General features: G+C 40.3%; 1 protein-coding gene across 8 annotated transcripts; it reads left to right on the forward strand.

Annotated features, from left to right (window-relative positions):
* Positions 1-21071: 21071 nt before the first annotated feature.
* ZNF462 (zinc finger protein 462) lies at positions 21072-110662 on the forward strand. Of its 8 annotated transcripts, XM_090132602.1 has the most exons (15): positions 21072-21949; positions 43689-43894; positions 60303-60554; positions 61133-66615; positions 67557-67721; positions 69249-69520; positions 73002-73120; positions 76877-77068; positions 86077-86157; positions 93608-93869; positions 95945-96081; positions 101609-101832; positions 104249-104381; positions 109149-109263; positions 110414-110662. In XM_090132602.1, the coding sequence occupies exons 3-15, from the start codon at positions 60335-60337 to the stop codon at positions 110613-110615; spliced, it is 7605 nt and encodes a 2534-aa protein (XP_089988728.1). In that variant the 5' UTR covers positions 21072-21949; positions 43689-43894; positions 60303-60334; the 3' UTR covers positions 110616-110662. The 8 variants fall into 8 exon arrangements, with proteins under 8 accessions (XP_089988728.1, XP_089988726.1, XP_089988731.1 ...); XM_090132600.1 differs by lacking the exon at positions 43689-43894; XM_090132604.1 differs by lacking the exon at positions 43689-43894 and having other exon boundaries at positions 21073-21949; positions 69417-69520.
* Positions 110663-144179: the final 33517 nt, after the last annotated feature.

The raw sequence follows: 144179 nt of genomic DNA on the forward strand, positions 1-144179 counted from the left end.
TGTTTAACAGGTGTGCTAGGAGCCTGGCACAGAGACTTGGGCTGGGGCCAGTACCACTGAATGTCTGCTGTGTTGATTCACTGGCTGGCAAGAGTTACCACAGGATGCAGGGAACTAATGCAAATGTCTCTTCATCTACAGAAGCTTGCTAGAATATTCCCTCAGTGTTCCTGAGTCATCTACTGTCCAGGAGCTGTGACACTTTTTCTCTTGGTTTTCTTTTTCCTCCAAGGACTCATGCAGTGTTCTTTGCCAGGGGTTGTTTGTCTGCAGACCCAGTTTAAAAGCAGAAAACAGAGCAGCAGGAAGCAACCGCTGGGAGGACTGACTAGTTCAGTGGAGACATCGAAATCTTTTAGACGTGTCCATGACTAGTAACAACAGGCAGAGTGATGTCTGTTTGTTGCTGAGTTAACTAATGCTGCAAACCTGACTCTGCTCTGCAGTTACCCTCAAAATTGCCAGAACTACCTCAGTCCTAGCGAGGAAATTACTCCAATTTTTAGATTGTCATTTCAAGCTGCCAAGTCAACCTTCTCACCACGCTATTAAGACATAATGATTGGATGAGATCTGAACATGTTGGACTTGATGGATTGGGACAGTTTTAGATAGTAAGCTGAGTAAGAGCTTTCTGAGCCAAAACAGAATCCTCTGCATCCTTGTGACTTCAGCCTCATGTCAGCCAGTCCTAATGTTTGAATGTCCGACCGCAAGCCAGAAGGCTTCCTGGTGACTTCACTGGGGGCTCTGAGTGCATGGGACCAGGTGAAAATGCTTCATTTGGTTTGTTGCTTTCAAATATTCCATTATAAAAGCTTGACTTTGTATGCCTGAAATCAAGAGGATATTGATTAGTGCTTTTTTTTTGTTCTGATATAACATTTAACATTCTGTGCTCCATCCATCAATTATAACCACAGAAGAAACATTTTACTGAGTGCTAATGCTACATAGGACAAATAAAGAGAGAAGATACAGAACAGCAAGTACCCCAGTCTGGATGAATGTACTTGAATGTGATTCCTACAGAATGAAAGACTCCATCCACTGAAAATCTCTACAGGACCAGAGCCATGGTCTATCTGTTCAACACTAAGTGCTCTTACTCTCATTATTATTATCCTACCAGTGACTGATTGGTCATTAAGAGTACCAGAATATGTCCAAGAGTTGTTCAAATTGAATATAAATTTTCAGCACCTGAAAACAAGAACAAACTGAACTAGTAACATAGGTTATACAGGTAAATGGTCCTAAATGAGCTTCACTCCTTAATTCTTTGAAACAGCAAGCATACAATCAGGTCAGGGAGAATTGCTAACCTGAAACAATAATTATGATTTGCCTTTTGTGATTTAGCAATTAATTAGCATATGACTAGTGAACATTAGGTTTATATAAAATTGCAAATCTGTAGTCCCAACCCCAGCTGGAGGCTCTGTTAGACTACACTACTGACATAAGTCTTAATAAATGGATTGGTAATCTCTGTTATGGGCTTCTCTCCTGTTCAGAGGGTAAGAAACATCCCATTTCTCTAGGTCTGAAGCAGGATTAATTGATTGGTCTCATATGAACCTGAAAGCCATTAAGAGCACGAAGGATGAAAAGCAACTCAAACTGCTTTATTACCATTTTCTAGTAAAGTACCAGTTTAGACTCTGGACCTACTGTGAAGCAGCAGGTTTCCAGATATTGACTGTGCTGGCATGTGCTTCTGGAAAAGAGGAAACAACTGATTCCTAAAAGCAGAAACATCTGCTCAAGTCATGAACACGCTTTCTGGCTGAGGCCAGACAGTGGGATTGCTAAAGAAGTCCATGTGCTGCCAGCTGCACTGGCTGGAATCACAGCTAAATGGGTGGTGAACAATAAACCACACTGACTCCTCCACTCTCAACCCACCATGAGATAAAAAATGGTGCTACAGAGCTGTCATAGTCCTTTCCATGATGGCTTTTGCAAGGAAGGCAAACAGGATCATGTTGTCCCCCTGGTATGGATGAATTTCAGAGAGGGAAAATTGACCTCGTGGATGCCAGACTAGGTGCTGCACTAAAGGAGTCTGCATCTTTGCTTAAGTGTTCTCCTCCTACATATTGCATTTTCATCTTCTTGGCTGTTTGATCCCATTGACCAGTGTCAGTAAACTCTAATGAAGTTTTATTGGTGGGGGGCAGTATTACAAATAGAAGGGAATCAGGCCCAATGAATAGAATTTTGATACCATGACTCCATTAAAAATACTTTATTTTTCTTTCCATAGTAAACTTTAGTTGTCAGAATGATGAAAATAAATAGAGGGAAATGACAAGTCCTATTCTAGAATATAGCTTTGCTTGAAGCTGCATAGCTGCAAACATATCCTGATATAATATTCTATATACTTTTAATGGTTTACACTGCCAACAAGAAAATACAATTGAGAAATCTAAATAAAACTGAGGTGTCAGTCAGTAGGTCTTAGCAAGAAAACTCTCCTTAAATTAGGAGGGCAGATTTGTATCGGAAGGAAAACTTGAGTAAAATCAAAAGAATGAGAAAAAATTCTTAAGGAAAGAAAGCAGATGGTGAAATTCAAACCTGTATCAGTGTGTGTAGATTTATATTCTGCAAAAGCCGAATACGGGTTGAACTTTGACCTGTGGTCATCTTTCCAAGACCTTAGTTACCAACTGTAAGCATTTGCTGAAGTCTTTGCAGGATGAGGAACACAGGGTTGAATACAGCTCACACTGAAGAAAGGTGCATTGTCAATCTGTGGGACATATTTTGTAGTTCCTAGTGTACCTTTCCTTACAAATTACTTTTTCTTGTTCTCTCCTTCACAGCATTATGTGGACATTTCCTGCTTCAGAACTAATACAGCCTTTGATCTTGCAGTGAGTCCTGAAAGTGAGACCTACAGTCAGGGCTCCTTCTTCTTCCTGCTTCCAGCACTCATGAAACCATTTCTCCATCCACACTTCAGCAGTGCACTCAAGCATGTGCTTAACATTAAGGTCATTCTGGACTTATGTATGTGATTAAAATTAAGCGTGCATTTAAATGCTTTGTGGAAGTGGGACCTCAGTGAGGATGGCTGTTGGATCAACCTGCTATGACCTCTGCTGAGCTGATTATAACTCAGCCTTTGGAGCACTCTATTTTTCCCCAAAAGTCACAGTTTATTCAATATGTCTTTTAACAGAAATTGAAATGGTCCTTTTTCCCTTTTTTTTTCCTACAATGCTATTGCAAATTAATATTGATTTTTCTAGCTCTGTAAGCATTTGCCATCATCTCATGATGGCAAATATTTCCTGCACTGCCCCACCACCAAACAAATTCTGTAGCACCTTTTGTACATTAAGAAAGCATGTGAAGTATGAAAATACTTCAAATATTTCTAATGTTTGCATAAAAGCAACAACAACAACAACAAAATCAATTTCTGTACGAATGTCAAGATTGCACAAATCAAGTTTAAGAGAAAAAAGAGGGAAGCTGGATTTGTGTCTGGACCAGAACGAAGAAGAATGGCTAATGAGAGACACCATACAGATTCTTGCACTGTCCAATTTTTGGCCACTGAAACATTCAGAGACAGATTTGTTTTACTCTCTCTTCAGAAAGAACATTCCTTCCTTACTAAAAGCTCAGAGAGAACTCTGAATAAGCCTGTGGGATTGAGAAGCAGAAGGAGATTTTTAATTTTTGTTCTGCAGATTCAGATCTATGGATTATGCTTGTCTATTACCCTAAAGAAAAACAAAACTAAACAAAACAAAAAACAAAACGAATGAGATGATCTGCATCACTGCAGTAAACAGATTAGCCCCATGTCATGTGAAAACTCCTTACCACACAGCTGAGATTTAACATATGAGGACTCACCCTTTACCACGTAGCCCTGCCTGTCCATTCATTTTCATGTTCCAACTGCAAAATATTTTTAATAGTCCTTCTCCAGTTTACCTATCATCCATATTATGAACAGAGACAGTTGATCTTCCTTCTGATTTTTAATCCTTCCCCTTTCTGTCCAGAAGGACTGCTTAACCTAAAACCTTAATCCTTAAGCTTGAAAAGTCTGTAGTCACTTGCCTTCATAACCATGTTAGCTTTATCACTGCATCATCAGAAGTACTATTTTTTTAGCAGAAAAGTCGATGCGCTAAGCCTCTCCTGCAGCACTGAAGCCTTCTGATATTTCAGCCTGAGATAATGCCAGAGTCTTCGACCAGATTCATAGCTGGGACCCTTTTAATTTTAGATTATCTTAATTCATTCTCAGATAGCTGGAAATCTTGGCTAATCGAGAGCCAAAAGACTACTAAACATTTCATGTCCTACCCTTTTGGAAAAGAAGTCCAGAGCTGCTTTCCTTAAAAAGACAGTTAAAAATTGGGATGAAAGTCCAACACTGTAAAGTCAATGAAATCAGTGTACCATAATCTTGCTTGGGATGTTTTATTTACTTCTAAGGTGTTCCTAGTTTTGGTTATACAATTATTCCATGAGCTTTACTGTAATTTCAACCTCTTTTTCTAAGAAGAAGCCATTCAGAGTCAAGTGTGTGTATGATGTTTTCCTTCTCTATCCATAAGAGATGGGAAAAACATGTGAAAGAGATGCTGAAAACCGAAATTCATTATTTCTGCCACTCATAGAGAACCTTTTTCTTCTCTAAGGCAAGTATGTTGAAGGCATAAGAGATCTTGAAAGTCATTTTCCTTCTGGTTCAGACTTCTGCTCTTATATGCTTTTACTATTCCATCCAACTATTTATCTACCTACAGCACTTACAATTCATTTCTTGATCTTTCCATTCTACATCTCACCAACTCAAATCTATTCAGCAATGATTCTTTTCAAGATATGCAGAACTTTTATACAATACATGACATGTCTCTATTTATAGATGATACGCAAATATAAACCTCACATTTTTTCCACTTTACTATAAAATTAGGTGATAGGAGATTAAATCAAATGGGGAGCACAGGGGTATTCATATTTAGCTCTCTGGTACTCATGCTAAAGAAAAGCTGAAATCTCTTCTTATCTTGAATGTTTACATTCCAAAACTTAAACACGTTCATAGTGCAGCACTTCAAAATTTCATTTTTTTCACTCAGGAAAAATGCAATTACAGACAATATATTCTGCCTGTTTTGTAAAATGCTAACTTTTCATTTTAAAAAAGAGAGCTCATAAAAGCTAACAAGTTTAAATTTCAGTGGTTACTTCATGTGAAGAACTTCATTCTGAAAAATTTCACCCTGTACAATTTCTTTTTTTTTTTTTTTTTTTTTTTTTAGTTAAAAATTTACAAGGGAAAACGATAATGCAGTAAATTAATTCCTGATTAAAAAAATATCAAAAATTGAGGAAGGTCCTAATGGAGAAGAAAAACAGTTAAACTCTCAGTTTATAATTTCATGCCTAACCATTAGGGAAGGCATGCAAACATAGCATTCATTACACAGAAATGTGTAGAATTACAAATTATCATATATGTTGACATAAATGTCTGAATTCCAGCAGTGGACCAGGCACTCCATTACTGACTGCATTTAACTCAGTTCTTCTGTAGCCACTGTCACCAGACTGATACCTGCTGGTAGCCAAGGATGTGGGAATATGTACTCCACACAGCACTGCCAGTATGCCCACAACAAATCTAAGTGGCTTGTAGTTCCATCACAAGAATTCCTCAAATTCCTCCTCTGAAAGATCCCTGCTTTGTTAGCTGCCTGGTAAAATAAAAGCATGAGTCTCCTTCTGATAACCAGTATCTAAGCCTTGCTCAAAGGAACAAAACGACAATTTACTCAATTTTAAGAATTTATGGAAGAGTAATTTCATCCAAAACATGATATGACTTTGATTTAAAAAAATAACAACATCAAAAAACTTGTAAGGTTTGTTAATTTATAGAATCATAGAATCATTGAATATTCTAAGTTGGAAGGGTCCCATAAAGATCGTGAAGTCCAACTCCTGGCTCCACACAGAACCACTCAAAATCCAAACCCTGTGTCTGAGAGCACTGTCCAAACACTCCTTGAACTCCAGCACTGGGGCCGTGCCCCCCGCCCTGTGCATCCCATTCCATGCCCACCGCCCTGTGGCGCAGACCCTTCCCCTGACCCCCAGCTGCCCTCCCCTGACGCAGCTCCATGCCGTTCCCTCGGGCCCTGTGGCTGTCACACAGAGCAGAGCTCGGCGCTGCCCTCCGCTCCCCCTTGAATTAAATTGTGTAGTTATGTCCATATGCACAACGTCATACATGATGGGTTAGAAGGGGCTTCCAGACAGTTTATTCCAGCCTTGTACTTTGAACAACCGCTGGCTTATAGAATCATAATTCCAACAAATTGTATCTGATCTGCTGTACTGCAGAACAGAGTTTTCAAACTGAAGTCTTTGAATATGGTAACAGAGAATCATGACTTCTCAAGTCATTCACTTCTATTTAAACACAGCTCAAATTTGCAACTTTGCCCAGGCTCGTTGTATTGGTCTCTGGAAGACTGAAGAACACTCCACCTCTTCACCCTCCCAAACAGACTTAATTGGAAAAGAGATAAAAAATACATATAAGCAGCAGAAGCAAAAAAAACATGGGATCAGACTGGCCAATGTGAAGGGGGAGATCTAAATGCAGAGGAATCTGAGGGCATCTGCGGGAATTAACACTATGAGGATAACAGTTACTCTTAAACTGAAGTGTCACTAATACCCAACCCTGCAAACTATTTGGCCAAAATAGAACAGGCAATCCCTTCATTTCTGTAGAACAATCCACACTATATTGAGCTTGGATCAAGGAGCCTAAGGCTTGCCAAAACTTTGACTTTATCAAATGTTCTTTAGTAGCCCAGCCAAAATCAACTTACTTTAACTGGTTGAAGAGCTTTCTGTTCTTTTCTGCTTGGGGTTCGTATAGCAGGCTCATCACTTGGGCCTCTGCATATTTCCAGTAGGCATTAAGCAAGCCAGCTGAGATCTGTTGCACATCCGTTCTCTTACCCAATTACAGTGGGTCATCTGGGAAATTAGGTATACTGCTTACACAGTTGCACGTTTGCATGCACATCGCCATTGCATGCACATGCTTGTGGCTATATATTTGCATGAGACGAGGAAATGTCAAAGAAATACACTTTCCTTTTTAAACAATGCTGAAGTTTGCAAGCATCCTAATAAGACCATTTCTTAGCACTGATGCAAGCCCTGACAAGGTGCTGTGTTCTGTTCAGCATGTGCAGTGGTGCGAGGAGCCACTTTGCAGGAGGAACAAAGGACACTTCTTACTTTGGAAAGCAGCAGATTAGCTCCCCATGGGACAATGTTCCCCCGAAGAACAAAGAGGGAAACCTTCTGAACTGAAGGATTGATGTATTCTTCTACAAATGAGCAAAGTACAAGTATTCCTGGTAGAAAACACAGATGTTTCTCAATTGGTCTGGAAGGATGGCAAAAAGGAACTAATTATTTTGAAGAAAAAAAAAAATGCAAAGAACAACAACAAACAAAACCCCAAACCCACAGCTCCAACAAGTGACTATGACAGGCAGCCCATCAGCTTGGCTTATCCTGCTGCCTTGTGTTCTGAAGTCTTGGGTGGCTTGCCTGACAGAAGAGATGATAAAAAACATCATGGAGGAGGAGAAAGACATCATGCTTCTGCTCTTCTGCTTGTAAAGTTAAGACCAAAGGCAGACATACTGAAAAACAGCAAGAATGCTCTTCCCTCTCCTTCTTCTGAAGCAGACAATGCTTTCAGCCTATGTGGCTGAAAAAGCAAGACAGAGGCTGTGCTGAGGAAGAGATAGCATACAGGGCTAAGATGATGGGACTACGGTCCAAATAAAGCATCTTGCAGTGCGAGAAAAAGGAGATGCATCAGCCCTCAAGTTTTGAGTCAAACCCCATTGAGGTTAATGGAAAGCTTTCCATTCATGTGAGTGGAATAAATGAATGATTCATGACATACATTGTTTAGATGGTGGTGAGTGAGCAGTTCCCCAAGACAAGAATGAATTAGAAAGGTGAAGGCTCATAATGTGCATGAAGTCTTTCTTAGATACTGTTCACACAACAGGAAGCCTTTGATCTTCAAAATAAATATTACCTTACCTTCAACAATGTAGAGTACATGCACAATCCATCGGACATGTACACTGTAAGAGCTAGTCTCTGTTATTATGCTGGTTTCACTTGAGCCACAAAAATGAGACAGACAAAATGGCAGGGTTGAGAAATGCTGGGTGAAAGTAGGACAGAAGCACAGGTCAGGACATTGTTTATGAAACATTGCTCTTTTGGCTTCTGCAATAATCAGATTGGCCTAGCATTCATTTTTTTCACATTTTTTTTCCCCCTACATTGGGCAATTCAGTGCATCCTGTAACCAATCCAACAGATAACCGAAGGACTTCTAGGCATTTGAATGCATGGGATTCATCAGGACTGCTCACATGTCAGAGGTAACGGCAACTACTGACGTCTTGAAATTTTGTGCAGAAAAGAAAGTAACTATTAGCAGCACAAGGATGGTTTGTGGCTCTCATTGCTACACGTAGTAAAAGTAAAGTGCTTACAGCTGCCAGAGGTAGCATAATTAGTGAATATTCCTTTCTTCCTTTGTTGACTAACCCAGCCAAATCCACCAATGCCTCAAATTGGGTACAGACACTGTTTTCCTGATAACTGCATGTTTCCTCGGGCAATGCTGGTATTGAAAGGTTCTGTTTACTTTTTGTGTTGTTGCACTCTTATTATGTCTACTTCATGGTGATCATTCAAACTTTTATTTGTTCACTTCCCTGTTTTACTCCTCTAGCTATTTTGAATATACCAGTTTTCGAAAAGCTTGAGAGACTTTACCTTGAATATTAGTCTTCAGAATCTACTGTGCCTACACACTTTTAAAAGAGCTCATTTTGTTTTTATACTGAAGTTATTTATGTAACTGCAATAGAAATACTTCTATCAAATTTACCACGACCAATGAACTACAAATTCCACTTGAATTATTCTGTAAATCTCAATTACTGTGGTTATAGTTTTCCTAAATCCATATGCTAGTGGATGAATGTTTGATAAACTGAAATGTTAATATCTTTGCAATTTTTATAATGGAAGTGGTGTGAAAATACCCAATCCATCTTATGAAACTCCTTATATTCCCATTTCTGCATTCAAGAACTTATATTTAAAAAATGAAGAAATTTTAGTGCTAGTCTTCTTCTACTTAAACCTCTTAAACCATTTTAAAATAATAAAATAGAACAAAAGGACCTATGTGACTACTGGGAAGTTGTTGGGATTTCATTTACATGTCACTAATTTATTTTTTAAATTGGATCTCCTGGAATTAGTTATCACTTACTGCTAGATACATACAAGATAGATACTGCACAGATGCATACAAGAACTATTCAGATTACTTTTGAGTTGACAGTTTTTGTTGGAAAACACAGTTTTACCAAAATGCCACAATAAGATTTTGGTTATTTTTAGTCAGAAAATGAATCATTAAAAAGAAATCTGTTGAAATATTCATTTAAAAAAAAAAAAAAAAGCCTGTTCTGAATCAGGCAAAAATGATTTCAAAATATCCAAACTCTCATGAAGTTGAAAGTGTGTTTTCCAGACAGCTTTAATTAAAATTTATTAAACATATCCAGTTATGAAATGAAACCTAAAATGAAACCTAAAATAAGAAGTGTCCAGATTCACTGGTGGCCTTCTGTGGTGTGCTTTTTAGGGCCTTTACGACAGGTTTAATTGGGTTTCATTGCATGGCTGAAGTGACCCAATACAGTCATTGTTCTCCGGGAGATCAATTGAAAGCCATTGCATCTTGTTCTTTCCAAGGAAAGGAGAGAGGAGAGGATGATTTATGTTCCCCAGACCACAGAGAAGAGAATCATTCTGCCACTGGCAGAGAAGGGGATTAATTGGACTTCTGGCCTCAGGTGCAGGAGTACTTCTTAATAAACCAAATAAAATAATCAACACTATTCAAGTTTAGAGCTTCTTCTACCTTTCATATATCCTTTTTGAGATAGGAAAATGTTAGATTGACCTCTAGACATATAGTTCCTCATCTTTACAGCATCAGGCCTCAGCTGTTTTTCCAGGTCAATTCTTTGGTTTTCAATGCCATTGCCAGTCCTGACCTCAAGTGTGAATACTCACTGGAGAAAACTGAGATTCCACAGTAGCTGGTAGTACAGAATAAAAGGTGTGATCAGAAGCAGAGAGATACCCCTTCCTGTACTACAAAAGGAGAATAAGCAGAACCCTCTTAAGACATGGTACTATCCAGATCTATGTAAAACTGACCCTTCTGAAGGACAAGTCACTAATTTATGTGATTTCCAAAGGCTGAATGTAAATAGATTAGGAAGACAGAACTGGCAAACTTGAACCAGATGGCAGCCAGTGGTGGATTTTAAGAGACGTTAGATATGCAGTGTAATTCCCTAACAACAGTATAGCTTTGCATCACCTGATAGAAATAAGCCTGAAATTGTAAGAAAACTATCCTGGTCTGTGATTACTTTTTTTTTCTCTTGTGAAGGGTCAAGCTGGCAGGCTATAAAAGCTACCACACATATTACCTGAGAGCATTTGAGCAGTGGGTTCCTTTGCACTGCTGAATTTAACATAACAAGAGAAAGAATAACAGTTATACAATGGAACTCATATGTCTATTGCAGTCTGCTTTCTATAATGCATGACTGCAATGCGAAATTCTCCATTAAGCTTACTGTTGTTGTTCTGTCTGGTACTCTAAGAAAAAAGCAAGCAAATAAAAGAATACAGTGCAAGGCTAATTAAAACTGAGGATTACACTAAGGCAATAAAAATTAAAAATCCACCTACCCTGCGGCATGTACTTGCATTTAGGTGTCTTCATAAGACATATCTGCCTGTATCATTGCAAATCTGTTAGGTATTTTGGTGTTTTCTTCATATAATTTAATAACGTGATGTGGAAAATAACCTAATGCAAAAGTAGTGAGAGGTAGAAAGCCATGTAATAAAAGAAGAAAGAATGGCATCTTCGCCTGCTCTTTTTACAGTGGCAAGTTGATGAAATCAATGTCTAGTGTTCAAACTATGAAAAGGATTGGAAAAGAATGACGGAATTTCTTGATTCCTTCAGGTAACATTTAGAGACACTGGATTGTATTGGAGCTTTTATATCTCAGGAGCAGGGACCTCTACAACTATGTATGTGAAAATTCGCAACAAGGAAAAAGAGTAGAGTTATTCAACTTCAGATGAGCATTCTGGCCTCAAGCTCACCATTACTTGATTTGTTCATGTTTGAATGAGGTTAGATATCCATGGACAGAAGAACAGAGAAAGATTTTAAGCTTGGCAAAAAATAAATAAAGCTGGTGTGTGTGGCTTGGCTGAAGAGTATTGGCTGATTGGCAAAAGATTTGGAATTAGATGGGTTCCAGGGTTGAAATGGCAGGAAGCCTTGAGTGAAATGAAAACGTTTGGCAGTGGAGTCAGAATCAAAGATATGTTCCAAGGTTTCTGCAACTGGATTTTTGCAACTAGGGTCGTGGGTCAGACAAGAAGATTAGCCTAAGATCTTGTCTACATGGGAAATGGACTGGTTGTGCTGAAATTATGATACAACTATAGTTTGGCTGCTCATTTTCCCAATGTAAAGAAATCCTTAGAAAGGCAAAGAAATAATTATGAGAGAGAAAGACAAGTTTGGCTGGGCTTATCAATCAGACTGGACTATGGTTGTCTTGGAGCTAATCTGAAGATGGCTTTCAGTCCTGCTTGTTGGGATAGACCAAGGAAAACAACTTCTGACAGATGGACATGTTAGTGAGGAAATGAGTCCATTTTGGCCTATGAACGCTGAGGCAAAAACTGCACATTTCACAGGAATGGCAGTGGACATCTTCTGTGACTCACACCTCCTCTCCTTGTGTTCTTAAGTACTCATGCCCAGGGGACAAAGAACAAATGAAGAATTTAACTTAAGGAAAGAGGAGGATGTTTGAATAAACCTGTAGAATACTAAAGCATTGTGAATCAATGTTTGGTCGCGGCAATTACATAACTTATGTAAAAAAAACTGCTTAACATCAGCCACATAATCTAAGGAGTGTCAAACCAAGTCTGAGAACGACATTTAGACCTCTACACCTCCTCACCAGAAAGCCACACCTCAGTTGTATGTCAAAGGATTTTTGATACCATGAAATTACATAGAGCCTGATTTTTTCATTGAAGGTACTGAAATTTGTGATGAACAAGCTATGAAGGCAATTAATCATTCAGTACATTAATCTCAGGAACAATTAAGTTGGTAGGCAAACTAATTAATTTATTGGAGTCCCTATGTTTTTTCCAGTATGCCATGAGTTCTTGTGCAGGCAGTTCCCACCTGCAGCTTGGAAGTTGTCAAGAGGGAAAATAGATATCATCACTGCTCTGGACTTTCTCACCTGGAGGGCACAAGAAACACTTTGAAATTAGGGAATAAAAACTTCAGAGTGATCCTGCTGAAATGATCAAAAGAGAAACAGTTCAAAATGTGGGGCAAGCTCTAAAGCTGATGATTAAGTTTGAAGGTGAAGAATGACAATTTTAGAACTTATTGAGATGAATGAGAAGGTACAAACCTCTTGGAGCTGTTACTCTAGTCTCTCTGCAGACACAGAGGAGGCAACATCATCAGCTGCTGTTTGAGTTACATTTATCAGAATTACCTCTCCGAAGACTAGAAACACATTACGCAACATGCAGACTTGGACCTTGGAGTACAACTGGTCATCAGGGAGAAGCTTCCACAGGAGACAGCACCTGCAGCAAAACACCACCAAAGAACAGCACAGACAAGCAGCCACAATAATGATAAGCCAGTCTAGAGTCAGGGAGCAAATTTCAATGCAAATTAGACTGAACTGGATCTAACTGCAGCACAGACCAGATTATGACCCTACATACATAATCCACCAACTTTTCTTTCTAAAGTGCTGCAAACTTCATGCTAACCTCCACTTTTAAATCCAAATATGATTACTAATAATAATATAAATACTACTAATAATTGCAAATATGATAATTTTCCTCAAAGTTATTAATTTCTTTGTGTCTATTTTGCAAACATTTGGCTTGATTACCTTTGCTATGATTGCTGCTTTGCTGTATTTCCTGATATCCACAATTTCTATTTCAACCTTTCTCATATACTCTTGCTAAAAATCAGCCTGCTATTCCAGCTATATCTCAGTGTTTTCCTAAATCTCTTTCTCTGGTTGCCACTTAGGATCACATCAAATTCAAACTTCTATTTTTTTTCTTCTTTCTCTCCCCAGCTCCTCTCTTTTGCCATTCCCTCCTTTCTCCTTCCCTCCTGCCCTCTGCCTCCTTCCCCTTTTCTCTTCCCCGTTCCTCTCTAAACATCACTTTTATTTTCTTTGGCACTTATATTCTTTCTCCCTACCCCTTCTGTATTTGTAAGGACCAGACACTGCTGAACTACTGCTCTTCCTTTCTGCTTGCAGTACATTACCAGGATGACCAGATAAGTGGAACTGGATCCTGTTGAACTAAGCACTATACATCTGTCATAACAACCTCTTGTACTTGCCTATTTAAAAGCATTCTCCCTTCACATATTCTTTTGTTTTCTCTCCCAAAGCTTTCATTATGATACACTTTCCACAAGAAATTTTCTATCTTGTTAAGTATGTTTGTGTACGTGTGTATGTAAAGATTTCAAGACCCAGAGCAAAAATCATGCTAACATAATATAACTAACATATCTGTTACATCTCTGCTCAATCATATCACTTCTCATTACATTCCATGTCAAGTTTTGATGCCTGGCATGTTTTACTATTAAAATAGTAAGTACTAGCTTGATTGCAGTACTATCTTTTGTAAGTCTACACAGAAAAGAGTACCACCCACTTGCAGTTCTCAGATTTTCAGATAAATTAGTTCATTACTGAGGAAATGATGGATTTTTTCCCTACCATCTCCTTTTGAAATAATTCAAATATTAATATATTAATTGGACAGGTGGCATTTACACAGAGACTGATATGTATAAATAATTGTTACCTTTCTGAAGACAGAATGGGTTGCCGAAATGTTTTTGTAATTATAGGTGGGAATTTTTTCCAAGTATATTGGTACTCTTTATGGGTTTCCCTTTGAATTCTTCTTCTTTTTTTTTTTTTTTCTTTTATTTTTTTCTTTTGGTGTGAATGTCTTACTTTCTCTCAGTTAGTGGGATCCACCCAGTCGCCTTGAAGACTAAAACATAGATTGGATTTCCATAAAGGTGCTTGGAAATTCTAATACTGAAATGGAGCTGCCTAAACGGAATCAAAATACACCCAGACATTTCCACAAACAAATGGGCAGACTCGGGACAAATCAGAATGGCTGTAAGTTATGAAATATGTTTTGAACTCTACACAATAGCACATCTTCTTACATATGCGTTTAACTTTCATGATAAAATGACTGCCCACTACTGACTAGATCATTACTTAGCATACAACACTGTAAACATGAATTCACACTACAAATGGAATCTCTTCAATTTGTGAGAACACTACAGCTAGCTGTAAAGATAAAACTGGAAACAATGTCTATTTTGTAAATGAATCATGTTCATATAGATGCGATACTATCGAAGAAGAAAGGCTCCCTGGCAGTATAGAGTATTGAAATAAATGAATGCAGAGAGAAATTCAGTAAAATGCTTAAATTGTAGGAAGTCAAGGTGGGCACTAGGGAACTAGATAGCTCTAGAAAGTTGAAAGGAGTAGAAGAAAATAAATGTGAATATCAAAAATAGATTACCATTTCATGAAACATCAGTGTATCACAGTGAAAGAATAAATGGAGAGAAACACGTAATTTAGATAAATTACACCTAGAGCTAAAGAAGAAGTACCTAAAGTAATTGGTAAAGATTACTGATTAAATTAGTTTCAAGAATGAGCCAGGGAGAGGGTTTGAATTAGCAGTATATTCACTGAAGTCAAAGACGACAACCAAAACTAGTTGAGGATTTGGTTGACCATGTGGAGATGTGGCATGGAAAAAAAAAGTGCCATAAATACAAAGAATTAGAACAAATTCAGTCTTTGAACAGACAGAAATAGAAAGCAGGCGGTTGAAGAAGACCTTCATCTTCTCTAAGCCCCAAACTTAAAATCATGATAAAAGTCTTCAACTGTTTTTATTGAAACGTTTCCAAATTAACAATAGCAATAACAAGCTTTCGAATAGGAAGGGTGTGCCGAACACAAATGCTGTGTTTAGTGGAATAAGATAGAGTGTTGGTATGTACTTCAGCAGTGTTCAATTTTCTGCAGTGTGCATCCCTATGCTCACAGGGAAAATGAATTGCAATTGACCCACACATACAACTGGGACTTCAGCAAAATCTGAGGAAGAAACAACTTCATTAAGAAATAAACTGTAAGCTGGAGTAGTTCAAAAGTAGGAGATAAAATGTATTGTTTCCTTTCTATACCTTCAGAAGCATGCAAGATGGGAAATAATCTATGCCTGAAATGCTTCCATGGGAAATGAAAATACCTACTGGGCTTGCTTCAAAAAATGAAACTTGGGCTAAATTTGTAATGTATCAATAAAAATGTCATCAAACTGCATATCCCAGACAGATTATTCAGCGCTACCAAGCACTTCCCTTCAAAGCAAGAGATGGCCTTGCTCAATTTTATAGTGGGTCTACAAAAATTAGATATCGGAAATACAATCTAGGAAGTGGAACTCTAATCTATTGCAAGCTGTATATTACATGGGTTGAATAGGACATATGGAATAAAAATTATTTGACTGGCACTTGAGAGCTGAAGTTTTAAATACATTGAAGTGTTAGAAAGAGAGATCAAGAGATGCAAGAGGTGTGTTTAGATCTTTATATATATATATATATATATATATATATACATATATAAAGAAGGAAAAAGGAAGATCTGACATTTTTCAAGCATATGCAAGTAGGAATAGCTTTGTACTGAATTGCATACACCTAATAAGACATGTAGGGAGTGCATTGAAAAATGACCAGTAAACATAGCCAGGGACCATTTATACCTGATGGACAAATTCAAAACTACTTCACAAATCTTTCAGTCTCTATCTCTTCTGAAGACAAAAACTGTTTCTTTCCTGAAGTCTTCTCACCAGCAAGTGCAATATAAAGTTGGGATATAATGTAGCTATAGTAATCACTGGGCAGTTGTCATCCAGAAGGTCAAATGTGGTAAAGTGACTGCAGTTTCAATCTCATTGACTCCATATAAAATCATGCAGAAGTTGAATGAAATCCAGCTGTGTCTCTGGAAGGACCAAATTTCATAAAATTTGATCTGCATTTGTAGCAAAGAATATTTTGCTTCTAAAGATTCCAAAAGTGCCAAGTGACATTACTTTACATTCATGCTCATTTTATTATTATTTTTTTATTAAGTAAGAAATAGGTCAGAATACACCTTCAGTTTCTTAGAAAAGTTTTATCACTGTAATTATGTGAAATTTTTTTTACCTCAGATCAGTGTGTTTCCTATTGTCTGGTGGTATCCAGAACATGATTCTGATTGACTGCATTTTATTCTTCTTCTGCTAGATCAAGTTGATCATTTCAAAGAGAATGCACACCACCGAATTACTAAACATCTGGGGTTATTTGTGATTCATGTTTCAGTTGCTTTGGATGTGCTTTGTTTGGTTCCAAGACTTAACACTTTTTTTTTTGCTAACTTCAATGGGAATTTTACTGGGCTCTAAATACAAGGATTTCTGCTGCCCAAACTCTTCAGACATGTTCTGAGGCTGGAGAAGTTATGTTCTGTAGTACTCAACAAATTCACCTGGACGTTTACTGTAGTCATCCAGCACCATATGCCCATTGCTCTTGGCTCATGCCTAAATCAAAAGGTTTTCAAGCAAGAGCGGTTCTCTTTGTAAAGCAACTTATTAGCACTTTGACCTGGTGTAGAATTATTAAAAGAAGCTGACAGTAGACACAAAAAATGTCCATGAATTTACACCTGACAACTGAATATTCTGCCAATTGCAGTCTACACATCTGTTAGATAATAAAGTGACTTCCAAAACCCACTGAAACAAGTTCTCACCAGCACACTTCTCTGAAGTTTCCTGCCAACATAAATGTCTGTCTTTCTACAGGTCTGCAGTGTGCACTGTTTCCTGAGTTGGCCTTGCAGAAAACAAAGTGATCTTATAATGGGCAGCTTGCTCTTGGAGATTCCAGTCTGAAATCTGCCAAAAATAAAATGGTTCACATTTTGTTGGTAGGCTGAAAGTTTTAGGTTTTAATATAAGAATCTTCTGATGGGTTCATGGTAGCTTGGAATTGGATTATTTGGCTGTAAACCCTCTCAAATGCACTGTCCTCTAAAAGACTGCTGGCTGAAAGAAAATTCACTGAGTAGATATCTCTTGTCTTTCATAGATTGGAGTAGGATTTCTCTGCTTCCAACCAAGCTGTTTCTCCTTGAAGTTCTTCACAATAAGGAAACCCTTAGAGGTTAAAGGAGTAAGTGAGTTGCCAAGCTAAAGGTCAGAATGGCACATTTCTAATCTTCTTAGATAGGAGAGTAAAATTCTCTCAATAGCTGCAGAACATAATATTCTAGAGAGTGATATTCAGTTCTCCAGTGAGTTGATACAATGCTCACTTCTTGCATAAGGACTGCCTTGGTCTGATAGGGTAAAATAGCCATGAAGAAGTGAAGAATAAATAGGAAGTTCACTCAAACTAGTTGCAGGAAAAGGAAGAAAATCTTCCAAATCTGGGGAGAAAGAAAACAGCCACTTTCAGTTCTGTGAGAGGACATGAACAACAGTGCCTCACTGTTGATTATGTATAAAGAAGTGTCCTTTCAGAGTCTTATTTTCCACATTGCTTTCCCAATGTCTCCAGCTCACTGAGGCTGTGTTCACTGTCCATGCTAAATGTACCACTTCCCCACCCTGAGGAACTAATTAGAGCCTATGGATAAATGTGCTTTGCAAAAAAAAAAAAAAAAAAAAAAAAAAAAAAAAAAAAGATAAAAAGAAAAAGAAAAAGGAAAGCAGAAAGGCATCATCTAGGGGTCTGCTTGCCACTGTGCCAGCAGCCTTCCTTCTGCAGGGCAGCCCCCATAGGCTTCCATTGCTGTGGAACTGAGATGAGGGTGTCAGCCAACCTGAACCGTTGGAGAGACCTGGCCTGGGGATGAAGCACTTGGACCCAGGTCGGTCAGATTTCCTCGGTAGGCATGTGCAGTCCGAGAGGCTGGAAACCGCTTCCTCCCCTCCTTTCCCTGACCACACGGTGGAACATCATCTACCAACCCCAGGTCGGGGGAGGACAGAGGGACTTCATTGCTTTGTACTACTGTTGTTTCCCAGAACATGTCTTCCTGAGTCCTCAGCCAACACGGCACTGGGACATCAAGGCGGGCAGAGGCCGACATCCTCTCTCGCCCCCCCGCCCCGCCACGAGCTCCGTCCCGGCTTTCCCACCGCCTCCCGCAGCGGGAGCCACCGCCGCCTTTGTCCTCACCCCGATGTCCCCGAGCCCCGCACATCGACACCGGCACAGAGGCGAACCCGTCCGCACGCCCCCGAGCGGGACTTCTGGTTCGCAAAGGCCATCAGGACACCGGGGCGAGCCGGGGGTCTGCCCCGCAGCTCAACCCCCGTCCGGCGAGGGTCCCGCGCCCCCGTGCTTGCCCTCCCCTCCGCTCCAAGACCCGGCGGTCAGTAGCCCGCAAAACCCAAAAGTCCGTGGGCGCGGAGGGCTTTCCCCGCTCTTTCCTTTTTAATTTGGTGAGCTCTCCCAGCCTAAACGTGTCCACCTCGGGCAGCGCTCGGAGAACGGGGAGGGGGGAGGCAGAAAGTCGGCGGGAGGAAGTTATGGACCAGCAGACCCCTGGGGAGGAGCCCCCCGCCCCCTTCTCCCCGCCGCTGCCCTCCGGCGCCGGGGTTCCTCGGGCCGCCGTGGCCTCCTCCCCAGCTCTCTCCCGCGTGGGTGGCCCCGGGTGGGCGCCCCGGCACCCGCGCTGCCCGCCGGGCACGGAGCTCCCCGCGGGACCGGCGCAGCGGGGGACCGGCCGCCGCCAAAGGACGGGGGGAGAGCTCAGGGTATCGTTTCCAAGCTACCTCCGCGAAGATACATTTATTTATTCGTTTATTATTTATTTATCTTATTTTTATGCTTTGTTTCATCTCATTTCATTTTACCCTCTTCTATTTTATATTTCTTTTTTTTTTTTAAATCTTTTTTTTTTTTTTTAAATTTATTTATTTATTTTTCCTCCCAAGGTTTGATACCCACTGTTCCCAAAGAATCCTCATTTTGAAATGAGATTGTTGTTTCCCTGGAGGGTGGCTGGTCAGAAGTCAGGTGTTTTGGGGTTTGTGGTTGTGGGGTTGTTCTATTTCTTTTTTTTCTTTTCTTTCTTTCTTTTTCTTTCTTTTTTTCTTTCTTTTTCTTTTTCTTTCTTTTTTTTTTTTTTAATTTAAAACGTAATGCTGGGAGACAAAGGTAAATTATCTGCCTCGGCGTTGATGGTACGTCAAAGATTGCAAAGCCCAGGCGCTTTCTTCCTGCGAAGACGATGATTTATAGAAAATTGCAGGCAGAACACATGCACATTCTGGCAGCCGTAAAGACAGTCCCTCCCTTTTCCTTAATGTTCTTTTATCAGCTTCTTAGGAGGTGTCCGCTTCATTTGTCTGCATGAAACCAGTAGTCTTACTAGGAATCTCCAGTTCTGATGTTTTTTCCCCTTTTCCTTAAGAAGGATTCTCTAAATCCAACAGTGCTCCTTCTGCCCAGATATTATCCTTCCTCCCATTTCTCACAGCACTTGTTTGGGGCGAGGGGGGAGCGGGGGGAGCAGAAAGAGGAGAGGAGGAGGGAGAAGATCTTTCTCGTGTTTAGTGATTAACTTGCACGGCTCAAAGAAAGAGAAGGTTTAATGGGAGAGATCCTGCTTGTGTGCTTTGTGTTCACGGCAGTCTTGTGGATGGAAAGAACGGAGAGAGCATGAGTTTAATGTTTGACTAGTACCTGGGCGACCGATTTTTGTTATTTTATTTTATTGCTATCGTTAGCTTTTCTGCATTTGGTCTTCAGCTGAGCTGGGAGAGTTCAGACAATGAAGTTCTAACATGCCTGACCTCTCCCAGAGCCAGTAAAATCTGGACTCCTTTAAGAAGATCATCTCGGCTTCACCACTCTCATAAAACTTCCTCGGAGCAGGGGAGGGATCTCCCCCTCCATCTGAACCGGAGCTCTGTGGTTCTAGTCTCTCTTCCACCCATGCAAATTGCAGTGCTTGAGGGCTCGAGAAATCCCAGTGATGTTCCAATACCAGCCATGCCCTTGCGCTCAAATTGATTTTGCCTCACTCCCGTGCATTGATTTTCTGAGTCTGCACATAACTCCTAATCCCCCCACCCCTCCACCCCCCTCCATGCTAGGCATAACCCTAGAAAGAATCTGACCTGGTGTGGTGGAGCTTGGAGGGCTGGGGGGAGGGGGGTCGCGCAAAAGAAGGAGCTAAGCACAATGCTTAATAGAACGAGGCTAAATATAAATGCAGACTACAGCAGCTTTGTCTTTGCTGGTTTGCCTTCATCACCAAGATACCTTCCTTTGTGAGCCTTGATCGTTTCTTTCCTCTGCTTTAAATAATCTGTCACAAAAGAGCAAGCAACTAGGTGTTGGAAGGCACAAAACTTATTTTAAGTGGGATTATTTATTTTATTTTGCACGTCTCACCAATGTAGGAAGTGATTTTGGTGCTCGCTAGTACAAGCTCTCTTTTCTCCTAAATGCTTGTGAGAAATAAAAAACCTGGAGATGACTGTCTTTATTTCCGGGAGTAGACTTCAAAATACGTGCCAGAAATGGACAATTCGAGTCTCCTTTCTCCACATCAAATGCGAGCTGGAAGGGGGATTAAAAACCAACCACGTGGTAGATCTGGTTTTATACTTTGCAACCTCCAGCTCCATTTATGTTCTTTACCCTGCTCAGGGAAGATTAGTCTCTAGATGGATGTGTCTGAGGGATCACCTCAGGGGCAGATCTGCATGCAGAAACCGGTTTTTGCCATGGCTGGAAGAAAGCTATGACCCAGCAGAGCGCTCCATCCCAGCGGCTCCCCCAGCATCGCAGGAGCTGCTGAGCGCTCCTGGGCAGGAAGCTTTGTGAAGGCAACAGCTTGGAAGGGGAAGCTCTTCAGATCTTTCCCCCTCCTTCTCCTCCTCCCTGGCCCGTGAGTGATTCAGTGTCCCAAACCTTAACTTTTTGTTACCACCTTCCTCCTCTTAATCTCCTTCATCTTCAACACCGCCTCCTCTATCACTACCATCTTCTCCTCCATCTGTCTGCCTCCTGGATCTCTCTTGTTTGCTCGCTCTCCCCCCTCCTCTTCCACCTCCCTCCTTCTCTTTCTTCTTGCCTTTTCCTCCTCTCTTTTCTTCTCGTTTCTTTCTCCTTTTCCTCCTCTTCCCCTACACGTTGTTGTTGTTGTTAGAAAGGATTCTTGCACCCCCTGGTGCTCTTGCGTTTTGTGTGGTAGGAGAGGAGATTGTCTTCTTTCTCTCTCTCCCTCTGGTTGCTCATTATTCAGAGAGAGACACAGAGGGTGAGTGAGAGAGAGAGAGAGAGACGGATATCTCAGGTCATCTGCAGCTGCAGCAAACCAGTGAAGGAGAGAGAGAGAGGGAGAGAGAGGGGGGGAAAGCAGGGAAAGATGGCGATCCTCCATTGCTGAGACCTGGCAAGGAGCACATGAGACTCACAAAACAACTTCCACAACAATAACAAGAAGAAGAGCTAGGCAGAGAGGAAGAGGAGAGGAGACAGCAGCAAGAGCAGCAGTGCCGGGACGCTCCTGTAAGTTCTCGCAATTAAAACCCATCTCCGGTTTGGCATTGGAGAGATCATCTCTCATGTGTGTATCTATATACCTCTTTTTGTTTGGTCTTCTCTCTCTTTCTTTCTCTCCACCACCTTCCTCTGAAACCCATTCATTCGGCCAACGGAGGAAGGAGGAGGAAAGAAAGGAAGAAAAAAAAAGAGGAGAGAGAGCGAGAGAGCGGGGTGTTTTGTTTGAGAGAAGTCTCTTGCATGGAGGAGGAGAAGAGGAGGAGGTGCTGGTGGTGGTGGTGGTGGTGGTGGTGGGAGGAGGAGGAAGGCGGTTAATTAATTTTTTGTTGTTGCATTAAAGGGGGGGTATGGGGAGATAAGTGAGATATCAACCGAGCTTTCGGGGCGGGGGGTGCCCGTGTGGATATGTGTGTGTGTGCGAGGTCTGGATGGTGCTGTGCGTGTGGACTTGGATCAGAGACGGGAGAGACACGGAGGAGAGAAAAGCTCCGTGCTGGCACGACCCAGGCAATCGGGTGACCTCTTTCTTCCTTTCTTTCTTTCTCTCCCTCTCTCCCCCTCTCCCTCTCCCCGTCCCCTCGCTGCCCCCGTCTCGCCGCTGGTCCCTCACCGGCGGTGCTGCCCCCGCCGCCGCGCTCTTGGAGTTGGGATGCGGGGGTCCCCGGCGGCGCGGGGCTGGGGGGCTGCTGTGCCCGCAGGAGGCTGCTCGCAGGAGGACAGCGTTCGGCTGGAGAGCAGGAGCCATTACACACGCTTCTGCTCTCCTTTGAGAGAAAGAGAGCGAGAAGGGAAGAAAGGAATGGGAAGGAGCCCACTTCTTCTCACTCACTTCTCCGACGTCCCTACCTTTAAACCAGGCAAGGGAGAAGGAGCTTTCTCCCCTGCCCCTTTCTCCACCACCCGGAGCAGCTTTCTCCCTATCTCTCCCCCTCTTTCCCTTTCTTTATCTCCCTGTCCTCCATTTGCAAGCTGTCTGCTTTGGTTCCAGTCCAGGCTCCACAACACAAAGCTTCTCCTCGCTCTCGCTCACATGCACACACACAGTCCACAGGGCTCTTTATGTCTTCTGGAGTAACCTTCTTCTTCCCCCCCTCCCACCCCCCCCTCCGCCCCGTCCTCCTGGCTTTGTGGTTTCTATTCTCCACACAGGGAGATCTTCCTGGAGCTTCATGTGGTTGTGATCTGATAGGATTCCTCCCCCCCTCACATCCCTCTTTTGGGGGAGAAACGGGAAAAGTTTCATTCGTTTTTCTGGTGTTTGGAAGGAGAAAGACCTTCAAGTTTGAGAGCTTTCTGCAGCTGCTTTTGTGTGTGTGTCTGTGGGGGTCTGTTTGTCTCATGAAGCTGCTTGCATGTCTAAGAGGAAGTGACTAGTTTGGCAGAGAGCTGTGATCTGAGTCAGGTAAGCCATGTCATGTTCTCTAGCTCCACCAGAAAATGGAGGAGAGAGAGAGTAGACAAAGCTGAGATGGGAACTGCTCCTAACATCGTGGATGCCTCTCCATGTTTTGAAGCTTTGCTGGCAGAAGCTGGCTTAATCATGATTTTTTCCCCTAGGGTTTCTTCAGTTTTTTCAATGTACAACATTGTGATGGGTCTTCTCTCTGACTTCATGCTATCAGGAAATGAGGATTGGAGGAAATTGTTCAGATTCTCCTTCACACAGAGAAACACATCCTTAGGCTTTTTTGCTCTTATGCTTTCATGTGGAGGTCACCTTTCTGGACATTTTTCTTTGGTTAAAGACCACAAAATTTAGGAGGTTGATCGGTTGACCAAAGAAATCGTGTATATGTGCATATATTTATAGATTTTTGAAAGCATTTGGAGGTAAGTGCACGCAGCTTGAGGCTGCTCAGGTTCTTCCAGAGAATGTCATGAAATGTCATTTTTTTTTCTAGGTGATGCTGTTGATGCCTGATTTATGGGATTTTTAACTTCTGATTTTCAAGAGAATTCCTTCTTTTGGATGTATTTTAAGTTAAGATGGAATATTTCTCCCCACTCACTAGGTTGCATTAAAATGATATTGGCAAGCTTTTAGTAGGTTCCTCAGAGCATCATAAAATACATAATTTCTCTTGGAAAATATGAAACAGTTTTCACAGCTGTCTTTTTTGGTGTCATAAAATCTATTTTTCTTTTTTTTTCCTCGAAAAGTTATGGCAGCATTTTTGTTACGGTTTTAATGTAATTATGGAAACCTAAGATCTTTAAAGAGAGATAGCAATTGAAAAGGAATTTGTCTGATTTTCTTAAGCCACCTATTTAACTGAAATCATTTTGGGTAGTCTCAGACCAGGCCTTGCTCTCTTCCCACCAGCCTCGATTTGCACAACAGTTGCATAGTAAATGCAGCTGCACATAAAATTCAAACTACAATGCTGAAGTGCATTAGGGGGATACCAGGATGAAGCGTGCTCAGTTTGAAGGCACAGCTCCATAGAAAGGTAACATTCATATATAGATTGTCCTGATGCATTTAAGAAGGAATGCAACATATAGGAGGTACAAGTGACAGAACAGGAAATTGGTGAATCTGAATTAAAACACACCATCAAAATATGGGCACCAAGAACAGAAAGATTTGATAATTGTTATGACTAGAGTTGGAGTTGGGATGCACCTCCCACAAGGTTAAAAGTAATATATATATATATATATATATAATATATATATATTTTCCTGTGGAATAAATGCCTCAGTGCATAATTTAATGCATCTGGAAAGTATACTGCATCATCAGCTGCATGTTGTGTTACTCCTGGCAGCTGATGGGTCACCCAATGTACTGAGACATCTTTCTGAAACGCTTTCAGAAGTGGGCTGTGGAACATATTACTTCAGGTATGCTTCACCTTATACTTCAACAAAGTAAGGAGTTGGGTCAACTATTTTATTTTCTTTTTCTCCTTGAGGTGATGTCCATTCATATATTTTACAGTTTCTGCACAGGTCTAATTCAGCAGCCACCGAAGATAATGAGAAAGTCCTCACTGACCTCTGGTGGTCTGGTCAGATCCTAAGTATCCATCCCCTCTACTAGAGATACAGTCTCCTTATTGTGTTACGTAGTACAAAACGAATTCCCTCTAACTTGAGAGGTCCTCTCATTGTTTGCCTGCAGACACGTTGTTCTCGAATGTGGCAGTACAAGAACAAGTTCGAGTGAGTTAAGTTGGGCATTTTCATGGGAAGGCATTTTGGCTCTCTCCTGCAGAGGCAGGCACCCTACAGGAAGCCAAACGTCACTGCAACAGTTTATGTCGGAGAGTGGCATTACTCCTGCGGGAGCGTTCTTTGTAATGAGTCTGAATTGTTGTTAGAGCATAATATCTTCTTAATGATGGTCCTTGCTGCAGTCTTCCCAGAGTGAAATCCACCTTGCTTTTAGAAGACCAGCTGAGTGACTTCTATTTTTCAAAACCAAATAAATATATAAGTAAGAATTAGCTCTAGAAAAATTATTTTAATTCATGAGTTAGTGATGACTAGCATGTGTCAAGTCATAAGGCACAGATTTTCTTCATTCAGTTGGTGGTGTTCAGTTGCTTTTGATTTATGAGAAACGAGCACCAAGAGCTTGTCTATGGTGCAGGCTCTAACAGAAACTGCATTCTTAGGTTGTTCTTAAGTATGTAGACTTGCTTTTCTTAATTGCTTTTCTTAACCCCATTAGATATAACCTATGGACTACTGCTTTAAAAATATTTAAACAACGAATCAGTTTCTTTTTACATTTTTATTAGGTTGATAATGAACTACATTCAGGAGAAACTTAAAATATCATGTTTCTTTCTTTCTTTTTTTTTCTTTCTTTTTTCTTCTTTTGAAATTTTCATTCCAAAAAGTATTCCAAACATTACTGTGTTAAAACACACTTTTAGTTTACTTCTTGTATATGCTCAGGCAGTGAAGATATGAATACACAGTTGGACCATGAAAATGGAAAGTAGAGCAACTGCAAACACAAGTGGGGAAAAAAAAAGATGGCCAATTTAATCCAGCAAAGTTTATAACCATTTTTGGAGTACTGTGATTGACTTTTATGAAGATGTGAGTAATTGAAAAGATAGTTGATAAGTATTGAAGGAGAGCTATGTTCAACATAGATGTCTGGACATCTGGCAGATGTTACCCTGGGCCCCAAGGAATGGACAAGTTTAATTTTAGTCTTAGAAAGGAAATGGGAAGAACCAAAGTCTTATAATAGTACGAGTTACAGTTTAAGGAAGGTTACTTCAAAAAAAAGCTCAAAGATGCCTCTTGAAATGTGAAGCTCCAGAAACAAATGTGAATGAATTTTTCCTGTGAATTTTCTGATAATTCCAAACAATGTGTGGAGGTACAGTATAAACTGAGATTGCTCCAGTTTGCTGTAACACTTTCTCTGCATGTTGTTGTGGATAATTACTTAAATTGAGCAGAAGAACATTGCTTTGTAGTAGGAAATTGCAGAAAAGGAACTTCTATCCATGAAATTAGTGAAAAGATATGTAGTATTCATTAATTAACATTGCTCTGTTATGAAGCTATCACTAACCAAACATAGTGACAAAAGTCATAGAAGGATAATTATCCAAAAACACCCCCAAACCACCCAGTGAGATACTGAAATGAATGACTGGAAGAAGCATGTTGGTAGAGGAAAGAGATGCTCTTCTGACAGACCAGGAAAGGTGGTAGTCCATAGAGACCCATCTTGACTCTTTTCAGGTATTATACTTCTCTATATTTTGCTGAGTTTTCTGTGCATTGTGCAATATATATGTGTATATATGTGTATATATGTGTGTGTGTATATATATATATATATATATGTTTGTGGATATTTCTCTATTTTGATTTGAAATAATGTTTTTTGTGAACTTGTTTCAGTTGAAAAAGGTCATCTTCTACTATCAGGCTATATGGTATCCTTAAAACTTAAAGGATATGATCAAGCACAAATTTCTAATTGGCAAAATGTCTTAAATTCATCAACACAAATGCTTGCTGTCTTTTCAAACAGTTGTTTCCTTCTAGAGTAGTAACTAATCGAGCAGTCCATCTGAAAAGGTTTATTTAATGGAAATTCTTCAGGTATAGCAGTAAAATATAATATGTACCAATAGGATGTGATCAGCAGTCTCTTCAATAGGAATTGAGTAGGACTGCCACCTTACTCTACAAGGAGTGAGTAAGTAAATTTGAGGGGGGAGAGGAGAACAATAAGAATTAACGTGGCTTAAATATCTGCTAAACTGTGGATACTTAAGTTCCTCAGAGAGAGGAACTCAAAAATTTTTAGTGAAAGAAGTGCTGGAGAAGTTTGTGTTGGTGCAAGTCTTCAGCTGCTGGCAGAGACACAGTTAACATTGTAAACGGTTGAACTTCAGCATGGCACTTCTCCAAATGAGTTGACTGTTGAAAATAAAATGTTCCAGAAGAACTGGGAGAACAGGAAAGAAGTTAAAATAGCATGGCTTGTATGCCAGTGCTGAAAGAAGAAAAGAGGGGAGGAAGGGAGATAGCTCAACTTATGATAATTATCTTGTTGGCTGTAATGAAAAGGCTTTAGCAGAAGATTCCAAATGAGGGGACCAAATTTAATACAATCTTAATCATTGTCCTGAGTTTTGGAAGTATTCTTCTTCTTTCAAATTGTGTTTGGGAAGTTGAAAATACGGGTAAATAAAAAGTCACATGAGATTGTTTTGAGTTCTGTTCCATTTTGGTTGTTTGGTTTTTTTTTTCCACTTTGGGAAAAATACAAAGATGTAAAGTATTGAGTTTCATGAAGCTGTGCTACATATTGCTGTCCAAACACAACTCTGGAGGGATTTGAAAGAGGGGTTTTGAGATGGGGTAAGAGGAATCTTTATTTCTGGTTTGTCTTATAGTTGAAATACGTGGGCTTATGTACAACATCTACTCTTTCTCCCTAGTTCTCTTCTGCTTTTCAACAGTTGCACAGAATTGTACAGTTGCTTTGTTCAGCTTGAGTCAGTCTTTGTTACTGCTCTCTTAAAATATCCTTGCTTAATCACTGCTTGAAGGAGCTTCCCTCCACCACTGGTTATGTTTGCTTTGTAGTATTTTTTGAGACACAATCATTATTAGAACATCTGCCCTAAACTGAACAGTGATGCTGTGCCTTTTATTTCTCCTTCATCTTCACCTCTTTGCTTTTGGCTTAGACTTTTTGATACAGTTATGGACCTCCATAGCTGCTGTCTACAGTGCTTTTTTGGCTGTGGCTTGAAACAGTTTACTGGGTAGAAGATGGCAAAAGTCCCTCAAGAAAAACAATGTTTGTATGGTAATTTAAAGAAGATGGAAACGAGACATCTCAGAATGTGCTGTCATTGTTCTTGAGTGGAGTCAAATACAGTCTCTTTAAGAATACATGTTTAATAATGTCAGCATAGAGCTGTAGGCACAGAGTCAATGTCATGAGTGATTAGGAAGGACTTACTGAGAGCTTATCAGGGCAGCAATCATTGCAAGGCCACTGTGTTGAGGACAAATGATTCTGAGAAAGCCCTGGCTTCACTGGACTACTGTTAGTTTTCAGTGGTTAAATTCAAGAATGTAGTTGAAGTAAGTAGCTCTTTTTTTCATGGTAGAAGGTAAAACAGTCTAATTGAGAATGTGCAGAAAATTGAGGAGTTATTTTACATTTAGCTGCTTCTCTCCCTAAGATGCTTATGTTTTATGCCTATGCTTTGCCTTCTTCCATGCCAAGAAAATGTAATTAACAACTTGCTGTTCAGTTAAATAATGGGCGGTCAGCAGCACTGGACAGTGTATTTGTGGCACTTTTTTTTTACAGGTACAGCCTCTATGCTGACCTGAAGATTAAGAAGTAGGATGTTCAGCACTGGTATTGTCACTACTAAAAAGCTCTGGAAAGGGGCCTGAGAACCCCAGCTGCTGCTGTGGTAGAGGAAGTTAGGCCTTCAAAGGATACAAGGATTAGAGTGTCAGGAAAAGCAAGTGGTAGCATCAGCACAAGTAGAAAATAGGCATAGCTATTCAGCAAACAGAAAAGTAGGCTAAGGCATGCCATAATTATGTGTAGTGGAAACTTGCTGCTAATAGAGCAGTTGCGTGGGGTAGAGAGGCAGGAGAATGATTTTTCAACACAAAACAAAGCAGACATTGCAGAGAATGATATAGGAAGACTGAGGATTCAGTGTGCTCGTGATAATGTGAAAGAGAAGACTTTGTTTTGAAAGATGCTAAAAATGGAATCTTCTGATGTACATGTGGTCACTGTTTCCGTGGCCTTGTAGGACAATAGGGGCTTCTTTGCACTGCCCGAATGAGCAAACTCTTCCTTCTCACTTTCAGCTCTTAAGGTTCAAACAGTGCTGCTTCAGGGTGGTACCGTTAGTTATGGAAAGAAGGCATCACAGGATATTCCTTTTGGGAAGAAGATGGATCATACTGGATTAGTTTGTTGTCATGCAAATATTTCAAAATAAGATAGCTACTTATCACAAGAACCAGGCAAACACATACCTCCCACACATTGTCCCTAGATCTCTCATTGCTGGCAAGGAAGAGAGAATACTGGGTGAATGTGACACTCAGAACCTGTGCTCCAGCAGCCCATATTTGGAGTTTTCTCCCACCTTACAGATAAACAGAGTAGATAAAGACTATATGTACAGGAAAATTAGGGTTCAACATGAGTTTGATATGCAGGGCAGTGCATTTACCTTCTTAACAAACTTGACAGTTGGTTGACTTGCTTCAGTGTCTCTCTGGAAAAGGATAATTACTGAAGTGTTCACTGTAGTCCAAAAGTCAGAATTCAGATATCTTATGATACTAAAAAGTAATTTTTTTCCTCTCTATTTCCCTTTTGTTGATATTAAAGTGACAACTCGGATAAGTCCACAATTCCTAGCTCAGGCTGGGAGCAGGATTGATGGAGGTATCTTGCTTGTATCATTGGTAGTTACCCAACAACTTAATTTTTCCCTCTTTCCTCCCTCTTTCTTCCCCTTCCCCTTCCCATTCCTCCTCTCTTGGACTTAACAAGGATATTTGAAATTAAAACCTTGATAATGGATTCTAATGATATGTTGAAACAAAACCATATGTAGATAAGAAAAGACTCCTTTTGGGAGTGGTTCTGATGTGAGATTGGAGTAGATCTGCAAACACATGGAGAAGGCAACTGGAGATACCTTCCATTTTGCTATTGTGTCACTGCTCTCATTCTGACTGATCATTTTTTCTTAGGTTTGTTGCTGCTTATGGTGAGTATGGAAGAAGGGATTAATTATATATATAATTACATATATAATATATATATTATTATATAGTATCTACTTAGATAAGTTGCTAATGCACTAAAGTCTGAGAAGGAAATGGACATAAGAAGTCATCATGGTTTCTTCTGTGTTGTGTGACAAACAGCATTATCAGAAACATAAATAAATATCAACATGAACAAATTGGAAATGATTTATCTTTTTATTTAATTGGAAGCTCTGATCATATGTTTCAGTTTTTCCCTTTCTTGTATGCATCTGGGTAGCTTTGGCTGCAGGATACAAGACTTTACAGCACTGGTAGGCCCTGCAACTGTGCTTCTATCATGCCCAGCTAAATAACTTGACAAGTGTAAAAATGTTAACAAATGGCTGATGGAAAACTGAGAGCCGCCAGACAGCTCTCAGCCCTGTTAATTAGCTTCCTGACTACTGAATTGTCTCTGCCCTCTCATATGGCCACATCTTATAGCCTTACAAGAAAGGGTTTGGGTTCCTGGCCAGGAGTGCATCCTTAAAGTTGAATTCATGTAACTTGAAGTCAGTCTGGACTGGTTCTTTTTGGTCTAAATGACCTTTTATCTTCAGTGGGGGAGGGCAGTGAGGAGAAAGCATATCAGCTTTCAACTATGTCAGGTCGTATAGAGGTCAAGTTCTCTTGTCTGTGATCGAGCATACGGTGTAAAACTGCCCTGTGCACAAGAGCACCAGGACCTGGGGAGAGGAGGAACTTATTAGGCCTTCTGGAGTAAATACGAGTGAAGGCCACTGTGTGAATCAGCATATATGATGGCTCTCTGCTTTAGGATTGCAGGATTCAGATTTGTAGCTTTGGTGGTGCTGGCCAATGGTGCATTCCCGCTGTTAGGTTGAGGAGAAGTAATTGTTTCTTAAGAGCATGCAGGTTTCTCCTGCCAGGTTATCCATGCCTGTGTAAGACTGCATGAAATCCTTGGCTCCAAGGGCATAACTGCATTACTGGAGCTGCTGAAAAAGTGAGTTAATGTATTTGGGTCTCCCAGCTGTGTGAACAAATGAGTAAACCTGAATTATATTTAAATGATCAGATTACAAAGGTGATAACATACTACAATGAATTTTCCATTTCACATCCACTCCGCAAATACACTGCTCTCTTTCTGTGGTGGAGGAGGACAGAATACAAGAACTTCTGTGTGTTACACTCCTGAAGAGCCACATTAAAAAAATGCTGAAGTCACACTCAGAAAATGTCTTTGAGATCAAAAGCCTTGAGTCAGAAGTTGCTTGGCAGGGTGACAGGCAGGTTGACCAAAGGTTGCATGTGGTGTTCTCTTGCACAACGAGCATGAAATGCTTGTTGCCCTCCATGGTTCTTCAGTGCTTCCACAGGCTCGCCCATGTTACTTCAATGGTACACAGGAATATAATTTGCTTACTGGTGTTATGGTCTTATCTCTGAAGATATTTATTTTAAGAATTTGTGTCTACATAGGTTTGTTAATACTGTACTGTAATATCAGATGGGCTGCTGAGACCTCAAGGGGGTGAGCAATCTATTTTTAGTGTGTTTGAAGGGTAGATGATGTTTCAGGTTGTGGAATGACTTTCTGGGGGGCCTGTTACCATACACTGAAGTTTTGTATGTCATGGCAGTGGAGAGCAGTCATATGATGATGAGGTAGTTAACTTAAATGGGATATTAAAGAAATCCTGTTCTTTGGGAAAATTTTAAAGATAGATGGAGCTAAAATGCTGCATAGTCTTTTCTTATACTTGTTTCCTTGATATACTGAAGACATCTAATCCTCTTTACAGGTGAAATGAGCAGCCTGCTTATGAGCTGAAGGCAGTGCTTGCTGATCTGTTGACATCCAGATTGGAGAGTTATTCATGTCTAAATAAGAATTTCAGTATTGAATGACCAAAATGCAGTTTAGTTGCCCAAGTGGTATGAAAGAAGATGGTTTGTCATCTCCTTCCACATCAGAAGTTAGTGAAATGTAGGAAGTTTGATAGTAATAGTGCTGCCCTATTTAAATGTATTCGAGATCCCAGCCCTACAGAGACTGGAGCTTTGGGTTGAGAAGACTGCCTCTGACAAATGCCTGCTCGCAGCAATCTGAGCAATGACTCCAGCCTCACTTTGGAAGAACTGCACTGTAGTGGTAGCCCTGGAGAACCATTTGTAATGATTTATTACGCTTAGATTTTATGTGAATTGGCTTCCTATTTTCTTTGGAAGACAGTAAAACTGCAGCTTCTACAAGATTCTTCTTACGTTCCTGGAATTTTGTTTTGTGTGCAAGCATGTGCATTTTATTTATTTATTGAATAAAGCCGCACTATCATAATTAGGAATGTTAACAAAAGCTTTATTAATAGGTCAGACTTCATCTACCATTGCATTCTCTTGTTACTGCAGTAAATTTGGCAGATAATAGAAGATGGGGATAGAAGGAAGGGCTAAAGCCCTTTTCCTGTAATAGCCTATTCATTTGAATAGAGCCTGTGATCTGATTTTGAATTTCACTGCAGTTACTCCTATGAATAAACATCTGAAGATTGAATCTTCAGCCACATAGACAAATTCTTTAGGAGTTCTGAGGAAAGCGTTTGGAAATCACATCTTGCACAGAAGATGCCCTCAGCTTTCAACAACTACCACCTACATAGACAAGATGTTCATTTATTGTTGTTTGCGATGGCATGGTTGTAGCTGATTTGCAAGCACTAATGGGAGCTAATTCAGTAGGTAATTATTTAACTTTCATTTATGTGCTTTTCTTTCATTCTCACTTTTTAATATATTGACAAGGGGAGAAAATTTGCCATAAAAACTTAAGTTTGACTTCAGCTAATGCTGGCATGTCCCTGAAGAATGATTACAAATGAAGTTTGGGATGCTTTACTGAGAACAGTTGGGTTGCTGTGCTGCCTCTAGATGATCCTCAGGCATTTTGGATCCTCATCACTAACTCTGGTGTTTTTGGAAGCCATGACTTTTGACATATTTTTGCCATTAAGGGAATTGTTTTAATAAATACTAATACGGTAATTACTTGTTCAAGACAGAGGTGCTTTGGATCAGGGAAAATGTAACCTAGACCCTTTTACTATGACAGGAGTGGGTACATTTGCATATGCGTATGTAATACAAGTTGCTATCTATGTGGTTCATACTACTATGGTACTTTATCTGGCAGATCATTTAAATATTTACTCCAAAAGGTCTTGTTCTCTGTTGGTTTGAAGCAGCGCTTCCAGTTATTTTTAGGTCATTTTCATCTTAGCAACCCTGCTGGAGATAAACCAGACACAAGTGCAATAAACTGTTCCTGCATTTTGGTAGAAATTAATAAAATAAAGTTTAATGGTTTGGTCCCAAGAGAGGAACAGACCATCTGGTTAGCAGAAGGTTCAGCCAAGTAATACAGTGCTGAGAGTGCCACAAACCAACCTAGAATATCTAGTAATGTGTCCAGTTGCTGCATATATTAAGCATTGAAATGGTGCTTTCAGATCTGCAGAGCCAGCAGTTCTGTTACCACTGCTGTGACGCAGGAGATAATTCTGTTGGGCAAGCATCAGCATGGGGGTGGATCTACAGTACAGGATGTGTAATGTCAACATGAAGCATGGGAGCTGGCAGTAAGAAGGAAAGCAGCCATTTCATGCCAATGCAGGAAGCCTAAATAGATTTTTTCCCTGTGCATCTTGTCCCTTTATGCTGTTTTCATACTTGGTGCTAAATGATCATCTTCCACTTTGTCATCTGAAAACTCCAGCCCAGCAGGGTTTCATTTCATTCTCTTTTTGAAGCTGTTTGTTGTTTGTTTGTTTGTTTGTTTTAGACAAGTGAAGTGCTCTCCAAAAGCATGTCTGATGGATTTTAAAAGGGGCTGGGGGGAGCTGAAGGGCTAGGCAGATCTGGAGGAAGAGTTCACTCGTGAAAGTCCCAAGCATCAGATGAAGTTTCATTGTAGATCCTTCTGGATCTAGTGCAGAGACAGTTTGTTCAAAAGCTGTAACCATTTAAGAACACTATTCTGCAGCTGAGAAATACACAAAGGTATGAAATATTGCAAGTGATAACGCAGTCTTCAAAACTGCAATTACCAGGAAACAATAGAAATTTATTATAATTGTTTCTGCTTTCTTTTTTAGCAGGAATATCTTATTAGAATTTCTTTTTCCCATTTGGTTAAAACTAGTGACAAATTACTGTGACACCATTTTAAAGTACCAAACAGTTAAATTATTGTCCAGGAAAAGAATTTGTAAATATGTTCGCCAGGCATTCTGTGGACTTTTGAATCTTAAAAATCTAGTGATTTGTCTTTGGTTGGGTCAGTCATAGACTGGTCTACTGTGGTTTTTTTCCTTGTTTGTTTTTGGTGGTGGTTGTTGTTGTTTTTGTGTCCCCCCACCCAAATGTTTGGAGACATCTTCCTGTAACCTGGCAAGCTCTAGAAGACCAGAGCTTGTTTCCTGACAGGCATGGGAGAGCCATACTCCGTAATCAGAGCTCTCATGATTTCTATTGCCTGTTCAGCAGGATTTTCAAAGAATAATATTACAGTGCCTCTTGAATGAATCCTTGTCTGAGATGCTGTTCTGTGGTAGCCCTGCAAAGGTATGACTTTCTTCATATGTTCTTAAGAACTAGAGTGGAAGTCTGGGAGTAGTTAGCCCACAGGTATGTTTTCCCAGTTGCAAATTGGTGATGGGAGGAGGGGATGGATATAAAACAAGTCTTGTGTGTAAAGACTGTTCTGTTATACCGTAACTTCATCCTTGAGTGGTATTCCTTGCTCCGTTGGCCCCATTCAGCAGATTTTTTGATTGAAGCTATGGAGGCTAGTACTTCTCTATAGTGTTCTTGCAAGGAAATGCAACTGAAGAATCATGTGAAAGTTGAATGTCATTTCTCAGGCAGAACTTCTTGATTGCATAGATAACTCCATGTTGTAGTAGCTGTTTAAGCATCAGAAATATTAAGGATGCAGTTAAAGTAATAAAATTCTTCAAAGACATAGTTGCTCTGTATGTGTAAATTCTCTTACAGGTTTCATTTTATGGAAGCTGGAAATTATTTGGCTTTTCCAGTGATGTTGAACAATTTCTAGAGCATGTTGGAGAACATTAGAAGTGTTTTTGCACAGACAAAAGAACAATTCTGCTACATTTTGTCTACACCTTTTCTCACTACAACTAGAATATCTCTATAGTGTAAAGAAAATACAGTGTCCTTGACTTTTTCATACCCCAAAAGGTGCTACTTGCTGAAGATAGTTTATTATAAATAACTACTAAGATGATAATCTCACCACAGCATGCTTGGCAGTCTTCCACTGAGTTAGCCTGTTTCAGCAAGGAGCTGTCGCCGAAGACACAAAGCAATCTGCAGGGACATATGATCACACGCACTAACTGTTTTCTCTGTCATCATGGATGCCTCATCATTTCCTGTGTCTAATAACTAGGAAATGGAATTTTTGTCTGATTCTAGCAAGCTCTAGCACCAGAAAGATGGATTTGAGTTCCTCTCTCATAAATATCATGTGACAGAGAAGTTATCAATTTTGGAGATACTGGTAGGAGAACATTTGTTGGACTTGGCTGTGGGTTTTTTTTTGTTGTTGTTGTTGTTTCTGTAGTTTTGTTTTTATTTATTTTTTATTTATTTTTATTTTTTGGTGTCACAAGGATGGACAAAAGCTTCTGTAGAAACTCTAAATTTACAGATGAACACAACACATCTTCCTGTTAGAAGCAGTGGAGAAACAGCCAATGAAAATGGGGTAGAGATGGGGTGTTTTTTGGGGGGCTTTGACTAACTGCCTTCAAAATCTGTCTTGTTTTTTTGTTTTTTTTTTTAAAAAAAAAACCTCAAAGACTATGAAGAAAGACATAAGTCAACCATATATATTTATTATTTTTGAGGGTATCAGAAGACTGATATTAATACCCTCTGAGGTTTATGTCAACATTTGACTGCAGTCATAGAGCTTGATGGTAACTGATTTTGAGTGTAAAGAGTTGATAATGCTTTGTGGTATGTGGGTGTGGACTTATAGCAAGAGTTGTTCAATGGGTATCACTGACTGTTCTAAGCAAAGATCTTTGCAAGTAGAGTGCTGGCAATTTCTGTGTTTTATTTGTTTAGAAATAATTTGATCAGACCATCTCTTCTGCTTTGTTAATAGAAGAATATGAATCAGAACTTCATCTAACCTCTATATTGAGATTAGCCTGTTGTTGATACCTCATGCTTTTCAGAGGCCTAGCAACTTATATATCAGACCTATACCTCTTTGATTCTTCAAAGATGTTGAGATTGGTCTTTAGAAAAAAAACTGGTAAGGCTGAGATGGAGCAAATGAAGATACAATTATAGTAATTTTTTTCTCCTTGATTTGACAGATGATGTGAAATACTATGTGTATCTCAACAAGAACAAGGAAAAAAAGAACATGAAGAACTTAGTTAGATGTTGAGTTGCAAGCCTTAGTAATAGTTCTTTTTTGCAAAACTGATATGTGTTTGGATTTGACTCTCATATGGAAAGTAATTTGCTCTCCTCAGCTAAGAAAACATGGAAGAGGTGGAGAGATGTTACCATTTTTTATCTAACAATGATATTCTACCCCATAAACCCTACAAAGGCAAATTCCTGCATTCTTACTTGATACTGTGGGAATGGATTAATGATGAGATGGGTTCTGCTCACTCATAAGATGAAGAAAACACTGGAACTGATGTCCAGTGATTACGGAATGTTCTTCATCTCTGAACATCTGACCTAGATAGCTGCCTTTATACTTAGAGATGGCCACTCTGAATATGCCATGTCCAGGAACTGCTTAACTTGGACGACCTTGTGACTTTAAAGAAAATCCTGTGGAACTGTTAGTTGCAACCTTATTGAAGGACACATTCTGAAGAGCTAGCTCATTAAGCAAGATTTGAAGGGTGTGCTCTGCAGAGTAGCTTCCTGTTATTTGGTTAATGGTTGACCTACTTCTATTGCCATATGCTTCCTGGAACGCATTCTAATATAAAATATGTGCTAAAGCAAGACTGGGATAATAAAGGGAAAGTCAAAGCCTTTATGAAACAAGTCATATAGTGCTGTTGGATTTTGGGTTATTGTAGTTACTAAAAATGGCAGTTGCAAAGATGATGATGAACAGTATTGATACCGATTGCAAATGCAGCATTGTTAATCAGATCTGTTTAGGTATTTTTTTCAGATTTGTAAAAAAGGCTTGTAGCAGTAATTCTCTTTGCTCTGTGTGTGAAGCTGAAGTTGGGGAGTGAAGGGAGTGAAGCACTTGGAGTGATATTATAGTTGTGAGAAAAGATTAGATGAGATTTAGTTAAAGGCAGGAGGACGGCTTTACCCTTCTCCCTTCCCCCCTTTTTTAATTGCAAACCATGGAATCATGGAATAATTTTTTTTTTCCCTCCCCTGCTTAAATCCTAGCTAAGATAGAAACAGAGATTCAACCTTTTACCTCGTGTATCAGACACCATATAGCATCCATAGTTGCACCTATGCATAAAAATGAGATTTGGAAGTACTAGGCAAAAGTTGAGCCTGCAACCTGACAGTCTGGCATCCTGAAAAATCTACAGGCAAAACCTACTGATTTTATGCCCTAGGGGAAAAAAAAAAAGAAAAAGAAAAAAGGTGTGTGGTAGTGATTTCATATGTAGTGTACATAATGGTAAAAGAGGAGGAAGGGAAAAATAAAAGCCGTGCTTTGTAACCTTTTGAGAGCTCATGACTGTATGAATAGATGTGGTGATTTATTATTCTCTGTCAATCTGGGAATCTGATCTGCTTACCAGATGTGTTGCTCTGAGTATTTATTCATACACCCTGACAGTGGCAAACCTGTGTCTCTTCAGTTGCAGATGGCTTGCAAGCAGTTCAGGTGTGAATGTCAGGCACAGGTATGTCATGACAATAGTGGGGGTTGCTGTGGTCAGCCTAGAAAGTCAGTGTAGGAAGAATTAAGGTGTTGGAATCTGTAAAGGCAGCTGTTGCTTATCATCATAGGAAACATCAAACCTGTGGAGAAGTGGTGGGATGTCTTGGGATGCATAATCATCTTCTACGTCATTTTTAAGGATATGAATATTTTGGCTTATTTGATTTGTGTACATGGAGTGACAATGTTGCACAGTTTCCCTTAGTGTATATGGCTGAATGGTATTTCTGTAGAACCTACTGCATCTAGACAAAAACAAACCACAACATTTTTAGATGGACACAATGTGTTGTGTGAGATGTAATCATACTGGTCATGAAAAAAATATCTGCTCCGGGGACAAGCACAGCATTTTATGCAACCTGACCAGAACAAAGGATAATGCTTCTGCAAGTTCAGATGGATCTGATGCTTCAGCAGGCTGAGCAAATGAATGGAGGGAGGTCTTCTTTTATCCATTGTCTCAAAGATGTGGGCTGGTAGCAAAGAAAGGGAGGTTGAATAGAGCTTCTGAAGGGATATGCTGCTTTGTGTTCTGTGGGAAGAGAGCAAGCAGGAGTTCTGGAAGTTCTCTGCATTGGCAGGCTGACAAGCTGGGAATAGATAAGTGTGGCAATGGACTACTGGTATTTTCTCTTTGGTAGCCTATTTATAAAATCTTCATTATTAGGAAGCTGAGGAAATGTATCAGGATCCAAATATGGGAACAAATGTACCGTAAAAGAATTATGTACAAGACTAATTAATCCTGGTCTGCTAGTGTAGAATGATAAAAGATATTTTCTGTATATGAAGGAATTCAGTTTTCTGTCATTCCTCTTCCCCTTTTTCTCTTTTCCTTCTCTCTCTTTCCATGAACAATTCATCTGTGTGTTCTGGAATACCTCAGTTGTAGTCCTGATAGGATTTTTATATTGGGAGAGCTTGGCTGATCAAATTAATGGGACAGTCAGAATCATCTTATGCTTGGAAGAATCCTTCTGCTTCTCTTGCTCCAGCTGTCAAGCTGTCATAACCAAATTAACCCAAGTCGGATTTTAGTACCAAGCTCCCATTTTAAAGGCGTAATGAGGCCAAGGAAATGTGAGAAGAGAGGGAACAGAACAGGGATTTTTGATAAGCTGCATAGAACTGAGGGTTACATCATGTTCCAGAGCTATAATATTTGACTTCCAGCGTTGAGGGGGATTTCAGTTGAGAAATGAATCCTTTAAAGGGAGGAGTGTAGGAATTACATCAGTGTTATGATTAGATCTATGCATGTTACCTTTTTGTTTGGTCACTGGGACGAGCAATTGCTAGTAGCTATGTTTCTGGTTATTTGGAGATTTTGTATGTAATCAGTTTTTCTTTCTTTCTTTTTTTTTAAACCAGGCTTTTCTTTATACCCTATATAAGGGGCCCATAGCACTGTATTTTTTATAAGCATGCTATTTTTCTTTAAGTTCATGGACCTGAGACTTGTATGTGTAGTACCAGAATCTGTCTTGGTGATTCATGAGGTCTCTTCCATCCTTTGTTCTTCAACATACTGTCTATATTGTCTAGAAGGTTATATGAATTCTAAAGAGGTGTATACAGTCCATCACTACTAAGCACTGTGGGTGAAGATGATGCTTTACAAGCCCACTTAGAAAAGCACACCAGAAAGTCATCTGACCCCTTGAGAGGAAGCCTGTGTTGATATTTTTAAATATGTGGTATCTAGGCCACAATGATCACCTTGTATGGAATCTAAAAGCAATTGTGAAAGTTCTCTCTTATTCTAAGGAAGGACTTAAATGCAGTCCCAATGGATGAGCCATGATGGATTTGACCCAAAACACCATTCAGTATGGGTTTCCAGCTACTTTAACATACAGGAGTTTCTACTGAAGAGAGGAAGTGATGACACTGGTTGCTCAGTGGCTGAGCTTGTATGCCTCTGTTATTCAGTCATTGCTACACCACATCTAAACTGAAGTGATGTTGGGCATGGTAACCAAGAATGCACGTAGTATGTTGGAAAAGAGTTAAATGAAGTTTCAAATAATACCTGGGTGTGAGAACAAGACAAAAAACTTCCTGGGTGGGCACAAATCTCAAAAAATAAATCAAGGAGTATCCTCCCAAATGGGTCAGCACTTTCTGAGCAGCATCAGCTTGGTGCTTAGCGGGGACAAAAAAACATCTTATCAGTGAAGGCTGCAAAAGAATTTCTTAGTATCTTCTTACCCGTTCCATACCTCTTTTTTACTGTTTTCTTAACAACAGAATTCTTTAAGATACAAGACAGTTGGATCATCGATGGTTCCTAGAAAGTAAGGACACTATCCTAGTCATAATTATGATAACGTTTTCGCAAAATATAATCTACATTATGACTTAGATAACAGAGCAGATATGAAGGGTTGGATTGTATGGGACTTTGAACTGTACAATAGCAAGAGCAATGTGTCATCCATCACTTTAAGGAAGGCAAACCTCTTAAGTTCCCATTGCCAAATGGTGATTTTTGGAATGTATTTATTCTTAAAAGACAGCAGGAATTTTTGGGGGGCTTCCTCAAATATTCACATAGGATCAAGCTCAAGAGGGGAAATTATCAGAACATGTATTTGAACAATCATTATATTCTCAATCTAGTATCTTTTGTGTCTCTTCAAGTAGAAGGGATAGAGAACTGAGTAACGTCCTCAGGGTTATCTAGACTTAAGTATCTGCTTTTGCATCTCTAGAAGTAGGAGACACTGGGATAAGAAAACTGCATGCAGATAGCATGAAGGAATCACAGGACTCATTGACCACTGGCTTTCTAGTGTATTTAAAAAAGATTTGGAAGGCTTTTCATGAAAAAACTGAATACCGACCTTGCTTTAACAGATCAAGCAAATAAAACCAGCATCATGCCTTTGCAGAGCTCTTGATCCAGAGAGAAAAGAAAGGGTCTCCTTTTTTTTCCTCTTAGAACTATTCCACTGCAAACAGAAGCATCCCATAGGTGAGACAAGAAGAGTATCTGATAGGATTTAAAGAGACTTTTCATATTTCCTTCTGTTCTCTACACTGGTAATAGGCTGAATATCAGGAAAAGATTATTCATGAAAAGGGTGGTCAGGCAGCAGAACAGCCTCCCCAAGGAAACTGAGATTGCTAGAGTTCAAGAATCATCTGGACAGTGGTCTCAGATACATGATCTGACTTTTGGGTGATCCTGTGTGAAGGCAGGAGTTGGACTTCATGATCATTATGGGTCCCTTCCACCTTGGGATATTCTACAATTCTAATTTATATTTAAAAATAAAACACTTAAAATCTCCTAATTCAGTGTATATCTGTAATAGAAAAATATGGAACAGAAGTTGCTCCTTAACTCACGTGAGAAGTGTCTTGACTTTGAAGCCATTGTGGGCTTCAAGAGTCTTGAATGATAACACAGCAATCCTGTAGAGTAAGAGGTATCATAATGGTTAGAACAGTTAACCAGACCGTAGAAGCACTCAGATGTATACTTAGGATATACTGTCATCCTGCTGCTGCTCTGTGCAAGTACTAGTCTTGGAATACTAAATTCACTCCTGAAGTTGGGATGTCTTTTAAAAATAAGGGTGGAAATGCTGAGGATAGCAATGACCTGAAGGCTGGAAAATTCTTCTTTACAGCAAGAACTTTCAGATAGTCCATTCTCCCCTTTCAGAGGTTTTCAGAAGTGACATTTACAGGGCTAAAAGCAGCTAATTTGCCAGGCTATGCCCGTTATTATAGGAATCTGGACTCTGTACCAAACTGTAACAAGATGCAGAGGCTGGAATCTTAGACTAGAAAATGTTTGCTATATAAATAGTTCTTTATTTCTAATTTAATAGTGGAAAAAGATTAGGTGCTATTGGAATAACTAATGGACTCAGTAGAAAGTCCTAAAGGGTCAAGCCTGTAGTCTCTCCAGATGCTGTGCTGAGAGACAAGCTTCAGACTGTTACCACTGAGTTGGATGGGAACAACTGTCTAGTTGTACAAGGTGAACTCTGAAGACGACTGCCCTTATCTCATGCCAAGGCAGGGGTAAGTTGTCTTAAAGAACAGCTGATGAGAATTCTGGAACTTTGCTATGTAGTTTTTCTCAGTGTTTTGAGTTTTTCTGGAACACACAATGAAAATTTCTTTCACCTCACGTAGCAGAGAAGCAAATATCCAAGTCAAGTGGATGATAAAGCAGACTGCAGGTGTGTAGTGTGAACTGATGCTTGGTTACCTCTCTCCCAGTTTTTCCTCCATTTCCCTGCTTTAGGCTTAAAAATAAAAAAATGATTTGCGCTTAGTTCTCAAAGTGGAATCTGTGCACAAGGCTGGGGGAAGCTGCCTTACTCTTACAAATTTTCCTGTTGTTTTGATAGAGGACAAGAAGAAACAAAACAGGTTTTTGTAGTCCTTGACAAAGCTGCTACAGACTTGCACATTGTGGTTTCCAAAGGACAGTAAATCTCCCACACCAGAAGACCTCTAGTTTCCTCTGGACACTACAACCCAGCACTTTGGTCACCCAGAATTTTAGTCCTGGTTTTACAGACAGGAACTAGATACTTTGGCCTTGTAGTTACTACAGAGGTGGTTGTGGCATACGAAACAGAATTTGTGAACATGTCCATTTTCTAGAGCAACCTAACTTTGCATTAAAAACATATCAGAATTATATTATGATTTCACAATAACCAGTTTTTGTATTAATAATAATTTCACAATAACTAATCCACTAAACCTGTCAGTAGTAATCTATCAGATGTTTGTTAAACAACTCTCAAAATCGTAGACTTCCATTAAAGATGATACATCTAGGAAACTTAAGAGATTAACTCTTTTGTTTTTGTGCTAATCAAAACAATGAGCACTGTCATTATTTCTTCTGAGTTTCTTGGTAACTGATAAACAAACAAGTCAGTATTTGGGAAAAAAAACGGTACATTAGTTTGGCTTTGAAGGTCATGCTGCACAAAAGGCCTCCCTGTAAACGCTTTTCCTTTTAACATTTATAAACGAGTTACTTTAAGGGGATGAAGGAGTTTTGATTCCCTAATTGACAAAATATTTTCAGTCCTTAATTTGTAGTTTCCATTTTGGAAGACTGCTTTCAAGATTCATTGTATTGCAGCGATCTAATTGGAGGAGTTAGAAGACAACAGCAGGACAAAGGAGCTCAGGAATGAAGAAAGGGGAAGAGGTCTACACAGTTCTTTCTGCATTACTTTGTTCTGGAATGGTGATTGTTTTGACTTGCAAGTAACAGCTATCTTTCATCATGAAATGCAAGAGAAATTAATATAGAAGGTGACTTCCTCTCTTTTAACTGTTCCTACTCCATTTCTCTCCCATATTCTTTGTCAAATCTTTATTTCTAGTCATGTCTGCAAAGGAGTCTCGTCTTCAACCTGAACATTTCCTTTTTTCTACTAATGAAGCCTACAGATATAGACCCTGTGTGCTCAGCTGAAAAGGAAACCACTTTTTTTTTTTTTTTTTTTTTAGACAGTGAAGCTTCACTGCCAAAATGATCTTGTACTGCAGGTGGCTAGAGGTATATGATACAAGTTAGACTGTCAGCTTTGGAACATATCTGAAGGGCAAGCTCTTCAGGAAGGGTGAACTGTAGCACCAATCTTGTGATTAGCAATCTAGTTCTGCCTCCTTCAGCTTCTGAGATCTTGAAGATCCACTGCATGCTCTGCTTTCAGGTAAGGAGAAATATATTCCTATTTTGACCTCTTCTTCATAATAACAGGTAGCAGTAAGTACTGATCCCCATAAAGATCTGGTTCTCAGCTAGGGAATATTGGCAGAACTCCAGCAAATTTCTAGAAATAAAAAGCTGGCGAAATTTCTGAAAGCCCAGTAGGTACTAGGACTTGCATAATATTCTGTAGGTCACAAGAATATGAGAATGGGAAATTGGAATAATGACTTAGTCTTTCCATGATCTTTCTTTCTTTTTTTTTTCTTCTTTTTTTTTTTTTTTTTGGTCAGAGGGAAAGAAAATCTTTAGGAAGAACTCTGCTCCTGCTCCTTTTCTATTGGTGGTATTGGCTTGCATGGCTTTGTTTTTCTTTGAAAACTGATATCAGAGGAGTATCCAGCCTTCAGGAGTGGAGCCATTATATGCTGCGCTGCGGAACAGAAGCCAAAGTATAAAAATAAAATACCAGGCTGCCTTTCTCAGGATCCAGACATAGTGTACACACACACACATACGCAATATCTTGACTGACCACAGTTGTATCAGTTACTGAGTTCAGAGCAACGGACAATGAGAACCAAAAAATGAGTCCTGTTCCTCAAAAAGAAAGAGGAAGAAATGTCAGACTTCTGCAGTCTCAGATACCAGACTGTGGAGCACATGGGAGGCCCCTTATCACCAGCAGGTTTGAGATAGTAAAACAGATGACTCTTGGTCATTCCTGGTGGCGTTTGCTGCAGTTCCCTCCCAACTCTTGTTTCTCTGTCCTCATTTTCTTTGCCTCACAGAGTAATGGTTCAGAGCAAACCAGTCTTCTTTTGAAAACACATTCCTTTCTTAAAATGTGAAGGCAGTGTCTTTTGTTTCATCTTGTGCGCTGAAGGATCTGCAAACAGACTCATTCAGAAGAAATCAAAGACCAACTCTCCTAACTTCAGGGCTACCATAAAGTTGTATGTCACCATCGCTAGGCTGTGGAAATAGAAGAGGCAGATACCTCATCTGCATCCTTCCAAAAGACCTGAAGAAGGACTGGCTTAAAGAGGAGGCAGTAAATAGGTCAGAAAAAATTATCTGTGTGAAAAGCAGAAATTCAAGATCTAATTCAAGATCTCCAGGATTGCAGATAGGAAGGTGGACACATTATGTTAAATGGAATGATCTTTTGAAGGAAAAGATGACACTACTCAGAGAGAAAAGAAAGATGGCAGGGGTGATTCTTGATCTTGTATGAAGCTAGACAAAAAGAGATTTAGCTTTTTTTTTGACTGCTTTGTTGAAATGCTGACTTTGTAGAAGTAGGTGACCTCTACTTCCAGACTTTTCCTGATAAAAGGATTGATAGAGTTGGGAAGCTGGGGGTCTTCCAGTGTTTGATGTGAGGTGCAGAACCCCTGCCACGTCAGAGCTGATGATCAGAGGGATGGAACATCTCTCCTATGAGAACAGGCTGAGAGATCTGGGGCTGTTCAGCCTCGAGAAGAAAAGGCTTTAGGGGGACCTTATGGTGGCCTTCCAGTACCTGAAGGGTACCAGAAAGCTGGGGAGGGACTTTTTAAGGGCATGTAGTGACAGGACAAGGGGAAATGGCCTTCAACTGGAAGAAGGTAGATTTGGACTAGATACTAGGAAGACATTCTTTACTGTGAGGATGGTGAGACGCTGGAAGAGGCCTGCCCAGAGAAGTTGTGAATGTCGCCTGATGGGGCTGGTCTAGTGGGAAGTTTCCCTACCTATGGCAGGGAGGTTGGAACTAGGTGATCTTAAAGGTCCCTTCCAATGCAAACCATTCTATATCTGTATGAACTGACATTACAGAAGAAGTGTACAAAGTCCACATGCCTGTATGCTGCCCAAAGCTTCGGTACCTACTTTTTTGACCCCATGAATAGGGCAGATGCAGCTTCTAGAAAAAACCCTGTTTCAGAGATGCCCCCCAGCCAAGAATTACACTGGATTTTTAGTTAGGCTTTTTCCAGCTGCAGCAAGCATGTTTGTATGTCTTGGTTGGCAACTACAGGAGAAGAAAAAAAAAACAAAAACAAAGAAGAGGTGTTAGCAATATCTATCTCTGCCCGGGCTAAGTAAGTCACAGCTGTCCATGACACAGTTGGCTTTTTGCAGAGCTCAGGCTGTTTGTGCTCTACAGAAGTAGGAGGAGGTATGCTCAGTATGCTTCCTTCAGTAGGAATGCCAGCAGTATCTTGGATTACTACAGGGAATGTTCTGTATCTTTAAGCTCCTTTTGCAGAATTTAGGCACTTGCTGAATGGAAACAGGAGTTGTTGGTAGGTTGTATATGTGCCATATACAGGCTAATTGCCATTTTTGGGAAATACGTTAAAGCTTAGATAGCCAGACCAACAAAGTTATAGTCTAAGATACTTATTTTAATGAAGTTTTCCAGGAAGAAGGTATTAATGGAATATACAGTGGAGGAGATGCTGTAGACTAGAGGTTTTGAATAACTTGATTCTCTGATGACCTGAACTTAAAAAAAAAAAAAAATCATAACTTCTTGCGTGTGTGTGTGTGTGTGTGTGTGTGTGTGTGTGTGTGTGTGTGTGGTGATATCCTAACAGTGAAGGGTAGGTGCAACTGTCAAATATGTGAAAACTAATTGCCTGGGTTGTTCTCATAAATTTTATTAGCCAGAGTGGAGTGGTGGAAGTGTGCGTAAGTTTTGTGGCTCCAACTAGCATATGTGAAAGAGAGGTCTGATTAAATCATACTTCCTCTTCTTTGGTCATGAATATCTCCTGCTCACATAAGACATTGAGGAAGACCTAGAGTGTTCCTCTTAGAGTATTTTTATAAAGGTGCTGTAAAGAATATCCCCTCTGCTGACTTCTACTAGGTTGTTTTTTTTGTTGTTGTTTTTGTTTGTACTTTCTCTGTTGCATTTGCTAGAACAGAAGAATTATGAATATACTGTCCAATATTTAGAAGAGTCTGGGAAGAGAGCAGAAGGATTTGGTGGTTTGGGTAAATTCATGTCAAGAGAAATGCCTCACAGATGCTACAAGAATTTGACTTTTTTCAGGTGTCAGACCTTGGAAACCGGTCTCCTTTTCTATGCTCTGTAAAGTTCACTTGTTGAACTGCTCCCTTTTTTCTGTCTCCTTTCTTGAAATAAGTAATTTGAAATCCCAAGTAATATAAGGGTGACCACCTTCCCTAATCTCTGCCTTCTCTGGCATTCTATTCCTCATCTCATAAGGCATTTTGCTGAGTAGGCCTAAATAGTTCAGCAAAAGACTTGGATTCTGTACAGAGAGCCAGAAATCGCAACCCAGCGATAAAAAGTAAATACAAAGATGATTAATAAAGGGAGTCAGATATATCCTAGTATGTGGTGTATGATTTACCTCTGCTACCAAAATTTTTAATTTCCAGTGTTTTGGAGAACTTTCTATTTGTAGTTGTTGCCCAAAGTTAGCACTGGTATTTCGAAGCCAGTGGCACAGAAAGGCAGCACTGTGTAGCAGGGAGGAGCTGGAATCTGGGATCCCACTTTCTTTCAGATCAACTGTGCAACCTGGAGTCAGGCTAGGTAATCACCAGGAATCACCTCCCTGTAATTCACCATCCTAATGTTAAAATGGAAAGCTCTTCATTGTGAAGACTTACTCATCCTGCTCTTCACAGAGGTAGAGCCTACCACAGTGTGGCCTGAAAGTAAATGATTTGCATAAATACACAGCATGTGGATCCCAGTATGGGTACCACTGCTACTTGATAATTTCATTCCACCTTTTTGTCCTTTACATATTACTTACAAACTGTCAGTCTTCAGTGAATGCCTGCTAATTTACAACTGCTTGAAAACCAAAGAACTACTTCAGTCTTTAGTATCTTTGAGGGAAAGTCATTTCTACTGATTTCTATGACTTGTTCATGATAAACGAATGAAAACCTAATACATATTATATTGTCTTCTGTCACTTTGGTGTTCCAAAAACAGAAGAAGAAAAAATGAAAGCTCTGCAGGGATGACTATACTTCTGGCATGGATTCTTTTGTCAATGAAGTCCTAAATGAATGTAAAACTTTCACTCTGCATACATACTTGCAAACAAGAGCCCACGCTTGAACGAATGCTTGCTGCAAGAAACAAATAAATGCGTACAAGTGGCTTTTATTTAAATGAGTTTTAATGAAAAAAAAAGCCTGGAATGGACTACAAAACACATCACTTTCTTTTCTTCCCCATAGTTTTAAAGGATGTTGGCTAACATAAATTAAGTCCCTCAAAGTAGTCATTATATTTTAATGTCACATCATTTGTGTGCATTGGATCATATAGCTCTGTTAATATTTCATTAGTTTGAAAATTCTGTTGGGTGCTTATATATCATCTTATGGCCTGGGACTTCTGGGTTCCTTTAAGTATTTCTTTATAATACTTTTGCCATTTTTGTTAACTTAAAATGTATTTTGACTATTTTTTCCATTTTGCATGCAGAATAAATGACACTTCATATATACATGCAGTTATTTTGACAGAATGAATGCAGTTTTGATTAATTCTTAAGTCCAAAAGTGTGTTCTCAGAGGCATGGTTTGTCATACTATATCAATGAGAGAAGTGTTGTGCAGACTCCTTTTCTAGAGCAACGGGTGAATGGCCTTCTAATTGTAGCCAAAAGCAGAGTACCCATCCTGTACAACCACCATCCCATGTATTTTCAGTAGTGTATCTGAAAATTTGCATTGAAGTAAGAAAGATTTTATGAGGACAGAGCTCAGAAGACCTGAGAAGGCCATTTCTTGACTGTTAGACTAATACTTCTCTCCAGCGTTCTGTTGCTTCTTAGTACTTATGTGCAAAACCTAAATCTTGGTGAAATCTTGGGTTCTCCTACTGTTGAGTTCTCTGCCTTTTCTTGAATTTATCTAAATATCTTGTGAGGGATTTTTGTTCTTGTTGTTGTTTTTTTGTCAGGGTATTTTTTTTCCTCTTCAATTATGCATTCATGAGAGCTGTCCAAAAAATCCTTCTTCCTTAAAATTGAACCAGCATTTTCTTTTCTTAAACCAGGGAAACTGAAAATCCCTTCCATACCTTACCTTGCTTTAGACATTGCTCTCTAAGGACCTTTGCAAAATTTTCTACATGCTTCCTCTTAAAAAAAAAAATAATTTGAATTCAGGTTACACAGATTCTCAAAGGTTCTGGAATCTAAATTATCTTGAGCTTTCTCTGAATTGGATTGTTCTATGCCTCTCTTTTCAGTGATGAAAACATACTATCCTCTGACAGAACGTTTGAATGAAGCATGATGGCAAGTTTCAAATTGGTGGTGGCCTGAAGTAGATAAAACATTTGTGATCTATTTGTAAATTATGAGAAGCTATTGCTTTAAATCACTGCATTAAATGGAAAGAGTGAGTGACTGGAAAATATAAGAACAGGTGTTCACGGTCTCACTTTAATTTCTTTTCAATAGGATACTTTTTATGTTCATTAAGTAGCCTTATCTGAACTCTCCTTGTAACAAGTAAGATTACTTTCATGTCATCTGGCATTTGAATGGATATTTGGGGATAAAGTTTTGGAAATTAATTTCTCCTTTATGCACTTTCACCCCGTAGGCACCCTTAGGGTAAAAACAGAATGGTCCCACTTTCTCAACAAAGAGGGTACTATTATGACAATGGAAGCTAATATTTTTTTTTAGTTCTAAAACAAGATTTTGTTACCTTACTATTTAAAATGCTTGAGATTTTTCCAGCTTTAAATTCCTCAAGGTAAAGTGTTTACAACAGTACAAAGAAACAAGATGTGTACTGGACTTACAGAAGAGAAAAAAGCCACAGAAGTTCTGTAATGTCTACATACTTGCAAGGACTGTGTAGTTGATTACAATCTCAGCTCCCCTTCACTGTGGACCATATTACAGAATCTTAATTCTTCTTTGTGGTCCATTTCCTGTTTGGGTCTTTCTTAGGATAAAGAAAAAATAAACAGATTGTAGTTGTTGAGCATGAAACAACTTATTTAAAGAAAAAGAGAACAGACTAGAATAGAAAAACTTCATTAGAAGATTCAACACCTTATGCTTTCAGTGTAACTTAGCTTTAATAATAGTTTTCTTCTTGATTTGAACATGTCCAGAATAGCTAGTACAACGGACTGCTTATTATTGGAAAGATGAAAAATAGGGCTAACAACGAGCATTTTTTTTCTTCTTTTTGTGAGAGATCATTCTTAATTATCACCTGCATAACAAAGTGTGCATCTTTTGCATACAAGGAATAACTACTTTTTCCTGCAGTATTTTCTCATGCCTGTTTAATTCAAATACCATCTGGCTGGACAGGTTCCATTAACCTTAGTTAATTCATAGATATTGTAACCAGAATACTGGGATTGCTCAGAATAATGTTTTTTCCCCTTGAAATAAATTGTAGATATTCCACTTTGTTCCTTCAAGACACTGATATCCACAGATAACCTATTTAAAATACTTTGTACTTCATATTCTGGCTGTATATAATATGACCTGCAAAAACTTGTTTCCTGGAAGGACCAAGTGGGTGGAGGTGGAGGTTGAAGAGGGAGTAAAAGTTCTCATTTGGAATCAGGATATTGCATTCCAGTGTATATATACTGCATCTCAACATGTAATCCAGTGGAGTACATACATGGTTTAGAGGGCAAAGCATTCTGGACAGTATATAAACATTAACTGCATCTTACTCCTTTTTTCCAGTGGTACCACATTTCAGCAAATTCAGTGATGGGACCAGCATCTTACCATCCTAAGCAGAGGATCTTCACTTGCACAGGTGGAAAAGATCCCCTAAGAAGGATGGCAGGGATAAGGGTGGCAGACTAGTAATCAGTAGTCTTAGATCTGTCAAATACTGGAGAAGTGCATATTCTTCTACCTGCGGCAAAGATGCTGGCTGCCATACTGCGAGTGAGTCAGTGGGCAAATAAAACTATGAATTCTGTCTGGCATTATGAATGGGTCACTGATGGATTTGTATTACCTAAGGAAATGAACTGGCTGACAGAGAGGTTTCTGATGGCTGCCCAGCAAATGTCAGATATAGCAGGAAACTTAGGAGGAGGAAATGGATAGCTGGAGACTCAGGCAGTGCTAAAGTAGCTACGATGTTGTTGGAGCTCCTCAAATGAGCACGTTTCTGAGGAGTACAGTGGGAATGCAAAACAATCTTTAAGCTCTGCTAAATACTGTTTTCTTGTCCTCCAGTAGAATTTCAGCCATGGACACTACTTTATAATTACAGAGTAATTCAATGAGATGGGTTTGGGTCTGCATGAGTGATGTGCCGTTCTTTTCAGCTTTGTTTGCTGGTAAACATCAAGACTTATGGTGCTTTGGTTTTGTAAAAAACATTCTTCTGACTGCCCTTTTTCATCCTGTCCACATACTGCCTGCATGGGGTTAACCCTCTGAAGGAGGACTGGTAAGACGCAGTACCCACAGAGCTTGTAAGACCTCGGGACAGATGAAGAGAATGAGCTGCATCATCCCCAAAGCCCTTGCTAAGCTGAACCCATGTTAGTGATGAAAACAGGCAGTGGCCTCCTTTCCTTGTCTTACATCTGATCCATGCAGCTTTTCCTTGGTTCCCAACTGCTCTGTGAAATTTTCTTATTTAGACAGTCTTGTATTTCTACTAATTTGGGTACTGGATTTTGGAAATGATCTTTGGAGTTTGAACCAGTGGCAGAAAGGTTACTCTTCCCATCAACCCAATTCAGTCTCTGTCACCACTGCTATCACAGAGGACCAGTTTGCCTTTTAAGCAAAGCAGCTTTTCACATCTGTCTTTTACGATGATCTCTCTTCATTTTAGTTTCTTAAAAGCAGTTTTCTGTAGCAGTCCCAAAACAGAGCTCTACTCATTGTAGTGGTACTTTCTGAGTGCTTGTGTCTTGGTGTCCACCTCTGCGACTTTGCTGAGAATACTCGCTTGTGTTTTAAACCATCTGTATTGGCTGGTCTAATTTCAGAGCTCTAGGATTAAAATTCTGTGGCCCTTAAAATAATCCAGCAGTTAATGTTTTCCCATGGTTTAGCTCTGTCACCAGCTTTTAAGCTGTATTTAGCCTTTGTAAAAACATTACGCTCCTTGCAAACTAAGATCAGTCCTCCCTAAAGCACGTTTGTAACTCATCAGCCATAGCACTGTAAGCCATCAGGCCATGCAGTGGAGCATGTATTTTGGGTGAATGGTAAGACTCCTTTAAAGGCACAAAAGCATAGGAATTCTGAGGGTTCACTTAAGGGCAGATGGCCATCAGGTGATAATCTTTTTGTCTTCAGCCACAGATCTGCTCTTTCCCTCTTCAGTTCACTTTGTAGCAGGGTATGTGGTTGAATTTGTCATTCACTACTGTCAGGACCCCATTTCTAACAGGTTTGACTTTCTTTGGCAAGAAAGAGAACTTCACTGGACTTATGCCAGGCTGCATAGTCTGCTCTTCCCCTTGCTCCCGCCAGGATTAGGATAGTAATGCACCCTTTGTGCAAAGGGCTGCAAGATGTTACTTCCAATGCATTAGAAGGAACTGGATTGTCTTTAGAGTACCCAGGCAGTGCGCTGCTGTGTTCTTCAGCACCACCTACTGACATCTTCCTCTCCCAAGTCCATGCACTCGGGGGAGTGCACGTATCTTCAGTCACAGGAACTGGATTTCTTGAGGTAATTGACTATACACTCTTAGCTGAAAATTAGTAACCCCAGATCCAGTGCCTTCAATTGCATTATGCAGTGTGAGGACCAATAAGAAACGGCACAAAAGCAAAGTTGCTTTATCCTGATATCTTGTTTTCCTAGTGGGCCAGTCCAGTTTCCTCTTGAATACACATCTATATAGAAGAGTGGTGAGAGTTTGGCTTGTGTCACTGAGGTGAGTATCTTTACTTATTTCCTGTGATCACTCACTAAGGAAACCAAGTGGCAGATATAATTTCTACTTTGCTCTGTGCTGTTCCATATTCCCTTCTTTATCTTATCAGGTTAACTTCAGAATTTAAACATATAGTCTCTTCAAAGGTTTTAACTAGAAAATATGGCTTAATGCCTTTTTGTGTATATGTGTGCAGTCTTTCATTTACTTCTTCTATTCCTAAAAAAGGAAAAGTAAAAAAGGAAGCAGTTTATTCTGTGGAAAAAAAGGATCCCATCTGATCAGAATTACCCTCCTTCCCTAGTACAGTTGCTGCATCTTCTTATAATACACAGCCAAAGCAGTGCTCTATTTATTGAGTCTGGTGGACTAAAGGAAAAGCTGACAAAACTGTGTCTGTATTTGCACCTCCATAACTATTTCTGCACAGTAAATGAAGCAGCATACTTAATAAGAAAAAGGTCCTACTATGACTGTTTAGTTGTTCAATCTTTAAAGAGCCTTGATTTCTATAAGGAGTAATAATTTGCCATAAAGAAAATTTAGAAAACAAGAAAAAACACATCCTAGTTATGTTTACAGCAAAAGCACTTGATATTTGATAACCTTCTCACAGGCCTGAAGTTTTTCCTACAACTCAGTTGCTCATGCTGACCAATAACCTTCACAAAAGGATTATACACAATTGTAAGATGCTATCTTCATTTGCCTTTCAATTACATAGTGCCATCGTATTTGAATCTTTTTTTTTTTTTTCAGCTTGAAAGTATCCATCAGGAATTTAAATTTTACTTTTTCAAGAACAAATAGCTATTTATAGTCTAGGATACCAAAAACTAACAAACAAAAACCCAAACAAACAAATTATTTGTGAGAACTGAAAATTAAGCCACAAGTATTTAGGTACCTTGCAACAAGAATGTGCCTCCCTACCTCATGGATCTTTGTATTTAAGTTACTTACATAATAGTTTGAATTTATTTTAAGTAACTGAGTGTTACCCAACCCATAGTATGGTATCAGATATGTGAATGCATGCTTTGAAGTATGGAGATGTAACAAAATGAAATTATGCCTGAACTACAGAGGGATCAAGGAAGTTGGTCATCAGGGTTTTCTGTGACAGCAAGATTTCTGACAACTATTATGTATGAAGAAGGTATAGCAGGACGATTTCTTCTTGTGTGGAATCTAACCTGGAGCTCACCTGAGCTTCAGCATTTTGGGTATATATTTTGGAGAAAATAAATAAATAATATTTAGATCAGTTTAGGTAATTGTTTATATCACTGAGTTGTAATGCATCTCTAAAAGAAGTTTATTTCCTGAAAAGTATCAATATCTTTTATTTTAATATGCTATGAATGTCCTTGTAGGTCAACAGAAATGAGAATGGACTGGTAAAATATTTACTGGAAGAAAGGGGCAGCAGGATTAAGAACCACATATCTCAGCTAATGTATTACTCTCATGGGCGTAACTGTTGAGTTTCAAACTGTAATGAATAGTCCTAAACTGGACATAAGAATGGAAATTTTCACAGTAAAACCTATACCCGGTGATAATATTTTACTGTAAGTACTTTACATGAAAATAAGAACCACAAATTTACCATATATCAGTGAACAGTTGCAACCCAACCCATGGAGTCTCATCAGTGTTAAGTTCTGTCAGATTCCTTCTTCCTCCCGCCCATCTGCCTCAGTAAAAGAGTGGAAAAGAAACAGTATTAAAGTTCAGTGTATTTGAGTTTGAACAAGTGACTCCAAAGTCAACCATCAGAGGACCATGAATCTTCAAAACTTGATGGGTGCAGAGCCATTGAAAAAGATTTACAAGTTTACTAGGCATGCCTGACTTGAGCTCGAAGTTGAATTTACTCTTGGAGTTTCTCACTGATGTATTCTTATAAATTAAAGATGAAGCTATCTTTTTGAAGTTAGAATAGCCTTCAGGTTTCCAGTTCGTCACATTTTGTACTGTTCCTATGATTTTACTTGTTTTGCCTATTTCCTCCATAGCTACCTTGTGTTATGAAAAGAGTCTCACCTTAAATAAGTAAATGAGGCAAGAGCAAATTAGTGAGACCATCAGACCAGCAGCCCCTTGGTATATGAGACTGAACCAAGCATTGAGAGAAGGTGGTACCACTGACAGAAACCACCACAGCTGTCTGTAGTCAGAGGTGCCTCCTGAAACCCACGCCTCTGCAGGAGGGAGGAATGCCTGCTCTGTGGCGTTGGCCGTGGGATTTCTCAAAAGCTTTTGTCTCTGGTGAGCTGCCTGTGAGTCACATTTCTGTAGTGTTTTGGTAGTTTCTTTCTGGTGGCTTAGTTTCCAACAACAAAAAGAAAAGAAGAAAAAAAAAAAAAGATAAGGCCAACGCTGAAGTTTCCAGTGAGGTCAGTGTGATCTGTGACTCCAATCTTGAGGAGTACACTTTGTTCAGACATTGATAGATGAGGGGCAAATGGGACTCTCCCAAGCCACTGCACAGGGCCTAGACACTGGGGCATCTCCCTGGGGACATGCCCCACAGCCCCTGGACATCCTGTGCCTTGGGCGGGACGATAAAGGCCTCAGTGGGGCTGGAATGGGTATATCTAGTACATCGGAGAGCCTGGCAGAAGCCCAGAGCACTGGGCAGCAAAGCTAGTGGGTGCCTTCAGGGCCCTGACACATGCTGTGCCTCTCGGGGAGCCCCATCAGGTGAAAGCAGGCTTGGCGGTGTTCCCGCTTTCGTAGCCATGTGAGTAGTGCCAGGATCGCTGTGTTTCAGCTCCACCTCAGCAGTAAGTGAAAAACCGTGCAATGTTACTGTACGAGGTAGGGATGAAGAGGTGTCTGATCATCTGTCTGTAAGAAGGCTTGGAATTCTGGTGGTTATTTGACATGTAGCGTTACCAATACTGAGCTGGATTCACACAGCGTGTGTGGTCTGAGTGACCGTTTCAGTTGTGGTTGTGCATGTGCATATTCTTAACTTCTAGAAGCACTGCTGATTCCTTCTCAAAATACAACGGGTGGGAAGTCAACCACAGAAGCTCAATTTTGAGGTCAGCGCCTTAGGCTTCACAATTAATTTTGTATTTTGAAGCTTTAAAACCAAACTTAAACATAATGATTTGTACTACTTTGGCTGCTGCCAAATTCTGTAATGACTGTTGTTCAACAAGCACAATTATCTTTTGTTTTGGATTTTCCTAAAAACCTAGAAATCTAATGCAACTGTCTCTCTGATGTTCTCCTCACATGTTTAGGAGCGTAGAGAAGGATGTCGAAAACAATTTGACACCTCAACTTTGGGTTTTAAAACTACATGGCTTTCAGAAGCTCCAGCACTCAATGTTTTGGGAGCTTTTTGTTCCTGAGGGAAATGAGTATACCTCTTCTCCACATTAAACATTAAAGCCATATATTTTATCATGAGGTTCTAAATGCAAATTAAGTCAGACAATGGTATTTTAATAATCTGGTGAGGTTAGCATCACGTTAGTAAGAGTATTTTAGAAATCACATTATCTTTGGGCAATGTGGTCTCAAGAGATTGGCTGTGAATATGTTAGAGGGATTGTAGGATTTATGGATTCATTTCATGGTGGTTGTGTTTGTTTGTTGTTGCTTAGTTTGTCTGTTTTCTTTCCAGGCTTCCTGTTCTGCTTTGTTTTTGGTAACTCCCTTCTCACCTATGCCTTCATTCCCCCTACTTTTTTTTTTTTTTTTTAATGGTGTTATGTGAAAATTTAAGGGATTATGGAATGTAGGTTTTATTAAGCAAATTAAAAATAGAAGGTAGTGTTGCTTGATGTATGGAAAATATTGTTTTAGTCTGTAATGATTGAAAAACAGGCAAATCTTGCTTTATCTCCTTTGCTTGGGTTGTACATCTTCCCAGTGTATTAACATCTGCACTGACAATGCTCTTCCCTGGTGGGTAGGTGGATCTTTCTGTTCCGTGTTCCATGCAGACAGTGAAGAAGAAAGACACACATTGTGTTTCAGTTTCTTTTGATATATGAGCTCAGACTGGCAGTTTCTGATTTTCTTCGTCTTTGTGAAATGCTCAAATTTTAAAGAAGAATGTGGGAACGGTAGGGCAGAATTCCTCACCAAATTGGTTCATCTTGCTTTCAGCATGATACCCACCGAAAAATAAAATAGAAATCATGGAGCTTTACCTGATGTTTGTTCCTCGTAGCAGCAGTAAGATTAACCTTGTCTATGACTTGGTGCTACCTTTGTGAGATAGCTCCTGCTGACATTACAAGCTAAAACCCATTAGAAAGTCCTCATTAGATTTTAATCAGCAGCAATTAGTGATTTCTCAACTGCTCCTTCTGATTTGTAGCAGAAAGGTACAGTTGTTGCTCTAAGATTGTCAAGACAAAACCAGCATCCTTGAGGATACCTTCTCCAAGCGTCAGCGTATGAAAGAATTGTGGCTGCTGGAGGTGGGATGGTGATGTTTTTTTATCTCTTGAAGCTCCCAGCATTCTATTTTTCAGAACTTCAAGTTTGCTCTCCTGGTTTTCTATTTTGTAAGCTGTCCTGAAGCTTCCAAAAGAGACACGTAGCTGAAAGCACTTTGTGATGGTGTTTCTAAAGGGTCTGAAGTTTTTCGGGGGCTGGGGACGGGGGGGTGGGGTGGGGGGGTGAGAAGAGACATTTGTGCGTGTGTGTTGTTTTTCCTCTCTTCCACACAATGGAGCTTTCAGAGAACCTCTCTTAAAAGGCATAGCTACAGCCTTTGTGTTGTAGGGTGTGTCTGCTGGCAGGGTTTGCTGATGCAGACGGGCTGGCTGGTGATTAACAAAGGTCATTAGACTTTGGAATCTGACAGGGGAGCGGGGTGGTGTGTCTTCTGCGCCGGGCAGGAGGGCTCCCCAGGGGCTGGAGGCCCCCCGGCCGCCTCATTCCCCCTCCCCCCCGAGCCCTCCTGCTGCTGGGAGGCTCGGCTCTTCCTTGCCTCTGCCTGTAGGACAGCTTGGACCAGAGCCTTGATGGTGTAATGCCGTGTTTTTTTGATTGAACTGTCACATTTATCATCCATGGACAGGGAACCAACCCTGTGAGATAGTTGCTGGCGGTCTGCTCAGGGAGAGAAGGTGCTGCTTGGGCAGTGCAGGGGGACAGCAGCGACGTGGCTTGGGGTGCAAGGCGTGCAGGAGAAGCGCAGCTGTGTCTTGGGGATGCTGATTTTTCAAGCATCACTCAAGGAAGAGGAGGAAAAAAGGGGAAAAAAAGAAGAAAAACAAACGTGGTGTGCTTGAGATGAAGCTGAGATAAGTGTGGCCATGTTGTGCACAGGCGAGAAGCTATGAGCCTCTCAGTGCTGGAGTTGTCTGAGCTAAAATGGCTGCTCCCAAAGCTCAGAGGACTAGGGCAGCTTAGTGAGTCTTAAAGCTTCAGTGACGCAGGGGCTCATATCTCTTGAAAGTGTGATAAACACATTCAGCAGAGCTGTGGCTTGTTTGGCTGAGATGAAAGGACTAAGCTTGGGGGGATGGGTAGTGAAAACTGGATGATCTGCTTTTCTGTGAAGTGCTCTAAATGCAGGAGTCGTCTGCTCCATGGAAAAATTTGTTTTCAGGTCTAATGGACTGTGCTAAAGGAGACGTGGGGTGGGGCTTCACTCACTGCTGTAATTTGATCCAGAGCAGATAGCAACCTCTTCCACACAATTTGGTCTGGTGCTTGCACATAAAGACTCGAGTATCTCGATTATTGTAACTTTGTTACCCGAAAAGAAGCTGGTACAGCGTTCATTTTCTTTATTGGTGGTAGGAGGGAGGGGGGTGGAGAGGGAAGGAGCACTGAGCAGCCTGCAAAGTACCGTAGGTAAATATGTGGAGAGCCTGTGTGCTCAGACTCTCCAGAATTTGACTTACTAGAAGTTTACTTTAGCAGGCTATCAGAAGAAGCATTCTTTCATATAAAATCCTGATGCAATATCCTCTCTTATTTCAGTGCATTAATGTTTTGGAGCCTTCTCACCGTAGAAGTAGCTCTGTACTCTGTACATGCAATAGACATGTGGAATTTTTAGAGTTTTGGGCTGCTCTTGCACCTTGGACCTCTGGAATGACCAGATTATCCCCAGCCGAACAGAGCATGTGGACACTTAAGAAGTAATTATTTTGTTAACATCAGAGTATTTAGACACCCGTTGCTCTGGTGCTTAAATATTGCATGAAGTAGGAGAGCCTAAGGCTTTTGTGTTGCTTGTGCTTTGTGTTTCCTCACCCTCACGGCAGTGCTTAAATATACAACTCTTGACGCAGGATTAACTGGTTTACAAGCTAAACCTCTGTACTTCATGTTGCCATTTCTTATGTTACTTGATACTTCAAGGTACCCATGGCATAGAGGTAGCCATAGTGTTTCTGGGATAAGTTTTTGTTACACCTTTCCATTGTACTTCAGCAATATCCCTATTCCCGTTGCCTTCCCTATCTTCCTCCAATCCCCACCTTCTCCCAGATATCTCACAAAGGTGATGTCTCCAGGATGTGCTCAAATGAAGCAGTAAACATTTTACCAAAAAAAAGAGATCACAGAATTGTAGGGGTTAGAAGGGACCTCTGAAGATCATCAAGTCAAATCCTCTAAAAGGATTGCTAAAGCAGGTTCCCTAGAACAGTAAGTTACACAGGAAGGTGTCCAGATGGATCTTGAATGTCTACAAGGAAGGAGACTCCACAATTCCTCTGGGCAGGTCATTTCAGTGCTCTGCTACCCACACAGCAGAAGTTGTTGCTCACGTTTGAATTGGAACCTCCCGTGATCCAGTTTCTACCCACTGCCTCTTGCCCTGTTGCTGAATGTCACTGAAAAGAGCCTTGCCCTGTCCACTTGACTTTCACTCATTAGACATCTATACACATTTATGAAATTCCCTGTCGTCTCTCACAAAGCCTTGGTGGAGTTAAGGCAGAACAAACCATTTTACCTTGAGTTCACAAAGTAGCTGTATCTCACCTTGCAGTTGTGTCTAGATTTTCTACCAACATCAGTATTATCAGTTGAGCAGAAAGGCAGTTTTCTTCCTGTGGAGGCTTTTAATCCCTTGATAGTAAAGCAGATGGTGCTTTTCATCTTCCAAGATGTGTTAGAGTGGGACACACAGATGCAGAAGCCAGTGTTTTCTGAATGCAATTTCAAATGTGTGATTGTTTGGAAGTAATTTGGTTTTTCTGTAGAACAGGTTCTGGTCTTTGAACAAGACAGATTTCTGTCCAGTGTTATGGAAAAGCCAAGGGAGCAAAGTCCATTGAATCAACATTTATTTGTCAGAAAGTTGACTGCAGTGTTTAGTCAGCAACTTGTAAGCTACCTAGGTAGGACTTCATGTGAATCCTGATTCCTCTTCTTGTAGTAAGTACAGATTGAGTTTTACACTGCAGTGTTATGGAATCTCTGGAAACGACTGTCTTTACAAGCATACCTTACCTATTCTTAGAATTCCTTTAACTGGCATTATTGTAAAACCTGTCCTCTTCACATCTTCTCTCTCTTGCAGAATTTTCTCATGTAAAAGATCATCCTTGAACCATGGAGGTGCTGCAGTGTGATGGCTGTGATTTTCGAGCTCCATCTTATGAAGACCTAAAAGCTCACATCCAGGATGTTCACACTGCTTTCCTGCAGCCAACTGATGTCTCTGAGGAAAGTCCTAGCCAGCCAAGGTCTGGTTCCATGAATGCTAGCAACCAGACTGAAGTTGAATTTTCTTCTGTAAAGGATGAATTTACAATTGCAGATGAAATAGCAGGTAAATCTCAACTTTAACCTCCTATTTCACATGTGGCTTACTTCAGTGTATATTAGCTAATACTTTTAATTTGACTGTAAAAATTTGCATTATCCTTACTGCTATGGCAACAAAGCAGGTATTTAGCTTCAGGCGTATTGGTTCTGACCACAGCTTTTTCTGCAAGTACAAATATGGAGGATAGTTTTATTTCTTAGCTGTTCTTCGTCTGTTGCTTCAAAATGTTTTTTTTTTTTTGTCAGCTTTTCATTGCTCTTCATCACCATGAAGCTCCTCAGAGTTTTCAATTTTATTAGTATACTAGATTTATTTATTTTTTCCCCCATAAAAGATGATTTTGGAAATGGCCTATTTCAGGCTGCACACAGTATCATGTATGTGTACATGTTCTGCACAATCATCATTTTTATGAACATTGCCAGATACATAGATCTCACCATAAGTCATTGAGAGAATCCTGGTGTGATTATTACCTGTACAGGGTGCAGTTGTATTCTTAAGCATACAGGGTGGGTGGAGAAAAAGCCTCTGTATTTTTTTTAAATTTATTTATATATTCACCTTGATTCTCATTTTAGGGCAAAATGCAACAAGTCAGATGGGGACTGGAAGTTACTATAGCCAGAGCCAGACTTTCTATGGTCAGCATATGGCTCCAAATCCTAAACCAACCAACAAATTTTTCCAGTGCAAGTTCTGTGTGCGTTACTTCCGTTCCAAAAACCTCCTTATAGAGCACACACGCAAGGTTCATGGAGCACAGGCTGGGGGGAGCTCAGTGGGGCCACCATCCGCTAGTTCCTTAAATTACAACATCATGATGCATGAAGGGTTTGGCAAAGTTTTCAGTTGCCAGTTCTGCACCTACAAGTCACCCAGGCGTGCAAGGATTATTAAGCACCAGAAAATGTATCACAAAAACAACCTGAAAGAGAGTTCAACTCCCCCTGCAGCTTCCACTGCTATATCTGAATCGACATCTGCTTCTGTGCCAGTGCAGGAACCCTGCAAGGAGCTGCCTGCAGAGGTGGTGGAGCGGAGCATTTTGGAGTCCATGGTCAAGCCCCTGACAAAGTCTAGGGGCAACTTTTGCTGTGAATGGTGCAGCTACCAGACACCTCGAAGGGAGCGCTGGTGTGACCACATGATGAAGAAGCACCGCAGCATGGTGAAAATACTGTCAAGCCTGAGGCAGCAACAAGAAGGAACCAGTGCACCTGATGTACAGAATAAGAGTGCCCAGAATGCCTCCCCAAACTCTAATTATATTTCCATGAACACAACGGGACGTGAGATGTCTAACGCTAATGTCTCAAACTTCAGGAGCTCTATGGGCAATTCCCTTATCAGGCCCAACTCTTCTACATCTTCCAAGTTTTCTTCTGTGTCTTACCCTCAAATGAAGCCTAAGTCACCTCACAACTCGAGCATAGTTAATTTGTCTGACAGATCCCGCTATGGAATTGCTGATATGACAAATTCTTCTGCTGACCTGGAAACAAACAGTATGCTAAATGACTCCAGCTCAGATGAAGAGCTAAATGAAATGGACAGCGAGAATGGCTTGAACTCCATGGATCACCAGACCACAGGAATGTCCGCAGAGCAGCTGATGGGATCCGATGGCAACAAACTATTGGAGACAAAGGGAATTCCCTTTAGAAGGTATATGAACAGGTTCCAGTGCCCTTTTTGCCCTTTCCTGACGATGCACCGCCGAAGCATTTCCCGTCACATTGAGAACATCCACCTGTCTGGGAAGACGGCTGTATACAAGTGTGATGAATGCCCTTTTACTTGTAAGAGTTCATTAAAACTTGGTGCCCACAAGCAATGCCATACAGGTACAACATCAGACTGGGATACTGTGAATCCTCAGGCTGAAAGCATTGCCTCTTCTTTGAACGACAGCGCAGTGTCATATGAGAGTGGAAATATAAATGGTAGGAAGTCTGCTGGGATGATGGAACCAGTGCAGCAGCAGCAACAGCAACAACAGCAATCACCCCAGCCCCACTCACAGCATCCATACAAGTGCACAATGTGCAACTATTCCACCACGACTTTAAAAGGCCTCAGAGTTCATCAGCAGCACAAGCACTCATTCTGTGACAACTTGCCAAAATACGATGGACCACCATCCAACGCACCACAAGAGAGTGAAGCAGATGCTCACACTTCTGCCAGCACAGTGAAAAAGAGCCAGACCTCAATCCTTGGGCTCTCATCTAAAAATAATTTTGTTGCAAAGGCCCCTCGGAAGGTGTCAAACGATTTCCCTTTAGATCTCTCGCCAGTGAAAAAGAGAACTAGAATTGATGAAATAGCGAGTAATCTGCAGAGCAAAATCAGCCAAAACAAACAGCAAGAAGATGCTGTGATTAATGTAGAGGATGATGAGGAAGAGGAGGAAGACAATGAGGTGGAGATAGAAGTGGAGTTAGACAGAGAAGAAGAGCAAACAGAACCAATGATAGAAGTTTCCAGTTCTTATGCTCCACAGCAAATGTGGGGAAGAGAGGCTAATGATTCCCAGAAGGAGACAAACTTCAGAAGCTTGCAGCATGATTACAATTCTGCTAATGGAGCAGAGATTGAGCTCACTCTATCAGAAGATGAGGAAGATTATTATTCTTCCGTCAGCATGAAGGAACATCAGAGTCCTAATGCCTCTGTTCTGGGGGGCCAGTCAAACATGTATGGTACTGATCAGAACAACGAGAATGCAGAGTTCAGTGACTCTGGCAGGCTTTACTATTGTAAACACTGTGATTTCAGCAACAAATCTGCCCGGAGTGTTAGCACCCATTACCAGCGAATGCATCCCTATATTAAATTCAGCTTTAGGTATATTTTGGATCCCAATGATCACAGTGCAGTATACCGATGTCTTGAGTGCTATATTGACTACACAAACTTTGAAGACTTGCAGCAGCATTATGGAGAGCATCACCCTGAAGCTATGAATGTACTGAACTTTGATCATTCTGATTTGATCTATCGCTGTCGCTTCTGCTCTTACACAAGCCCAAATGTTAGAAGCCTGATGCCACATTACCAAAGAATGCATCCCACAGTGAAAATTAACAATGCAATGATATTTTCAAGTTATGTTGTTGAGCAGCAAGAAGGACTAAACACAGAGTCTCAAACACTAAGAGAGATCTTGAATTCTGCTCCAAAAACTATGGCAACTTCTACCCCTGTGGCTCGCGGGGCTGGTGTGCCAGCTGGCTTTAACAAAAGTGCTGCCAAGAGTTTTAGCCCTGAATGTGAAAATCAGAAGGAACCTTCAGTCAATAGTGTGGTCGTTTATGACTGCGATGTGTGTTCATTTGCAAGCCCTAATATGCATTCAGTTTTGGTTCATTACCAGAAAAAGCATCCCGAAGAAAAAGCATCATATTTCAGAATTCAGAAGACAATGCGTGTAGTCTCTGTTGATAGGGGCTCTGCTCTGGCCCAGATGTCTTTTGAGATGGGAACACCCGTCTCCCCAAAATTGTCCAACTTGGCTTCTCCGCCTCCCCCACCACCACCCCCAGACCTTGCTACTGAACTCTACTATTGCAAACACTGTTCATACAGCAACCGCTCAGTTGTGGGAGTGCTTGTCCACTACCAGAAAAGGCATCCAGAGATAAAGGTCACTGCCAAATATATCAGACAGGCACCTCCCACTGCAGCAATGATGAGGGCTGGTGAGCTGCCACCTGGTATGCAGAGGCCACCAGTGTCAATGCAACAGTTGAGCCGAGGTGGTTCTGAAACCTCTGTGAATCCTCCCGAGAATGAAATGTTCTTCTGCCAACACTGTGATTATGGAAACCGAACCGTGAAAGGAGTGCTCATTCATTATCAAAAGAAGCATCGTGACTTCAAAGCTAATGCAGATGTGATTAGACAGCATACAGCCACCATTAGAAGCCTTTGTGATCGTAGCCAGAAGAAATCATCTGGCAGCGTGTCTGCTCATACCTCTAGCACTGAACGGGACAAGTCCAAGCTGAGAGCCCTCAAGTGCAGGCAGTGCAGCTACACTTCACCTTACTTCTATGCATTGAGGAAGCATATTAAGAAAGATCACCCAAATCTGAAGGCCACGGTTACATCTATTCTGAGATGGGCATTTTTGGATGGTTTGATAGAGGCTGGTTATCACTGTGAGTGGTGCATTTATTCACACACAGAGCCAAGTGGTTTGCTTGTGCATTACCAAAGGAGACATCCTGAGCATTATGTTGACTATACTTACATGGCCACTAAACTCTGGGCAGGTCCCGATCCCTCCCCTCCTGCTCTAGTGCTGCCAGCAGAAGCAAAGACCTATAAATGCAGAGACTGCATTTTTGAAGCATCTTCCATTTGGGATATTACTAATCACTACCAAGCTTTTCACCCTTGGGCTATGAATGGGGATGAATCTGTGCTGCTAGATATCATCAAGGAGAAAGATGCTGCTGAGAAATCTGGCACACAGCCTGATGAAGCTGGGGTCAGGATGGATTCTGAAGACCAGATAACAACCTCACAAATGGACCAGGAAGCAGAGTGTGCAGAGGATCCCAGCCTTTCCCAGGAAAAAACTGTGCAGCTGGCTTCTGCAAACCCCGCCATCTCCTCTACTCCTTATCAGTGTACAGTTTGCCAGTCTGAATACAACAACTTGCATGGACTTCTGACACATTATGGCAAAAAACATCCTGGCATGAAAGTGAAAGCTGCGGATTTTGCTCAGGATATAGACATTAACCCAGGGGCCGTGTACAAGTGTAGACACTGCCCATATATTAACACACGCATTCATGGCGTTCTCACACACTACCAGAAGCGGCACCCGTCAATAAAGGTCACTGCTGAAGATTTTGTGCATGATGTGGAGCAGTCAACTGATATTGCTCAGAATGATGTGGAAGAGACGAGTAGGATTTTTAAGCAGGGCTATGGTGCTTATCGATGCAAACTGTGCCCTTACACTCATGGTACACTGGAGAAGCTCAAAATTCACTATGAGAAATATCACAATCAGCCTGAATTTGATGTATTTGCCCAGTCACCACCAAAAGTATCTGCTTCCCTGGAGCCAGATATGGTGACTGAAATCAAGGCCTCTCCAGAAATTGCTGCTGAGGATGTTGGAGAAATCTCTGTTGCAGCACCTCATTTCTCCAGTTCTCATTTAGTGTCTCACACAGTTTTCCGGTGTCAGCTCTGCAAATATTTTTGCTCTACCCGGAAGGGGATAGCCAGGCACTACCGCATCAAACATAACAATGTCCGGGCACAGCCGGAGGGCAAGAACAACCTCTTCAAATGTGCTTTGTGTTCCTACACCAACCCTATTCGCAAAGGGCTTGCAGCACACTACCAGAAAAGACATGACATTGATGCTTACTACACTCATTGCTTAGCAGCCTCCAGGACAGTAAGCGACAAACCCAATAAAGTGATCATTCCATCTCCTCCCAAAGATGACACTCCTCAGTTAAGTGAGGAGCTGAGGAGAGCTGTAGAGAAGAAGAAATGCTCGCTTTGCTCCTTCCAGTCCTTCAGCAAAAAGGGGATTGTGTCCCACTACATGAAGCGTCACCCTGGTGTTTTCCCGAAGAAGCAGCATGCAAGCAAGCTTGGGGGTTACTTCACTGCCGTGTATGCTGATGAGCATGAAAAGCTGACTCCAGCTGAAGAGAGGAATGAGTTTGAGAAGCCTGAAGTGGAGAGTGAGGCTCAAGAAATTGAGTGGCTTCCCTTCAGGTGCATAAAATGTTTCAAGTTGTCTTTTAGCACAGCAGAGCTGCTGTGCATGCATTACACTGACCACCACAGCAAGGATTTGAAGAGAGACTTTACCATACTGGGAAGTGGCACCCGTTCTCAGAATGCTGTCTACCAGTGCAAGCACTGCGATATGAAATTGCATAGCACAGCAGAGCTAACTGCACACTTGAATGGTCACAATGAGGAGTTCCAGAAACGTGCCAAACGTCAGGAGAGGAGGAAGCAGCTTCTAAGCAAGCAGAAATACGCAGATGGTGCTTTTGCAGATTTCAAACAAGAGAGGGTAAGGATCTGTGTCTGGTCTCTTTCCCTGTTCTCCCTTCCCTGCTGAGAGAGAAAAACAAAAACACTACCCTTCTGCACCCCGAGAGGCTGCCTGTTACTAATGCCCACTTGCATGTTCTGTTTGACAGCCAAATGACCACAGGCTAATGAATGACTCAGCTTGCCAGTTGAGCTCCATAAGTCAATTACACATTCTGCTTTAATTTCCTCATCCTTTCCTTCGTCTTCCACCCCTCCCTAGGTTCCGTGGGAGGCCCTGAGCCTTCTAACTGCTTCCTTCAGTATTCTCCTTATCTTTCTTTCCTCCTACCCTTCTGGAAGGCCATCTGGATCTGACAGTTCCTTGTTCTTTTGTTGCAAGGCAGCCATGTACTAGACTTTTTATAAAATGTCCCAGCCCCATTTTAAGTGTACTACTGAATAACACTTTAGTTTACTTCTCAATCATGTTTCTTCCAGTATTTTCTCTTATAAACCACTGAATACTAATATGACATGAATATGATATGAATACTAATATGTCTGATGACTGAAGCTTTGGACAAGTGTCCCATAATCAGAAAAACAAATTGTGCTCTTTTATCCTGCTCATGCACTCCATTCTTTCTGCTTTAGTGAGGAATACAGTTGCTGCAGAAAATATCCTCGCAGCTGTTGGGAAGTAGAGGTGTCATGAAAGAGCACAGTTTCAGGTCAAATTGCATAGACTTCTGGAGTACTACTGTTAACGCTGAAACTGAAAGTTTCTGTTGCACAGATGTCCTACCCTGTTATTCTGGAGGCAGTAATAGACATCAGCAAAAATTGACCTTGCTGTTTCTCAAGACATGACTTGTACATTAAACAGAATTTCTCTCCAGCTGTAAATTCTAATCTGTATTTCTAATAATGAGATAGTAAAGCACTTCAGTGTATTGATCTATGCTTGTGTACTCATAGGCTTTTGGACACCTGGAAGATGTTTCAAAACTTAAAGAGCGGAAAGTGGTTGGTTACAAGTGTAAATTTTGTGTGGAAGTCCATCCAACACTTCGAGCCATATGTAATCATCTCCGCAAACATGTCCAGTATGGGAATGTCTCTTCTGTGTCAGCTACGGTAAAGGTGAGAATTTTAAAACTGTGACACAACTTTTTGCATGGTTTAAAATTAAGGACTCATTGAAAACCTGTGGAGGGCTCTCGTGTAGTTGAATGGATTTTGAGTCAGTTATTCCAGTTCAGCGTGATTTTTTAATCTAACTCTGAATTCTTGCAGTGCATGCTGTTTATTTTAAGATGTTTTAACTTTTTTCCACTCTTGATCTAGGGGCACGAAGACTATTTAATTCTCATTTCTTCTCAGCCACAAAGGAGTTGATGTCGCTGATGACCGAAAGACTTGGTTTATGAGCAGGAGGCTTTCTCTCAGCTATTGTGGGCTACTTTTCTACTTAGTTAAACCGTAAAAGAGCTGTTTTTTTTTTTTTTTTTTTTTTTTTAAAGAAGAGTAAGTGTGCACATTCAGACGGATGAAGTTGCTTATGGTATGCCTTTCTACAGGAAATTTCCTTGCTGGCTCCAAACAAAACGCTCAACTGGCTAGCTGACCCAGTGGTACCATTCAGGTTATTAGCTGTAAGCATGTCATTCCTTTCTCCCTGTGCAAAAAGATGTCTTCTAGAACATCTCCAAGGATAGGCTTTGCGAGACAGCCTGATTTCTACTATATCAGCAGAGGCAGAGCAAATACAATAAGGCTGTAGGAAGTAGCTGTGTATTCCTTCTTCTTGTGCTGCAGTTTGGTAAAGATTCTTGCTGGAGGTCTCAGTGACTTAGGATGCTTTTTTCATGACATCAGCTATGATTTGTAAGGAAGCAGAATCCTTCAGGGCCTAGCTTATGCTCCCTCCAGAGAGCTTTCATTGCCCTACAGCTGCCCTTTTCTTTACCTGACAGTATTGACAGAATGGGAGGCTTCCCTCCTTTCAGACAATTTCCTCTCCTCCCTGCTTTTCATATGAATTTAATGTGGGATCAATGACATCATTTGAATAAAAAGATACTGTGCAGCTGGGAACAAAATCTGAAATCCAAGGCTAAAAGAACATGATACATATACTCCTACAGGTTTTTAAAGTTGCTGTAAAAATACATGCTTGTTTAGAGGAATGAAAGGACAGAAGAGTTAAGAAAGTGAATAGGAAAATAGTTAGGTTTATTTTTTTAAGAAGATTTCTAGAATCTTAGAGCACTTTCTGCTTATTTCTTGTGAATTTGACTCTGATGGGCAAAACTACATAGTAAAGCAGACTAGGCTATTAGTTTGTAGAGTAGCTATACTGTAAAGCTACGTGAAAATAAGCTGAAGTGAACTTTGTATCTTCACAAGTTTTCACTGATCAGGTCTAGAAGATTCATATAAAGATCATTGAAAGTTGATTCAGTTTCTTGTCTCTTTGCATTATCTGACTATCAGGAGACTTTCATTTTCCCTCCAAGAGTAGGACCATGTTTCAGGAAGCCATTAATAGGGATATATTTAGAAAAATAGCGTAGTGGGAAAGCTAGGTATTAAAATGAACACATGGGAAAGCCTGAGGGGCAGAAGGGAGAGAGAATTGATGGCTTTGGGGTGGTATGTGTTTTTTAGCAGGAAGCTGAAGATTCTTCAAACACAACTTTGGAGGGTTTTGAGGGAGCCAAAGACCCTGGCATTCTGGAATTTGCAGAAGCTGAATCTGGAGCATCCTTGGAAGATGAAACCAGACCTGGGGGCTACCACTGCAGCCAGTGTGACCGGGTTTTGATGTCTATGCAGGGTCTGCGATCTCACGAGAGGAGTCACTTGGCTTTGGCCATGTTTACCCGGGAAGACAAGTACAGCTGCCAGTATTGCTCCTTTGTCTCTGCTTTCAGGCACAAGTAAGTTGTGGCTTTTAGTTTTGTTTTCAAAAGAAGCACTGACTAGAACTACTGTTTCGTAGATTGACATTGAAAAGCACCCTCAAGCTGATTTTGAGCAACACTTTTCTCAGCATTTGGGTGTCTTCTGCACAGTCATTGTGTGCCAATGCTTATAAAAGGGCACATCCTTATAGCCTGAATTTTTTTTTAAGCCCTTTTCTGTTGCATGTAGAGGAAAAGCATGCAAGCAAATAACACAGCTTCTTTCAGTAGGTAAACAGCGAATCCCACCACTTATGAAACCCCACCAAATGCATGCAACTTGGCAAGGGAATAAGAGTGAAGTCTCTTTCTTTTTGATCTTTAATATATAGTGAACTTCTGATGTGCATAACTACATTGTTTACAATGACTACAACTTTTTGACAATTGAGTTTTCATTTCTCATGTTAAATAGCTATTATAAACTTTCCTTTAAAAATTGACATTTTTCTTCCTTAAGCATGATGTGCAGTTTTCACTCTACAAACATTTCAATTTCATACCAGCATGGCATATGTGACTTCATCAGCCTGTTTTCTTGTCTCATTTTGCATAATGAAAATATGAAGTCATAATAAATAGGCAGGTTCCTTCTGATTTTCTTCCTAGGAATTGATTTTGCCATCAGCTTGATAATTTTTTGTGTGTATATATTTATACTCAAAAAAAAAAAAAAAAAAAAAAAAAGCCAAAAAGGAGGAAAAAAGGTTTTTTTCTGAAGGCATCTAGAACTGACAGTGTTTCCTCTGTGACTCTGGAAGAGAGCTGCTTCCTTACTATCTTAACAGAAAAAGTGATGATCCACATGCTTATTTACTATAGGCATTCATAATACCATCAGATATGCTCCAAAATTTGGTGAGGACTGCAATCAAATGCATGTGAGAGGGAAAGCACAATAAAATGCATTTTTATACACCTTACATTAAAAAAAAAAAACTCGAGACTTCTGTTGCTATGCCATGGCAAGCTGATGACACAGGTTGAAAAGATCCATGGGATTGAGCAATCAAGAGTGAAAAAGGGGATACGGGTGGGAAGGGTGGATACTATTAAGCATATTTCACCTTGCTTTCGCCAGGCTGACACTGAGAACAATCTCAGTAGGCCTGTTATTTGTCTAATCAACTGGTTTGCTTTCAAAAATCAGACTTGTTTTTAGAGTTTTTAGACTCTTGTTTCCTACCTTAGAAATGAATAAACTATTGTCCTATGAGTAGAAAGGTTGGTAAGCCAGGAAATGGTGAATGACTCACAGTTGTCAACTTCATTTGGTAATAGGCGTTGCTACTGTTGTAAAGGTGGTATTCTTCATCTTCTATTTCTGATGCAATTACTCTCTTGGGAGATAAAGTTTATGAAAGAAACCAAATCAGTGTTTAATCCATCTACTGTTCTTCTAAATCTTACCAAATCTTAACCTGCCTTTGGAAGAATGGTGCTGGCAACGTATGTTGTCATGAATACAGTTTTAAGTATTACTATGTCAAATGCCTTAAGGTATGTCTTGCAGAATAGTTTGGATATGTATTGTACACATCTTTGTCAGATTGTTTAACTGTTCAGTAAGATCATTCCTTATCGACTACTTAAAACATGCTTTTGATTTAAGCAATATAGCAGGTAACAAAGAAGAAAAATTGGCTTACCCCTTCCAACAACCAGCACCAACTCAAGAGGAGTATAGTTTCTATCCAAAGAGATACTTTCCTCAGCTGCTAACCTTTAAATGAGAGTCTGGTCACTCTGGTGCACTTCTTGCTCCTGAGCTCCCTGGGTTAGCCACACCTTCCCACCTGGTGCTCAACCATTGGTTCAGCCTGTGAGCTGGAAATTCTGCTGCAACTTCAGGTGTTCAGTGTCTTAGTATCCGGGACATTTATTTCCCTGTTTGCCTAGAAAAGCTGTACATTATGTCTTCCCATAAACTTCATCCTCATTTTTTTTAAAAAACCGTATTTGTATAAAGTGGTCCTGAGAGGAGACACAAAATTATTTCTAAACTGCCATCAAATTTTTGAATACACAGATTTTAGTGCTCTTGTAAACAGGGATTTTCTGACTCAAGCACCACAGTTTGGGACTAAAGATCCGATGACAATCTGCAGTAAGAGGAGGCTGGAACAGCCTATACTTCACTTGCATGTTGATCACAGAATCACAGAATGGCCAGGGTTGGAAGGGACCTCAAGGATCATGAATCTCCAACCCCCCTGCCACATGCACGGCCATTTAATACTAGACCAGGCTGCCCAGGGCCCCATCCAATCCAGCCTTGAACACCTCCAGGGACGGGGCATCCACAGCCTTTCTGGGCAGCCTGTTCCAGCACCTCACCACTCTCTCTGTAAAGAATTTCCCCCCGACATCCAACCTAAATCTCCCCTCCTGATTGAAGTAAAGCAGAAGGAAATAAGCCTGAAGTGTGTCTAGAATTAAATGGGTAGATGGAGGGGATAGTTTTTTCAAATGATCAGTTCTGCACTACCTTTTCATTCCATCACCACCTGTAAGGAGACTGAAATTAACCATAATCACAAAACAGTAGTGTTTTCAAGTAAGAGGCTTTACTAGAAAAGTTTACAACACAAGCTGAGGCTACCTGCCCAGCACCTTAAGATTGTGAACTGAGGACTGTGATTCAAAATGTGGGAGCTGAAGAGCTCTGCAGGACTTAAAATGAGTTTGTTCTTATTTTACAAACTGTGGAAAGTGCCCTTTTTTCTTTCAAAATTTCACTAAGCTGTTACAAGAAGCTATGGAGAGAGCAGGTTGTGATCACACCCCTATATTCAGGCTGTCGGTTTCCGTGAAGAAAGTTGAGGCTGCTCATAGCCACCCCTTCCTCCCTTGTTGAGCTTTGTTCAGGATCTCCTTCACTGTTATTCCTGAAACTCTGTTGCCTTTTAATCCCGGAACTCATCAACTGCAGCCTGCTGGCACCCTCCCCAGAGTAGGATCACTAATCTGCTTTTGCTGTAACCAAAAGAAGGCTTCCTCATTAAAGCTGGTCAAAAATATCTTTATATATATATAAACATATATATATATATACACCATCAAGAGGACAGAAAAGAGGTGTATTTTCACAGAAATGTCTGCCAGGAAAATAAATGTCTGTAGTGATAATTCTACTGTTCTTGTATATTTAATGTTTCTATCAACTGGTCTCTTTAGTCTGGATCAGGTATAATTTAATTTATACTAATCTTGTCCTAGAAGTTTATTTAAGTGGCTTGCTCTCCACATAACAGAATTGGTGTTAGCTCTGCTCCTTTTCTTCAGATTAGATTCTGCTTTATTCTGTAGGCGGACCTTTGAGTTTAAAGAGATTGTAGAAGAGCTTCGTATTCCTCTTATTTAATGTATTATTGCTACATTTTACTTTGCATTTAGAGGAATAGTTTGAATGTTTTACTCTTTTATGTTTCCCTTTTCTGTCTTTCTCTTTTTCAAGTCTGGATCGTCATATGCAGACCCATCATGGACACCATAAACCGTTCCGTTGCAAATTGTGCCCATTCAAGTCCTCTTACAATAGCCGCCTGAAAACCCATATACTCAAGGCTCATGCTGGTAAGTTTTCTCTCTTAGTTTTGCAGTCCAGCAACAGAAATGGCCTGTGTATTCTTGTTGCTCATCAGAGATGCTGGTTTGAATCCCGTGTTTTGTCACCAAATTTGGGTAAGATTTTTATGGCAAATCAGGACTGGCCAACCTATACACTTACTGGAATTGGTTAAAGTTTGGATAATGTTTCTGGAAAGACAAGAATTTTAAGCAAGATGAATACTTCATAAATGGCCCATTCTATTTTCATTGTTGTAAATGATAAATGAACTTATTCAGCCTGCTTACACCAATGCCTTAACTTTGCTCATTTATATTTCTATTTATGTTTGTGCTTTATCTGGGAAAAGGCTTGTGAACAGAATGTTGTTTTTTGGATAGACTCTCACGTGGTTTTCATGGTAAAGCCAAAGACTGCAAACTTCAGGTCTATGTACAGCAGAACATCATCATTCTTTTATCACACATGGAAATTTATCTTGCAGTTCTCTGTATTGCATTGTAGAATACATGAATGCAAACATGCTGCTGATGAACCAGAATTGGGAAGGGGATGTGTCATGCAGGATAGGTCATCACAGAGTATTGCACCTTTGATTATTAAAAAGTTTGAGACTCAAAATTTCCTGGTAGGTGTCTTGTCTCCAGTCCTTGGCCCTAGACTGTTGACATCATCATTATGTGCTGAAAGCTTATTAGAACACTGGAGTCAAGAACCGCTGGCTGTGTTCCCTATTGTTGCATCTTTCTGGTTAAAAAGATGAAAAAACATTTCCGAAACCGCAGTCCAAACGTGCACTTTAATACAAATAATAGAATATTGACTGATCTAAAAAGAACATGAACTAGACCAGTTGTCTCCGGTTACTCAGAAATAGAAACTACTGGAACAGATGACACAGAGGTAGAAGTATGTTCCTTGTCTTATTATTTGTTTACGTCACACTATATTCAAGTTGGAGTGGAGGAGGAAGATGCAAAAATGGGTAGAAAAGGCAGGAAGAAGAGTTCATAACTGTCTACTGATTTTTTTTTTTTAAAGAAGACTATCACCCTTGATTCAAGGCATTTTTTGTTGATAAAATATAGTGGAGATTGATGATCTTGGTTGTACTCAATTTCTGATACTAGTTTCAAATGTCACGGAGCTAGTGCCATTCTGTACTTGAATGGGTGTTGTTTATTAGCTGGTCTGTTACCAGCCTCATAATGTATGGGACTATGGCGTTCTGTACTTTTTAGGCAGTCCAACTGTATGCAGCAGTTCTTGTTTATAAAATCCCACATCCTGTATGAAGATCTTCATCTTCACCAAACAGAATGTTTCCTTTATGCTGTTGTAAAATTGGACTCTTTGTGTTACCTTGTCTGAACCTGCCTGAATTTTAGAGCCAAAGTTTGCGCGCAACTGGTACCTCCTCATGTATTGTTTTATTTATTATGAATTCATGCTATTGAACTTGACTAGTGGACAGTCCTTGAAGGACCATATTTTGCATCATATGAGAACGCAATTTCATGGTTGCTTGGATAGTGTTTTGCACAATGACTTGTGTAATAGGGTTTTCAAAGACTTATGATCTGTTTCTGCCTCAGTCCATTTCTACCAAACAAATATTCGCATCACAGAAAATTACTTGGATGTTTTTCACTCAGAGTTTTGCTTTGTTATGTTTTGAGTGTTAGTCCTTCAGAAATATATACTACTGAATAAACACACAATGAAGAATTTTCTTCTTCGGACTCCCCAGTTTTTCAGTGATGCAGTGGTTTTCCGAACCTCTTTTGTTACCATTTTTTCTCTTGTCAGTCATCTCATTATCAGTTTATTTCGAAGTAGAAATTTCTATACCCCTTTATTTATTTGTCTAGAGTCTCCTGGAGATCTTCAAAGTTCAGTAAAATCGTAAAGGCCAGAGTATTGTGGCCCTGCTCACATTCTATGTAATCTGGAACATAATACTCCCAAGTATATATCAGGTGTTGATACTATCCTCTCCCCTCAAATTTCAACATGCATTTATTTGTTTGTATATTATTATGATTATTTTAAAGTGCAAAACTAGAAGTTGAAAATGCACTCTAATGAGCAAAACTATAGTCTTGCCTCTAGAATAAAATACTTCCTTTCATGCTGATATTCTGCTGAGCTGTTTTTGATAAATAGTGGATACATGTATTAATTGTGTCCAGACTTCTTAATATGTAATCAACCTGTGTTCCCTTTGATGTCTTCTGATGCTTTTAAGGTAATGGTTGGTGCTCACTGTTGTCCCCTAGTTTCTTATTCTGACAAACTGTGTAGGTTTATACCTGTATTTCACTGACAGTATATACTTCGGGAATTTCTTGTGGCCTTGTGTTATCCTGTTCCATTAAGTAAGTTTTTGTATGTGGTATGCAAAATGTGGGTTTTTTTCTGTTTGTATAAAAGTAATACATAACTTTGATGTAATATGCAGATGAGGAATACCATTTGAAAACACACGAGACAAATTCTCATTTCATCAGTTTGGGCTCTTTCAGATGTACCGAAAGAGGTTTTCTGAGAGTTTGTGTTTTATCCCCAAAATTAGCATAGTTCTTCTGGAAGAGAGAGCTAAGTGTTATGTTTTTTGTATAATGGTTGCTGATCTTTTCAGATGTGCTTACTCTGACTTGCTTCAGTTAGCATGTTTACATGTTCCCTTTTGGTTCACCTATTTGTGGTTGTTGGAAATGATGCTGTTTGAGAACCATGTTTGCTAAATTTATTGAGAGATGGAAAACATATTCTTCCTCATTCATTACCAAAGCTCTTGTTCTTCTGTTACTGTTCATGAGTATTTCTCTCCAATATTAGTTTTGGCTCTTTATGTAACTCATATGTGGCCAGTGTTACTCTTGAACATGGAAGTGGTACTTCCAAAACAATAACTTGGCACCTGTATAAAATCACATTGTTTCTGTTGGGACAGTTTCACTTTGTGTTCCAATTGCCTCCATGCTTAATGCAAAACAAATCTTATCTAAGGATTTGTTTCCCTTTGTTTGCTGTCTCTGTAGCTTGGAATGTGTTCAAAATTAAGTTCACTACTGTTCATTACTTCTGTTCTTTCACTTCTTTTGGTGCTTTTTCATAACACGCCTTCACATAGCTTTGCAGATATGCACTTTTCTTGGTATTGCCATGTTTGCTTCTTGTTGTAAACCGACCTCAACTTGGTTACCAGTTTTGTGCAGATTATTCCTGTGTAGTGGCAAGTTTTTTGCAAGGAAAATGCGTCCTTTCCCAAATGCCTTTTTTTTTTTTTTTTTTTTTTTCACTTCTTTTTTTTTTCTCTCTCTCTTTTTTTTTTTTCCTGAGGGACCTCTGTTAGCATTTTCTAGTGTCCTTCTTGCTTCTTTAAGCTGCATGCAGAAACAAATGACTTCACCTTCTGTAGTTGCTGTGCTCCCCAAAATGTTTGGAAAGGCTGTAGTTCAGTGACTCATTTTCATCTCAGTCTGTTTTCTTCTCATACCATGCAACGCAGGCATGCTAATACTTTGGTCTCTATTTCTTGACATCGATCACTTTACAAGGATCTACAGTTGTCCAAGAGGTGGAGCAAACTCCAGATTGTTCCAGCAAGGAAACACACAGACCTTGTTATCACTGGGATCAGTCTGGTGCTGAAGGAGTCCATGTGAACTTTACTGCCAAGTTCAGTAGGAGAAGTATGGGGGCCCCATTTTGTTTCTTTTGTGAGCTGATGACTTGCCTGTATTTCGCTCACCCAGGTGAACATGCCTACAAATGTTCCTCCTGCTCATTTTCCACCATGACAATCAGCCAGCTGAAAGAGCATTCCTTGAAAGTGCATGGGAAAGCACTGACACTACCAAGACCCCGCATTGTCAACCTTGCAGCCTCACACGCCCACCACACCTCCAAGAACCACACTCCTGCTGAAGAAGTGGAGGACTCTAATGGTAAGAGGTGCCTCAGAGCAAGAATTTAATTTTCTAAGGTGCCACTTAATATACTGATTAAAAACAACAACCAAAAAACTCTTCCCCCCCACAAAACAACAAAGAGCAGGCAGCTTGTCCAGAAAGCAGCTTCATTTGATCATTAATAAAAATGGGAAGTTGCATCAAAAACAGAAGTATACATGGTATTTTAGGATGATTTTTAGATCCTCATTCGTACATACTCCATTAACTTGTCCTGTCACCAGTTGAGTTTAGAATATGTCAGTGCTGGCTTTACTTCTTAACAAGATTTAAATTGCAGAAAATTTTCAAATGCAGAGCTTCTATTGATAGCCAGTAGGAAAAGGATCATCTAACAACATCCACACTCCTGAAAAACAACCCTTTGTCTTGTTAGAGAACTTCAGTGAAATCGTAAGATTAAGCTTAAAATATGAACATGTAATGATAATAAAACTAATTATTCCTCTTGCTCTCACTACAGAGGACAAGGAAAGTACATCTAGATACTAAGCTGCATCTGCAAGAAGGAGAATTTGAGAACTGTTTTCTTTTGTGTATTTTCCTTGAAAGCTGTTAATCACTTAGCGCTAGATGAATACCCAGAAGATACTTAGAAAGCAGCAAAGGGTGCTGTTAACAAGCAAAATGCAAATTCATAGAAGAGATTGTGTGTGGTACCACAGAAGGTGTATAGACTTTTTAAGTGGTAGATAATGAGGTATGTTTTGGATATCAATTCCTGCCAAACAAGAAGAGAGCAGATCTTTAGGCAAAAAAATATTAATTCCATACATGGAACTGTCAGACAATTGCAAAGATAATCAGAGAGCTGGAGCATCCCTCCTACGAAGACAGGCTGAGGGAGCTGGGCTTGCAGCCTAGAGAAGAGAAGGCTCCAGCGAGACTTCATTGTAGTCTTCCAGTACGTAAAGGGAGCTTATGAATAGGAGGGGGATTGTGTTTTTACCTGGCCTGATAGTGACAGGACAAGGGGGAACTGTTTTAAACTGAAAGAGAGGAGACTTAATTTAGACACTAGGAGTAAATCCTTTACCCAGAGGGCGGTGAGGCCCTGGCACAGCTGCTCAGAGAAGCTGTGGTGCCCATTTCTGGAGACACTCAAGGCCAGCTTGGATGGGGCCCTGGGCAGCTGAGCTGGGGGAGGGAAGCAGCCCTGCCCACAGCATGGGGTTGGGGCTGGATGGGCTTGGATATCCCTTAGAACATAAGCCATGCTAAGATTCTGTGATTCATGGATGAGTTGCACACAGGTGGAGAATGTAGGTGAAGCTGAAAAAGCTTAGACCTGCCTATGTTTGGGGAACTGCAATGTGTTAGAAATGGGGAAAAAAACAATTCTTCCCAGAAGTGTGGGGGGAAGGTTTTGGTGGATTTTTTTGTTCATTTTGTTTCTGATGGAAAACTTTTTTTGTTTGTTTGTTTCTGGCAAAGTGAGGGAGTGTTTTAAGTATTATCAATATTTTTTTTTTTTTGTGGCATTTTTGGTCTCCCATCTTCCCTATTTTGCCCAAAAAATAAGTGTAAAATGAGAAAGAGAAGAAGATAAGAATGAAGTGCATAAAATGGTGGAAAGGAATTTGAAGAAAAAACTAATCAGAAAAGAAATACTTACTTGAAGAGAGAAATGAATAATATTTTGGGGGTTAAACAAGTCACTTCTGGAGTCAGAATGAGGATCTTATCAAAAGATTTTGACCAGCTGCTCTCGGATGCTTTTTGTAAAGAGGTTGTCTGGAACAGTACAGTGAAGACTTACTAACTGAGCTTTTATTTTTGCTAATGCTAGCTTAAGCTAATCCAACAAGCAGGGTACATCTTGTGATTGTATTCTGCTTTTTATTGCTTAAAAAAAAAATATATATGTTACACTGCTGACTTTCAAGAAGTGGAGAATAATTTTTAGTGGCTGTCCTTTCCTATGTGTTAGTGATCTCTGGATAGTAATAGTGGTGTTGAGACATAAAGAAGTACAATATTTGAATTTGGTAACAGTGGTACACTTTCTTCTTTTCTTGCTTATCCCAGGAGCTCAAAGGCATGGTTAGTGAAGTTAAAAATTCAGATGCAGATCTCTGTAGAGGATAATTATATGGTCTTCAACATAAATTATTAAAAAAAAAAAAATCTATTAACAAAAACACCTTAGGAGGTTGACTCAGTTACCTAGATATGTATTGGAGCCAGAAATGAAGGCAGAGTCTGTCCCAGTTAGCTTGATCATCTTTAAACAGTCACTGTTTAAGACACTTTCACAATAATTGAAGCAACCCATTGTGGAGCTAGTCAGATGAGGTGTTATAATAACAATGTTAATATGTTTTCAACCTTGTTTGAGGAAGGCATAAACTGTTTTAAGTATATATTGTTTTTTTCATGAGGAAGTTGGCTTCAGTTTGTGGTAATGGTGGAGGCTCGTGTGGCATAATTTATTTTGAATAAATCAAACTAGATAAAAGACTTGTCCCAATAATAGGAAATGCACATCTGTTAGAGCAGCTCTCACATACAGTTGGAGATTACTGGAAATGAGACTTACAGTAGTGTAGTTGGATTTTGGTTTTGTTGCTGGGTATAAATAAACTATACATTATAAATTAATTCACTTTGGATGTGAACTTGAGTTAGGGATGGGATAAGTGGCAGACAAAAGGCTGCCTTGCATTGTTATGGGCCTGTTTTGTAGGTTGGGTAGGTATGGAGCTGCTAGTATAATTGAAATGGCTATAGAAAAGATTTGGATCTGTTTGTGGATAAATACTGTAATTGAAGTAAGAAACAGAGCAGGATGGCTTGGAGAGATTTGAATAGATTGCAGAACTCTTTGTTTAATGAGATAAAAAATGGAAAGGGAATCAAATTGTAAAAGCAGAGTCCATGTCTGAATGGAGCTATTCTGGGATAAGAGCAAAAATTGTTTGCCAAAGTGCCTTTCCGAGGACAATTCTTTTTTTTTTTTTTTTTTTTTTTTTTTAGATTTTGTTAGATTCATTCATTCATTAGAAGATGCAAATATATTTCAATTTCTTTACCTTAGTTCTCTGTTGGTAGGAGTAAACGTATTTGAAGTGCTTATATCCTAGATGTTTTGGGCAAAACTGTCATTAGAAACTGTAACAGCCACTTACGTGCTTCTTTCAAGGCAGTAGTATATGAAGATGTCTGTGTCCATCTCCGTTGTGTCACCTGTGAAGGCTTTCCTAAAGAGGCACTGTTGGAAGATGCTGTTTTTTTGTATCCCACCTGGTGTTCTGCATGTTGTGTAATTATTTCTTTATATGTAAGATACACTGTTTACATTGTGTCCTAATCTAAGTAGGTGTAAAGCAATCAATTCTTTTTTTCTTTTCTTTTCTTTTTTTTTTTTTTAAATAAATGCCATGGAAGATCAGCAAACGCAGCAAATGTTGACCACTAGTGCAAGTTCTCTCTGTTCTTGAATAGTGCATTGGCAGTAAATGGTTTGTGGTATCCAGTCATTGTTGAAACTATGAGGTTGCTGTTGTGGAAATTTTTTCTTCTGCTCCCCTAATAATTCATAAGTATTTTTCGTCTTTAGGATAAAAAAAAAATAGGTATGATCTGACTACTTGCAGTCGTATGGTTGGCTTTTTTGTTTGGATTACGTTTGCCCTTCACAGTGACATGAGGCTTTACCGTTTTGCAATCTAAGGGAGTAAAAATTAGGTGTAAATTGAAAAACTGTGAACTGTTGGGAGAAAGATTGAGTAAATCACCTAATAAGACTTATTTGTGTGTTCTTTCACGGCCTTTTTGAGAACGAGAACTTATATTCATGTTACTCTGCCCAGAAGAGCTATATAGAATTATTAATGGTACTGTCATGTTGTGGGACAGTATATCTCACAGATAAGGGTTTCCAGTATTGTGCTGTGCAGAGTCAGCTCTGTTCTGTTGACTTGAGTGCAAGGCAGAGTAATTTCAGAGTCTTCATTGGCAAATCTTATTAAAAGACTACTATCAGTTTCAGTAAGGAAGAAGTGAAAGCAAGGCAAACACAAAAATTGTTTAAGAAAGCAAAGTAGCAAGTGTTATCTGCAATGTAATCATCCCTAAGGAGAAAGCACATGTGGGCACAGTTTGTGTAAGTACTGAGGTTATGCATGTCATGAGCTAAGGAGATGGTGGACTGCCTTCCTTGTAAAAACTAGAGAAATCCATGAGTGTAGCCAGTTCTCATAAAGCAGAATGACTCTACAGATTGATAAATCGTTTCATGTTGTCACTTCTTGCCTAGCAGAAGCTTCTTGGGAATATGTAAAAGAGTTGCCCTAAACTGACCTTGCAAATACTATTCCTTTTTTGAGTAGCTCTTTATTTTTTATAAAAGAAACAACAAAACCCTTTGGCCTAGCTACTTTGTAGAGCACAGTAGTTCTCTATGTCTAGCAGATTTGAAGCCTTGTAAATTTGTTTGCATTATGACTGTGTGCAGTAGTTCAAAATAATAGATTTTTAGTTTTACCGATGAAGAATACTGAGTTGCAGAAATAGCATGTAAAAAATGTGGATGTGGCTTCTGGTATCTTCTCAGTCATGCTGCCTTTGCATGAGACCATTCCTTTTCACTAGTAACCAGTGTTTGAAATATAGAAAGCAGCATACTTCATGTGTACCCTTGAAGTACATTAGTCACTTTTCACAGTTATGCAAACCAGACAGTATCTATCACTGATACCAGCACACATGCTAGATTTTTTAAAATTTCCTGGTGCATGCTATGTCGGTATTTTCATTAAATTGAATTACTTGAAGGATCAAATGCTTTGAAAACTGTTAAGTGGAACACCTATCGCTCTCTTAAAGCTTCTCCTGAACTTTAGGCTTTGCCATTGGAAAAAACTGCCTCATTTAGAGACTGGAATAGAAGTCTATCTGGTAGCTTTGATGGAGCTAGGTAGAGTACAAAACTGCTTGACCAAGTAGTGTCTCTGGGACTGTTATATAAGAACTATAAATCCTTTCCTATTCCTGTACATTTTTCCAAAATAGGTAATGGATAATCAGGATGTGTATTTCCTATGCTGCTTGTCAGATGAAATCCTGAGGGGTGCAGAGGACCTTGAATAGGTTTGCTAAAGCAATTTAATGTACTATTGGAAAGAGAGGAGATACGTGAGGAAGCAAGGAGACTTTTAAAGAAGATTCTGTCAGCTGGTACCAATGACACCGAATTGTCACTGAGCCTAGAACCACTCAGCTTCCTCTTCCACCTCAAAGAAGAAGCAAACTTTACTTATCCTTACACATGCTACCCCTTATGTGTGTGCATATATTAATACATAATTTTTTAAAAATCCATACCTTAGTTTATGTCAGCCTTGCAGTTCTGTATTCATTTGCACGGTTTCATTTCATAAGGGTTGTTTTTCTAGCCTTCTAACCAGGGTAGAAAGTCCCTCTTCATAGAGGGACTTCATTCTTCTTTCAGAGCTACTCTCAGTGGCCACACTGCTTGCCAATGCTTGTTAAAACTCTCAAGCACTCGTTGGTGTGTCCTTTTTCTTGTGATCAGCATTAAACTAATTATCAGATGTCGAATCAGACAGGAGCTTTTCTCCTGCATCAGACTGACAAGGACTGGTGGAATAAGTAAAGGGCTGTTCACATCCAAGTTTACCAAACAAAGTCCACCCTTGTTTCAAGGACTTGGGATACTGGTTATGCCCTTGTTCTAAGCAGCTTTCTTCTACTATTGTATAGTTCTTTTGGCTGCATAGTTTTCCTGCAGCATATTAAGAAGTTCTGTAGCAGATGCTTATTCTGTCATCAACTGTGTTTAGTGGGGAGTGTCAACTTGCTGTTTGTTGTGCTCCTTTCTAGTCCTTAGCTTTTTGTGTAAAGGCTATATTTAGGTTTAATGGATGGAGACAGGAATCAGACAGCTGGGTAAAGAAGGTTGCTGCCAGTCTTTGTATAAATTTGGCCATATGGATTTGGTGATAGAATTGATGTGATACTGAAAGACTTGCCTAGGATGGAGAGAAGATGGAGTAAGTTATTTGGATGAATTTCAGAAATTAATGAAGGAATAAACATCTCTTGGATTTATTCATGTTAGCCAGAAATAGACCTGTCTGTACATATAGGAAAAAGCAAGATACATATGTATTTGTTTCCCGACATTTTTCTTTTTTTCTTCATTCTGATTCTTGTGCTCAGGATAGAGGATGAAGTGGTAGGTGACACTCTTGTCTCCTGTCACATTCTACTGTTGTTCCTGGAATTTGTGAAGGTTCTCTGCAGAATAAATAGGATGCTATTCTCTGAAGGGATATGTGATATGACTTGACCAACACTGTGCAGGAGAGCATTTCTTAAAGCTATCATTCCTACATGTTGGTAGCCTTCATGTGTAAGCCGACTGATATTCTCTCAGTCTCCTGAGACTCCAGTTGTTTTCTGTTGATCTAAAGCCTGCTTGAGGGATTTGATGCTTGACAGAGAGGCAAAATTCCTTTGTTCATTTTAGCTGTTTTGAAATGGGCATATGTTTTGGCATCAACATAGTTGGCAGCGCAAGGTTTGACATTCAAATAGCTGCTTTTATTTTTTCTTTAAGGAACATCATTACTATGTTTCAGCAGGAGTGTTTGAAAATGCTGCCTGCAGTGATCTGATATCACTCAGATATGGGGTAGAGATGAGGTTTTCTACTGGCAGCAGTAGTAATGCTAATTTATATTAGTCTGCAGAACATTCTAGAATTGGCAAAGCTCTATGATTTTAATAAGATCTCTCTAGAGTATTATTTTATATACATATATGAAATACATATTTTACATAAAGTTGGAGCTTGAATTTAGCAGCAATTTGTCAAAGAAGTAGAACATTCAAGTCTTGAATGGATCATGAGCAGCTATGTATTTTCACTGTAATAATAGGATCAGTTTTGAAGCACAGTGCAAAAATATAGCACTTGATGGGACTGAATTTTTTTCCCTCTTCATTTTAAGCTAAAGCAAAGCATTTAAACGATAGCAGTTTTTTGTATTAATACTTACACTGAATGCAACACGTTTGTGAAGGGAAAGTTAGACCTTATAAACTTGATATCCTTTTATGATAAGGTTACTCATCTAGTTGTAGTAAATAGGATAACAGCCAGTCACTAGCATGTTCCTGAGGGCAGATTTAAGGCCTGTTTTTATGAGTGACTTGGGCAAAAAGTTGAGTGGGCACTGAGTATGTTTACAGGTAATGCTAAATTAGGAGGTGCTGTTGACTCTCTTGAGGGTAAGAATGCCTGCAGAAAGATATTGATAAATTACCATCCTAGGCAATTTAAAAAGTGCAAGTGCTAAATTCTGCACTTGGGATAGGACAATCTTGGATTATACATAGATTGCAGGACAAATAGTTGGAGTGCAGCCCTGCAGAGAGGGGTATGTGATGTTCTGTTAATAGCAAGCTCAATACGAGTTAATGCCTATGGCAGCCAGCCAAAAGGGCCAACCATATTTTGGGGTGCACAGTATAGCATAGTATAGCTATCTGGTCAAAAGGGATTGTCCCACTCTACTCTGTGCTCATGTGGCCTGACCTTGAGTACTGTGTTCAGTTTTTAGTGTCACAATTTAAGGACATAAAACTACTAGAGGGTGTCCAAAGGAGAGCTATGAAGATAGTGACGAGGGCAAGATGTATGAGAAGCGGCTGGGGTTGCTTGGTTTGTTCAGCCCAGAGAATACAAGGCTGAGGGGAGGCCTCATGGTGGCTGCAGCTCCTCGCAGGGAATGGAAGGTAGTGCTGAGCTCTGCTCGTTGTGTCAGTGACAGGGCCTGAGGGAATGGCATGGAGCTGTGTCAGGGGAGAGTTGAGTTAGGTATCAGACTCAGATGGTATTCAGGCACTGGAACAGGCTCCCCAGCAAAGCTGTCATGACCACAAATCTATTGCTATTAAAGAAGTTTGCACAGTGGTTTAATGTGGGTTGCACTGTGTGGAGTTGGGTGTTGGACTTGATCAGTATTCCTTTCTTCTCTTAGAGCACTTCAATTTATGAGATGTAATTAATCTCAACAGTGTAAGGAACAGCTAGAAAACTTTTCAGTTTATTTCTTTTTGGATATTGGTAAACACGTGGAGATCCCAGTGTTTGACAGGTAGACAGAAGTCTTGATTTTAATTGCCACCTTATACTTAGATTATGATATTTTATTTTTTTAATAATGATTGATAAGAATATAGGGTTGAAAAGTGACGAATAAGTTGAACTGTTTGGATGGCAATAGTCTCAGCCTGCAGTATTCTTACTTAAAACAGAAGGCAGTGGATAAACAGAGGTGGACATGAATGCCCACAGCAGGAAAACAATGCACACAACACACAGATCATCTCTATATTGTAGTGGAAAGCAATGGGTGGGGTTTGAACACTGTATTTACTTGGCACTGTTGTTTAGGACATTTAAAATTGGTTGATCAGCCACAGGCTTTAAGAAGATTGTGTGCATGACTATTAAGTGACCAAATCACCTGAAGAACTGCAGAAAAATTAAACTTGAGATGAAGCCAGCAAATAAATCCTACTGGTAGTGGTGAAAAGAAGGAATAAATATAAATTAAGTAGCTGTATGATGGAGGGTTGCTTGACACCTCGAATGGATCTTTCCAAATCACAGCACTGATTGAATATAGTAAAAATTCAGGCAGTGTTTGTGGCCATGATGTGCCTTTCCCATTATCCTTGAGGATGTTAGTAGGAACTGGTAGTATTGGAAATTCAAAATCAGAATGACACAGACATTGAGATTGAAAGGGACCTCTGGAGGCCATCTGGTCCAACGCCCCTGCTCAAAGAAGGCCAACTAGAGCAGGTGGCCCAGGGTCTTGTCCAGATGGCTTTTGAATATCTCCAAGGAGGAAGACTACAACTTCTCTGGGCAACCTGTGCCACTGCTCAGTCACCCGCACAGTAAAGATGTGCTTCCTGATGTTCAGACAAAACCTCCTGTGTTTCAGCTTGTGCCTATTGCCTCTCATCCTGTCACTGGACATCACTGAAAAGAGCCCAGCTCCAACTTCCTTGCACCTTCCCTTCAGGTATTTATATACATTAATATGGATATTAATTACTTCTCTAAAGAACCAAGTATTAAGTAATGTTTTTGATTATGTATGACATGTGAAGCTCTTGAACTGGTCCCTTGTTTGAAGGAAGGAGCATGGTATAACTTATTTAATTGATTGCATTCTTCCTTCATAAATCGTATATAATTCCTACCTTTTTTTCTTTGCATCGTATTACACAAAGTACTATAATCACTTTCTTCTTGATCTCAGCTGTGAAACTTCAAGGTTCTTCAATAGACTGCATAAGAGTCTGCCCATATGAAGGAGTTCCTAAGATAAAATTATTTTATTTTCTTCTTCTTAAGTCAAACTCTTGTCCCTTCTAAATGATTTTGACAATAGCACAAGAAGCTGCATAGTGTGAATATATATATGTATATATAGAGAATATGTACATATATAGAAAGAGTATACAGGATATATATATAAATATATATCTTGTATATATATATATATCCTTTCTCAGTCCCATTCAGATATAGGTGTGTGCATAAAAGAGAATTCAGAATTAAAGAAGCATGGTAGTTTCTTATCTCTTCTGAGTAAGCAAGACTATGTAGTCCATGTATCTTTTCTTAAGCATGGATGTATACTTATTTTTCTCTTAAATGCAAAAGATAGTCCAGAGTGACCCAAAAGAGGCTTTTACATGTAGTACTGAAATAAATTCCTCTGACAAGGCTTTTTTTAAATTTAAAATGCTTAAAATACATAGCTAGAATATTAAGTGGGTTCTTCTCTTTCCCTTGTGATTAGTGTTTTCTTCCATGTATGTGAATAAGGTTACAAATTTTGTCTCCTCTCAATCTCACTCATAACATCCCAGCAGTTTAAAAGGTTTTTTGGTAAAAATCAGAATTAGGTTCATACTTTGTTTGTAAACGTACAATGAATAAAACTCCCTATACTGTAGGTACAAGACTTCCTTAGCAGTAGATTGCCAAAGCCTCTTCATGAATATTTTTATGCATCCCTCTGAGTCTTGTTCTGTCTTCCTCTCCCCTCAGTTAATGTATTGCCAGAACATTTCACCCTCCCACATATTCTTCCTTCCAGGTCAGTGCTGTATGGCATAAAGTGAACAAATGTGTGTAGTCTTGACAATCTTTGTATGACACTTTACTTTGTCACCTTCCCACTTTTCAAGCTGTTGTCATTCATGACTATATGCTTTCCTACCATTCCTGGAGCCAGTCATTTTGAGTAGCATTATGTTTCAGAAGGAATTTTGTTCTTAAATCTCATGAGCTTCACTCTTAGCTTTCATAATGGCTTGGGATGGAAGAGACCTTAAAGACCATCTAGTTCCAATCCTTCTGCCATGGACAGGAACACCTCCGGCTAGACCAGGTTGCTGAAAGCTACATCCAATCCGACCTCAAACATTTCCAGGACTGGATCATCCACACCTTCTCTGGGCAACCTTTTTCAGTGCTTCACCACTCTCATAGTGAAGAATTTCTTCCTAATATCTAATCAATATGTCTTCTTTCAGTTTAAAGCCATTATCCCCTTGTCCTATCACTACACTTGTGAGTTATTCCCCAGCTTTCCCATAGGCCCCGCTTTTGTACTGGAAGGTTATTGTGACATCTACCCAGAGACTTCTCTTCTCTAGACTGAACCTACTAGCCATAATTTAATCCTTTTAAAAATAATTTTGACTAATAGTTTGATATTACTTGCTTTTATACATATATTTTGTGGTTTTGCTGTTTTTTCTTTTCTTTTCTTTTCTTTTTTTTTTTTTTTTTTGTAGTTTTGCACCTTGATGTGGCTTTTCACAAATACGTTTTCATATGTCTACTGTTTTCCTTAATTTCTTGGAATTTCTCTGTCTTCCTTCATAGAAATCTTCCTTAGTGTGAATTAATTCAGAATAAATTAAATAACATTCCAAGAGTATTCCTTTTGGTCTGCTGAGGACTTCACAGATGTATGTCTTAGGCCTATATTGTTATGCAATAATTTTTTTCTCCCATAGAGTTATCTTACTTAATTACACATTCTATTTCAAACATTACCTTCTGCAGTTTCATTTATCTCTTGGAAGCTGATCTCTTTTGTCTTTGATGTTTCCATGTGAGTTTACTACCAAAACAAGATGTCCTCATTTTTATCTGTCTCTATCTTGAACTAAACATGCTTTCCAGTGTAGTTGAACAGTTGCTTCTCTTAGAACAATGCTTCTCCCTTCATCCCTCTCCCTGGTACACAAGCATATAAGTAGTTGTATCTAAATGTGTCCAATTTTGTTCACTCTGAAAGAGGGAAGCAAAAAAATGGTTGGATTTGTTTTCTTAAATAGGCAGTTTTTCTTTCATTTCTCAACAGTTGGTCATTGTCTATTGCATAGACTTATTCTAAGTTGTGTTCTTATCTGGTCTTTTTTTTGTTTGTTTGCTGTAGTTGTCTTGTTTTTGTCCATTTTATTGTTGTGTTCATGGTTATTGATAATTCTGAAAATACTTCCAAATAACTAAAATATCACTTTATTGCCGAGTAAATTTATGTAACACATTAGATGCTGCAGAGGATCCATGAAAATTGGGTTTTCATTTTGTTTTTGTGGTAGGTTTTGATTGTATGTATATTTCCCCCATGTATGGTTTCAGAGTACGCCATGTCTATCAAGCTGGGCTTTCACCCTTGCACTGCATTGTGGGGTGGACTGCGAATGCCCTTTAGGACAAGGCAGTGACTTTCAGTAGAGTTGACACACAACTTCGTAAAGTTTTTTGAATGGCAAAATCACTTACTTGCCAATGAAGCATTGTGGGCACCTCTAGAAATGCTATCTTTCTTCCCTCCTTGCAGAGACAGTGAAACTCTCTTACGCATTATAACTAGCACATGGCAGTAATTTAGATGTGGCTGTGTTGATGGGACACCATGCAGACAGTCATTTCTTCTGCTTTTATTTCAAGTAGTCATTTCCCATTTGGATATGAGAATGCCATTCTATACAAACAGTGGATGTTACGGTCTTTTAGATCCACAGGTGCTGGTATGAAGTCAAGTACTTGCTGACCTTGTTACTCTTCCTGTGCAGGTAATCTGTAGGTAGATGTGTTCAAAATTCTAGTCATGAGACTTGCAACATTGCCACTGTTCAGTTACTGTTAATTTGTTCCTCTTGACGTGACTATAGATGTCCTTTCATTTACTTCCGAACATCCCATGCTGTTAGCTTGCTTTCAGAGTTGCACAGCAAGTCCTTACCTTCACTTTATATAAAATTATTTTTAAATGTGTTCAACAGGTGTATGTCTTTTTTCTTTTAAGTTATCGGGGCTATGTATTGTCATTTACTTTCTTGTACTTTGAGGCTGTTGTATAAAAGAGAAAACATCATTGTTTTTGTTAACAGTAATCAGTAATCAGTAATCAGTACTTCCTGGTATTTCATTTGTCTTCATTTTCTCTCCTTCTATGTGTTCTTTTTGGGTCATATTTTATATTACTTAGTATAAATTCTTTACCTTTTCCCTTTGTTTATTTTAATGTCTTTCTTCTGTTTTCTGACTTTGATGTAGTCTTATAAAGCCATGTTACTTTTTTCACACATGGATGCATAGGCCCAGTTTCTGCTTCCAACCAATCTTGTTAATGATTTCCTGGAGTGCTTCCAACCCTATGTGCTTGGGGTACAGGAAAAAGGCTGAGGTGGAACAAATGTATATGCATAGCCATGCCTTAGTTATTGGGTTGCTGAGGGAAAACCTCTTCTCTCTTACTCTTTCGTTCTCCAGTCTTAACATCCAGGCATCACGTTGTAGCAGCAACACTGTCAGAAGGTGTTCATCAGGTTGGCACACCAGCTCGAGGCCTGAGTAGATGCAAAAGTGCTTGTAGGACTTGATTAACATCTAAGTCAGCTTTGCACCAAAGTACACACAGAGCAGTCTGGAGCATCAGTCTACACTTCCAGCAGAAATAGAGTAGGTGCACACACAGAAATGCTTTGCCAGTTTGAGGCAATAGCAATACTACTGTGCTTTTTGTTAAAAATCACTGTACTGTTGCTTCTTGGCTGTTTGTTTTGTTTTTTATTTGCTTCCCTAGCCCTTTCTTCAGTTGCTGCTTTTGAAAATAATAAATATCCCAAGGCCTTCATTGCCTTGTCTGTTAATTGCTCACAGTCCATTCTGTTGCTATATGCTAAAAGGTATGGTTGTAAGAAACTAAAGGCAGTGTTTCTCTCTCAAACCTTCACTCATTTTGGAGTGGGCATGTGCAGTGTGGTTCAGTGCTTGGTGAAGTTGGTGGGAAATCTCCCATGCCTTTAGTCAGCTTTGAAATTTTGGGTGAAGTCTTCCTTCTGAAGCCGAGTTGCACATCTATACTAGGAGAGCTGTCTAACAGGCTGCTTATGAGAAACCACAGAAGGTCTATATATGTGTTAATACTGGGTGTTTATCTTCAGGAAATGCGAAATCTTCCATATCAGAAGGATTGCAAAATGATGAAAGCTTTTGCAAGGCAAAAGGGAAAGAATACACAGGCAGAGACAGGGACCTGCGTCCTACCATCGTTTAAGGCTCTCTGTAAAAGCACTTCAGTTGATTTTCTTCTGTAAATTTCATAACTACCTTTGTAAAAGAGCAATCCACTAAACACTGTAATGTGTAGCAATTTTGAATCCACGTTGAAGTAGAGTTAAGAATTCTTGCATGCTAGAGGTAGAATTTGCTTTTCGCTATTCTGGATGACAAGGAGAGCTACTTTGTGCTTGTGAATAGTCATATAATGATCTATTCCTTCAGTTTTCACTTATGAGATTTCATAGAAGTATGTAAACCACAGAATCACAAAATGGCCTGGGTTGAAAAGAACCACGATGATCATCTAGTTTCAACCCCCTGCTACATGCAGGGTCACCAGCCAGCAGACCAGGCTGCCCAGAGCCACATCCAGCCTGGCCTTGAATGCCTCCAGGGATGGGGCATCCACAGCCTCCTTGGGCAACCTGTTACAGTGTGTCACCACCCTCTGTGTGAAAAACTTCCATCTAATATCTAACCTAAACTTCCTCTGTCTCAGTTTGAAACCATTCCCCCTTGTCCTATCACTATCCACTCTCGTAAACAGCCATTCCCCCTCCTGTTTCTATGCTCCCTTCAAGTACTGGAAGGCCACAGTGAGGTCTCCCTGGTGCCTTCTCTTCTCCAAGCTAAACAATCCCAGTTCCCTCAGCCTTTCCTCATAGCAGAGGTGCTCTGGCCCTCTGATCATCTTAGTGGCCCTCCTCTGGACCCACTCCAAGAGCTCCATGTCCTTCCTGTACTGTGGGCCCCAGGCCTGGATGCAGTACTGCAGATGGGGCCTCACAAGAGCTGAGTAGAGGGGGACAATCACCTCCCTCTCCCTGCTGGCCTCTCCTCTTTTAATGCAGCCCAGAACACAGTTGGCCTTCTGGGCTGCAAGCACACACTGCTGGTTCATGTCCAGCTTCTCGTCCACCAGGACCCCCAAGTCCTTCTCTGCAGGGCTGCTCTCAAGGAGATCTTCCCCCAGTTTGTATAAATGCTTATTTACAAGTTGAAAGCTGGAATAATAGACACCAGACATCTTTTTTAAACCTGCAGCTTTCTTTGGAGTAGACATCACTGAGGCCTTTGGAGGGAATGTTGATGATGTGGTGGAAGTTTTTGATGCTTTTGAGGAGCAGAATGTAAATCACTAGCTAGACCTTAATCTGGTGGGGAGCTTCAAACAAAGGGGAAAAGAAAAGCTTGACGTTTGAGTGGGTGGAGCTCACTGTGAGCCCTCCATGGTGGGGAAACCTGCTGTCGAAGTGGTGAAAACAAAACTTGATAAATGTTGTATTGTAATCCAGCCTCTGTTCATGAGGCTTGGATAGGAAAGACAGAAAAGTATTTCATTTAACAGAATCTTTCATGTTTGCTTTTGTTTTTGTTGTACACCTGGAGATGAAGCCCAGAGAGCTCGGAGACATTCATTTCTAGCTTTTTTTTTGTTTTTGTTTTGTTGGTGTGTTTGGATTTTCTGTTGTTGCTGGTTTGTTTTTTGTTTCTCAGGCATGTATAAACCAAACTCTCTTTTGTGATAATTAGGAAAAAGAGTGAGCATTTTGCTCATCTGAAGACAAGTGGAGGAATCCCCATGCTGAGTGCTGTACAGGACTGTTTGCCTTTTGTTTCTTTTTACTAATTGGTTATAATGGATGGTGTGTCTATATATCTATCTATCTATATATATATATATATGAGAATTCCTACATATCTAGCCTCAGGGAATTAAGCTTTGGAAAATGAAGTACCCATCAAAGGAGGAGTTGGCTGTATAGTTTGTTTCCCAACTTCTTTTCTTTTTCTCTCTTCTTTTTTTTTTCCTTCCTCCAAAAAGCTTAAGAAAAGTCTTTTGTCTTCTTTTCAGGAAAGTTACACTGAAATTAATCTGTGCTTTATTCATCTGCTTTCATTTGTGCCATTCATGGGCAGCTGTGGGTTATATAGGACAACGGAGATGAATTCCTAACCTCTACGTTCAAGCACTGTGTTGAGAAAGGTTCAGCACACACCCTGCCCTTTTTTGTGCGGTCCAACTAAAGTATTACAACTTTTAGTTTCAGTACTGCGTTATCTCTGAGCTGTATTTTTCCACATGCCATTAAAATGGTATGATAGAGTTTTCTTGGATTTAAAAGGGATGTTTCTGTATAGATGTATCCATAGAAAGAGGTCTTTTTCTTATTTTAGCAAAAGTTAGTAACTTTTGAGGAAATGCAGCTTAGAAGTTTGCTTTACTGGAATCTGCGATTAAATATGTTTTTATTTTTTAATAATGACTTGATTTCAAACATCCTGAACAGAGAGTACTTGAATTTACTTTTGTGAACATGACTTCAAATGTGACAAAGTAAAATTTTATCATTTTGTGAGTTACCTTTTAATGTCTCTTAAATAATTCCGTGAATGAGTAGCGATGAGTATCAATTTATTTTATAAATATTTTTTTTTCCCTTTTAGGTAGGATACTCAAATGTATCCTATACCAGATCATCATCTAGTATTAACTGGCATAAAATATTTAAGTGGATCTGGTCAGATAGATGCATGAAATACCTAAACACTCAGCCATACAATTAATATGGTTTACTTCCACAAATGAAAAATTCTTAAAGGAAGACTTCTTTTCAGACTGCTTTTAAGTTAAAGCTGTAATTTCTTCTCCCTCCTTCTCCAATCAGATCTAAAAAACATAATTTATACTGATCACCTTTCATACAGTAGAATTCACATTAGATTAGGAGAAGTGCTACACCTCTACTTCTTAATCCCTTTATAAAGTTGTCAGTGGATTTCAGTATGTTGGTCAAACACTTGTAAAAGCCAGTTGGTACTGAGAAGATCTTTTCAAATTTGCTGATCCACAGCTTCTCTCTGTTTCTCTGCAGACTCTTCATACTCGGAGCCTCCTGATGTTCAACAGCAGTTGAACCACTACCAGTCTGCAGCTTTAGCCAGGAACAACAACGTCAGTCCAATCCCACTTTCAGGGAGTGCTTCAGGAATGGAAAAAACGGAAGCCATCCTTAACTGTGAATTTTGTGAATTCTCCTCGGGTTACATACAGAGCATTCGGCGTCACTACCGTGACAAGCATGGAGGGAAAAAACTTTTCAAGTGCAAAGATTGTTCCTTTTATACAGGCTTTAAGTAAGTACTGTGGAAAACAGATAAACTGAACTCACAGGGGTATTTTAGCTCTTGAAAAGACTTCTGAGATCTTTGAGAGCTGGCTGTAGCAGCAGAACATGGCCACTGCTGACCAGAGAGAGGAACATAGGAAATGCCAAGCCAGATCACAGCAGCATCCATGTAATCCATTTTCCTCTCTCCTACAACAGCCAGTACCATCTGCTGCAGATGAAAGCATTGCAGCAACTTTTACTTGCTGGAGGAGATGGAACAGGTAGTGCTTTTCTTTAACATAAGCATTTAGAGGTTTTTCCTTGTCCTCAATTATGAAAGTATATTTTACAAAAATAAGGTCATTTTCTGGATGCATAGGATAAGTAAGGGAAGATAGGGAGATGGGAGAAATTACATAACCTTTCTCCCTTCTGAAGAAACCTCTCTCATGTAATTTTATTTCTTCTACTATTCATCTAGCTGGAATGCACTCTCCAGAGTTAACTGATAACATAGAAAGGCATTTCAGCAAATTCAATTAGATGTTGCAAAATTTAAAATTTCAGCTGTCTTTGTGTGTGTGTGTGTGTTTTAGCTGCTGTTCTCTAAGGAAAAAAAGGCTTATGCACCTGTGCTCTTCACCATTTCGTTCTAATATGCTGGACCCTTGCGTCTACATCCCTTAGCTAGAATTTGAGGTCTCAGATATATCAAGTTCTTAAGAGACTAGTGACAATATACAGTATGATTGGGTACAGGAGAAATGTTCTGTTGAATAAAATATTGAGCACAAACCTTCTCTCAGCTAAGTGAATCCACAGAAGATCAACTTCTAGCTACGCATCTGTTGCCTTTGTTGCTTCAGACCCTCCCTGCCTCAGTGATACAGTTTGCTGCTTATGCTTTATGTACTGATTGCTGTATATCTTCAAAATTGCCAATGATCAACTCAATTCAATATGCTCACATCTTGTGCATTTTACCAAGATGAAATAATATCGTCTTAAATCAAGGGCCGATTAAATATGATCATACTTACAAAATTTGTATTCTTTCATGTAGTATCTCAAACATGCAAGGATTATGTCTTCTTTTGAAAGTATACCATGTTTCCTCTCTTAAAAAAAGAGCAGAAAAGCCCTTACAAATCCCCTCTTCAACTCACTGTGGAAACTTGAATGCATGAAAGAACTCACTGAAGTTAGTAGGAATACACCTGTACAATAAAGACATCACTGGATTGTGCCTGGAGCCACTTGTGTTAGTAAACTATTTCATGCTCAAGCTGACAAGCAGAATTCAGTGTGGCAAACTCTCCACTCTCTCTTTACCCCTACTTTAAGTAAAAAAACTGACCACTTCCCCCAGGTACAGACATCTCTCGTTTCAGTAGTTGAGCTAGCAGTCAGGTAAGTGTATAATTATTTTCCTTTGTATGGAGGAGGAGTTACATGCCTCTTCAAACTTTTAAGTATGCAGCTAAGGTAATGTCAACATGAGATTTTTTGTTCAGAAGTGCTGTAGAGTATTCATTCATTCTTCTGTCTTAATAAGTGGAGTGTTCTTAATCTTGGATTTTCAGGTCCTCATATCTGATGCTTTAAAACTGATCACCCCGAGCTCATGTGTGTTTCATTTTCCAAGTCCAAACATTTTAGCTGTTTTCGGAGTTATCTTATAAAGATAGAGGTGGCTAAGGATAAAAATCTGTATTCACCTCTGTAATTTCAGAACTGTTAAAAGGTTTTATTCAAGTTACTAAAAGTTGAATGCACAGAATATTTCCACTTGAAGATAAATAATGAGCATGAAAGATGGGGATTCTTTTGTTATCTTAACTACAGCAGTGTGACTATAGAGCAACCCATGCAAATGAATATCTTGTCAGAATGTGTGTCAGTTATTTGAGAATACAAGCCTGCAAATACTCATGTGTTGCTCATGTGAGTAGCCCTGCTGAAATGCCAAGTGGCATATGAAGACAAGGCTGAGAGATATCTGTACTGTTTTACACGACACTTCCCTTATAGAGCTGTGACACTTCATCGTTCACTGCACAACTCTTCTGACTGCTCCCATCTCTCTCTCGTATTTCACAGATCTGCTTTTACTATGCACGTGGAAGCTGGGCATTCTGCAGTTCCTGAGGAAGGACCCAAAGACCTTCGCTGTCCTCTTTGCCTATATCACACCAAATACAAACGCAACATGATTGACCATATAGTTCTGCACAGAGGTAATGTGTGTCCTTTATGTACCTGCCTGAATGAGAGAAATGCTGAGCAATGCCCTTGTCTTTCAGATTGGTTTCATTAAATTTTCTCCTCTCTACATATGCACAAGTATATTAAATCGGCCATCAACCCTTCCATATCTTTTGTTCATTTCTGAGTGTACATCTTACTAGTTTCCTGTACAGTTCAAAGTCAACTGGTGCTGAAACATGGCAGATTTCACCTCTCTAGAGAAAGAGCTTAAAAACAATTTTAACAGTCTTCAAGCACCTGCTTACTAAGAGTAGCAGTAATATGCAGCTTTGATCTAAGCCAAAATTGTTTCCTGCTTTTGTCTTTGTTACTGTGAAGTCCTTGCTATCATAAACTGTGGAGCACAGTGTATCAACCAGCTATCAACACCGCAGAATATCTCCCCATTGCTTGTTTGAATTTTTTCTCTTTATGATGTGTTTTACTGTTCTAGAATCAAACCAAGAATTAACTTATTTTCATTTTTCTTTAAGACTTCAGTTCCTTCTTCTCTTCTCCTTTCTTTTTTCAACCTAACTAAAAGTGGGATTAGGGATTTCTACACTATATTAACTACAAGCTTCCTAGCTCAAAAGAGACAGCTATTTGGGCTCTGTGGGCTGGGATTCCTGCCCATAGCTATCACATTTGATGCTTGTAGATGGTCTGTTGGCTGCCAAAATCCTAATCCATGTGGTGGGATGGCACTCTGCCTGCTTGCAGGTTGGGCAGAGTTTCACAGTCAGATACTGGTGGTGTACAAACACAAGTTTTGCATGCCATCTTTTGCTGGAGGAGATCCTGGTGTGACAAGTGCTAATGTAATTCCTTGTAACATACAATTTCCCAGTATTGGTTACTTAAAGTCCTTCTTGTACCAAAAGAGTGATGTTGGCAGACTTGATGCAAATTTCTACCTGTTAGCAGGGCCCTTCTGAGGAAACATCTGGGTAAAAGTGACCTGCCAGTGATTCAAAACACACATTACAAAGCTGCTTTGTTTAGTTGTAAAGGTTTGTCAGATGCATTTACTTCCTGCCTTTGAAGGTGTTATAGTGTCAGATTTTGCCCAGCTTCAGGACATACTCCAGAATTAACTCGCTTCAGAGGAGAAGAGGGTTTAGTTAAGCCATTTGCAGTGTACTCTGTGGTTTCAAGTGTTGTCAAGGTGTGTCTGGTTTGTTACTTGCCAGAGCACCAGTGAACACTGCTTTTTAAATTATAGATAGAATGAGGGAGAAACTGATGGACTTACTTAGGAGAGTTCCCATCAAATGTAGACTTTACAGTGGGAGTTTCTTGTTGCACTAGTAGAAGAGCACTTCATGAGCGTAAGAAGCTATGCTGCTTTTACAGAGGTGTTTCTGATCAATTACAGGAAGTTGTTTACCTCCTGAGAGACACCAGATCTGTGCTTTTGTTTAGCTGTTGCTTCGCTTGCACAAACCAGCCTTTAGTCCTTGTGCTGCTGAAACAACTGGTAGCAAATGACAATTATACATCCACCAGTGCACTGGAAGAGATAAATCAATAAAATAACTTTTAATACAAATGGGAGTTTAGCTGGTAAAGAATCTATTGAAGGGAGCACAAGGATCTTGTTAGGCATCAAGAGTGATGCTAAGAAAGTAAGTATGGTCATCCTTTAAAGTTCTTTCTAGTGCATGTATCCAGGTTAAAAACAAAACAAAAAATAACCTTTCAGTTGTGTTTATTGCTTGGCATCTGAAGCAGATGATTTTGACAAGATTTAACGTGCACTGTTAAATCCCCCTCATGAGAGAGAGGCTGAGAGATGTTGAATGCAGCATGAGATATCTTTCCTCTTTCATTGGCTTTGTATTTATAAAACAAGCATAGTCCTGAGCTGTGATCCAAAAGAGTTAATTTTTTAGGTAGATGGAGTAGTGCAGTGTGTAAAATCAAGAGCGAAGGATTCAAATTCATTTCATATTTAATTTTTGGCCAGTGTAGAAAGACACATTTACGGATGTGTAACTATTACATTCTTTCCAAATTGTTGCATCTAAAGTCCTTGATGAAGCAGTGTGTGTTTAAAATTGAGATTATATGTGTCTCTTAATTAGTAGCTGCAAAATTTGACTTGTACATGGCTAAAGCACTATGAGCTGTAAGGCTGAATGGTGTGTAAGAAAGAATTACACAAGGAATTTGCTTCCTGTTAAGGATGTGAGGAAACAGGATGTGTCCAGGAGTCTTTCTGCAGGTGTAACCTATTCTGTTCAGTCAGTTCTTTATCAGTATAAATGCTGTTCATTGTGTCCTTTCTATAGGCACGTGTGGAGCATAGGCTTCTTGCCTTTTGGCAGGCTGTATCAAGGGATTGATACAGCTAGGCTAGAAGGTTTGGTCCTCTGCTGTGCAGGCATGTGAAGAGATAAAGTGGTTAGGCAAGCACAGCGACCTTCTATGGAGAAGGAAGAGAAATCTTGCTCCACAGCCAGCAGAGCAGCTTAGCTTTAACTGAGTCTGGACAGCACAGTTCAGTTTCATTATCCCTTTTGGTACCATTCCCATCACACATTTTGAAACACATTAATTCTTACTCAGGTCTACAACTTACGAAGATCACTATTATGTCTACTTTAAAGTCCTTGGGGTTTTATATTTTCTTCTTTTTGAGATCATTTTACTCTCTTGCTGATACAAATAGGGATTTTTTTTTCTTCCATTTAATAGAAATCTCATCTATTTCTATTGACTAGTAAATTCAAGACAAAAAAAAAAAAAAAGAAATTTTCAAATTACTCTACCTCCCCAATGACTTTGTTGCTAAATATCCTGTTTCCATACACATGGTTGTTTCTACTATTACCCCTTGTGTACACATCTTCACTCATACGTACCCCAGTGCTCTGCTTGCTTTTGGCTAATGGAACACAAAATGCTATGTGGTAAGTGACTGTAACTTTGATTTACACTGATTATGGGCAAAAATACCTATGGACAAACACCTGACATAACCAAATAATTTGTAGGACTGTTTGTACTTGGTCTATGTTTAAGGGAAGGAATTGAGTCATGTATGTTATGGTGTGTTGTTGAGAAAAGATTTTTCCTTATATCGACAGACTGATAAAGCCATAGTCTTTTTCTATGCCTTTGAGGAAAAAAAAAATGTCTGCTTTGTGTTTCTGTACTGCAAGTGCCTACTGCATTGGTGGCCCTTCAGTGTGTTCTCTGATCTGCTCTGGAATTAACCTGAATATTTCTGTCTAAGATTGAGTTTCTTAAACTAAGATCATGCTATTTAGGTGTTTGTTTTGTTATTTTTATTCTTTTTTCCTTATTGCTACAGTTCCACAATTCATGGCATCTTTTTTTTTTATAAGGCATACACTGGAGTCCTTTTTTAGACACTGTTGAAGTCTGAAGAAGTTGACATCTGTAAAACAAACAAAAAAACTCACCACCTAAATCTTTCAATTTGTGTAGGAACCTTTATGGTTTGCTGGAAGTTTGCCAGTTGTTTACATATGATAAATGCATTCTGAATGAGTAATTAAATACAAACAGCTTTATAAAGGCAAATCAGGTCTGGGAACATCACCTTATAAAATGTGAAATTCTGGGTCCAAATGACTCTCTAAGTTCCAAGTCATTGCTTGGAGGAAACTTAGTATGAACACTCATGTAAAACTTGTAAATCATCCCCTAAAATCCTTCAGGTTATAATTGATGTTTACTTTTATCTAGTTTTGTTTTTTGTTTTTTTTTTTTCTCATGTTACTGTGCTGCCTTTCAGTTGATGAGCATATGTGTGATTGTCTGTGAGATAATAGGTTTCCCTGATGTGAGCTAGGAGATCCTGCATTGCTCCACAGTGGTAGATAAAATGTTTTTGTGGTGTTTGTTTGTTTTTAAATTTGTGCCATATGCTAGAGGAAAGGGGAATTTTCAGATATTTTAGTTGGTGTTTCTTTTTTTGAACACTTAACTTGGCTTTTTCACTTTCGAAACTGGATGCTTCACTTCTGTCAGGAAGTCCAAAAGCATACAGTGGCAAGAACCTTCTAAAAAAGTCTTTGTCTGACCACAGAATCACAACTTTAAATTCTGTTGTCTTTTAGACTATTTTTCCTTCCCTGATTGCCACATTGAAAGGCCACAATTCAGCATCTGTATAGCTAGGGATGTTAGTGTAGAACCACAAGTCTTCAGCATTTTCAAAGACATAGCTTTGGGAAAAGCTGTACTTTTTGAAGTAGCCAAAGAGGAAGCCATGAGGTAGGAAACCTTCAGTATTCAGGGAGAAACTGAGGAAGATAGAGTATTTTGAGGGCTGTGGAAAAGGTCTCGTGAGCAGTGGTGGTGTGTGGACTGGCTAAAGATGAGAGAATAGCAGAGCTTTTGCCACCTTCCAGAAAAGCCATAAAGCAATCTATATTTCTTTAGTTGTCTTTGGAAGTGATGTTACCTACCTTATTATACGGAATGGATCATTCGCTCTGATCTGCACGAAGATTGCCCCTTAGCCTTCATGTTAACTGAGTTTCTGGCCTACAGTTTTTTGCTCTTTTTTTTTTTTTTATCTGTTGTTCATCATGACCTGTATGAGGAGGATCCTCCTCTAATCTGCAGTCCATAAGGTATAGCAGCACTAAAGTTCAATGTTAATTAAAAAAGCCAGTTGAGTAACAGAAGCCTGTAATTGGTCCTTAAAGGATTTTCTGGTGACCTATTGCTGAAAGATTAAGTTTGGGATTTCCTTTCTGCACACAGTTTGGGAAACGCAGTGGAAGGGTGTTACACACATCCGATTCTTACTCTGTAAAAAGATTGAAATTAATTACTGCTTTGTTAAATGTCTGTATTTTATTTGAGAGGCCAAGAGTTTAGAAACTCAGTGAGAGCATTTGCAGTGCATGCCTATGTCCTTGACGTGAACCGTGGGATGCATGATATGATGTGTGTGTAGATCTTGAGCCTAAGCTTTCTGAAAGTTACGGGTGTTTTGGGAGACTGTGCTGCTGGCTGGACTGCGTGGCCTCTTCTGGGAGAAGGTACTGCCCTCCTTGCCCCCTCAGTGAGCAGCTTTCAATATGACATTGAGAATACCAGCTCTGATTTTTACAGCACTCTGCGCCTTCCATTTTTATTAGATTTCTACCAGCCATTTCTGGCTGTTGTCAAGTGCTGAAGCAAAATGGTCTATTGATTTGGCTGATTTATGTCTGCTTTTGAATTCTCAGGCTCTGCATCTTGGCTCACAGATGGAGTCTCATTCACCCCCAGATCTCCAATCCTATCCTTGTAAACCCAAAGAGCAGTTGCATTTGTAGTGTTGAAGGATTAACCCTGTTGTTGCAGAGAAGTTATTTTGTGGGTTTTTTTGTGCGTGTGGTAGTCCAGTTTGGTTTCTCACTCCTATGCAGGCAAGCTTGCATACCTATAAAGGAGGTTCTGGTCCTTGTGTGGGTGGTAGTTTTCACCCTGTTGACACATGTCCCGATACTTTGTAAGATTTGTTAAGTGAACCTTGTCCTGTTCCTACAGAAGAGCGGGTCGTTCCCATTGAAGTCTGCCGTTCCAAACTATCAAAGTACTTGCAGGGAGTTGTTTTCCGCTGTGATAAGTGTACCTTTACCTGCTCCAGTGATGAGAGCTTGCAGCAGCACATAGAGAAGCACAATGAACTGAAACCTTACAAATGCCAACTCTGCTACTATGAGACCAAACACACAGAGGAACTGGATGCTCACCTTCGAGATGAGCACAAGGTAAGCTTCAAATAGTTTTAATTTGTAACGATCTCCATGTAAATGCTGCATTTATGGTACTTGCATGTATCCTGAATTACTCTGTACACTTTGATTACCCAACCTGCTTTCCTTCCATCCATCTGAAAACTAATTCCATATAGAACTTAAATTCCTATTTTCTATTATTCCTTTTTTTTTTCTCCCCTCAGAAATTCAAAATTGAGGATTTCTGAAACTGTTTAGGATGACCAGAATTAGCAGACTATTTTATGCAGTACATGATCATCTGGAAAAGGCACTTGTTAGTGTTAATTTTATTTAAAGGAAAAAAAAAAACAAAAAGCAAAAAACAAACAAACAAACAAACAAACAAAAACATTGTGAAACAATTTTAAGGCTGTGTAATTCAGCCTGTCTAACCGGCAGGAGATTCCAAACAGAAGATTGCTCTAGCAACTTCAGCAGCATGTCATGCCACGCATATTTTAATAACAAAAAGGGCAATGCATCCCTATTTACATTCAACAAGGGAAAGATAAACAGCAAATATAACCAGGTCCTAGCTTAAGACTTCTTTGGTGTTTTTGTGGAGCTCTCTGGGAATCAGTTACAAGACCTTGCATAGACTCCTGTTAGCTTTGAATTTCTGTATCTGTAGCTGAGATACTTCAGTTCTACAACTGAGATGTGTTTTGGAGTACTTATCAGAGTATTTTCTTGTCACAGGTCTAGAGAGGCCGCTGTTTGCCTCTATCTGTTAGAGGCAGTATCCTCACTAAAACTCCCACCCAAGTCTTCAGTAAAGCTCACTCCCACTTCTTTGACTGAACAACACTTTTCTTATCACCAAACATATTTACATTGACAGTATTAGCAGATAAGAAGTCCCAACAAAACTACACACTTAAAAAAAAAAAAAAAGAAAGAAAGAAAGAAAAAAAAAAGAAATCTTGTAGAAGCAAACTGTAAACTTAGGTTAGCCTGCTATGTGTAATTGCCCACTTCTTCATTATTCTTTGAGAGTCTTCTGCAATTCACATGGTATGTGAGATGCTCTGAATCTTCTAATCTTGACATGTGCAGGAGGCATTAATCCTCCTTCTTTTGACAGTGGATCAGCCTGGGAAGATTATTCCCACACCTAGTTTTCTCCTCCAGTTTGGACCTACAATAATATTCCCAGGGGCGTATAGGATATTTTTTCACCATCTCTTTTTGTAATTTATATCTTACTAATTTGTGTCTATGTTCAGTGCTTAGATACACAACTGATATATTGTGCCTTAAAGAGTTCCTGTGCATGAGAGGAGTTGAATTCAGTGTCCTGCATGTGGTCTTGTCTGTTTAAGTCTCCATGGATAACAAGTCAAGTCAGAGAGCCTCATCCTGGCTGTCTGAATGAATAGCTCTAAGAACCTGATTACCTGTACTCCACTGCATTTAGGATAGTTGCTATTTGGAGATACGCTACAGTTTAATTCACATGCTCCTTTGGTTCTTTCACGTTTCTGTAGTAACATATAAGTTAGCCAGTCGGGGTTGATATTTCATTTAGCATCTTGCAGGATGTGCTGTACTGCACTCATTCCTCTCTCTCCATCCTCTCTGCCTCTGTGGCTCAGTGCCTGTGCTGCTGGAGGGCTGTTTTTGCATGAAAGATGAATCCAAATTCCCAGCAGTGATCAACGAGCTCAGAGGGCGCTTGTCATCCAACAAGTATTAGCTGTGGTGTCCTGGTCGTGCTCCCACAGTCTGCCTTCTCTGTAAATCTGGACTGTTCCTCTGCTTTTTCTGGTGTATGTGGAGGAGTTCCTGACTTCTGTGCCCTAAGCTGCTGCTTTCATACTGCTGCCCTGATCTGTTTAGTAGCTGCTGCATTTTACCCTAGGCTTAGCTGAGTTTGACTGCTGGATTAAATGTTCCCATTATAGTCTATATATCAGTTTGCAAAGCACTTTGCAGCCGTTTGTAATGAGAATTAATCTGTTATTAATGAGTGAAAGTATGTGGTATGAAGCAGCCATGTGCTTAGTAAAGGACCTGTTCCTTCATGCATGAAGCTGAATGAATCATTTTTCTTCCTTGTGGATGTGCAATGGCAGTATTTGATACAGCAGTTGAAAGGTCCAGTTAGGATACAACTTAAAGAGCTTTGCGTTTCCTGGACTTCTTTGCCTTCAATACCTTAAAAACAGGAAGAAATTAGGAGAATTTACTGAATGCCATTAATTTTTGAATATCAAAATGAGAAATACTGATTGAATGGTGAAAAAACGATCATGGAAAATAAATGTCTATTAAATTAATGAAGTCTGCATGTCACCTCTGGCTGAGCAGGCTTTGGGGTGTGCTGCATTTCATTTTGACATATGTGTATTTTTTTCTGAGTAGCTCATGGTTGTGCTAATGGCTGACAAAAGTGTTTCTGTCAAAGGTGAGTCGTAATTTTGAGCTGGTTGGACGGGTTAACTTGGACCAGTTGGAACAAATGAAGGGGAAAACAGAGAGCTCCAGCAGTGATGAGGAAGAAAAAGAAGAAGAGTTAAGCCCCAAGACTGAAGAGAGAGGTCAGTACAGCTTTTTGCTTTTTTTTTTTTTTTTTTCTCCGCAGTGATATGCTGCAGCAGTCCCACCAAGCAAGGTCAGCTGTTCACTCCACACTACATTCTTGTAGACTCATGCAGGCATGCCAGCAGGAGCAGAATGCAGTTTTTGTGAAGAGACATCACCAATCCTGGGGAAATATTATGTTTCTAATCCTAATTACAGTTTTCTGACTGTTAAGAAAATATATTTTTTAATGACTGTTAAGAAAACACAATTAGGATCTTTGCCTTACCTGCCCATGAAGTTAACATCTAAACATCTTGATGCTATTCAATGTAATATTTTAGTGGTCTGTCAGATTTTCTGTGTTGGTAACCAGTTTTTAGCTTCACCCTTGTCATTGGTCAAGCAGGGGACAAAGAGGTCATGCCCAAACTTTTTAGTTGGCTATTATTAACTCTAAGTCCAGCATTCCTTCCTTGTCAGAGAGTCATTCTTGTTGTAGATGTTGCAGTTGGCGGCTCTAGAACTAGGGTAGAACTATGCCCAACCTATTTCATTGTGTTTCTTAAGGTTGAGCCTAAGTTTGTGTCAGTAATTAATTTCATAGACTTCAGCAAGGCTGGGTCATGTACTTATTAATGCACAAATTCTAGTCAAAGTTATGAAAAAGAAAATCCTCCTGTAAATCAAACTGTGTTGTCTTTCTCCTCTCCAGTATGAAAACTAGCTTACTGCAAGTATCTGGTCTAAATTGTTGTGTAGCCTGCTCTGATATTCAGTTCATCAGTTAAATGCAGTATGTTCACAACTCTTTAATGAGCCCTGTGATGTCTGAGTGTTGGGTTCCTGGGATGCCTCACCCTACTGGTGCTGGTAACTGCAGTTAAGCAAGTTTCTACATATTTCATTAAAAATATCCCAAGATGTTTGCCTTTTTCCTCCCGAATTTTCAGCTATCAATAGAAGATTCACTTTTAATCCAGGAGTAATTCACAAAAGAACAGATGTCTCCCCAAGTCCTCCGTACCTTGAAGACTAAACTTTATAAATTTAAAGGATGTTTTCAGAACAAGAGGGGCTTAGATCATTTCACATTTTTAATAGCCAAACCCCAGTGTCTTGGCTTTTGTTTAGTGTCCCTACAGCATCAGTTCAGTCTTTACTTATCACTGGCACTTCACTTCAAGTGTAGTTAATGATAGCTTTTATTTAACTGAGAAAAGAAGGTAGTGGGACAGGAAACCATTTAAATTTTAATGTAGAGTATCCTTTACAAACGTCTTAGATAGCAATAGTAGAAAAATCAGGTGATCTTCTAAAGAGGTAGGTATTTCAAAGTTCTTGGACATTAACTTGTTAGGAAACACACTAGGATGTCTCTTCAGATAGTGTTTAAATCCTCTGAGCTTCATGGCTGGAACGCTGACTGAACAATGCCTTGACTACAGGACCACCCCCCTCCCTCTCAGTTGCATATTAGTCTGCTGATTAATGTTTTGTATAGACCCACAGCTAGCAAGGAATGAAGAGTCATGCTGTCCTTGTGAGAATTACTTTAGCATTACGTCCAAGCACAGGTGCTGAGTGACCTTGGAAACCATGGTATTCGGAGCAAGGGAAAGAAGGTGAAGTCTGACAAGCCTTGCACATCTGTGTAAATGGGAGGGAGGGAGACAGCCCAAGGTGAAGTTCCTTGTTAAAATTATCTCTCGGATACTTGATTATGTGACATTTATTGTGCAAACATAAAAATATCACCTTGTACACTGGAGTTATACATTCACAGGGAAAAGAGATGTGTTATCTCTGTGTTTCATGTGAGCAATAGTTAAGCAAGTGTCTTAACAATTCTGTTTTCATTTCTTGTTTTTTTCATATGTTGGTGTATTTCTTGACAGTGACTTGTACATGATCATGTATTTTTTAAAAAATAACATGCGTATTTTCTGGCTTGTTGTGCAGATGTTCTTTCCTGACCATAGGGGCAGTGTTTAACTTGTGTTAATTTTCCTCCCTTGAATCCATACCACTTGCACTACGACATACTGCAGTAGATAGAAAATGCAGGAAATATTTATGCCAACTACAAGGAGTTGTCTTTGCTGTACTTTTCTTCTCAAGATGAGGATTATCACTTTAAGATTCAAGATACAAAGTACACTTTTTAAAATGTCCTGTTGAGATAGGTGTGGTTGGATGCAGAGTTGTATGCTGACATCTTCTCGCAGTGGATTTATAGAAGTTACTTCTACCCTAGAAACTTTTGCTTTGTTAGCAGAAGACCAGACCTGGGCTTTTAAATATTGCTTGTCACCATGGCTAATGGTGTCACAGCTTTCAAACCACATCAAACTATGTAATCTCATATTCCACTTGGGTGCTTTTGACAATTGTAGTCTTTGTGGAGTTAGCAGGAAGTGTGATTTGCTGAGAGTGTCTTTTTGTGTCCCTGAGAATCTGGAAAGAAATGCTGTCTGAACCCTCTGAAGCCTGTGACTTTGGCAGAACTAGGATTTCTTTCCATAAGTCAAAAAAGCAGCGTAGCTTCTCCACTTCAACTTCAGGCTAGTATATGAAGATCTGAAGGTGCAAGAGAGTGTGCTTTTGGGCAGTGGATCAAAGAAGGACTACTGCCCACGTGATCCCACAGAGATGGGTATGTCCTGTCAGCAGCAGATGAACAGCTGTGTAGATGGAAAGGGAAAAGAGTATTTGGCTGCTGGTGAAGAAAGCAAAAAATACAGTGACCTGGGGTGAAGAAAGCAGCAGAGGCTGGAAAAGAGGGTGTCTGGTGTACACCCCAGAATGAAAAGCTTCCCTTGCTAGGAACTGTGTCTCAGATGTCCTCTATCTCAACCTTAATTCTCTGTTTCTTAACAGAAACCAGAATCCACTTCCACAGTACAGGAAAAAAATGTGATCCAGAAGTGCTTGTACCTGTTGTGCAAAAAAAAAAAAAAAAGAAGAGGTCAGGTATCTCTGCAGGTTGTTATCTGTCATCTGTAGGCCCCAGTAAACAGGTTCTGATACACCTCTGTGGAAACAGGACAGATTTGCAGCTCTAGGGGTGAAAACTATTGGGGAGTGAACAATACAGTATTATAAAGATCTGGTGGATTTACTGGAGTAACACTTGCTGTTCTTAATGGAACTGCAGATACAAATCCTCCCTATTTATTTCAGCAAAATGTCCTCTGTAGTGCATATCTCCTTTCTTCAGAGGCCCAGAATAGAGTTCCTATTGTGTACTATCTGGTTGGCAAGTTCTTGCAGAGAACAGCTTTTTTTTTTTTTTTTTTTTTTTTTTTGCAGAAAAAACATCTACCCTCCACAAATAATTATTTCTGTACCACACTTGTCTGTGTGTTGCAGTGCAGTAATGAATTTGTGCCACATGCTTGGCAGTAAAATTCAGATGGGTGCCCTATCCTAGGAGGTGCTCAAGGCCAGGTTGGATGGGGCCCTGGGCAGCTGAACTGGTGGGGGCAGCCCTGCCCATGGCTGGGGTTGGACTGGGTGGGCTTTGAGGGCACCTTCCAACCCAAACCATTCTGTGGTTCCGCATATGATTCTTTGTAAACTGAACTGATAGTATTGACTCCCTTTCTGGTGTTCTAGTGATACTGCATCTGGTTTAGTGATACATAACCACATCATAAATCACTGACAAGAAGTAATACAAAGTGACAGTTTTTCTTTCAGGGGGAAGAGACAAAAAGTGATATTAAGGACAATTCCATATAGAACTTTAGGAAAGAATAACTAGTGATAAATATGTTACAAAAAAAACCTTTACAGAACTTTACATGCAGATAATAGTGAATGTGTGGACAATGTTAAGATCGTGGGCTGATCTTGAACGTAGCAAGTCCAGCAGTGAAGAAATCAAGTGAGCAGAGATCAGAACCAGAATGAAGCAAAATCCTTTTTATTATGTAGTTTGGAAGGAGTCAGAAAGACATTCTGTTGATTTCTTGCTTACGATAATCCCTGCTAAGGAATTAATGCTCTGAGCAGATGGTGCTGTCTCATATCCAGCAAAAGAATCAAGTGAGATAGTCCATGCAATTATTTTTAATGGCTTGTGAGGAGATCTTCTTAATTTGCGAGAACAAGTTTCATCTTTTGTTAAGGCTGGCTGTGCTCATGTGGGGGTGCGTTTTCAGAAATACCATTCCAAGCTGCCAGTGACTTCACTTATATTATTGGGTGCTTGATACTCCTGTAAATGAGGCCCCAAGCAGTTTGTGTGAAAGATTAGAATGGGATGAAAAACCTGTGCAGTTAAAATATAGGACTTTTTAGAGATACTCTAAGACTTCACAGTGAAGAGTCTCTTTATTATGAGGGTCACATGTTAACTGTACGTGTTTGCTGTCTAAAGTTTGTACAATCAATGCAAAAGCTGCAGATTGGCTTTAGTGCTTTAATTCATATTGCTTTCAAGACATTTTTTTACCAGCAGCTTATCTCAACACTGGTTTTGAATCAAAACCCGATGGTCCCTTCAGTTATTAAAACACAAGGACATGAAGTAAGTAACAGTTTTATTACACTTGTTTGCAGATACACTTTAAGATTTAGGATGTGATTTGTTACTTGCAGTGTCATTTTCATGTGAAGCAATTGCATTTCCACAAACTTAGTAGTTGATGGATAAGTCTTTTTACCTCCTAAGGATACATCTTCCAATTTTGAGCAGTGGGATGAATTGGAGCAGCATGAAAGTGGTCACTTCTTGCCCTGACACTTAAAAATACACAGGCTGTGCTTGCCTTTTCCAGATTCCATGATGTTTCCTGACAGTGGTCCTCCAGAGAAACGCTTCCCATGTGAGTTCTGTGGCCGATCATTTACTGAAGGCTCTGAATGGGAGAGACATGTGCTGAGACATGGCATGTAAGTTCATTTATTCTCCTTTGCCAAAAAGTCAAAGGTGACAGTAGATCTTGTGTATTCCCCCATCGTGTTCATCACCTCCTTAAAAGACCTGTGTTGAAGGCAAACACAACTACGTGAAGGAAGAATTCTATTTTAAGCATGGCTGCAGTTATTGGATATCTCAATATGAATTCACTCTTTGTAACCCTGCAGCCCATGTAGGCTGTAGACTCTACGGCTGTCCCTATAAGAATACCACTTAGATGGCTCAGGATTAACTTCAGTGAGGGGTGCTGTTGATTTTGCTTGCCAGCCAACCAGCATAAAAATGGCAGAAAATTATGAAGAATGTTCTAGGAATGTCTTGGGTCTTTTTCTGCTTGTATCGTTATGTTTCTTTGGTGCGTTTGCAGCTGAACTTGTAGAGCAGTACAGAGAATTAGGTGCAGATAAATACCAAGATTTTAAAGAGAAATAAAATAGACCATTTTGGACTCCTCCTAAAATGTACGTAGTGAAGTTCGCTGCAAAGATCTTTGTCTTTTTGTAACAAAAAGTTTGAATGCTGTGCAGTGATAAGCATCACAGACAAGATAGCTGTCTTTGGAATGCTTATTTTCCTTCTCTTGATGAAGATCATGTCTGTAGCAGAGATGTGTCCGCTGACAGGAGTTTCTTCAAAGAGCAGATCTCATTCAAGGCTGCTGTCCTGAAGAAGGCACTTGAATACAATATTGTGGTTTAATTGCTGCAGGATGAAAAATACTACTTACGCTTAATCTTGTCTATCTAGATGAGCGCATTTGAAATATTGGATCATTACTCTTTGGGAAAGGTACTCTTTTCTTGTGCCTTTGTTTGGCACCTAGTAGGTCTCATTTACAAGGGAAAGGGGAGAGGGGAATAAACTTTAAAAAGTTGCAAGTGAGGTTCTTCCTTCTCGTGCCATATTTGCCCCAGCTTAGAGGGAGCAAAGGCTTTATTTCAAAGAAGGAGTTTCATGGATCCCAATGGCGGCTTCGTTCCACTGTCAGCACGAGGTACAGTGGTGTGGCTGCTTGCAGCTAGCTACTTTTTCAGGAAGTAATCTGTTTTTCCCCTGTGTGTGATTGGCTTTATTGTTCTCTGTATTGATGGAGCTTCTGCATACTGTTACTTGGCTTTCCAGGGCACTGAATGAAAGCAAGCACGGGACAAGTGAGGACAGCCAGCCGAAGGAGGACATGGAGGACACTGTTAGCACACTGCCAGAAGAAAAAGAAGGCATTGAGAAAATGGTGCTGGACTATTCTCACAACAGTGAAACCGTAGTCAGTGTGGTAACTCCTGACAAACCTCTCCAAGAGATCTCGGAGGCCAAAAATGAATAAGCATTTGGTGTGATTTTAATCAACGTACTTGAACAGTGATGAGTGGGATAGGGTGGGCGGGCGGGGCGGGCAGAAGGAAGAAATAAAGCTGCTTTTAGGACTGAATGATCTATTTTCAAAGCACTGGTACCTGTGTGAGTGTGTGTATATTAAAGTTAAATATTTAAGTGATGGAATAAGTGGCTCCATTACATTGCTGCATCCTTTCTTCTGGATCTTGACAATGGGAAGTTAAATTCATCTTGGACTAATGAAGAAACTCCCCATGTTCCAACATTACACAACGTGCTTTGCAATGGAGATTTGGATTGTTTATGAATGGAAGCATCGTGAGCGTGGAAAAAGTTAAGGGGGATAACTTTTCAACGCACAAATTTTGGTGCGTTTTTCTAGTTTTAATACATATTGCTTTTCCAGACTGAATGCAACTGCTTTAGAAAAGAAAAAAAAAAAAGAAAAAAAAAAAAAAAAAGAAAACAAAAACAGAAACTGCTTTGCTTAAAACAGTCACCTGTTTCCTAGTACCTCAGAATTAACCAAGGGAGATCTCTGCATTTGTCAGTACTACCTGTTGTCATTGTGGTTAAATGTAGAGAGACTGCTGGGCAAGGTGGTGAATGGAGGAAGAAAAAAGTTTTAAAGAAAGAAAAACAAATTGTGCTTAAAATCCCAGTGTGGGTTTTATTTCTTAAAATACTGTGATTTTTTTAATTATTTTAGTAAAAAAAAAAACAAAAAAAAGAGAGAGAGACTTTAATTCCTAGATAACTGTTTGTGAATTGTCATCCTTTATTCCAGGTAAGCTGTTTGTTAGTATTCAGTTATAATTTTAGGATTTGATAGATTTCATGTGACTGATTGTGCGGTTTTGTTGGCCGCCTTTATTTTCTGTCAGCCTGAGGTGTTACAAATACAGCACAATTAAGTTTCTCATGTAAAATGAATTATTTCTTTTCATGGGGGGACAGGGAAAGGAGACTAGATCTTGTGAATAGAACTTTTTGTTGCTGTTGTTGTTGTTGTTGCTATTAATTTTAAACATACGGAAATAACAAAGACGTTTTAACTTTTTTTAAGAAACTAAAGAACCAAACTTACAGCACAGCTATGCAGCTTGCGGGCCAAACATGTAGGTCCTCATAACCGTTCTGTTGCTTGTCATATTAACATCTATCAGTCTCACACCAGTAACTTTCTGTTAAGATTGGCTGCCTTTTTTCTTCTGTCCGTGGTGTGCGTGCTTCTTTTTTGTTTTGGTGTAGTGGGAGGGGAGGGGTGTTTGTTAACACATCTTTTTGCAAGCAGAGGTGAAATAGTTACTTACGATATTGAGCCTGGAGAAATACTTTTACTTGATTCAAGGTGGAGTTGCTGAATTTTTTTCCCTCCTCCTTAGCTTTTAGCGTGAGGGGAGCAGCGTAGAATGAATAGGAACCTGCATACCTAAGTGGCTGATCCTGCACTTTTCCTTGGGTGGAAAGCCTACCCAGCTCAAGGGGAATTTTGCCTGAGCAAGGAATACAGGATCTGGTGCCCATGGTATGTTCTGATTGTGAACAAAGAGTTTCTTTCCAAAAAGTAGAAAGTACTTGACTGAAACCTAGTTTTAGAAATGCATGTGTCTTTGTTTGTTTTTTTCGTTTGTTTTGGGGGGGATCTATGGGAGGGGGAGGGGGGAAAAGAGGAAGCTGCTGGGGAAATGATGTCTCAGAGAGCTTCATATGAAATTGATGGCAAAAATGTTGCATTTGTGGAATAAGTGCTACTTGAGAAGCATGGTGTTTTGCTTTTGGGGATTCATCAGTTGTGGGGTTGGGGGATTCCTTTGATTATTTTTTTTATTATTATTGTTGTTTTTCTGCCTTTTTTTTTTTTTTCTTTTTTTTTTTTTTTTTTGAGGTAGGGAGGGAATGTCATGTGAAAAACACATTGGAGGGACAAGTATAAATACACATTTTGTGTCTGTATTTGTTTTTTAATTGGCCTCATTTCAAATGTATTTAAACAGTTCCATACCTGGATTGGGTGTTTGTAATGGCTACCAAAAATGAAAAAGAAAAAAAAAAAAAAGAAAGAAATGATTGTGACATGCTTTTATCACTACTTTATTTTTCAAATAACATGTAAATATTGTAATCCATTGGATTTTGTTTTGCTAACCTGTTAATAAAACATATGGGACCATTATCCTTTTAACAAGCCTAGAATGTCATATTGTTTTCCTTTTTTTTTTCTTTTCCCAAAAAATGTATACCTGATATATTGTGGACACACATGTTAGATGCATTATTATGATTCTGTTGACTGTAATGACATAGAATTGAAAATAACATTTTTTTCATTGTTTAATTTATACAGAGGACTTTTTCAGAGTTTGACAGAAGGAATTAAATAGCAAAATGCTAACCCATTGGCTTCAGCACTCGGTATTTCCTGATTTTAAAATTACTGCTTACTGATGGGGGATAGGAAGGGGATACTGAACTGTTGCACTGACGGGTTTGTTTTTTTTAAAAAAAAAAAGAAAAAAAAACCAACAATGAAATTAATAAAAACTTTTTAAGAGTGTTTTGCCTTTGTGTGTTGCATTCTGTATTGGCTACTCTGATAACAGGCTGTGGAAGTGTCTCTGTGACTGATTCTCCATTTAGCATCTCTAGGAGGGAGGGAAGCATCATTTTCCTCTCTGTACCCTTTCTTCTTGTAGTTCACAGAGATAGAATTTGGGATTTAGAGATCAGGTAGAGCCTCTAGCTCACATAGGTCTAGAACCTACCACAGTATCCCTCAAGGATGCCTTGGATATCCATCAGCCCAGCATCTGTTAGGGCTTACTGCCAAAGTTGACTGCCAAAGTTGAACCCAAACATAGAAATGAAGGAATTCTGCAGTATTGAAGTATCAAAATAGATAGAGACAGGCTGAGTATCTGGACTATCAACTCAGTCCTCATTAGTTGAGATGCCCTGTGTTTCAGTATCAGATGACCTACAGGAACCAGCACTGAGATTCAACTGGTGTTGAATGCTTACCTAGTAACCTGAGGCAGGGGGTGTTATATTTTTCCTTTTTATCCACTGAAAACTTAAAAAGATGCTTTGGTGTTGTCTTGGAATATTTTTTTTCTTTTTTCCTAAATACAGTTTTTTTAAAAAGAACATTTAAAAGATGTCAGACATTTTTTTCTGGATGTATCTTAATTAGATCCTGTTTTCAGTTCAAGCTGCTATTTGATTTTACTAGAACTGAGTGTACAGAATGTTAAACAGTTTGAAAACTAATCCCCTGATAGCTTTACAAGCCTCCACCTTTCTTTTCAGTCTCTCTATGAGTCAAAATAATTTGTTAAAAGAATTACTTACTTATCCTCTGTTCTTTAAAAAATGGGGGAAATTTCGTGTTTTAGTTAGCTAGACATTACCTTTTTTTTCAGTGGCTTCTGGAAATAGTTGTTCATAATAAAGATTTGCAGATAGTTTGCAGGCATGTGTCTTCTACCCCAGAGCTGACCTGCACTTCCAATATGTTCAAAAAGAGAAAGAGTGGCTCAGTGATCAACCACAAGAATTACATTACTGTTGGAGTCACAGAATTACAGAAATCATTAATTTTGGAAAAGACCTCTACAACTACCCACCTAGTCCAACCACCAACCTGTCCCCACCATGTCCACCAATCACAGCCCTCAGTGCTACATCCACACGGCTCTTGAACACCTCCAAGGATGGTGAGTCCACCACCTCCCTGGGCAGCCTAAGCCAGAATATCACTGTGCTTTCTGAAAAGAAGTTTTCCTTAATACCCAACCTGAACCTTCCCTGGCACCACTTGAGGCCATTTGCTCTCATCCTATTGCTGTTGCCTGGGAAAAGAGGCTAACCCCACCTCACCACAACCTCCTTTCAGGCAGTTGTAGAGAGTGACAATCCCAGCTCCCTTGGCTGCTCCCCATAAGACTTGTGCTCCAGGTCCTTCACAGCTTGGTTGCCCTTCTCTGAACACAAACCAGGGACTTGGTGTCTTTCTAGTAGTGAGTAGCCCCAAACAGTACTCAAGATGAGGCCTCACCAAAGCTGTGTACAGGGGCATGATCATCTCCCTGCTCCATCTAGCTACGCTAATCCTGATACAAGCCAGGATTCTGTTGGCCTTGGCCATCCGGGCAAACCTTGTGATGATTTATAGAGCATTACATTTCTGTTATTCCACCACAGTGAAAAGAGAAATTGTAACAAAGCCTCCCATCTTCCCAGCTGCAGATTTCTGGCTCAACATGACCATCTCACCTGTCTTGGGATTCCTGATCTGTATTAAAATACAATTTAAAGATTTGGGAGGAAGAAGAGGCAAAGGAAGTAGTTACATCATGAGACATTACTCCAGTTATCTTACTCCCTTGCCATACAATTCCCTTTCTTGTAACTGGGAGTCCTGGGCTTCATGCCATTGGACAACTGGTGCTCAGCACACAGTGCTCTCTGGCTCATTGCTTTTCCTTTTCTTAGGAAGTCTGGGTAAATGCTGCCTTACTGCTAACTGATTGCTGGCATTTCTTTTGTCCTTGAGCACAGCTCTGGAGTTCTCTCCAGTCAACAATTTTGCTTCCATATTCACTCAGATGAAAAGGTTTTGCTGCAATGGCAAGGTCACAGTAAGGATTTTAAATCCAGAATTGTAGGGTTTGCAGTGGAAACTCTACCCTCTGCAAAGTGAAAGGGACTACGTGAAATGATACTTGTGGCCCAGTTATCTTTGAAACTGGTAGTACAGAAGACTTTATGGGTGCTTAAACAGCAAAACTCATCCTCCTGACCCTAAGAAAATGTCTCAGTACAATTGCAGGTATTCAGTACATTTCAATAAAAACTGCCACAAGTTTCCCCACTCCTCCTTTCTCGTAAGGAGTTTTTGTTCAGTATTTTTTTGATAACACAGAACTTTTCTACCATGAGAGCCTAACAGTCTGGCTTCAAAACAGCCGGATTACTATGTAGGAAATGAGTCTGGGTCAGAACACTTTGGAAAAAGGGAATATGTAATCCAAGATAGGCTTAAGATGTTACAGAAACCTCTATTTTTGGAGTGGTTAATTCGATTCTCCCCATACCAAACTGCACTGGAAATGAGAATTTCAGTTTGAGCAGTCAGCAGTACAAGCTTCAGCGTTGAAGACTGCAGTCCTTCCAAGATGCACAGAAATTAACCTTCTGTTATAATTTTATCTGTCACTTATAACTGCCTTCAGATAAACAGAGAAACAGAGAAACCATATGAGCCAAAAGTGGGGTTGGGTGATATAAGTAAGCATCCTAACCAAAGTCTTGGTAAAGAAGGCTGTTGCCTGCTTGGATCAACAGATACTTGGAGAACCAAGCTGAAGGCACTGTCCTTCTTGCTGTGTTTGCTGTTACTTAACAGTGTGTGGATATACAGTACATATCTTGCAAGGGTGGAAGGAGAGAAGGAAGCCTGGTTTATCAGTCATGCAGGTTGTATGTGCGTGGATATAAAGGGAGGTTTGGACAGCATCACAGGGCAGCTTTCTTAATGACAGAGTGGAGCAGCACTGGAGTAGATCACACAGTGAGTACATGGTATCTTCACACTTGTTGATTTTTCAGATGCATACAAACCCATGACTGATGCACTCCAGTGCTGGCAATCAGAAGTCCCTCTCAGACTCATTTCTAATTTCAAGATAAACTTCCCCACTGTTCTTTTAACCTTTGATTTCTCCAGCTTGTCCCCAGCTTTTTGCAAGTCCATGCTTTTGGTGTGAACTACTTTAAGGATTTGTTCAAAGGCTCCTCAACTCTTCTCTAATTTCAGTTTTCCTAGCTGACCTATGTACCCTCATTTTTTACCAAAAGATGTGCTTTTCACATGAATATATGCTTAGTGACATGTAATGGTCCTAAGGCAATGATATTCTGTCAGGATCAAAGTCAACTTTTAACAGACTTTTTCTGTGGATTTACATGCATCATTACTAATGGGCAGCACAGAACAGCTCTTAGATGGCAGAAAACAGCTATCTATCAAGTAGGGGAAGATATCTATCTGTGTTTCTGAGTTTTGTCTTGCCCAAACTATTTAATTAGTTCTGACTTGAATCTTACAGTTCTTTCTCCAGCAATCCCACAATATGATACAAATCAAGAGAAATGCTCCAAAAAACAGCATCAGTGTTTTGTATTTGCTTTTGCTTTGGTTTTGTGATTTAGCCAGTATTTCAACCTGTTATAAGTGGAGGAATCCTGTCCTAAGTTCTGTATACATTAAAAAAAAAAAAAAAAAAAAAAAAAGGAGGAAAACAGCAAGAAAAATAAGCAAGAGAAAATAATTTATCCATTCTGTAGCAACAGATGGACGCTGCAGCTAACAGTTAGGTAGCACTACTGACCTTTTAATTTTTTTACTGCAGGTGAGATCTATTGTGTCCTAGCAACATGCAGGCACTGATCAGATCATGTCTTTTTCTAATTCCCCTAAACCATCTCCTAAAGCAGTTTTCTTACAATAGGTCACGCAGAAAAGTGTCCAGGCAGGTTTTCATTATCACCAGAGGAGATTTCACTACCTCTCTGGGCAGCTTGTTTTAGTGTTCAGTCACCTTTGCAGTAAAGAACTACTTCCTCATGTTCATATAGAAATCTGATGTCCAGTTCATGCCCCTTGTCCTGCTGCTGGGCACCTCTGACAAGAGCCTGGCCCCATATTATTCTTTTGTTGCTAATAGAATATATTTTTGTATATAGAAAATAATCTGCTAAGAATTCCAGTTGATTAATTTCAGCTGGGATGCTTAGAAAAAATGAAGTCAACTGCGGGAGTGAGAAGAGACACGCTTCTTTTCTCTAATAATTTGAATAGTCTGGTATAAAAGCAAATATGGCTCAGCTTGGTTCTTTAATTATCTATTAAGTTTATACTTCCATTAATGAAGAGCTTAGCTTAGTCTAGCCAACTGCATATGTGTGACTTCAAGGTCTGTGCAAAATGTGTTTCTCTGCAGCTCTTCTGCTGTGTTCTCAGTAGTGCCTAAAGAGAGAAATATGTTTACCAGGTATGTCTCAAATGAGTTTAGCTTCTGTTGAAAATGTTGGATTGAAATTTTAACTTTTCTCTCCAACTGAAATCATATTAAGTTACTGGGCCAAATAATGCTTTGAGTCTTTGTGAAGTCATTTAGACTGGAGACAGCGAAGACTTCTATCAGAGATGTTGCAGTAAGAGAAGTGGTAGGTTTTTTCTGTATGAAACAGCGGATAATTAGACAGCAGGATCTGTAAAGCTCTGAATGTTCTACATTATTTCCAGAGAATGTTTTCTTCTGCTTAGACTCTTCAGGACCTCAGGCATGTGATTGTTGAAACCACACGATTTAGGTAATAATAATAATTCAGAAGCAGAAAGGAGTTGGCTTCCCATAGGTAAATAAATATGTCATTAAAAGGATGTTGCCTGCAGAAAAGACAGTAATGATGTCTTTGAGGCACTTTGCTGTGGGTACAAGGTATTTCTTGCTGTTGCTATAGGAGTCTCCTACTGGAAAACAGGCAGAAAATGAGGTTTGCTTTCCCCTTGTTGCAGCCGCTCCTGCAATCACCTGTCCCATTTTCCTTTGCAGGATTACTCCTAGCGACCGGATGGTAAACTCTCACCACACTGGAGCTTGCAGAAGTTGTGCAATTGTCTTTAGGAGAGTGAAAACACCATTACATTTGCTGCAGGAAGCCCAGGTTAGTGTATGGGCACAGCAGACTGCACAGATCCCTCCCTGCCTGCAAAGGTGGAGGATGTAGCAATGGGAGAAAGCAGTGCTACCCCCTAGGCTCTGGCTGGGGCCAGACACAACACACGTGGCAATCAGAAGAGTATCTTTGTAACTGTCTCCATCAATCCTTCTGATCTGTTCCAGAGGGAAGGTGCAGACAGGATGGATGCTGTTTCAGCTCACCCACAGAAAAAAAGATTTGAAGAAGTTAATGAATTTAAACGTGCCTGACCCTATTTTGAGGAACTGTTTGGTCTTCTGTCCCACCCACAAAAAGCAGGAGGACAGGTAGTCAGCTCTCAGTGTCATATCCCATGTAATTGAGTAACAGCAACAACAAAAGTGTAATTACATTTTTATTGTCACATTAAATGCATGTTAAATTCAGCAATTAGGACCTCATTCATGTCCTCATGAAGGCATTCATGTTGTAACTCAGATTTATTTCAATATAATGGTATTGGAAAGTTGGGAAGGAAACACTCCTCACATCAAGTGAGTACTGACCCTGAGTGGGTGAGTGGCTCACAGGGACACTGTGCACAGCCTATGAGGGTGATGTAAAAAAGGAGTAAGGGGTAAGGCTCTTCAAACAATGCACTAATTACACACGTAATGGCAACAGGAAGAAAGTGCATTACTCCCATGTCAGCCTCCTAGTCTTTCAAAAGCTGAAATGGCAGTGTGGGGTTTTTAAAAGTTTCAGGGGGCCTGTGGGCACCTGTGCCATTTTGAAAAATAAGATGCATGGTTTTGAAATTTAAAATGAGTGGTTTTGAAGTTAGGGCATGCTGCTGTTCTCATCCCAGGTTGCTACAGGAAAGCTCTCTATTAGTACCAACACAGTGACTACCTGCTGTGGCTGACAGGCAAAGGCAGAAACTCAGCCAACTCAAGGGGCCCACAGCCTCTCTGGGCTAACACTTGCACCTAGGAGGATCTCCTAAGGTATGAGAAGGCTGCCCTGACCTTTGGCCCTGCGAAGATCTGGAATCTAGAAGTCACCCATGGAATTGAGGTAGTTGAGGGGTGTCATGTGGGCAGATGTGCCCAACTTGATGATCTTCTTGAGAGTTGACCAGGCTGAGAGAGTCGGTCACCAGGCTGAGATTGTTCAGCAGTCTGAGACGGAAATTGATGCTTGGTGTCATGCGGTTGCTCTAAGACAGCCCTGTCTTGGAGCCTAGCCAGGAGAGGGTGATAAGCAGGCTTCCAGCCAGAGGATAAACATGAGCAGCATGAGGGGGCTGGAATCTCAACTCTGTTCAGGGCAAAAGGAGAAGACTCCCCCTTGCCACTGAAGTCCCACTGGCTAATAGATTTCAAGTTCTTTTCAAGAAAGAAAAGTTATGGACAGCTGCTTGGAACTGGAAAGGGGGAATGACATTAAGAAGGTCCAGCAGAGGACCTGAATCAGAACCAGTGCCTCTAGAAAAAAAGGCACAGGGTCTTAGTAATTGGAGACTCTTGGACGAGGGTTACTGAGGCACCATCTGCCAACCAGACAATCTCTCTAGAGAGGTTTGCTGCCTGCTGGGGCCCGCATTAGGGACACCAAGAAGACAATATCTGATATGGAAAAGTCAGATGACTGCTATCCTCACCTCATCTTTCAAACCAGGTCACATGAGGTTATGACCAGGAAATTAAAAAGGATTTTGTGTGCCTTGGGAAGGTGTTGAAGGGGTCAGGAGTACTTGTGGTGTTCTCAGTCCTCCCAGTTGAAGACAGGATCTGAGCAGAAGGAGGAGAATTAATCAGTTGAATGACTGGTTGTGTGAATGGCATCATGCCCAAGGCTATGGTTTCTATGCTTTATGTAGCCCCTTTGACAAACCGGGAATGATGATATGAGATGGGATGCAACTGACCACAAGAAACAAGAATATACTAAGCAGCAAGCTGGCTGTGCTTGTAGCAAGCACTTTAAAGTAGAGATGCTGGGGGAAGGGGGTATACCGATAGGTGAGAGGAAAGAGCCAGGGAATGCTGTCACTCTAGGAAGCAGCAGGGGATTTGTCAGATTCATCCCAGAAATACGTGGGAGGGCTCCTCTAGGATGGCAGTGCATCCAAAAGCCCAGCTGAAGTGCCTCTATATCAATGGGCACAGCATTGGTCTATATAATAAGCAAGGGGAATTGGAAACTGGGGTAAACTTTGATCTTACTGCCATTACAGAAACATTATGGGATGATTCACATAACTGGAACACCATCACTGAGGCTTATAAGCTTTTTTGAAGGGATAGGCAAGGTAGGAGGGGCAGAGTAATTGCCCTCTATTAAGGAGTGGAGAGATGGTGACAAACTCCTTTGAGAAATAGTCAGGAACAGGTGGAGAGCCTGTGGGTTAAAATTAGGCATAGGACCAGTAAGGGACAGCTGGTGGTTGGAGTCTACTACATTCTACCTGGCCAAGAGGAGTCTGTTGATGAGGCTTTCCTCATCAGCTCCATATTGTGTCTAATCTCAAGAAGTTTCATGCTCACAGATTCCTGTCCTGATGAGGGATTTCAACCACCCAGATATCTGATGGCAAGACAACATAGTGAGCTGTAAGAGATCCAGGAGAATCCAGAAGTCCATTGACGGTAATGTTCTGGTTTAGGTATTGGACAGACCAACCAGAGGTGAAGCCTTGTTAGGCCTGGTGCTCACCAATGCGGAGAAGATCCTTTAAGATATGAATAACAGAGGTGGCCTGGGCTGCAGCAATCGTGTTCTGATTGAGTTTGTGATCTTGAGGAATGTGGGCCTAGCAAAGAGTGGAGTCAGGACCCTGAACTTCAGGAAAGTAAAATTCAGGTTGACTGAGAAATTGTTGGATAAGATGTCCTCGAAAAAAGACCTTAGAGATGAAGGAGTGAAAGAAAGCTGGCTTCTCTTTAAGGATGCCTCTATGAGAACTCGAGAGCCCTCAGAATAAGAAAGCAGGCAGGAGAGGCCGAAAACCAACATGGCTTGGAAAAGACCTGCTGGTCAAACTGGAAAAGACGGACAAGTGGAAGCAAGGATGTGTCACCCGGGAAGAATATAGAGATGCTGTCTGGACTTGCAGAGGTGGGATTAGGAAAGCCAAGACACAGATGGAACTGAACTCGGCAGGGGATATTAAAAACAAGAAGGGATTCTGCAGGTACACAGTTCAGAAGAGATGCCCCATCCCTGGAGGTATTTAAGGGCAGATTAGATGGGGCCCTAGGCAACCTGATCTACTACTTGACCCCAGACATTGGCAGGCCTGCCTATGGCAGGGAATTTGGAATTTGGTGATCCTTGGAGTACCTTGCAACCAAAGCCATTCTGTGATTCTATGATTCAGTGATAACTTCCAAGAATTGTACTTTCCATTGCTGGAGATGTGAGTTCAGGAGTATATATGGGAGTTTTTATTATAGGTGTGCTGGAGAGTGACAGGACTTCCTGGTACTTCTTGCTTGTTGCAAGCAGGAAGGAGTCCACTTTTCACATATGTCACCTGGAACAGATCTTTTAGCCTAAGGAAAAGAAGATGCTTCCTCCTCAGTGTAATACTTGAGAGCAACTCTTTTATTTCATGTCCCATGTTCAGGTAGGAGCATGATCAGGTAGAGATGGCCATCAGACAGTGATGGAAAGTGCTGTATATACAGGTGATCATCTGGGATTTCATTCAAAAGGCAAACCTTGAAAAAGATGGGCCTCCAAGATTTCTAAGTTAAAATGATTGTATTTGGAAAACTCTTATCCTGCTAAGAACACTAGCAAAGGCTGTGAATGGCATAGCAAATATGCAGTTCAAATGAGCTGTTCTCAAGCACTCACATGTGTTTCTGCCTTTATGAAAGTTTACCAGATGATTCTGAGTTTTAGTCACACTTTCTGCAAACAATAAGAGCATCATTTCATAGCCAGATATGATGCATTTGTAGATTGTTTGCCTTTTCATCATAGTTTAAGTATTTCAAGTCTGGTCATTATCCTTATACTTTTCAGATATTTAATGTCAGCTGAAAGCTAGTGGTGGAAAAGAAAGGAATATAAACCCAGAAAACCATGCTATAAGCTTGCTACTTAACTTTTGCCTCTCTCTGTTGTTACTTATGACTGCCATCTGCACTGACATACATAGTGCTTTTCACCACTGATCACAAAGCAGTGGAGGAAGAGGTACAAGTGCTTCATTTCAGCCCTGAGGCACCTGATCCCTTGGAGCTGAAGCTGGATGTAAACTACCCAATCAGATCCAAATTCTGCATAAGCTTCTGGGAAGTCACAATCTGAATACTGTCCATTTCTATGACAGGTTAGACTGAAAACTCACAGCATGTCTGAATTCTGATTAAGTTCTGTGGCTTGAATCCATCTTTAATCTGAACAACTAAATGGATGGCTCCTAAATAACCTGCCTGTGCTGATGTTTCATTGTTGTTCTGCACTGTTCAGCACAGTGTTTTCCAGGCATCTTTAGCATTCTGTTGCTAAACAGTGAGAAAACTTGGTTGCTTTTTCAAGAGGATATTTCCAGCACAACTTTAGTTAGTCCATATTGTGTCTAATCTCAAACTGGGACTTCTGAAGGTAGTGACACTGCACTCTTGACTAACTTTCATGTGTTGTGAATAACATTCACTAAATCTCTAATACTTACATTTTGAGTCTTCTCAAAGCAGGAAGAGTTGTACAAACTTGCATTCTGAATTCCTAAACCTTAATTCTTGTTTATACTCCAATGACAGACAAGGGCTTAAAACTATTTATGAATGTTTTGTATCACCATTTCAAAATCTGCTTTATGGAGAATCCTCAGCACCAGGAAGGCTTCTGCTGTTAATGAAGTGTTTCAATTACTTTAATTTTTATGTTTCTTTACAGCAAATGTAGTTGTAACTTCAGCAAAAGCCCATATTTTTTGCTAGTATCCTCTGGCACTTGAGCACTTTCAAAGAGAGTAGTTTATACTTAAAGGATGGAATAAAAAGATGAAATAAGACACTGATCTTTCTATACATGGCAACAGTGTACAGATATCACGCCACAGAAGTATTTCTCTACAGAGAAGTATTTCTAGTGCTTGCTGTAGAATGAACCCTTCATCAAAAACTCTTACAGTCCAAGGGACAAACAAGCTGTGGTGTTTAAGAAGGAGCAGATTTCAAAAGCAGCATTTACTAGATGGAGAACTAATAAAGGAGGAAGATGAAATAATATTGTCTTGAGAAAGTCTATCATAACTGGGACATAAACTTTTGTAAGTTGGGTACTTGCCTTGTCCTGTTAACTTTCCCCTTGTGTTTTTTTGTTCCCCCCCCAGAATAAGTATGTAAAAGCAAAAGAGACCATCTGCATCATGAAACAAAGTCCTGTCAAACCAGGCAGCACAGTCAAGGAGGTTCAAACCTGAAAGTGTACTGAACATCTGTGGAGAAAAGGATAATAAACTCACCTCAGGGCCAGGCAACAAATGCTGCGTCAAGCCCTCTGGGTAAGGACTACAGACAATATTCATTATGTTGTCGTGTAAAAAGAAACAGTTTACTCCGAGTATTTGCAAAACATGTTCAGCTATAGGGGAAGGAAGTAACATGCTACTTCCTCAAACTCTGTTTTCTTTCAATGGCATTATATTGACCAAACACTTAATAAGGACCCAGTTTTTTAATTTTGCAGGTTACATGATATCAGGACTAACTATGCAAAATTAGGCAAAATTAGTCAGTCTTCCATTTTTTCTGAAGGGGAAAAAATGGAGGACTCACTAATGTGCACTTGCATGAGGTCTGCTAATGGCATTACTGAGAAAGGAGTACTTTCCCATCCCGTTCAGGTGAGAAGCCACCATGGATGGACATGTATGGCTGAGAGAAGACCTTCACCTGTGGGATTTTCACCTTGGTCAGACACTTCAATACCTGCTCTGCAGAAGTCAGGGAGCTGGTTGGATGTCATGGTATCATAGAATGGTCTGGGAAGAGATATATAGATTAAAGCCTGTCTGTTTTCACCTCGAAGCAGGACTGCCATGCACCTGATCAGGCTGCCCGGGGCCCCATCCAACCTGGCCTCCTCCAGGGATGGGACATCCACAGCTTCTCTGGGCAGCCCATGCCAGAGTCTCACTCCCCTCTCAATGAAGAATTTCTGTCTAACATCTAACTTAAATCTCTCCTTTTAGTTTAAAGCCATTCCTCCTTCCTCTATCACTCTCGGGCCATGTAAGAAGTTGGTCTCCCTTTGGATACTGGAAGGCTGCTTGAAGGTCTCCCTGCAGCCTTCTCTTCTCCAGGCTGAACAAACCAGCTCCTTCAGACCTTCTTCATAGGAGAGGTGCTCCAGCCCTCCGAGCATTTTTGTGGCCCTCTTCTGTCCTTCCTCCCATCTCCTTCTGCAAGTGGAGAAATGCAACAGCACAGCTCCCCCTGCAATAACCCATCCTGTTTACCAGTAGCTGTGCCTTCCTCCGTGCTACCATTAGCAATCCCTTCTCTTCTCTGAAGCTCAGACACAAGTCCACAGTCCTCTGCAAATCCATTGGCTGCATACAATCACCTTCCACACTCGCTCCTTTTCTATGAGTTTCCAGGAAAAAGCTGAGAGCCTCCATGAAGAAACCCATCTCTTGATGCACTTGGCAGCTTCGAGCGGTGTTGCTGAAGTGTGGATATTACCTCGTTTGAAAAATGGAATTTATTCTTCTCCAACTCGCTGTGATGAGGATGGTATCGTTGGTTGGGGCAGCAGATGGCTTTTTCAGGAAGACATTCTGGGAACATGTTCAGGTTTCTCCTTTCATGTGGTGTATGTGCATACTGGCAGCAGATTCAGACTAAACAAAGAGAAATCCTATGTTGTGGTTTCCTTCTGTCAATGCGTCGTGCGATTTGTTGAAGTTCCCCAAAACATGTATCAGTGATTATTTTCCTCTCTCTGGGATACCTAGCAAACACTCATCTTGTCTTCAAGTCAAGTGTAAGGTGTTCCCATTTCCTGCTCGTCAAACACCTGTTACAATGTCTAGTCACTTGCTCTCCTGGTGATGTTGGACACCTCTCTGGTTTCAACCCCCTCTGCCCGTCTGCCAGTTCTACCAATTTTGATGTTAACCGTCAACCTTCTCTTCTCTGTGTGGGCTTCTACTGCAGACTGATTCTGCTCTCTTTTCTCTTGTGTTTGTTGGATGATGTAGTTATCTGTATCAGGATTCATATTAATTTGTATTTTACTATCCGTATTTTTAAACAAAACTTTGAGAAGAAGCACTGGAACAGGTTGCCCAGAGAGGTAGTGGATGCTCTGTCCTGGAGACATTCAAGGTCAGGCTGAATGAGGCTCTGAGCACCTGATGTAGCTGTAGGTGTTCATTGCAGGGGAGTTGGACTAGATGGCCTTTAAGGGTCCCTTTCAACTCAAATGACTCTATGATTCTATAAGCTGAAAGCTGAAGATCTTCCTCAGGAGCATCTCTTCCTGTTTTCCCTTCTGGGTGCAGTGAAACTGAACCATACATCATTGCTTCTGACAGCATGAGACACAGTGTTATAAAATTACTGAGAAGAGGGTGAAAGAACCTAACTGCTAGTATGACTTGAGCTCTGCTTGTTGGGGGGCTGTTTTCCATGGTTAATGAAGGGCTCAACAGTATTCTAGTGATAATTTGATACTTAACTTTTAGCCTGTTAAATAAGTGCTAATTAAATGTTTTAACATCCTGTACATGTTTTATGTATTAATAAGCAATAAGTGTACAAGTTACACTTTTTATGTGATTTAGAATTAATTGCAGGGTGGTGAAATTTCCTCTTTTATATACCTATTAAACCCACATAACTGCTGTTTTTACAGTTGATTGGTGTTCAGTTAACATACAGTAATTGCTCTTTAAGGCTTTAGTAAGTGCATATTTGAGACAATTTACAGTGTTAGCAATTTCCTGGTGGTATTCCTCAGAGGTATGGGGAAGCTAATCACGTTCAATGCTGGAATTCTCCTGGAGCCTGCCATGCGTTTCCCAATGCACTCTGTGCAAGCAGCATCCAGCCATGAGGGACTCCACGTTTGGAGATGATAAACACACAAGAAGAATCACTTTATTGGCTATAAAATGATCCTACTGCAGTGAGGCGAGCAACTGGGAGGCAGAGACACATTGTTAGCTAAACAAATCAAGAAGGGCATAGTGCTTTCTGCTTTATTCTGTGAAGCCACAGAGGAAAACAGTGAGCTGTCATCTTTTCTCTTGGTAGATCACACGCTCCCTCTGTGTCTGTCTCCAGCTTAAAGGTATGGAAACTGCAAGCCTGGGCCCCTGCGTCTCCACACAATGGTGGTGTGACCTCAGGCAAATCACTGAGTGCCTCCATGCCTCACTTACCCCTCTGTGGACATAACACTCTGCCCATCTTTACTCGCAGGGAATACTCTTCGTCCCAGAACACATCTCCTCCAGCAGTAAAGAGATCAAATGCACAGTTAAGACAGATTTATAAACAGACAAACAGCACCACCCTTCTTCCCCATTCATTTGGAAATTTTGAGGGCAGCTAATTGCTGCTTCCTCGAAGACTGAGACAGCAAAGTGCATGGAGTGCTGCCACTTAATTGACAGAACTATCTGAAATCCAATCTACCAGACACAGTAAAGAAAGAATATTATTTGAAATCTGTATGCCAGTGAGAGAGTGCATAGAAAAGAAAGCAATTTTGTTCCACATTGTTCTTTTTGCATAATGTTGTATTCTTTTGACAAGGCAGCATAATAAAGCTTAACTCCCTCTTTGCTCCCCACCCTCCAATCTCTGACTTAAAAGAAAACAGCAGAGCCCTATCTTTAGCGAACAATGGGCACTCTTCCAGCAAGAAGAAATGAGCTGCTTTTGAAAGAGTTGTGGAGGAAAGTGCAAAATGTTCTAACTTCCCATGAAATAAATATTTGAATGATAGTAGCTTGGCTCATCCTCTAAGATGTCAGTGTAGGATTTGCACTCCAGGTTTATATGAAATATTGGCAAAGGTAGTTAAGGGGGGCTTGAAGTCTCTTATGAAGATAAGAAAAGAGAGTGGTACAATGAGATGAAAGATTTTCATGTTCAAGACCCTTCAGAAATGGAAACTAATTAATATTTCCACTAAAAGATAGTATATTTTATCCTATTTTACTGATGAAGCGTGGCCAAAATTTTCCAGGCAGCCTGGAGGATATTGAGACATTGATTTTAACAAGACTTGGGAAACTCGGTCCCCTAGGACTTCGTATTTTAGCTGAGGGTTGGGCCATTGTCTCCAGCCTGCAGGAGGTTGCAGGAAGACACTCAGCACCACATGGTGGGAGAAGTGCTTTTTCCTCACAGGTGCTGAAGTCCTCTCATAGGCTAGTGAACTGTTCTATTCCCTACGTCACCTCGGCAGATTTAATATATATGAAGTAACATCTTTCTCTAACCAACTTTGGAGAGTTTGGAATAGACTCCACCAGTTTTCTTCCCCTTCAAAAAAAAAAAAAAAAAAAGTCAGGAGTGAGATGCAACTTTCAGTATTTTCACCACAATATTACTGTAATGAAAACAGTTCTCAGTGGCCTATGCTGATTCTTGTATCCATAAGACCACACATTTACACCGATGTGCATAATGTGAAGCCATAAAGCTGCCTTCAGCAACTGCCGTGCATCATCTCAGTTTCCTACATGTCTCTGGACTTGCAGCAGGCAACCAGAAGAGGGAAAATAGTCTTAAAGTACTCTGCCCCAGGCTTGGGGGTACCGTTCAGATAAAATGTGTTTGCTCTTTCACACCACACATTGTGTTATCGTTAATTTGGTGGGACTTCGCAGTCTTACACAACTGGAATATGCTGAAAGTAAATCCCTTAACATCCCTTAACAGTTTGAAGTAGACGAGGGGTGACTTTTGAAAATCAGGCTATTGTCAAGTGATCTGTGTAAACCCGATCAATGGTGTGGCCTTAGGCCAACCATAGAATCATAGAATTGTAGAACTGTTCAGTTGCCTATGATCATCCAGTCCAACTTCAGCCCATCCCCACCATGCCCAGTAGCTGTGTCTCTCAGTGCCACATCCACATGGTTTCTTGAACACCTCCAAGGACAATGACTCCACCATCTCCCTGGGCAGCCCATTCCAGCACCTTGTCACTCTTTGTGAGAAAGAATTCTTCTTAATATCCAACCTGAGCCTTCCCTGGTGCAGCTTAAGGCATCTCATCCTATCATTAGTTAGAGTAACATCTGAAAGAGCAACCAAGTATGTGCTCAAAGTGAGATAATTTTACAAAACTGGAAAGTATTTCAAATCCTGGCATTTTCACTTTTTTTTTTGATTTTATCTTGTTTGTCAGAGTAGAGTTTTCCACTGGAGCAATAGTTAAATGTAATCATCCTGGTTTCTTTCAGCATTTCTAGGACTACTTCTTGCGAGTAAACCAGACATCCCAATCTGGTGAGAGTGAATAAGCGGGATCAGGTTGATTTGGCAGAAGGCAACACTGCAAACATAACAATGCTCACTGCCCTTTGCAAGAACTGGAAGTGGAAAAAAGATTTTGCATTAGGGGTGTGGTGAAACAACTTGCTCCAGAATCCTCTGGGCTTCTCTTTCCCTCTGAACTGTGATTCAGTGTTGATGTGGCAGTGTGAATTGCCCCAAGCACTGTCTCCACAACAGAGGTGGTGGGAAACTTTCCAAAGGCAAGGTTTTCTGCTGGGAGATGCCAATTCAAAGAATGCAAAACCTGCCATGCAAGATGGTTCCTCCAGCTGAAATCTCGTGTGAATCAAAACAATAGGTTTCAATTGTTTGAAGTCTTGAAAGGGAAGGGCTTTATTGCGTTTTAGAGATAATATGCTGTTGGAAGTCCAAATTGAAAGAAAATATTTTAATATGAGTCAAAACATGCCACTTCCTTCCCTGCCACGAGGGGAGGCAGCGGGGGGGGAGGAAAGCACACACCTTCTGCCTGGTGTTGGCTACCTACGTCAGCATGCTGTCTCCTGAGGGCCAAAGCCTGAAGGGACAGAGGACGGGGTGAGCCCCCAGGCTCCATGCCATGCTGATCCCTGCTCAGCCACAGCTATCAGGGCTTTGGCTAGGAAGAGCTCACTCCTCCGGCCTGCTGTGGGGCCTGTGATGCATGGGGTATTGGCATGGGACTCCTGTTTCTCCTTCCCAATGCCTGTCCTGGGCACACCCCTGGAGGCTTCTGGACTTTGTTGTGGGGAGTTCTGGAAAGGTACTGCAGGTTGTTGGAGTCTGACCATAAGTTCTGAACCACAGCCATGGCCCCAAATCCTACCTTCTCTCCTCAAAGCATCCCTCCAGATGTCATGGCAAAGCACACCTGCTTGAGCATCCCTGCTCAAGAAGCTATCACCAACTGAAGCAGGTGCCCTCTCCGTCTGTGTTTGGAAAAGATATTGTCACCTGTCCTGTACAAAGCAGCCTGTTTCATTCCTTCTGCATTCCTGTTTCACCAAGTTCCACATATCTACCTTCTTTGGTGCAGGGGACACCTGATACCCACTTACAAATGGAGTGAAATAGTGAAACCGATACTCTGCAGTAGGATTCCATCTTCTCCAATTTCTATTAAAACTAATGTAGCAGTCAGGAGCAGAATGAACAGGATGGATTAAAGATGCAGCCTCTCACCTCTGCGGTCCTGGAGCAGAGGGGCAGAAAGAAGGGAGCTTTAAATCTTAGTGGCATCTCCATTGCAACGGCAGAGTAGGCAGGGAGCCATCACCTTCGTACCAACTATTTTTCTGAGGCGTGGTAAAGTGTCAGGCAACTGAGATGACAAGCTTCAGTTACCATCTCTGAATCCAGGCTGGACACCAGAGAAAGGGATGAGGTCAGGATTACAGAAACAGCACTGGCTGAGGAAAGGCAGAGTGTGTCAAGCAGTGCTTCTCTGGTGTTTTTCCATGACTTCATTAGGCTCTGTTTCTCACCTTTTGGAGCCCAGGGAGAGTGTGAGGGAGTCAAACAATGGATCATGATGAAGTGCATACACCTCACACTGTCCTGCTGAAAAATGCCAACGTGTCAGGGAACTAGAGCATGCCTGAAGATATTGAAACATCCTGCTGTAGTTATTTCCCCTTCCCCATGCCACCTACTACCAGCTCCCATCTGAAAAGTGGCATCGTTTCCTCTCTCTGTGTGTTGTCAATGGCTATGCAGAACCAGAAAATTTGGTGCAGTGAAGTAGATATAATCAAAGACAACAAATAAAATTTTAGCTGTCAGTGGACCTGCTCTTCTGAATATTACATCATCTTTCTTGTTGCATGGAGGATTCCTTAGTTTAGGAAAGGCTGAGAATCACACAGTGCCCATGGCTGTAACATTGCCTTACAGTGACATTTGCTCACCTCTATCTATGCTGTTTCTTTCAGTGAAGAAACCTACAAAAAAAAAACACAGAAGTTTTGTCAGCACCTCCTTCTTCACCCACACTATTAAGCTCTTGCATCCCATTTTAGTTCAGGGTGATGCAGAAAAGGATGAGTACTGTCAAACTATCCCCAGGAAGATGCAATAAGAACAGTAAGACTGTGTACTGTTGAAAGGGTTTTGCAAAGGAAGGTCACTTTCTGGATGATATTTCCTAAGTAATGCAGTGGGAATGGAGCTGCTGACCTCTGATGGTACCAAGTTTTTGTTCCACACAACGCCCTGGTGCTTGAGGTATTATGATGGCAAGTGCTGTATGACAGGGATGTGACATATAGGTGGTGCAGAATACAAGGTGAAAAAGGCTCATTGGGCAAGGAAAGACAGAAAATACATGGTGGCATGAAGTTGTAGAGAGTGCAGGCTTTCAGGGAAAAGTAATACCCCAGTAAATGCAGATTTAGTAGGGAGCATGAATGTGGGCAGAGGGGTTTTGACAGAGCTTGGACCTAGAACGGGGATAGGGGAAGACCTAGTGGTTGAATACCAAGGATGCAGTCCATTAGCAGCCTGGATAATACTATTCCCACATAGAGGCAACCTTGCTGTAAAGCACTGATGAGAGCTTCACATGCACACACACACATATTTTGCAGTGTCTCTGCAAAAGAAATTTCCTGAAGAACTGGAATGTGTGACTAACGCACTTGTGAAGTTCCCCAAGGGATGGACTCTTCCACTGGCATAAATCAGCATCTCTCCATTGATGCTGATGGATTTACTTTCCTTTGCCCTCCCTAGAATCAGGCCAGAGGCACATGTTACCCTTTGTTTCTCCATGGGTATGCAGGGGTGCAGATCTGCACGGTCAGGATCTTTGAAATTCCACCCCTTGGTTCCAGTGACAAAATGAGTCATCCCTGAGCTTTTCCAGTGGCTTGGAAAGTGCTCAGATGTCAGTCTATAAATAGCAAGTTAGATCGAGCTCTTTAATGTTTCTGGTGGTGATTGCAGTGGAGTGAACCGTGCCCCATAAATCTGTGGTGATCTGTGAGTCGTTGCATTTGGAGTGCAAAAACAGAGGATTTTTTTTGAGAGTGAGATCCATACGTCATTTCAAAAGCAGAGACTGCTGCTGGGACTTCTGCTAAGTTGAAGGGTCTCCCGTAGCATGCTGAATGACTGTAACAAGAAATGGGATGAGTAGCATGGACTCAACTTTGAGTGCTGCCTTTTGAGGTTGAGTATTACTTGACACAAAGTATTCAAGCATGGTAGGACAACAATAGCGCTTACATCATGTTCTGCCTCTCTCTGGTGTGAAAACAAGGAATACCCACTTCTTGTCAAAAAGAAGTCCCTGACCAAGGCTCAGCCCTACGCTGTTGAAGTACTGCTCAGCTCTCTTAAGAGCCTGGAGGAGAGCTCTGAGGAAGCTACATGCTCAGTTTGTGAGTGACCTCTCCATCCACCGCATCTCCTTGTTTCTCACCTGCTAGTCTTGCCTGCTTTACTTTAAGTGCTGAGACCACGTGGGATACGTTCATCTCTTTTGCAAGCACCAGCAGCAAAGGGTCTGAGAGTAAAGCTGCTTCTGATTCCAATTACATTCATCTTTACAGGCAACAGGAGATCAAGAAAAATACTGGGGATGATACAGAATCACAGATCAGATCTGTTTGTGTTGTCCCTGGGATGTCATTTCTGTGGTGCCTCGGAGAATAAAAAAATCTACTGAGTACTTAGTAGATTTACAGAACCATAGGATCAGAGAATGACTTGGGTTGGAAGGGACATCAAAGCCCAGTCAGTTCCAGCCCCCAGCTGTGGGCAGAGCTGTCCCACACCAGCTCAGCTGCCCAGGGCCCATCCAACCTGGCCTTGAGTACCTCCAGGGATGGGGCATCACAGCTTCTCTGGGCAGCCTCAGTGACACTGCCTCAGTGCTTCCTGAGTAAAAAAATTTCTGTCTAACAAATCTGAATCTCCCTTCTTTCAGTTTAAAACCATTCCCCCTTTTTCTATCACAATATGACTGTGCAAAAAGTCAGTCACCATCTTCTTTTACAAACTCCTTTACATACAGGAAGGTGCAATGACGTCTCACCAGTGTCTACTCCAGGCTGAACAAGCCCAGCTACCTCAGCTTGTCTTCATAGGAGAGGTGCTCCAGCTGTCTGAGCATTTTTGCGTTCACCTCTGGACTTGCTCCCAATAGCTTCACATCTTTCTTCTGGTGGGGGTCCCAGACCTGGATGCAGTATGCAGATGGGGCATCACAGGAGCAAAGCAGAGGGGACAATCCCCTCCTTCTCCATGCTGCCACCCCTCCTGATGCAGCCTGGGATACAAGTGTCCTTCTGGGTTGCAAGCACACACTGCTGGCTCATGCCCAGTTTTTAGTTCACCAGAACCCCCAAGTCCTTCTTCACAGGGCTGCTCCAAATGAGTTCTTCTCCCAGTCCGTACTCATATCTGAGATTAGCCCAACGCCTTGCACTTGGCCTTGTCAAATCTCTTTATCACAGAATCACAGAATTCTAGGCTTAGAAGGGATCTCCAAATATCACTGAGTCCAAGCTCCCCACTAAAGGAGGTTCCCTAAGCAGACTGCACAGGTTTGCATCCAGACAGATCTTGAATATCTCCAAAGAAGAAGACTCCACAACATCTCTAGGCAGCCTGTTCCAGTGCTGCATCACTCTGTCAATAAATTCTTCCTTGTATTAGTATGGAACTGCCTGTGTTCCAGCTTCTGCATGTTCTACTGTCGATTGTTTACGATGTTGATGTGGGCCCACTTTTCAACCCTGTTCAGGCCTCTTTTGATGACATCCCTTCTTTCTATCACATCAACGGCACCACAGATTAGTGTCATTTGCAAACTTGCTGAGGGTGCACTCAATCCTGTTACTTTAGGATGCTGATAAAGATGTTAAAGAGCATCAGTCCCAATACAGACCCTTGGAGATCACCACTCGCCACTGGTCGTTATCTGGATGTAGAACCATTGACTAAAACCCTCTGGCTGTGACCTTCCAACCAATTCCTTATCCATTGAATAGTTCATTCATCAAATCCATCTCTCTCCAATTAAGAGATAAAGGTTTCATGTGGGACTGTCAAAGGCCTTACAGAAATCCAGGTTGATTACAACAATCAGAAAACTACTCATAAGTGCCTTTTATTTGGAATTCTCATCATACAGGTATACTGATGCCATGTTCTGACATTACCTATTGTCTACATAACACCTCAAAAATCAGCCTTCTTTACTTATTCCTAAAATAAAACCATTTTGCATACCAATTACTATCAAAACATTTATCTGTTCTTAAAAAACATTACTTTGCTTTACTCTTTTTTGTTCAGACCATCAATGCAGTGACTGCTTAGCTGTTTAGCTGTCTCTGCATTTTTTAATTAAGTACTTTTCCTCTTCAGCATCAGATACTAGACTGTTGCATTTTCTGGCTCACAGGTTGTTGAACATCTCGTTCAGCCCACACTCCTGCTTAGGAAACTTCTAAACAAGCACTTTAACGCCTTCTCCCACGCCTTCCCCTGCTGAATTGCCTACACTGCTCTCTCCTCTTATCCAAATGCTTTTAAACTCACATTTACCATGGAGTCCTCTAAACCTATCTCCATGGTCACTAGGTTTCTGGTGTGCCGAGATCACAGGCTAACCTACCTTAGACAATGGATCTGTTGTTTCTGTACTCTCTCCCAAATATATACGTGCTTTCTCATGTTGAGTATCCATGCCTTATGCAGAAGGAACTATTTGCAGCCTTTTTACAGCATCCAAAATAGTGGGATCCAGAACCCTGGGCCAGGCTCCAGATGCCAAATACATCACAGTACAATTTCTAGAACTTAAGTCTTTTACCAAGACAACAGTACTGTTGTCTGTGTTTTCTAGAAGTAGATGCCGTGTTGTATACAGACGGAATGGTAAGTCTAAGGTCATTCTTTGTGCCCAAGGATTTTGGTTTCTGTCATCCCAAGCCTCTGTTACTGTACTCCCACAGCACTCAAAACCCGGTGAGAAATATAATTTGGAGTTTTTTTCTTCAAAATCGTATAGTGCTTATTTCTGTTGATTTAAATTTTGTAAAAATAGATCACCCATGATCATCTCCGTGGCTGGAGCTCTCAGACCCCATATCTTTATCTCAGTGAGACAGCAAAGGAATGGGTGACCTTTGAGAATTTCCTTATCGTAAAAAATATGCCCAAAATCATATTGTGCATGTATGAAATTAAAATAAAAAATAAAATAAAATAAAATAAAATAAAATAAAATAAAATAAAATAAAATAAAATAAAATAAATAAAGGAAAACAACACCTTCCACCTCCCAGCCCACTGCATCTGAAACCATTTTTTCTCCACATTGTCCTGTTTTTAACCTAGATGCTGTTTGATCCCAGCAGTGGACTGATGGCATTGCGTCAGGTCATATGGGATGGCTCTCAGGCTGGCAGCGATCTTCTGGTTTGCATTTGCTCTATTGTGTTACACTTGGAAATAAAAAAAGCAAAAGATTTGTTCTGATTTTACAGAGGTGCCAAATGATTTCAAGTGCTTTTGATTTATGGGAATTGGTAGCTTTCAAAAAAATCAGGTCAGGCTTTTTTTTTTTTTTTTTTTTTTATTGATTGATTGATGGAAATGAAAAAAGTTCTTTTCTTACCAGAATTAATCCGTATGTAGGGCTTGCAATCATCTACATCTTGCTACTTTGTTGATGGGATTGCTGCAGAAGGTTTTGCTGTATGGCTTTGGCTGATAAGCCAAAAGTTGTCTCCTCACAAAAAAAGTTTTGCAGCACTTCCAGAAGCGCTGCAAAACTTTTTATGAGGAAACAACTTTTGCTGCAAGGGAGTGAACACCTAGTACTTCTCTTCGGAACATTTTAGCCTACTGGCTTGTGGCACTGAAATGAGTTCTCTGGAATTAGAGGGGATTTTATCCACATCTGAGGACAGGCAAGGTGGGAATTTAGGTCCATAGCTTCAAAGTCTGAGCATAATTGGACATAATTTAGCTACTCCTGCAGCAGTTGCATTTACGAAGTTCTTGCAGTTCCCCTGGTTGTGTCAGTCTGGGTATAACTGATAGAATTATTCTCATGCCAGAGCAAGATTATTTGGCACAGGTTTGAACAGCATTGAACTGCCCCCAACAGCATGATTTGACAGCTCAATATCTCTCATAGAACTGGTTACAGTGCAACAGGCCAGCTAGCATCAAGAGGGACAACAAGTTTGGCCCAGTAACAAGAATGGGCCTCTTCTTCCACAGTTCTAGATCCTTAGACTTACACTAAGATACACCTGTTTGCCAAAACTGATCATCAAAACGTGACAGGATATCCACTGCTGGAGATGCTCTGCGCATTGCTTCACTATGTTTTAATTGTACTGAACAGAGAGCCATATCATCCTTCTTCTACTTGGACTCAGTTCTCGGATTTATGAAGTAGGAGCAATTTCAGCCAAGAAATACCAGTCACTGTACCTGATATTTCAGTTACTGGAGGCTGAGAGAATGTTGTGGCACTGGGTGCTCAGAGCCTGATGACAAACAGGTGGGAGATCCACCTACCTTTATTCTTCCTCAGCAGAAAGGCAGAACAAGACTAATCCATTTTAATCCAAAATCTCCCCACTTTTTTCATAAATCAGGCTTATTACACTGAGGTCTAAAACTTCAGGTGGCCACCGTGCCAAACAAAACTTCCCTGCCCTTCCACATCTGAAGTGTGATAGGAGCTGCTCTTAGAGTCTTAAGATATTGATATTGATGTTAGTGCTGCAGAGAATGAGTTACCTGTTCTGGAGGAATATGATATTTAGATTGGATTTTTTTTTGTATTTTATTTTTTTAAAATCTGAGCAGATAGAACAGTATCAACACTAAGGACAAAGATGAAATTAATTAGCTTGGAAATATCATATGTCAAGTTTTGGCAGGGAGTGGAAACAAGAGAAAAGGAATGGAAAAATGAGACCTGTAATGGGATTATAGTTAAAGTGAATAATTCCTTAGTTTCTTGCAGTACAGGAGAGAAAATAAGAAGTATACAAAGATTTCTGATGATCATGCTGGTAAGGAACATGCTGGAGAAATATATCTGCATCTCAGAATTTAAGATCCACAGATTTTGTGTATCCTTCTTTACCTACTGTGCGTGTGGAGCAGTCTCAGCTGAGAGTTTACAGCGGGACATTTGGCATACATGGGTACCTTTTGCATGAGTGTGTAGGTGAGAATTGGATCTCCTGGTGCTGTTAGAAAATACAGCAGCATGTGATAAACCATAGAGTTCTGGCAAGATGCTCTCCCTCCAAAGCACATTTCTGGAGGCACAGCCAGTGCTGTTACAAACCCTCAGGCTTATGTGTGCTCAGGGTAACTGGTTGGTGTTAAGCGCTGAAAACCTTAGTGCAAACAGAGCCATCTAAAGATGGTTGCTCTTCTCCTTTCAGTTCTAAATGATTTGGGTAATAGATGAAGCTTTCTGGACGGATGAGTGTGACTCACACAGTTTGATATACAGAAGGGAGAGGAAATGAAGTAAGGGGCCAAAAATAATCATAGAGACATTAGCTTAGGAGGAAGGACAAAACAGAGCACAGACTAGAAAATAAAAGACCTACAGTGATGTGACATTAAGACCATCTGGACAATGTTTGGCAGCAGAGGAAAAGCAAACAAAGCCCTGAGAAGGCTGTCTAAAAGTGAGGAGAATATAAATGACATTCTGCCCAGCAAGCATTCAAAAAGCATTGGGCTCTTCTCATATATTTACCTCGGTGAATCCAGTTTTGAAAAGGGGCAACGCAAAAGCAAGAAGTCTGTCTCGGGATATTTTGGGAGTGTGACAGTTTGAAGAGAGATTAAACCAAATGTTGGTTTGTTTGTACACAGAGAAGATCTCAGAGATTTGGCCAACACAAGGGTGTCTGGAAGGTGGTGGCACAATAACACTAACCAGCTATGCAAATAGGTTCCAACAGCAGAAGAAGAGTGCATGGGCTGACATGCCAAAAAGCATAAATAAACATATATGTTTGTGTAACATCTGCCAAAATGATTGAGGTTGCTAAGTGCTGTTGCCAAAGAAATCAAGTAATAATGATAATATCATATGAAGTGTAAGAACTTTATGGCTTTGAAATTCTTAAGAAGAAATACAGCTCTAGGTAGAGCCCTCGATCATCTCCATACTTATCAATTTGCTTGAAACATGTCATTTGGCCAAGAGAAATGCTGTACTTGGAGGGAATGAAGGGGTTGTTGGGTGCTTCACTGAACTGCAAAAGGTGGTTTCCTACTAACTTTGTTTTGGATTAAAAATCAAAACAACAAAAATCTACTGTGCTTTTGGGGCTAATATTTCATTGAGTTTTGTGTCTTTCCCTCCCCCCATCCCATCCCATCCCATCCCATCCCATCCCATCCCATCCCATCCCATCCCATCCCATCCCATCCCTTCTTTATTTTTTTTATTACAAAACAAAACAAAACAAAACAAAACAAATTCTAGCTACCATTTTTCAGGCAGTGAAACAGAAAGATAAGGAGAAAGAAGAGATGGTGGGAAAAAAAGCTGCCTGATGCCTCCTACCCTTTCCCCTGATAACATTCATTTTGATCCAAGTGCCACAGCAACACTGTTGGGAATATTTCTCCTATCTCTAGTCCAAAATTAGAGTGCGGGAATTGTGCTGGCAGGCAGCTAAGCTTTGTGTTGGGAAAGCATATCTGTACAGACGATCATGAGCTACACAGCTTTTGGGCAGCAGCTGAGGATGTGGGCCCTTATCCACCCAGACTGATGGATGGAACAGAAGTTTTCCTATCCAACAATTGCCATAAATTGGGTCAAGCCCTTAAAAACACCACGACTACTGTAATTGATAGATATTTTTCCATTAACAGCAACAGCTTTGTGGCTTTGGATAGGATGATGGCTTACCATCCTTCCCTAGGATGTATGCATCCTTCTCTCCTGTCCCTTAAGGAATTGTTAAAGTGAGTATCAGCCTTGGGGCAAACCATACGTTTTGTGGGTTTCTGGCTGCTATTTTGATTGCATACGTTTGTGCGTCTTTCAACAGGAAATTCCTCCTACCCTTTCCTTCTTCTGACTCTGTTCTCTTCCCCTCAGCACTAGTTTCTGGGTTCTCTTATCGCACAGCCCTGCTGTAAAGTTCTTTCTTATCTAAATTAGCCTGTGCGATCTTGCATCTGAATGGCCAGCACAGAGGAAATGATCCATTGCAGGAGCACAATCCACAGGACTTCAAATTGTTGATTTTGCACTGATTTCCCTGGAGCTGGCAAGCAGCCCTATAATTTCTGGGATGGGCACTCCCAGATGCTAGATGTGTGAGAGCTGGGAGAAGAATTATTTGAGGAGAGGAACAAATGTTAATTAATTCAAGCATATTCTTCACCAAAAGCAAGCAAGAATTTGAGCTCTGCCTCCGTGTAGATCACCAGCACAGAAAGTTAGAGAGGTTTTTCTAAATACTACTGCCCCACGGTTTTCACGCTGTTCACAAGTTAATAGAGTTCAGAAGGTGACAAAAGGGTCTGTGGGTTTCTGGCACATGGTGCCACAGCTTGAGGAAGGACCTCATACCTGCTGAGCTGCACTAGCTTGTTCTGACAGAAAGGTCAGGCAGGCCAGCTCACAATAGATCTCTGGCTTTTGCTGTGGGTTGGGCTGACTCTGAGCAATCCATTAGGCAAAGTAATGTCATCTTGTGACTGATCTCAGAGACTCCACGATACTGCCACCTTACACATCTTGGGAGTCTCTCATGCTCTGAGGTCACATCTCCACCTGTGGCAGTCTTCAAAGAAGGAGCACACTTGCAGTTTGCTCTTAGATTGTCTGCAATGTAAAATCCACAAATGAATCTGAGAAAAATGGAGGATATGAGTCAGAATTCATACAGTGAAGAGTAACAATCTTTTGATGAAGGCGATTTATTTAAAAAGTGAATCTGTAAACAAGAAACGACAGAACACAGGTCTGGAAGAGGTTTCTCCTCTATCACTGTGCCTCAAGGCTGGCTGCCCAAGATATCCAAGATGAATGCTTGTCTAATCTCTTCTTCTATCTCTCCAGAGATGGAGGTGTGATATGTGGTCTAGGGATTAGCTGTTACTGTTGTTTAAATGGTATTTCCTGAGGCCTGATCTAAAGACTCATTTCTGCAATTTACAACATGTTTTTGTGTCCCATCAGCAATGGAAATGGAAATGGAAAGTAATTATAGTAGGCTGGGACGTAGGTGAGTATTACTCTCATGCCTGCCTTCATTCCTCCCTGAGCTGAGCAGCCATCTGGCATTTGTAGTCTGCCTTTTTGGGTCAGGCTTTCCAGCCTTCCAGTCACATGCCACTCTCTTCTGCATTTACTACAATAGATACATATTTTCCTTGAAATGTGATGCCCAAAAATCCCCAAAAGAGTAAATACACATAAATCTGGTTCAGTGTAAAGAAGTAGAGGGATGACTGCAGACCACTGATATAGCATCTGCGTACTTGTGTTCAGATATATATTGCCCATATCATTCTTATCCTACATTTATTTTGTGACCAGCTACCACTCCTAGATCTGCTTATCCTGTACTTGTACTGTTGATTATTTCTGCTAAATTGTCTTCATTACTTTTAAGATAATTAAGTTACTTTTAAAATCCCTTTTCTGGGCTATTGCTCCCTGTGAGAAAAGATGATCAGTTTTCTTTCTTAGACAGTTTTTCAAAGCCCACATGTCCTCTAGCTTACTGTCTACAAACTAGTGAATACAATTCCCTCAGCTGGGCTGTTAATAAAATACTGAGCAGTAAAATGTTGAACACTGTCTTTATCCAAGCACTGTTGCAGACTAATTTTTTATTATGTCAAGTGTCCCAGTTTGGGCTGGGATAGAATTTTCTTCAAAAGTAACTGGTATGATGCTGTGCTTTGGATTTGTGATAGAAAGTGTGGATAGTACAGCAATGTTTCAGCTGCTGTTGAGCAGTGCTTGCACAAAGCCAAGGACTTTTCTGCCTCTCATGCTGTCCTGCCAATGACAGCACGGGGTGTATACAAGCAACTAGGAGGGGAACAGAACCATGACAGCAGTCCCAAACTGGCGAAAGGGATATTACATACCTCATGTTTTGTTACTCAGCAATTAAAACGGGGAAAGAAGAAGGAAGCAGAAGATGTTCAGAGTGATGGAGTTCATCTTCTCAAAACACTGCTATGCATGCTGAGTCCTGCTTTCCTGGAAGTGGCCAAACATCTCGCTGCTGATAGGAAACACTAAATGAATACCTTCTTTTGCTTTGTTTGTCCGTGCAGCTTTGGTTTTATCTGGTAAACTGACCATTTCTACCTTTCCAGTTCCCCATCACATTGAAGGACTAAGTGATCGGCTGCGTGGTGCTGAGCTGCCTTCTGGGGTTAAATCACAACATAAGGCAACCTTCATTCCACTCAATAACACCTCTCTAAGAGGATACAAAGAAAGATGCCTCAGTTTTGCCCCGTGTAGTTTAGTGCTTATTTCAGACATGGATAGGAGGCAACGTTTAGTTGAGAGATGATTAATATTTGAGGTTTCAAGTTGGCTTTGGGTCTCACCAAATTCACTGAAGACAGCTGGAATCTCTTCCTCATGAAGCAATATAACCAGGAATGTAACATTCACAGTCTGCCAGTGTATGGTGAGTCATGGGGCATTGTAAAGGGACAAAGCTTTTAAAGTGTCATTTCTTCACTTTCTTTTACTACGTTGTCAGTGAACCAAATCTTCCAGCAATAATTACACAGTCTGCTCATGACTAGCTGTTACCATGAGAATTTCATATGCATAATACAGGGCTTTATGTTCCCCGCTGCTCCTGTGAATTCTTTTGATTCTTGAATTCATTCTTATTGCAACAGCCAGAGGTGGAAGGGCTCATATAAAAAGAGAAAAGGTGATAATGAAAGTGTCTGCATGTTCTACCAGCCAGAGATATGGCCTAAGACACCAATTTATTACTGATTCTTTTAGCTGATGCTTTGTTATAAGAAACCTCCAACTTTTTCAGGACTTGAAGTAGTTTGCTAGAATTCATATCTTCTTTTAAGCAGAAATACCTGTATTTTCTCTCAGTGTTGTAACAGAACATACCATATGTAGAAAATAATCCTGTTTTACCCAGTTAGTTTGAAGCTCTGTTGTGATTTGACTGTGGAGTATATATTTCATTGCAGAGAAGATGGACCTTTTCCCAATTCAATATTAATTAAAGCCCAGTTTCCTATGGGTTACTGACTCATGTGTATCTTGCAAGTATCCAGATGTTCTTCTACAATCCTGATTCTTGACATATGCTGACTTTTTTTCCCCTCTGGTCTCATAATTAGGTATCCTTTGGAAACTTGTAGGCAAGATCTCTGTCCTTTAGAACAACCTACAATGGAAAACTGCATTGAAACTGGAACTGATGCTCCCCTTTGGAAAACTATTTAGTGCCAGTACAGCTAACTGTATAACCTCCTTCCAGCTTACTCAGTGCAGTAGGAAGAGGCCTTTCAAAATATGTGAAGAATAAATAGGGCTCTGTCTAATCTTTTGTTCGCAGCAGTTCAGTTTTCTTTAGGCTCTACTATAGATTGAGATAGCATGCGCTACTTTCAATGGGAAAATAGCAAGCAGTAGCTGAAGTACCCACTGGCAAAATGAAGTACTGTTTACACCTCTGGTTTCTCTCCTGACACTGAGTCCAGACAAGATTCATGTCAAAATCAGTGCAGTGTGAATGCAGCTTGTCTCTTTCGTTATGCTGACACAAACAAGTCCATTCTGACTTGAGTAGAGGTCACAAGGCCTCAACTCATCTCATCTAGTGTGAACCTAAGCTACTGTGGTACCAGTTCATTTCCAAAGAACTTTTCTTCTGGGGAGAAAACGTTAAAGAGGAGGGAACTTCTTTGAATCCAGTTATTTTTTACCTATCACAATTTTTTTTTCCAGATGTGAGCTCATCTTGATCATTAATGCTATTGTTACTTTTCAGATGCTTATTTTTTGTGGGATTTGGGGTGTTGTTTGATTGGTTGCTCTTTTGCTAAAGTAGAAGTGCTCCCACAGCATTAATGGTTGTCCTGTTTCAGATAATCACTAATCCTAAAAGAAAAATACCAGCCTTAATTGCGACATTGTCAGGCTTAGGTGGGAGGAAATCTGGGAGGTCATTTGGTCTGGCACTTTTAATATCATGGCCAACTTTTAGAGCTGTTTTTGCAGTGTTACCTCCAGAAATGATTTAATTGAATCTGTTCTTTCAGGGTGTATTCAGTCCTCAGGCACATTATCTCAGACTTCTTGGAGACTATACTGCCATCTTCCTGCATACCTCTTCACAGCCTCTATTACAGAAGAGTGTGCACAGAGACATATTTTGCCTTGTTTTATGTAGGTTGCTCTGGAAGTAGTACCTCCTATTTATTTCCATGGAAAAGACAACAGATACAAAGAACACAATAACAGTATTTGATAGAGCAAATTCTCTACAAAGGACTATTTCTCAACCAGTGCATTTCCATCAGTGATGAATGAGAGTCTGGTGCCAATCTGCACCAGCAGAGGTAACCCCATTTCACTGTTGCCACTGCTGATACGCGTCACCCTGTGCTCATTGTGCTCACATCCACTGTTTGGTCTCCATAAATGTTCACTAAGTGTCAGTGAATGTCAGTGGGTGCCATTTTTTACACATGGAGGAATTCAGTGATGCACCTTTGCTTCAGTCCCACTTCTGTGTCAGATGACATTCTGCCCCTCTGCTGCCATCTGTCATACAGAAACAAAATGTAACAGATATTGGTGGGAAGGCTTGATTTCTGCTGCCATACCACCAATATCTGCTTTTGACCAACATCATAAAATAGGAGGCACTGCTTTCAGAGTAGTCCTCATACAAACAAATACTTCATTATAGACCTAGATGAAATATATTCTAGCCTAGCTTTGGATGTCCAACAGTCTAATGTAGTCATCTCACTTCACTGCCAACAACAGTGCAGAATGCAACCAAATGTATCCAGCCCCTTGTCAGGAGGGATGCTTGTAGCATAGCAAAGGAGATGAATTGAGGTCTCTCAAAGAAGCAAAGAGGTTAATTCCCAGTCCTCCTCTCAGCTTTTTGAGGACAGTTCTGGTCTGGACAGAGATGTGGAAGGCTTAGTGGGTGATCCACTAGCCAGTTTTTCTGAGGACATCTTTCAAGCCATCTCTTCGAAGATTTCTTGTGAGCTGCCAACAAATCATACTCTTGTCGTCATGTGATGTGCTCTGTCTTCCTTTGCTACCTATTTGAGAGTGG

This window comes from Phasianus colchicus, chromosome Z (genome assembly GCF_987193195.1).
Source record: "Phasianus colchicus chromosome Z, bPhaCol1.hap1.1, whole genome shotgun sequence".
NCBI classification, from domain to species: Eukaryota; Metazoa; Chordata; class Aves; order Galliformes; family Phasianidae; genus Phasianus; species Phasianus colchicus.

Coding starts and splice junctions, on each gene's coding strand:
- ZNF462 (XM_090132602.1), top strand. CDS start 60,335: ATGGAGGTGCTGCAGTGTGATGGCTGTGATTTTCGAGCTCCATCTTAT. Junction 66,616..67,556: donor CAGATTTCAAACAAGAGAGG/GTAAGGATCTGT, acceptor GTGTACTCATAG/GCTTTTGGACACCTGGAAGA. Junction 77,069..86,076: donor AGAAGTGGAGGACTCTAATG/GTAAGAGGTGCC, acceptor CCTGTGTTTCAG/CTTGTGCCTATTGCCTCTCA.